We start from the raw sequence: 144,179 nt of genomic DNA, 5'->3' as shown, positions 1-144,179 counted from the left end.
CTACAAAAGTATTATTCATTCTAAATCATTGAGAAGAAACCTTAAGAGAATGACATCCTATTTCCCCTTAAGGGGGGTTGGATAGGTTTTTAGTTGCTTTCTTGGGCTATAGATGTTTATTTTCATAGGGAATTGGTGATAATTTACTATTGGTCTTATTCAGAGAGAAAACAAGGTTGGATTCTGGGATGTCTCTCTTTTCCTTTATCTTTCTTTCTTAGGTTTGGAGATAGAGGTTGAAAAGAAAGAAAGAGGAATATAGAAATATATAGAAATGATAGAACAAAAAGTAGATTAGTGAGTCTACTCCTCAACTTAAGGCCTTAATTGTTAGAAAGTCATTTTTAATTCATTGGTATAGAATTTTGTATATTGATTCAAATTAAGTTTAATTTTGATACATTTTTATAGAATTCAAATTTAATATTATTCTTCAAACACCTTGTGTATATTTCTACTCTAGTATGTAGTATTGTACTCATACAACTCAAGTAGAATACAAGGTTTATCTGCAATACTTTGAAAGTGCTATTACAGGCTGTTTAGGATAAGTAAGTTATACAAGTTAATTGTTAGTTGATCAAATCATGGTCATGTCAAGTACTAGTCTATTTCTATCACAGTAATGTACATCCTAGGAGTAACAGATAGATATGATTTTATAGATAGATAAGGTAAAATAAATAAGGTCTTCAAAAACCTCAGAGACCAACAGAACATAACATTTAAAGATGTTTTTACTATTTTAAAGATTCACTGACAATAATACAAATTTCCTGGCAACACCCAGCCTACCTCAAAGAAGATGATGAGCATCAAAGAACTTGCTTATGGAGATGGCTTTAAATGTGGCAAACCAGCCACTGGACAAACTGTCTTCATTTCAGCTACTGACAGAATTCTGCCTTAAAATGGATAAGGTGGATGCAGACAGAGTCAATTGCCAAACTCTGCCAAGACAGGGTAAGCAAGTCCTCAACAGTTCCTGCCTCACAAATGTGTCTGTCAGATATGCTGGGTCAGAAGGCTGAAGATAATGCTCCAATGTTATAGAGAGTTTTCAGGGCAGCAAACTGTCTCTGTCTTTTTTGTTGTTGTTGTTTGTTTGTTTGTTTGTTTGTTTTTTCACTTTGGAAGCTGCTAACTGGCATTTCCTGTTTATTCAAATCATTGATGAGGTTGAAGACTGGATATTTTAGTTTTACAATTAAGGTTAATTGTTTAGGGGTTAAGATGTTTTTAGGTCTAGATAGATGTTTTAAGTTGATAGAGGTGAGATATGATAGATGTGTTTTGCAGTCAGAATTCTAGACTCACCAAGATAGGAAAGATGTTTTCTTCAAGGTTGCCAAATACACTACGAATATGACACTGATATAATTCCTGATTTTTTGTGGTTCTTCTTGCTGTATGTATTTTTTAATATATGTGTAATAATATAATTGTATATATAAAAAATAAAAATTTTTTTAAAAGAATTAACATCCAGAAATGACTTTATAACTTAATTATAAAGTAAAGATGAATATAATTTTTTTAAAAAGAAAGAAAACTACAGGGAAACCACACATTTGTTCCCAACCTGCTCTCAATTCTCAGTCTCTCTCCCTGATAATCACAAAGGCATTTTAGGCTCATGAATTTTCCAGGCACTGTCAGAGGAAATGTCATTGCTTCCAAGAATCCAAGATGTGAGTCATGTTGCTTAAAGATGGGGGCATTACACGTAAAATGTTAGGCAAAGACAAGAATGAAAGCCATGCCTGTGTGTTTAATGTGTTTACTCTTTGTTTGGCTTTTTGAGGCAGAGTCCTGATATAAGTCCCAGGCTAGCCTTGCAGGCACTACGCGGCCCATGCTGATGTAGAACTAAATGCCCTGAGCTCAGTCTTTAGAGTGCTGAGATCACTGATATTTCCCATCCTGGCTGACTAAGGCCTGTTTCTATGTTGCATTATTCCTCCTGTGTTACCTTCTCACTCAATGCCAACAATGATGGCAGCACCATTACAGTACGGAAGAATGGCAGCGCACCATTGTCATAAGCAGCTAATTAAGAAGAGGAAAGGTCATAGGAGGATGACCCAAGTCCAGGACAGCCAAGGCTACACAGCGAAACCCTGTCTCAGAAAAAAAAAGGGGGGGGGAGCAGGTTGTGCCCTACCATTATATGAGATTTCAACATTTGATGGTCCTAAATAATACCACTGGACCTTCAAATGGGTGGGCTCCACATGTGCAGATTCAACCACCTGCAAACACAAAGTGTGCTTAGTTCCCCATTGCCAAGGCTCAGGGAACATTGCAGAAGAAACAATGTGTAAGAGCCATAGGATAGGGTGGGGTGTTTTCTTTAGGACATGGCATGCCTATTATAGTCAGGAACTCTTAGCAGCTGTGCTCACCTGCACATGGCTTACACAAGATCTAGGCAGCAAAAAATCCTCTCACAGATTGGGACAGGAAAGATGATCTCCAGACCACACTCCCCGCTGATGAGCTATTGGCAGTTGATAACTGCTCACGGAGGGAAAACCAATAGAAAAGACCCTTCTCCAGGTGTCTCTCTTTTTTATGTTAAGGGACATTTCATACACAGGAGAAATGGACTCTAGACAGGGAGAGGGACATAGAATGGAGTACATTATCAGAGGCAGCTGGCACCTCTGGAACCCAGAGGTCTGCTTAAGGGGGAAAATGGGATTTTTGTATAGATATATGTCCTGACTAGTTTTATGTTCACTTGACACAAGCTAGGTTTTGCTTTGATTTGCTTGTGACTGTACCCTGGTTCTTTACTCTTGAAATAAGAAAATATTTAACTTATTTTTTTATTTTATAACAGCCCACAGTTGAGAGACTGACTTTTAAAAGATAGGAAAGGTTATGGCTTATCAGCAATTTGCTTGTGTGTCAAGTTGACAATGTTTCAATTTTCCTGGCTAATTTTATATAATCTAGATGCAAGCTAGAGGCATCTGAAAGGAGGGAATCTCAACTGAGGAAAAATGCCTCCATATGTTCCATCTGTAGGGCATTTTCTTAATTACTGATTGATGTGAGAGGGCCTAGCACATGTGGGTGGTTGCCATCCTGAGCTGGTGGTCCTCTGGGTTCTATGGGAAAGCAGGCTGAGCAAGGCATGAGGAACAGGCCGGTAGGCAGCACTCCTCCATGGCATTTAGATCAGCTCCTGCCTCCGGGCTCTTGCCCTGTTTGAGCTCTTGTCCTGACTTTCTTCAATGATCCACAGTGATGGAAAAGTGTAAGCCAAGTAAACCCTTTACTCCACAACTTGCTTTGCTCTTGGTATTTCATCACAGCAATAGTAACCCAAACTAAGACAGTGTGTGATTGTGGAGTATGTGTGTTGGGGACGGGGTATTAGCATACATGTGTGTAGGTGTGCATAGACACGTGGAAGACAGAGGAAGACATCAGTTGTCCTATTCTATTATTCTCCATCTTATTCCTTTGATAGTGAGTCCCTCATTAGACTGCGGTCTAAGCTGGTTGCCCACATACACCAGCAATCCTCTTGTCTTTACTCTCAGCAGCACTGTGAAATGTGTGTGTGTGTGTGTGTGTGTGTGTGTGTGTGTGTGTGTGTGTGTGTCTATACCCAACTTTTTATGTGGGTAATGTGATCTGAACTCACTGAACCATCTCTCCAGTTCAAAATATATATATATATATATATATATATATGTTGTTGTTGTTGTTGCTGTTGTTGTTGTTGTTGCTATTGTTGTTGTTGTTCACATCTACTCCATCATTTTTGCACAAAGGCACATTCAGTCACAAACATATTTCCTTGGCCCTTCATGCACTTGAAGGATTACTTCCAGCACCTCTTCCCTCCCCAAGAATGCCAAAACTTGTGAACAATCAATCCCACTGATAACCAATTCACTAGAACTTCCTGGATCATAACACGTCTTTCAACCACATTCGGCAGAGCCGAAAGAGAGTGTGATCAATGGGTGTGAAGGTGGGTTCCATGAATCTCAGATCCGCCACTTGCTAGCTGTAGGCATCTCTCTGAGTTTCATTTCATTACCTGAAAATAAAAGTAATTAATAACTACCTAGGGATCCTGAGATTAAGAGTCCAAGGAAGGAATGATCATAGTTTGTAACAGTCTGACACTCAATTAAAGAGAAAGAAACCCCGCTGGATATATGTGCCATATTCTAGCAACCCCAAATTGCTACAGGGTTGACAGCTGTCACAGTCATAACACTTGGGATGAGTGGGAGACTTGGTGTCCCAGAAGAGTTAAGAAGTAGACATTGTTACAGTAGAATACACATCTACTTACCAGTCCAGCATCACAGTTACCACATGGTGTATATTAGCTTTATCATTTTTACAATCGTAATAGACAATGCTTGTTGATTGGATTACAGAGTCAATGCGTGATTCAATGGAGGAAAAGACATATAGGCATAGGGAGTCAATTTCTGTTTCATTAAGGTAATCAAAATAGAAGAAAAATATGCACAATAATCTTTTTTCATATGTCTATTCACCAGTTAATGAGCAACTTGACCTGTTTAAAAAAAATTATAGTACCACATCAAGGATCAGATGAAATTCTCAGAAAATCGTAGTGTGTTAAGGGTAGCCCAAGTGAGAGCCCTTGAGAGTTGGTGTGGGGGTATCACAGCTCACCCTTCCTGGCGAGGTGACTGTAGGCAACTTCCTTAATCTCACCAAGCGTTAATATCTATTTCTATAAAATGGGGCCATTGATGTATAATTTACAATTATATGAGGCCAACAAAGTTCCTGACCCAGTAAATATTTAGTTTTGGTCTATAACTGGTGGTACAAGCCTGTAATCTTGATACTTAGCTAAAGATGGGAAGGTAATGAGTTTAAGATCAGCTGAAGTGACCTAGAGAGATTCTATTCAAATAAAAGAAAAAGAAGAAGAAGGAGGAGGAGGAAGAGGAGAAGAAGAAAAGAAAGAAAGAAAGAAAGAAAGAAAGAAAGAAAAGAAAAGAAAAATGAAGAAACAAAACAAAAAACTATTTTTCCTCTAAGTCCTATAGCACACCAGGTTCATACCACCAATCACCAATAAGTAGCCTATTAAATTATTATGTAGACCAACAGTGTGTGCTCTACTAAGGACAAAGTAGTGTTATTACATAAGTAATTTGTATGCTATCCAGTTGTCTCATAATAGTCTCAACTGTCCTGAGATACAAGAACTTGTGAACAAGAAATACGCCTTCATCATCTTCCCACATACTTGTCCCTCAGGGTGTCTGATAGCATCAGTCACTTTCCAACGCTATTTGTAAAATCAGGCCCATTTCTCTTGAGGAGCTTGGACATTCTATGGAGCATCCACAAAATTAATCGTGATGTTTCCCATCACAAGTATTTCAACTTAGGAGTTCTAAGAGATCAGAAACTTAGGAACCATGATGTCATTTATTCATTCTTTTCATGTTTTCTTTTCCTATGTTGGACAGGACAGTGAGAAGAATGACTAGGTAATATTATAGATCGGCCATCTGCTACTGGAGGGACTGTGGACAGGCAATGTCATCTCCTCAAACTAGATTATGACTTTGATATTATCCACAGTTATTGAACTGGAACAAAGGGGATATACCTATTATTTCCATGGACAGATGTGATAGCTTTACTCAGCTTGCCAACCAATTTTAAGCATGGGTAGAGTTGTTGGTGACTATAGGATTTTGAAATGTTTCTTCCAAGTTGACTTATAAAACAAATGAATCTCTATTCTCTCTACCAGACTTCTGAAATCTCCTACTTCAGAGAGAGATTTCCCCCTCAGGTTGAAGTATTTCATGTCTGCTATCACTCAATGTCAACAACCAGAAGTTGTGCTTATGAGTTTAAAAAGGGAGACTGTTTCCTCAGAATAACAAACAAAAATCTTACCCTATTATCCAGAGTTCTCATTTCTATGTGTAGAATCAAAGACTTGAAAGCATGGTCTTAAATACTTGTACTCTAGTCTTTATATAAGCATTATTCATAAGAGCTAAAAGCTGGAAACAATCCAAATATCCATCAGTAGATGAATAGACAAGCATGGCATGATATGTCTATATGGGAGAATGCTATTCACCCATAAAAAGAATACAATTCTGATACATCCTGCAATCTCAGTGAACCTTGAAAATACTACTGTTTTGTGTGTCTGTTGAACGTCTATTCACCCGATATAGAGCTGAACGACAGGCCAAAGAAATTATTCCGCTTTAGCTTGGTGAGTCAACTGGGATTATGGAAAGACAACTGTGTCATGGGAAAGTTGTGATGATTTACCAAAGTTGTATCTATGGAGCTCTAAGCTGCAGGCAGCTCCACCAGAGATGCTCTGCCTCCCTGGCAATTGCTCACTGTTTATATGTTCACACTGCAAATAATCAGGTAGAGGGATAGGAAAGACTCCATCCTTCATCAACCAGTGAGATCAAGAGATGGAGCCCCCTGAACTCCAAGGCATGACTTCCAGGTGCTACAGGAGAATGGACCAGGAACAGTACAAGAGCAATTTTTTATACTTAAGAGTAGGAAGAAGAGAACACATGGTTCTGGCTTCTTGTTAATCACAGGAAATTCTTCTGCTCCAGACCACAAGAGAACCTTGGTTTCTTAATTCAAAATATCAAATGGCCCCAGTGGAGTCCTTAAAGACTAAAAGTCTTCAAATGGACTCTTACACTTCCCTGTGACACACCACAGGCCAGGCCTCCATCATGTGCACTGCTCTCTGCCTCTCTTTTTGCAGTGCTCAGTTGTTGATGCAGGGCTTCCTAAATGGTCAAAGTGAAAGTTTGTGGGTTTTGGTTACTCAGTCATGAATGCTATATCTTCTCACACACACACACACACACACACACAGAGAGAGAGAGAGAGAGAGAGAGAGAGAGAGAGACAGAGGCAGAGACAGAGACAGAGAGACACTGACAGACAGGCAGGCAGGTAGGCAAGCAGAGAGAGACAGAGAGGAGAGGAGAGGAGAGAGAGAGAGAGACAGAGACAGAGAGACAGAGACAGAGAGACAGAGAGAGAGAGACAGAGAGAGAGAACGGCATAGCTGTTGCACTCATGAACTCAGCACCTGTGGTTACCTTCACAAAATCTGCACAAGATGGAGCCTGGCAGTTGCTAGGTGCTGTGGAAAGGGTAGTCATTCTTCTGTGATGTAGCCAAAGGTACCCTGGCCATGATCTAGGAAATAACCCCACATGTATGTGCACACAGCACATCTAAATAAGCTTGGTGGGTTCTTAAAACAACAAATGATGGAAGTCGGCGGGGAGAAGAAATCCAGAGAGAAGAGCGAGGATGAGAGAAGAGAATGGGGAGGGAGGATGATAAGAGCTCTTTAAATACATTTTAAAGAAGTATAAAATAGCCAAACAATAAATAAAACAATAAAATGAGGAAATCAACACCAACATTGTATATAATACTGAGTACATTTCCTCAGCATCCTGAGTTTATAAGCCTCTCTCCTCCCTCCAGGAGGGAAGGTTCCTGCTGTACTACAAATGGACATGGAGTTTCTGTTCTGAATTCTGAAATCCTGAAAGCAGATACTGATAGTGGCTGCAAAGCATTGTAAGTATACCTAATGTCACTACACTGTACACTTTTTGAGAAGCTGAAATGGAATATTTCATATTATGTACATATGAAAGTAAGAAGTGGACATGAGGAATAATCATAGATTGACTAAGCCCCAAATTCTCTGCTACTGAATTATCTACTATGATGAAATTTTGGTTGACTGACCATACGATTGATTTTCAAATTCAAATAAGAATGGGGCTGAACTAGATTCACCCACCGACTTTACCTCGATGTTAGAAAGAGGAATAAGATGTGAAATCACGTGGCCAAGACAAAGTGATTCTCTGCCTCAGAAACCACAGCTGTGCAAGGGCTCTTCAATTTATTCATTTATTGACTGTGAAAAACACAGCTAAATGTTTGAGGTGTGACTTCTCATGCAGAAAGTTCAATTATATAGTGTGGAGCTGTTTTCCACTGGGGTTAGATGGGGTGGGAGTAGGGAACAGGTTTTGAACAGATTTTTACAAGTGTGCAGGACACAGAAGATTCCCCAGACTGAAGAGCTAACTGTGCCCCTGTGCTGCAGATCTGGGAGAGGAGGGGGCTGCAGAACCCTGCAGGACACTTGAGTAAGTAACCTGAAATCCAAGAATTCCATCTAATGGGAGAACTTGGAGTGTTGTTGCCTCACTAAGGCAAGGAGCCCTCTGTGGGGGAGACTTAATGCTGAATATTTCCTGAGCCCCATTTCAAAGCAGAAGTGTGTTTGAGCCATGATTTGGGCAATGTCACAATTTCGGTGCCAAATTTTTAAAAGGTAGTGTAGGAGGTAAAAATGGGCTACAGAAGGAAAGAGAAATAGATCTGAAGACATCTGCCTACTTATCAAACAAGTAAAGCCCACCCAAGGAGGAGCATTTCAACATCCCCAGTCCAGACACCAGATCAGAACCATCTGCCTCTTGCTGCATTCTGATCACCTCTGTAAGCTGTTTTCTTCCTGGCTCACTGTTAAAAGATGCAGCTCTGAGAAGAGGATTCATCTCCAAGAGTGATGCTAATTGGTCTCCTTAGAAAGCTAGAGGGATGCCTGAGTTGATGAATGGCCTAATCTGCAGAGCAGCCTCAGGACAGCCAGCAGCATCTGTAGTCCTTGCCTTTGCAACCTCAGCTGGGGACTAACTGCCCCTTACATGAGGCTACAGAAGCAGCCTGACTCCCCCTCACTTACACTGGCTGTTTTGTGACTTTTTCAGAATATGCACATTCTGCTGGCTGGCGTTGCTAGACTCTATTTGCTTTATCCACAGGGTCTCTGCTGTTGGTTTTGCAGACATATTTATAGAAGAGGGTTTTCTCACCCAACTGGCAAATTGCCATTTTCAGTGACAGTAGTAGCAGTGCTCTCTGTTGATTTGAAAGAGCCCCAGGGTAAGTAGAGGCAGGAGGGTCAGAAGTTTAAGGTCATCCCTGGCTTTATTTCAAGTTCAAGGCCAGTCCAAAGTACAAAAAGTTTACCTCAAAAGGAAAAAGTAAGAGACCCCAGCTTTCATCTGCCAAGCTCCTCATTTTTCCCACACTGTTCAGCCTTTACCAAGAACATGCTTGGAGGTAAAGACATGGGCTCTGTGAAGAGGATTCCTAAAAAAGGAGCCATGCCTACAAAGACTGATTAAACTTTCAATGGCCATGGTGACTTTGGAATGTTACACACCTGGGAGTCTAATTACAGTTTCTCTCAGCCCATCCTTAGCCCTGCTCACCTCTCTTACACCTAGCATCTGTATGAACAGATTTTATATACTTTTACTAACCTTAAAAATACCTTCTCACCTTCAAACACTTCTTAGATCCTCAGACCATATAAAAAGTTTTCTGAGATGGCAGCTGAAGCCATGGGTTTTGTTGTTAAACTTATCTTCAAACCCATCAGAGACCTGAGAAAGATAAACTAGGCAGGGAGCAAAATCCAAGAGGCCTATGTATTGATTAACATTACAGAGGCTTAACCATTATCTAGCTGGCCTTCCCAGTAGGCTCCTGTGGAACCAGTGGCTTCATTCTGGCCACTGATCTTAGGGCAGCATCTCAGCATTAGTCCTGGCCCAGCAAACCTGACATGTCTTTCTGCGGAAGAGGACTTTGGGAAGATGACCGGCCTTATTTTGTCTAGGCAAAATGGTGCAATCAACTCTCCAGATGTCCATAGTTTGGGAGGGGCTTTTGCAGAGGGCCAGTTGGGGCAGATTTGCCCAGTATCACAGTCCAGGTGGCGTCACCTCTGGTTGCATCCAAGTCTGCTTGGAGGCTTTGGGGTCACAGCTAGAAGCTGGGGGTCTCTGTAACATTAAGCGTTATTATTAAGCATTTAAATGTACTTATTCTATAGATTCTCTGACAGGTTTGAGGACCAATATCTATAAAGATACAGCTGATCTCAACAAATGGTGGCTCCAAGTGAGGAGGTTGTGGCACTCCTCAGGAATGCCAGGAATGTGGAGACTTTCCTTGGAAGGACAGAGTTGGAGACAGGAAGTAGAATTTGCCAGACCTTGTAGGGGTAGGAGTAGAGGTGAAAGCTAATTTTTTAAAAAACCTGGACAGATGAAGTTTGGAAAAAAATTTATGCAGACATCCAGCGGCAATCCTGTCTCTCAGCCTCTGCCAAATCTCAAGAATATGGAAGTGGGGTCCCAAATTCAATATCCTGTGATTGCTTTATTTGGTGAGGTAAATCCATGAACAAGAACAAGAAATTACCTCAGAATGAAGGCCTGGCTTTGTTCCTGAGGACTCATTCTCGCATGGCCATGTCTTCGCAGAGCCAAGTCCAGGGGAGTCTCAGACTCCCTAAAGAGTCACCTGGTGCCACTCACAGCAGCTGGAGCACAGGATAACTTACCGAGTGCAAGATGGCATCAGGCAGAGAGGGTCATGGAAGGGAAGCCATCCTCAGGTGAACCTGAGACTCCAGGCTGAGTACTCAACTTCCCCCAGTTTTAATAATTAAAAATAAGATGTCAGGCAACAGATATTAGATGGAGAAATTTATTAAATGAGCATGGGGAGAGAAGGAAATGGGGAGGGGCACCCCAGAAAGAAGCAGAGAGAAAGAGAGAAATGGGGAAGGGAGAGGTAAGCGAGAGAGCCATAAGAAGAATTTGGCCTGTTATAATCTTGGGCAGGGCCACGCCCCCATGGCAGGTAGGCAATGACATCACAGGTAGGCTGCCTGGAGCAGAATCCTAATATTCCTCCCTTTTTCTATAGTTAAGAAAATTAGAAAATTGGGTTGTTTTTTATATAAGAAAAGCTAAAGTAGATAAATCTATGAAAGGGGAGAGAGAGAGAGAGAGAGAGAGAGAGAGAGAGAGAGACAGAGAGAGAGAGAGAGAGAGAGAGAATATCAATACAATTAAAATGTCCCCAGGAGAAGGGGAAGGAAAAGCTCTGTCCTGAAAGTTCAGAGTAGAGGGCAGGGTATGGCAGCCATGTTCTGCAGCAGATAGGGACCGAGGAGTGCTGAGAGAACCTGGAGCTGTTTGTTCCGGGTCTGGAGCACACCATTTCAGCTTTTTACAAATGGGTAACAAACAGGTGGAGAGATCAGTCTTTGACTGCTTCCTGCTGACAGTAGGGTGGCAACATGGGGTTAAAAGGCTGGCCAGGTTCCAGAAGAACAGGCTGTTGCATTTGTTGTCCAGGGTCTGAGAACATCTGTGGCTAGCAGGGGCCATGCAAGTCCAGCTAGCACAATCTGTGAGGTTGGACTGGATCACCTGTGGGTAGCTGCTTTGGCAATGTCCTGAATGTAGGAAGTCTGGCAGGATACTGGAACATATATGTGGCCATATAAAGAGGGCTGGAAAGGTACCTAAAGCCTCCCATGATAGAAGTTGGCAATGTGACTATGTAGCCCTAGTTCGAGGTTAAAATAGACCTGTAGCATTACCCTGGGTTTGCTGCGGCTGCTGATCTAGGAGCCTTCTGTACTCTACCAGGCCAGCTTGAAGGCCGAAAAGTGTCTGCATCTCTTGTGCTGGCTGTACCACCAATGGCACAGAGGACACGCCTGCATGTGAGCATTGACATCGATAGGCCAATCTTTCAACAGGCAAGGCTGTGGGATAGGTGTCCCCTTCTGCCTATAGCAGCTGCGAGACCAGTGTCTCCTTTTGGGCTGCATCTGAAACAGGTCTCTGGAAGAGCTGGATGAGGTAGACCCCAGTGGGAGGGGGCATTGCAGACTTCTATTTTCTTCCCTCAGGCTGGTGGCTAAAGCCTGGAGCATAATTTTTGCTATAGCTGAACCTTTCAGGAAGGTTCCTCTCTGGTTTTAAACATTTTTAAACTACTTTTTACCAGCTCCTATATGGGGATTTAAAAATCTTCCTCAGCCTTTTAGTTAAGATGGCAGTAAGACCACAGTCTATCTTAAGAATATTTAGAAAGACAAATTTTGCTTATACTTTGAAGTTATGTAGAGTACAGTCCATAAAAGAGCAGAACAGTTTCTTGTATGATTAATAACATATTTAGAAAATAAGGCTAAATATATTTATAAGGCAGTGATTTAAGTTTTAACATTTTAAACAAATGAATGTTAATACAGCAGAACATTATAGACTAATTTAAAAAACTGTATCAAATCCATTAGCTAGGAAGCCTGTAGTTGAATCTAGGGTAGCTGGTGACAGGAGGAACAACACTTATTTATTTGTCTAGGATACTAAATTTATGTTTACTAAAAACATAAATTAGAAATAAAAAAACATTTTGCATCAGGGTAAAAACGTAATCTTGAAAATGTGAAAGTCAAAATTAGGTAACCATTGTAAAACCTAGAAGCTGTATTTGGAGTTTAGTGAGGATTTGAACAAAGATGGCAGTTAGTCATGTGGTTGGCCTTAACAAAGATGCTGCAGAGGGCCAAAGCTCCGCTGCTTCTGTCCAAAACTAACATGGCTACTACCACCTGTTGTGAGCAACCAGTGGCGGGCAGATTTGAAAGTGCTATCAGGCTGACATGCTGTCTAGCTGCTGTAGGGGCCAGCTCAGCAGCATGGCTGGTACAGCCGACTGCAGCGACCAGGTTGCACAGTGTTTTAGTAGGTGGAAAAGCACTGAGGCAGCGGGGAGTTGCAGGGTTCTCTGCAGACCCCAACCCGGCTCCATTCCATCCGAATGTTGCCAGGTCGCCAGGAGTGATCCAAACCCCAGGGCACAAGCCAAAAATCCCCAGGGCCCGAGGCTGGGATTCCTGAGCGTGGGAGCTGCAGGGTTGTAGTACGGTCAGTGCTGCAGCCTCAGTGGCTGAAACAATCACCTACGTGCAACCTGGCAGAGCTTGGCCAGCCCAAAGTTGCCCACCCACCTCAGCACAGGAGGGACAGACCAAGAGGCTGGAGCAACTCCAGAGTCTGGCCCAAGGCAGAGGGAACCAGAATTGGTCACACTCTGCAGTGGGCGCTTGCTTACCAACAATAAGTGGTCTGTCGGGAACAATGCCAATTTAATGCCGGGCATTGGGACTGCAGCCAGGTTACTCCAAATCTGAGCCAGCAGCAGCAACAAAACCAAGGAGAGCTGTGGGTGTGCTGCAAACATTGCCATGGACGGTGGGGGATGCCCAGCCACACTGGAGAATGAATCACCTGCAGGACGCACCCATGGCTGGGCACCCAAAGAGAGCAGAGCAGAAGAAATCTACCTCAGCTTAGAATCGCCGTCCGAAGGCAGGGCAGTGATGGCTTCAGATGGCAATGAGTGGAGACTTAAGAGTAAAGTTTGGAACAGAAGGAAATTGTTGCAGGAAGTGAGATAGACTGAGTTCGGTAGAAAGGATCGCAGACTTAGACAATTCTGGAAGGGCATTTCTTGTACAGGCTACCAATTTTAATAATTAAAAGTAAGATGCCAGGCAACAGATAGAGAAGGTTATTTAAACAAGCATGGGGAAAGAAGAAAAGGGGGAAGAGCACCCCAGAAAGAGATAGAGAGACAGAGAGAGAGAGAAAGAGGAGGAGGGAAAGGTAAGAGAGAGAGCCACAAGGAGGGTTTGGTCTTTTGTAATCTTAGGTAGGGCCATGCCCAGTGGAAGGTAGGCAATGACATCACTGGTTGGCAGACTGAAGCAGAATCCTAACACCCAGGTTTAAAGATGATCGAATCAGAGCCAGTAGACAAGGATGAAGTATAAGGAGTGGCCCACAAGCCCGGCCTGCCAGTCTGAATGGAGCTCAACTGACTGATTAAGCAAACAGAATGAGCTAATTGGCAACAAAGCTATAATATATAAATGTAGGTTTATTGGAAGCAGCCCGGGAGGGGGAAGGGAAAGGAGAGCATGCGGGGGTGGGGGGTGGGGGATGGAGGGGGTGGGGGAAGGGGGGAGGGGATAGGGAGGTAGGGAAGAAGAAAGGATAGAGAGGTGGGGGGGAAAGGGAGCCCTGAACCAAAATGTCTGATTTCTATAGAGAATCTCTGGAGAGGGGAAGCCCCGCTCCCAGGTAGAGGGCAGGCCATGCCAGCCAAAGCCTGCAGCAGGACGTAACATAAGGAACAAAACTGAACTCACCACCAATGGAAAGTCTAAGAACGCGCTATCAGACAATCGCTGAGGTCTATAGTTAAGATCCCCCTTGCCCTGCTGTACCTTCCACTTAATGCTTCTACCAACGTAATCTTTTGTGTTTGTATGTAGAGCAGACTGACTTGAAACTCAGAGATCTGCCTGCTTCTGTCTCCCCAGTACTGGTTTTAAAGGCAAGTGCTACTATGCAAAGCTTAACTACTGTGTTTTTATATGTCTTTATTCATACACAACTCTCTTTTTCCTGTTACTATAAAAAATTTCATGAAACTGCCTCTTTGTTAGAACATTGTATTTAGGGAGACATAAATCGAGGTTCCCAGGCTACAGCCACTCAAATTAGACTCCAGAATAAATCATGTCTTTTATTCCTTTGAAGTAAGAGCTGTTTCTTTCCATGTCAATAGGTAGTGGTTCAAATTCCTATTCTGTCTTCTGCTACCGACCCTGGTCAAGTCCCTAACTGAACTGTGAATCCACATGGCTTTGCTCTAACATCATGTTCACTTATTTTACAGAAAGGTTAGGAATAATAAAATGATGTAAGTGAAAATGACACAATTAGCTAGACCCAGTATTCAGGAGTCAGTCTCTTCACAGTCAAAGCCTGGAGGTCTTATCACCTAGGCTGTTCATTGTTTTTGTTTTTAATTCTTTAAATACCTTAAACATAACAGTGTGTGTGTGTGTGTGTGTGTGTGTGCCCATGTGCATATATATATACAAATAACAGCACAGTGGCACATGAATCAGTTTAAGAATCAGCAGATCATCTTGAGCCTCCAGATAAGGATTATTTTAATTTGGGGTTTTGTGTCTATTATTTTAATTTTTTGCACTGTTTGTATGTCTAAAAAGAGCATCTAAATTAGCAAGTTAAAGTCTTATATAAGACTAGTCATGAATACAAACATGCAATCCCAATACTTGGGAAGACCAAGACTTGGAGGTCAATGTGGGAGTACATAGCAAGAACTTGTATCAGGGTAACTATGTGGGGTATTCCTCTGAAAGTTCCTTTTCCAGTAAGTTCTAGGAGTCATCTGTACTTCTAGGTGTAACTGTAACTAAATGCCCATGTCTTCAAGTTATGTTCCTTCCCCTTGAATTTATCAGAACCTCCAAAAATAGTGCCAGCAACTAGAAAGAGAGCCATAAAGGAACCCATAAATAATAGTTCACATTCAAAATGCAAGGTCATGCAAGTTATTTCACATCTTCATCAATACATCTTACTTAAGAAATCTTATTTTGCCAGGTATAGCAGCACATGCCTTTAGTCCCAACACTCTGGAGGCAGAGGCGAATGGATCTCTGTGATTCCAAGGCCAGCCTAGCAAACATGGCAAGTTCCAGGATGACCAGGACGACCTAGTGAGACCCTGTGTCAAAAGCAAACCAAACAAAAGGAAGGAAGGAAAGAAGGAAGGAAGGAAGGAGGGAGGAAGGGAGGGAGGGAAAAAGAGAGAGGGGAGAAAAAGAGAAAGAGCAATCTTTTATTTTATAGCAAACAAAGTCATAAAAAATATTTTCCTGGGCTAGGAATGTAGCTCAGTGGCAGCATACTGGGCTAACACATGCCTGGCCCTAAGTCCAGTTTCTAGAACTATTAAAATAAAAAAGAAATCATTTCCCAGCCTTGAAATATAAAAGGTTTACAGTACTGTTTTCATAGGTACCTGAATCTCCAGGAGTAAACTGTTCAGTGTGAGGCAGGAGCTCGGTGTCACTTCTTTTTCAATTGTTTTGTAGTCGGTCCCTTTACCTGCTCACGGGCGATGCCTACAGTTTCACTGTGCAGCTGAGTCTGCTCTTGGCACTTGATGCAGTTCCAGTGTGCGACATCCAGAACACTCCAGCCTCTGGTTAGTACAGATTTTGAAGTCAACCGATCAAATTCAAGAAAATCGGTCCCAAATGTGGAATTGTATCATTTATAGCTAAATTAGTGAAAACTGACTTCTCTGATAAATTGTCTTTTTTCCTATCCAATAATTGATGTGTCAATTATATTCTATAGATATATAATATAGTAATTTACTATCATTTTATCATCAAAGACCTAGTATTTGTTTATTTTTATTTTTTTTAACTTTAACTCTTTATCTTGATTCTTTGTGAGTTTTACATCATCTATCCCAGTCCTGCGCATCGCCCTGTACCATCATATATGCCCTTTACCCTTGCAAATGGCTTCCCTGCCTCAAAATAAAAAGCACACAGGTCTCTGTCTGTCTTCTTCCTCCTGTGATGGCTCACTTTGCCATCTTCCACTCTCATGACTTCAAGGCCAGCTCTACCACACTCATGCTCTCAGGCAGGTTCACACTCATCCCCACCCCACCCCCAAGGTCAGCTCCACTGTGCTGCCTGGGAGAGGTGCAGGGCCCTCTCTCCTTAGCACTGCTGGAGGTAAGAGGTGGAGCCAGCTCTCCTGAGTTCTGCACAGCCAGGGGCTGCTTCAATGAGGGACTTTCCCATGTTCTCTAGTGAAAGTATGAGGCATGAACATTGACACTAACCCCTGCCACTGTGTAGCCACAAACCCAGACATGGCCCTCAATGGCATCTTTGGCTGGGATTTCACCATGGCGCCAGATGGTAGGGCTGGCCACTCACAGCAGGATACACCTTCTCTACCTCCGAGGCTCTAGTTCCATCTATCTTCAGAATGCTCAAGCTGTTCCTCTTTTCTTTCTCTGCCACCTGTCCATGACACAGTTGTTCATTGGGGTGGCTCCCACTGTAGGCTAGCCACATGGCTGGAGGGCCCCTGGATAACATCCTCCATCCATGCTGCATGGTATGGTGGCAAATGTCTACTGCCCACCATTCGGAGGACAGGTCTGTGGATGACATGGTAGTCTGCAGGTTTCTGCCTTCTTCCTCCCTCGCTGTGCTGCCTGGATTGGAATTGATTTGATTTTTATATGTCTGAGGCATAAAACAGCTTTGGCCATCAAGCCAGGATGAGCAAAGGACTACCATCTGCTCTTCCCCTGACTGATGCGAGGACACCACCACCACCACCAAGGTGTCTCTTTGCCCATTACTAGGCCGTGATTTACTAGCATTTTAATAAACATGTTTCCAAAAAAGGTTTAATAATTTTAACCATAAAAACTTGTCCTGCTCCTATGAGATTTTGAACCAGTATATTTTGTATACATAATGCACACACACTATACTTTCTAAGAGTTTATGACTATTGTATAAAATTAGATTAAATTTTATGTACAGAACAATACTTCCAGTCTTTGATTCAGTATTTAATTTATTATAGGCTTGTTTGTAGTTTTCCATGTAAAGATTCAAATTACATATTTACAAAATTGTATTTTTTTTTTTTTTTTTTTGTAGCTTGACTATGAAATCTTCCCCAAGCAGTCACAGGTTAATGACTTGACTGACAGGTAATGGAACTTTTGAAGACTTATTACATCATGTGAGCTTGACTCTCACTGATGCATTAATCCATTAATGGAGTCATAATTTCACAGTATTTCAGGAATTTTAAAGTCAATGAACTATTAATCTAGCAGGAAACGTTGTATATTTTTGCCATCCTGGGGATGGAACATAGGGCCTGACATATGCTACTCAAGTACTCTCACTGTCTTATATCCTCGGTTTGGGCAGAATAAATTTCAAGGCAGCTCAGTATTTGGAATGTGGCATGGTTATCACTAGATACAGTTAGGTGGGTCTATAGTAAAAACTTCAAGCCAAAAGAAGAGCATAGATTTGTAAACCGTGGTTTGGCCAGAATGGGAGTGTGTTGACAGTTACAAAGAAAAGGGGTGTGATTGTTTAGAAGGCTAGTGTCCTCTTAGGAAGAAGCACACAGACAATAGAGATGGTGCCTTTGGAGAGGCTTGGGGGAAGTGATTGCATCATGGGGGTTCTAACTTCCTCATTAACCCCATTGATGGGACCATAATTTAATGATGTTATTAAAAAGCAAGGCACAGATGGAGAAGGTGTACCATTAAGGGTATGGCTTTGAGGAACATTTATTGTCTCCAACCTTCTCTCTGACACCTGACTACTGAGAAGAAAGCCACCCTAATCCATTGTGTGCTCCACCCATCACCACCATGGTATTCTACCATGTCAAAACCCTGCTGGCCATGAACTGAAGTCTGAAACTGTAAGCTAAATTAAATCATTACTGCTTTTACCTGCTTCCCTTATGAACTTGTCACAGCTATGCAAAGGATCAATAACACTCGTCTATTTTTGAAATCCCACTGGTGGCTTCCATCACTGTCTTTATTCTCACCCTTGAAGGAATCCACTCTGCCCTCATTATTCATGGATTCCATATTTGCAAATTTACTTACTTGTCATATATTATTTGGAACCCCCAAGTCAATATTCCCAGGGTCATGTGTGAACATGAGGAGGTACAGAGTAGGAGAAAAACGAGGCTAAGCTCACACACAGCAGAGGGCTGAGAAGGTGACCTCTACCTTGCATCAGATGGCACATTGTAAACAAGCATCCCTTCCAAGGTTCATTCAGCTCCACATTCCCCACATTTTGTGTTTTGGATTCGTGATTCACTGATTAAGATGGTTTCATGCATAACACTAAAGTGCTATCTTAGTGCAAGAAGAAGTCCAAAGGGCTCCTTAGCATACGAGGCTGTGATGCGCATTGGGAGAAATAATACATGAGTTGTGGATGCTCTTCAGGTTTGCAGTAGAGCTGTATTCCCTTTAACAAGTTTTCCAGTATAGGAGGCTATGATTCTCCTTTTATTCTGTTCATATATGTGTATCATGCATATGCAATATCCCTTCTGGACAGTGCACCAATGGCTTTCAGCCGTCCTGCTGCCGCCCGCCTGTCCCACAGGAGTTCAGCTCAATCACTCCTTCCCAGTCCCGTGCACTGTGTTTTCTACCTTACTCTTCTAAGCTCAAATCGCATGCCTTTACTCTTGGCTTCTACTTTCTTTGGACTTATTCTGCCAATCTTTTTCTGATTCTTAGACTAGACAACCTTAGACTGACACTGTTAATGTCCTTTTTCCCATATAGGGATATAAAAGCTAAAAGGTTCCCTTTAAGTCGTATAGTAACTAACCACAGGAAACTAAGACACCATCTTATTTTTTGCTGTTTTGACCACTTTTTCTAAAACTGTCTCATATTTATTATTTTCTTGTCTTCTTTTTGGCACAGTGAGTTTGTGTGTGTGTGTGTGTGTGTGTGTGTCTGTCTGTCTGTCTGTCTGTCTGTCTGTGTCTGTCTCTCTGTCTGTCTCTCTGTCTGTGTCTGTGTGTCTATGTGTGCATGTTCATGTGTGTATGCACATGTGTGGATACATGTGGAGACCAGAGGTCCACATATGCTGTCTGGCCAGCCCAGAAACCTTCCTGTCTCTGCCTCAATGGTACTCAGATAACAGCTGGCTTTTCAAGGGAGTGCTTGGGGGTCAGACTCAGTTCCTCACACTGGCTCAGCAAGCATTTTAGCAATTGAATCATCTCCTCAGAGCCAAGATTATGTTGTAATCATTTCATTTTTCTGTTTAGGAAGTTTTATACTGTATTTACATTCTTTGGATGGTTCTTTTAAAAAACATTACATTTACTCAGGGCCTAAGTCTTCGAGCTACTAATGAATAATTATGAGCATAATCATGTACCTATCAGCTCCTCCCTTAACTATATATCTTCACGGCAGAGCAACATGTTAGCTCTACACTAACCCCTAATTCAAACATGTGGCCGTTCACATATATAATGTTCTCAGATCTATCAAAATGTTAATCATTTTTTATTATTCCTGTACAATATCAAACCCTCCATATAAAAATATTTTTCTTCTGCCTTAGAATTTTGTCTTCTCTTCTTTTTTTTCTATTTGCAAGCTCAACGAAGTGTAATTTGAATATAATCAGTTGCACACACTTAAAGCTAACCATTCTTTGAACGTATAAGTATACTAAATCACCACAAGATACAGGACACTTTTTTCTTTATTATTATGTGTACATTGCTCTGCCCACATATACACCTGCACACCAGAAGAGGGCATCAGATCCCATTATAGTTGGTTTTGAGCCACTATGTGGTTGCTGAGAATTGAAATCAGAACCTCTGGAAGAAGTCAGTGCTCTTAACCTCTGAGCCATCTCTCCAGCCCCAATACAGGACATTTTTAACCTACAAAATCTTCAATTTCCCCCCACCCCCAGCATTACCCAGCACTCACCAATCACCAATTAACTTATTACAACTGTAAATCAGCTTCCTTTCCATAGAATCTTTTATAAGTACTATAATTTTGTATTTCTTTCTTTCATTGTAATTATTTTAAGCTTTACTTGTGTTGTTGTGTCCATCAACAATTCTTCATATTTATTGCTGAATGACATCATATTGTGTAAATATGGCATGGCTTGTTTATGTCTATTTCTTAATGGAAAATGGGTGGATCTAATGTTTTAACAATAACAAATATAATAATATCTTTCTTATTAAGTCTTCCTGTAAATCACACACACACATACACACACACACACACACACACACACACACACTCATTTCTTTTGCATACAAACACTGTAGTGGTGTTACATAGAATAAGTGTTTGTTTAACTATTTAAACCATCTAATTATATTTCAAGAGTTTTGCTCATAATTATATTCATATCAACAACTTCATTTGTCTTACAGTCTTGACAATACGATTATTTTAATTTTAAAACTGTTCCAATGGTTCTATTAGATGTGTGGAAATTATATTTGCAGTGACAGAGCTCAAATCCGAGAGGTAAGTAGTGTACAATTGTGATACAGCCCCAGGCTAAATTTTAGCATTTTGTTTTGTTTGTTTGTTCTTTTGTTTCGAGAAATAGGTAGGTAGATAGATTTCATATAAATATAACCCAGAGAGGAGAGAAAGAGAGAAGGAGGAGTAATGCATCCAATGCATTCAAAGTTTAGCTTTCATTTAAATTTTCCTGATAACCAACTTGCCTTACTCTAAAATGGTTTTTGACTGAACTTAAGGATGTGTTTCTAAAGAACAAAACACTACCAAATAATAAGGCATCACCCCTATAGCTAAGTCGTGAAAGAAGATGGCCTCCAACTTAGACTGCCTCTCTTAAAAGCAATCTACCACAGAAAATTCACAGCTTTTATTGTTTCAAATGCTTCCTTTGTCCCTCCCCATTCACTTCCTTTTAGATATCCAAATTTTATGTATTTTTGAGATGATAGCTTCATCTCTAAAGTTCTGATGAATTTAAATTTCTCATTCTATGCATGTTTTCTTCTCTTAAATGTTTGATAAACATACACGTTCTTCCATATTAGCTTTTGTGCCGTTCTATGCTCTGACATCCCTGTTGGGTTACTTTTGCCACACTCTGTCTCCTTGTTTGGTAATGTTTAGCTGTGGAGTTACCGTGCATAGAACTTTGACAAAGTTCTAAGGCCAGTGTTCAAGATCATTTGTTCCTCAGAAAACTAATTCTTTTGCAAGACACCTGGGGCACCAGTGGATCCTGGACTACCTGAAGCAACCCTTGCCTTGAGGTCTTAGGAATCACGAGGATTCTAAATTTTGGAAGCAAATTCCTAAGAAGTTGGGACTACATCCCTCTGAATTCTAAAGGAAGATTGGCTCTTCTCTCAGCTCACCTCCAAACTTCATGCTGTGCAGTCTTGTCACAGATCTTCTTCTTCTTCTTCTTCTTCTTCTTCTTCCTTCTTCTTCTTCTTCTTCTTCTTCTTCTTCTTCTTCTTCTTCTTCTTCTTTTTCTTCTTCTTCTTCTTCTTTTTCTTCTCTTCCTGGTATAGATTTATCCCCAATCCATTAGCACTGCACTGCCAGGACAAACCTGTTGAGTTTTTCAGTTTCCATATGACAACTCTAACTCACTGATGGTGAGTCCTGCGTTTGCTCAACTGTCCTTAGCTCCTCAAGTCTTGGATGCCACATTCCCTTTCACTGACCCAGAATAACGTTACTTAAGGTGTAAGGCTGAGTTAATGTTCCACTGTGTTTGATAAACTAAAGCTTGCATTTAGATTTTGATCTCAGTATTATTGCCTTCTCACTGTCTCACTAATGGAGTTGAAAAGAACTTGAAATTGCTTACAGTGGTAGAATGGAATTGACTCCAGTCTCTTTCCAGAAATGGAAAAATAATCTTCAATACTTGAAAGCTTCTAATGAGGTGTTAACTAATTTTAGAATGTTCAACCATAGGTCTAGTAAAAATAAACTAAAAGCTTTATTATTCTTCAGCGAACTATAGATGGATTGATGTAGGCATGTGCATGTGACTCTCTAGGGGAAAAGGAAGTTTGCTCATTTTCCTGCCTTCAGTAGGAAACAGATTAGAAAGATGTAAGTCTCATTACTCAATCTCATCCAACCTCATCTCCATGAAGAGAAATTATTCAAATATCTTTTAGTATCTCTAACATGAGTGGAATGATTATCCAGAAAAATATCCACCTAGGTTTCAATAGCTATAGAGAATTTCTCAAGAAACCTATGTATTCAATCAGACTTACAGAGTTTTCTACATTCTAGATTCAGTGGGGGCTGCGGTGGGAGGACATTTCATCCAGGACATAGGAAAGCTAGGATGCAAAGCCCTTAGCTGGGCTAGCACCAACATTTGTACATTGCCCCCATCACACTGGGAGGAATTCCAGTGTGCTGGAATCCCAGAGTCCTTCTACAGTGCCGGTCACTGGTAATACTATTTCTACCACTCAACCCTTGTTTTGTGAATTATCTCCATAATCTTGTAAAACCGACAGCCACAGGAGCTTTTCCCTGAGACTGATAAAACATAGCAACATATTGCTCATGTATGACTTAAAGTGAACCTGAACTTCTATTTTAGGTCACATCTTTGGATTGCTGCTCATAATTTATGCATGCTATTTGTGCACTTTATCACCCATTGGAAGTTTGTTATGTAACTACACAGTAGATTTATACTCAGCTTGTAGGCCTTTACTATTTTAATTAACTGAGGAGGTTAATAGTTTTGTATATTTGATTTTATAGCACTTATTTTACATATCCATTATTTATTAGATATTGCATTGGTATCAGAAACACAACCTCAATTATAGCACCACTCTCATAGGGAAAAATAGCTTGCTTTATGGCAAGCATAAATTGCCATAAACATTTTATGACAATATTTTTTGAAATGAATTATGATCTGCATATAACTTGTAATGCTAGATTCATGTATAACAGGATTGGAACCTGTGTCCTCTGGGTTATAGTTTGAGGAGCAGTGTCAACAAGAGTAAACTTTTGACAACTTTCTATACAAAAAGGAAAATTCAATTGTAACTTTGAAGCAGGAAAGGTATTGAAAACAAATAAGATTCTATATTACTAACTAAAAGGAATAGAATGTTCTCACCCACTAGCAAACAAGCTAGGCTTTGCTCCGTAGAAGACCACTTGTCTTCTAGGAAGTGCTGATAGTTTTAACCCCATTTCTTGAAGGGCCTGGGACATTTTCTTCCTTCTGCTGAGAAATGAAAACCATTCAAACAAGGTTTTCTCTTAAAGTCGAGCAGGTGCAGTATAGATTTAGGCTTCTGGAAAGCATAAAACAAGAGTGCTCTCATGGAAAGTACAAAATAGAAGAGTTGTCATTTGCTGAATTCAAGTATTGGCATGATGTTAAATGCCCAGAGAGACTTAAGGCAGACTTTATGCTCTTGTTACACCCACCATGGTGATATCTGTATTTAATTTTTTTTTTGAGAAACTGAGTCTAACTCCTCAGTAAAGGCTGGCCTGAAACTCAAAGTTCTGCTTTGACCTTAACCTTCTGAGTGCTGAGATTGTAGGCATGTAGCACCACACCCAGCTTTCTATCACTTTTAACATGACTAACTCACTGGACAGTCTTAGGGGCCCATTGTGGTAACCCAGATTGCCTTAGTCAGCAAGGAATTGTTTAGCATTCAGCTTCAGCCAGTGCTTATGGCCGAGCTATGTGCCACAAGAAATGGACTAGTTTCAAGGATCAACTTAATCTGGGAACTTAACAAAACTCACTCTGGTTTGCCTAATGCTCACTTCGTCAGATTATCTTGGCTCACTACATTTCTCAGACAAGTCTCAGATGATTTTCTAAATGAACCCCAGTTGATAACTTTTGTTCTGTTTTTAATACGGTGACCATGTCTGTGTATCTGACTCTTGGGAGCCCAAGCTGCTCAGTGAGAGAAGGATTTAAGAATGAGCTAATGATATGTGAGGGCTGCCTACAAGGATGGAGAGTGGGTAGCATGAATGCAACCACTGGGACTCGTAAGTGGAAGGAAACCCAGCCTGTAGCTCATGTCACCAATAAAACATTTGCCTGTGAGCTTAAAGGAGAGCCTGGAGTTCTCAGTTCACACCCTAGCTTTGCCACCAAATAACTACAGGATCTTATAGAAGATTCTTCACTGTTCTGAAGTGACAAAGACTTTTCACCCTCCAAATTTTGTCCATTGTATTAAACTAACCTAAAAAAAAAAAAAAAAAAAAAAAAAAAAAAAAAAAAAAAAACTCATGTCATCAATACTCATCATGTCCCTCAGGTGTCTAGGTATGACACAGAATAACAAGAAATTATCACAATATATACGAACCTGCCCTGAGGGTTTTACAATCTAACCTTCAGATCAAAAGTTTCATCATAAGAAAGAAGAGACTGGGGCTGGAGAGATAGCTCAGCAGTTAAGAGCACTGGACATTCTTCCACAGGACCCAGATTTGACTCCCAGCACCTACATGGCAGCTTACAACTGTCTGTAACTCCAGTCCCAGAGGATCTAATACCATCACATATACTCAGACAAGTACATGTAGGCAAAATAGCAACGCACATTAAAAAGCATCATTTTTAAAAAAGTTTTTTTAACAAAAGAAATGAGTAACTATCCTGTACCATTGTTGAGTGTATGAATGATCAGAGAGGAGAGCATAGTGTGATGTTGGGAGACAACGCCAATAACACTGAAAAAGAGAACTTAGATGGTACGTGGGTTGGGCCATTTAAGATAGTCAGGGTTTGCTAGGGGTGGGGCATGGCATGGCTATTCAAATGCCCAGAGTGGCAGGCATGGAGTCAGTAAAGCATAAATATGTTTTCTGAAGGGAACAGTAACTTACATGCATGAAAGAAAACTGGTGAGTCCTTGGGTGTTAGGCTGATCCAGGAGATGATAGTAAGCCAAATAATGAGGACACTGGAAAAGATCTTGAACAGTTATACTTGATGCAGATGAGAGGCCAATAGTGGAATTTAACATATTTTAACATAACATATGTATCCTTTGAGAATTTCATAGGTGTGTACAGTTATATTTTGCTTACATCTACCCTTCCAACTCCTCCCAGGATCCACTGTCACGTACCCTCCCAACTTCATGTCCTTTTTGTGTTTTTATGTACAACTGAGGGCTCTTAGTGTCACCCTTTCACACCTGGGACTAGGGCTATCCAATGGAGCCTGACAATTGTGCCAGCAGCTGACAACTGTCAATAGTTCCTCAGCTAAGGGTAGGGCCACATGAGCCTCTCCCATCCCTGCTAGAATGTAGATTACTTGGCTTTTGCACAGGTCTTACATAGGCAACCAGAGATACTGTGAATTATTAAAGTCAGTCTGGCATAAGCAGAAAATACTGTGTCTCATCATTCTTCCTTGACTTCTGACTCTTACAATCTTTTCAAACTCTTCTCGGAGCCTTGAAGGAAGGGAATGTGAAAGTGATGTCCCATTTATGGCTGGGCACAACTTAGTCTTTGCATTTTGACCAGTTAGGATTTCTGTATTAAGCACCACCCACTGCAAAAAGAAGCTTCTCTGATGAGGATGGATAGTGGCTCTAATCTATAGGTACAAAAGTAAATATTTAGAGGGTAGCTTGGTACTATGTCCAGTTAACAAAATATCAGTAGTAAGTTTTCTCCTGCAGCCTGTGAGTAGTGGAGATTCTTGAGATGTGACGGGGAGTGACATGAAAGGGGAACATGAGGACTGGAGAGTTGGCTCAGTGGTTAGGAGCACTTACTGCTCTTGTGGAGGACACGGGTTCAGTTCCAAGTGACCACATAGCAGATCACAATCATCTGTAACTCCAATTCCAGGGGCCTCTAACACCTTTTCTGACCACTACAGTTATCAGGCACACAAGTGGTGGGCATACATACAAGCAAGCAAAATACTTATATACATAAATAAATAAATATAAGAAAAAATTTTAAAGAAAAACAGAACAGTAGAAAGAAGGAGAGGAGAGGACAGGAAAGGCGAGAAAGCCTCTGTGAGTGCTACATGGCTAAGGAAGAGAAACCAAATGTGGCGCACGCTATCTTAAATCGCCTGCTGTGGGAATTTTTATGAAAATGAGAAGTAATGTGCCTTACTCCAAGGCTTTGGATCCACATTATACAAGCTTGTCTAGAACTTGAGTCATTTCTCTCTCTCTCTCTCTCTCTCTCTCTCTCTCTCTCTCTCTCTCTCCAGGACTTTACAACCTTCCTCTCCCTGTGATTTCCTCTATCTGCATATGGAAATGCTCAAGCCCAAGCCACCCTGTTCCAAACTCTTCCTATCCACCATCATTAGGATGCAAACTGCACAATCCTAGAATTCTTCTCCGCCATTTTGGGCTTTCAAACAATCTCCATGTCCTTGAGCTGAACATGCCCAGCAATTTGTCTGTCATATTTCTTGAATTAGGAACTTAAACTGAGCATGTTTCAGAGTGCTGCCCACCTGCAAAGTGCTTCCTTATATGAGTATGTTTAGGCTCCCTAAATAAAACACCTATGTTGCATTGGTTGGGCTTTTAGAGTCACTTCAGTGTTCCTCTTACCTGATTCAGTTAATAAACACTTCTCCCTTTTTTCATCTTCCAGTTGTGTTTATTGGCTTTGTAATTATAAAGAGGAGAACCCATTGTGTTCAATTATGCTTAACTTGATTCTTCTCCAGTCTACTAAACACACATTGCTCCTAAAAGTCATTGAAAGCCTTTGTTCCTTGTCTGGCTGCAGTCCTGATCCCCTCTTCCTTAAGTAGGTAATTGTTTATGTCCCCTGTCAGACCAATACCCTGTCTCCTCCTCCTTGTTGCCACTGTCTGTTCCTTGCTTGATGCTCTCAGTCTTCACCATGGGCTCCTCATCCTCTGTGCAAAAGTTCTGTCCCAGGTTTAAGTTTACTCTTGCTCTGTGCATTTTACTCTTTGATTTAAGTCAGCATCTACCAAAGAGATATCGTTCCAGAACAGAGGCATTGTGTGACAGGGCAGGACAGGGCAGGGATGCCTCCACCTTGTATTCCTACTGAGGCCATGTTAAGTTTAATGATCTCTTTGATGGTGAATCTCTTTCATTATCCATCTCTATTCTAGGGACCTGAAATCAAGACGCCCCTTAGCTTCTGTTAAATTGCTTGCTTGCATAAAACCTCCCACTGCAGCTGCCAAATGAAATACCAGAATGTTGGTTTTTTACTTTAAAAATATTTTACCCTAAACAACAGTTGGGTCCTGAATACTGGGGTATAGGTCCTAGCCACTGGAGCGAAGACTTTCCACTAGCTAAGCTGTGTCTAAATGGTCTTCTTTGGTAGACTCCCCAAAACAACTCACTTCCTGAACATCTCCATGCATATGACCATATTCACCTTAAATGGAACTTGCTCAAACTTTAATATATTTTGGCTTATCGCCACCAAATGTTCCAACTCCTCATCCAACCACCCAGTCATTTATTAAGATAGCCAAAACACCTATAAATGTCCATATCTGATAGCACACAGCATCTTTCACTTCTGTCTCTTGCCCTTGTCCACTTCCCATCAACTACAATCTTGTTCGTTGCACCTTTTCTTGTGCATTAGAATCCCAGGAGAGCCAGTGTCTCTAAAAAGAAACTTTATAATGCTTTCTTCCTCTGGGAGACAACTGATAAGCTCAGCAGCATGTGAAGAGGAAATGCTTAAGTGGTGGTATGGTTTATGTCCTGGGAAAAAGAGCTTTCACATTCAAATGGATTGGTATCCACTGGCAATAAAGAAATATTTGGGATGATGTAGAAACCCTGATATTAAATATTTTTCTTGGAAATCTGCTTTTGAAGCAATTGAATTGTACCTATTGCAAGCACACATTAATATGGTAAATATGATGCTACTTCCATAAATCTCAGGAGCAACATCTGCTGTTGGGTGATAAGGCCCACAGTTTTAAAGCCTCCAAGTTCTGCATCAAGGATACAGTCAGCTGGAGTTTGCCTGTGAGGTTGGTGTGGGAAAAGGGATGGTAAGGTGCCAGCTAGTGGCAGATACAAATGTTATGAGCCTTTTGATGATCAAACACTTGTCTCCAGAAGCTGTCAAGGGGGTTCTAGCATCCCATCCACCAGAGCCTTTTTCCGATCCTGTTTAGGATAAAGCTGTCACAGGGTTGCCTCTGCTATAACTGATAACTTCCCAGGGGTGTTATAGGTGTAAATACATTCCCCACACACAAAAATACCAATGTGATCAAGTCCTCACTTCTGTGTCATGTAAATATGACCTCAGAAAAAAGGTTTTTGCAGGTGTAGTCAAGTTGAGGTCACATAAGTGTAGAGGAGATCTGAATCCAATGATCATATCAGTGCAAAGCTGGGAGCCACAACACAGGGAGAAAAAAAAAGCCATTCAGAAAAGAAGATGGATGCAGGTATCTGATACATCTGACCACAAGCCAGGGAGCACCAATGTTTAGTAGAAGCTTCCAGAAACTTAGAGAGAAAGAAGCTCTTCTACAGGAACTCAAACAAAGCTTTGCTTTCAGACTTCTGACTTTCTAGAGCTAAGTATGTTTTTGTTGTTTTTAAGCCATTTTCTGTGTGCTTTCTTACAGAAACTCCCAGAAATGGAAACAATGGTTCATCCTTTGATAGGGCAGAAATGGTAGCTAAAAACAGACCTGTAAGAAGTCCTCAGAGACTGACAACATAACCAACTTTGTGCACCTCAGATACCATATAGGCCTGCTTCTCTGGACCTTCTGCCACCTTTCCTTGATTGTATGTTGGGCTCTGGGATGGCTTCTCTGCTGTAGCCTCACACCAAGGAGGTTTAACTGTGGTCATATTGCTACAGAGTGCTTGCCTGGACTGTCTTAAGCAGTGATCATCATGTGTGAAATAGAGATTCTTCAATAAGCAGTCACCTCCTTTGACTTATTTGTCACAGAAGCCCCATGTGACCAGTAGCATGACACACCCCATACAGGGGCATAAAGATGTCACAGACCAGAGAAGTCATCTTAGAACAGGGTCATCAGACCAAGGCTGCACAGTCAATCCCAACTGACTAATGTAGTATACAGTGGTTAATGTTGATTGCCAATTTAGCAAGATTTAGAATCATCTAGGAGACAAGGCCCTGTGAGAAAGTTTATAGATTAGGGTAACTAAGGACTGATGCCCAATTCTGACTGTGAGTGGTACCATCCCAAGGTCAGGTCCCAGGCTCAGTAAAAAGGAGAAAGGGGATTCAGCACCAGCACTTATCTCTTTCTTCTTCTCAACTACAGATGCTGGGTGACCATCTGCCTCACGTCCCTGGTGCCATGACTTCCCTGCCAGGATGGGATGAACTCTTAAACCGTGAGCCAAAATAAGCCCTGCCTTCAATGGCTTCTGTCTAGAATTCTGTCACAGCAACAGTAAAGTTACTAATGTCCTGTGATATTCTCTGGGGTAGCCATAGTTCATGGCTCAAAGAACCTAAGGGAACCCCCTAAGACAAAGCACCTATCTCCAAAGAATCCTTTGAGCCTCAGGATAAGATACATCCCCAGCCCCTCTGGAGACAAGGTCTAACATATCCTATACCTCTAAGTTGCTATGTAGCTAAAGATTGCCTTCAATTTCTCATCCTCTTGCCTATACCTCTCAAGCGCTGAGATTACAGATGTTTGCCACCACACTTGTTCCTGTGGTCCTGGGGATTAAACCCTCGGCTTTGTGCATACTGGACAAGCCCCTGAGCCCCAGTTCCATCCTCATGTCTCAATAGGGACACTGAATCTGGGGTTCCCCTCTTGCCCTGATGAGGACCAAATTGTGTATCTGGAACATTCCTTGCCACACTTTCTTTTGTCCAAAACAGCATTGCTCAATCTTTCCTTGGCCGCCCTCAGCCAAGTTCCTGAGACCTCAGCCACGGGAGAGCAATGCTATTGGTGTGGTAAAAGGCTATGGTTTATTCACCTGCCAGCTAGTATGTTATTATAAACTTTCCCAAGAGTACACAAGAGTTAATATTTACAAAGTGCTCCAAGAGACACTGATAAAAGATGCTAAAACAGCATTGATAGAGCACATTCTGCCGGCACCACATCTCACTCAGACTTGATGGATATGTGCCTCCCTTGCACAGTAGGTGGACTCTTGCTTCAGACGAATCGAGCTCATTAATTAGGCTCTTGCTGGCAGTTTATTGTGAAGGATGCTCCATTATCGCCGTAATTAGGACCCTGAGCCAAGACTTATACTACCTCACTGTAAACATGCAGGAGAAGGGGTTTGTCTCCCTAAAACCACTGTGCTCATAGATGCTAAATCCAAGTCCATTATCTTCCATAGACAGGCAGCCAAGTTGCTAATCAGATGAGGAGATCCATTGATTTCTACAGCACTCTTAGATAACTCCCATGGAAACACAACAGAGGAGAATGCACTGATTAATATGCTTCCTATTTCCAGACATTAGTGCCCTCCACATGCACAATACCTCTGTGTAGCTACTATCGCTAGTAGATTCCCCCTCAAAACAAAAACAAACAAAAACCAAAGTCAAGCTTTTTTACTTATTAGCCTGCAGTACCTTCAGAGCAATTCTCAAATCAAATGAAAGGAACATCAATAAACTCCAAATTCTAATGCCCAGGCCCAGCATCAGAAACTCCCATTTATTTAGTTTGAGGTGCGCTCCAGACATCATCAGTCTCTGTGTCTCTCCCTGTCTCTCTGTGCCTCTCCTCTCTCTGTCTCCTCACAGTTTCTTTTCTAGTCTTCCTTTTATTGCAACAGTAGACAGCAGTTTTCTTTATAGAAAATTAAGCAGAACACCACACCTTGTTACCCACACCAAAACACTACACAGAAGCTTTTCTACAGATACCCTAAGGGATATAATGTGCAGGCAGCCCTGAGAACTCAGTTTTAATGCAACTGTTTGAAAACTCCCATACAGTTGGAATCCAATAGCCGTTTGTAGGAATACTTTCTGATTAAGCCACAGCTCAACATTTACATGTTCCCCAATATCTTTTCTTAGTATAGCAGGCCACGTGAGCACACAATTGGCATTTAGTCCCTGGCAGCTGTCTGTGCTCACCATGGCCATGGAGAACTGTACCTTTGGACTGCATAATGAAGGGTCTTATCAGTTATTACAGGTCTTGGCGGGCTCGCTTCCTCATCAGATTAGAGGGAATATAAATAGAGATAATGTGTGCAGTGTCCATCTAGAGCTCTCTTGGAACAGTTGGTGATTTTCCGGAACTTAAGAAAAATTACCATATTACTTCTAAAAGGAAAGCTATTCGAATATTTTCTAGCATTAGTAATCAGGCAGGAAGGATAATTAAGTAAGAAGGAGGGCAAAAATCCATTTGACAGAGGACAAAAAAACTGAAAATACATTTTTCATACCTTAAAAGGGGCTATAATTTAATGGAATCTTTACGGCATCTAATCATCCACTTATTCACTGAGCAAATATATTAAGCACCAAATGTGTACATTCTAGGTGCCGGAAACCAGGAAAAGCACGAGAGTTGTGGGGAGTGAACGCTCTGACAGCACAGTCGGATAGAGAGCCTTTCATTTCTTTTTTTTTTTAATTTTTTATTATTAATTTATTCTTGTTACATCTCAATGGTTATCCCATGCCTGGTGTCCTCCCATTCTTCTCTCCCTCCCCTTTTCCCCTTATTCCCCTCCACTATGACTGTTCCTGAGGGGGATTATCTCCCCCTGTATATGCTTATAGGGTATCAAGTCTCTTCTCAGTCCCTGCTGTCCTTCCTCTGAGTGCCACCAGGTCTCCCCCTCCAGGGGACATGGTCAAATGTAAGGCACCAGAGTATGTGAGAAAGTCATATCCCACTCTCCACTCAAGTGTGGAGACTGTTCTGACCATTGGCTAGATCTGGGTAGGGGTTTAAAGTTTACCACCTGTATTGTCCTTGGCTGGTGCCTTAGTTTGAGCAGGACCCCTGGGCCCAAATCTGCCTATCATAATGTTCTACTTGTAGGTTTCTAGGACCCTCTGGATCCTTCTACTTTGCCATTCTCCCATGCTTCTCTCATCTAGAGTCCCAATAGGATGTCCTCCCCTCTGTCCCAGTTTCCTGGTAAGTGAAGGCTTTGGTGGGACATGCCCCTTGGGCTAATACGCAGATATAAGTGAGTATATACCATTTAAGTCTTTCTGCTTCTGGGTTAACTCACTCATTATGATCATTTCTAGCTCAATCCATTTATCCACAAATTTCGGGAATTCCTTGTTTTTAATAGCTGAGTAGTATTCCATAGTGTATATATACCACAGTTTCTTTATCCATTCTTCCACTGAGGGACACTTAGGCTGTTTCCATGTTCTGGCTATTATGAATAAGGCTGCTATGAACATGGTTGAGCAAATGTTCTTGTTGTGTGCTGGAGCATCTTCTGGGTATATTCCAAGGAGTGGGATAGCTGGGTCTTGAGGAAGCCCTATTCCCATTTTTCTGAGATAGCACCAGATAGATTTCCAAAGTGGCTGTACTAGTTTGCATTTCCACCAGCAATGAAGGAGTGTTCCTCTCTCCCCACATCCTCGCCAGCATGTGGTGTCACTTGAATTTTTGATCTTAGCCATTCTGATGCATGTAAGATGGAATCTCAGAGTTGTTTTGATTTACATTTCCCTGATGACTAAGGAGGTTGAGCATTTCTTTAAGTGTTTCTCAGCCATTTGATACTCCTCTGTTGAGAATTCTCTGTTTAATTCCAAGCCCCATTTCTCAATTGGGTTATTCGGTTTGGTGGTTTTTAATTTCTTCAGTTCTTTATATATTTTGGATATTAGACCTTTGTCAGATGTAGGGTTGGTGAAGATCTTTTCCCAGTCTATAGGCTGTCACTTTGTTCTCTTGACAGTGTCTCCTGCCTTACAGAAGCTTCTCAGCCTCATGAGGTCCCATTTATTAATTGTTGACATTAGGGCCTGGGCTGTTGGTGTTCTGTTCAGGAAGTTGTCTCCTGTGCCAATATGTTCCAGGCTCTTCCCCACTTTTTCTTCTAAGTGACTTAGTGTCTCTGGTTTTATGTTGAGGCCTTTAATCCACTTGGATTTGAGTTTTGTGCAAGGTGACAAATATGGGTCCAGTTGCATTTTTTTAGACACAGACCTCCAGTTAGACCACCACCATTGGTTGAAGATGCTATCCTTTTTCCATTGAATGGATTTGGCTTCTTTGTCGTAAATCAAGTGACCATATGTATGTGGATTCATCTCTGGGTTTTTGATTCGATTCCACTGATCAACCAGCCTGTTGCTGTGCCAGTACCAAGCTGTTTTAATTACTATTGCTTTATAGTACAGTTTGAGATCAGGTATGGAGGATCCTCCGGAGCACCTTTTATTGTACAAGATTGTTTTAGCTACTCTGGGTTTTTTGTTTTTCCATATGAAGTTCAGAATTGAACTTTCAATGTCTTTAAAAAATTGTGTAGGTATTTTGATAGGGATTGCATTGAATCTGTAAATTGGTTTTGGTAGGATGTCCATTTTTACTATGTTAATTCTCTCGATCAATGAGCAAGGAAGATCATTCCATCTTCTCAGGTCATCTTCAATCTCTTTCTTCAGAGTTTTGAAATTTTTTTCAAACAAGTCCTTCACTTGCTTAGTTAGAGTGACTCCTAGATATTTTATATTGCTTGTGGCTAATGTGAAGGGTGTGGTTTTCCTAATTTCTTCCTCTGCAAGCTTGTCATTTGTGTATAGGAAGGCTACAGACTTTTTTGAGTTAATTTTGTATCCAGCTAATTTGCTGAAGGTGTTTATCAGCTGTAGGAGTTCTCTGGTGGAATTTTGAGGGTCACTTATGTACACTATCATATCATCTGCAAACAGGGATATTTTGACTTCCTCCTTTCCCATTTGGATACCCTTGATCTCCTTTTGTTGTCTTATTGCTCTGGCTGGAACTTCGAGTACTATATTGAAAAGATATGGAGAGAGTGGGCAGCCTTGCCTTGTTCCCGATTTTAGAGGAATTTCCTTAAGTATCTCACCACTTACTTTGATTTTGGCTATTGGCTTGCTGTATATAGCCTTTATTATGTTGAGGAAAGTGCCTTGTATCCCCGATCTCTCTAAAACTTTAAACACAAATGGGTGTTGGATTTTATCAAATGCTTTCTCTGCGTCCAAAGAGATGATCATGTGGGTTTATATTTTCAGTTTGTTTATATGGTGGATTACATTGATGGATTTCCATATATTAAACCATCCCTGCATGCCTGGAATGAAGCCTACTTGGTCATGATGAATGATATCTTTGATGTGTTCTTGTATTCGTTTTGCAAATATTTTATTTAGTATTTTTGCATCTATGTTCATAAGAGAAATTGGTCTGAAATTCTCTTTCTTTGTTGAGTCTTTGTGAGGTTTAGGTATCAATGTGACTATGGCCTCATAGAATGAATTTGGTAATATTCCATCCATTTCTTCTTTTGGAGTAGCTTGAATAGTATCACTATTAGCTCACCCTTGAAGGTCTGGTAGAATTCTGCACTGAAACCATCTGGCCCTGGGCTTTTTTTTTGGTTGGGAGACTATCAATGATTGCTTCTATTTCTGTAGGGGAAATGGGACTATTTAGCTTGTTTATCTGTTCTTTACTCAACTTTGGCAAATGAAATTGCTCAAGAAAATCATCCATTTCCCTTAGATTTTCAAATTTTGTGGCATATATGCCTTCAAAGTAGGATCTTACGATTCTTTTATTTCTTCAGTGTCTGTTGTTATGTCTCCCTTTTCATTTCTGATTTTGTTGATTTCAATACTGTCTCTCTGCCTTTTAGTTAGTTTGGCTAATGGTCTGTCTATCTTGTTGATTTTCTCAAAGAACCAGCTCTTGGTTTTGTTGATTCTTTGAACTGTTTTCTTAGTTTCTAATTTGTTAATTTCACCCCTGAGTTTGATTAGAGAGCCTTTCATTTCTTATCACTGCTTAAGAACAGGTCACTGTTTTTGGAAATGGGAAATATTATAAGATCAAAATAGTATGTTATTAAGGGCCCTCATCATACAATTACTAGGCTGAAAAGTAGAAAACCTGAGGAGTTGGAGTCAAAATAGGAAGACCGGGTGAGAGTTTGGTGGTTAAGAGTGCTTGCTGTTCTTGCAGAGGAGTTAGCTTCAGTTTCCAGAACCCATATGTAAGCTCACAACACTCTGCAACTCTAGTTCCAAGGGGCCTGATAACTTCTTCTGGATTTTATGGGTACCAGGTACAACATGGTGTCCAGACACACATGTAGGCAAAACATTTACACACATGAAATAAAAACAAATACATCTTTTTAAAATTAAAAATAAATCCAAAAATTACTATGATACTTGGTATAATTAATTGTTGGTTAATTAAATGTTGATCAATTAATTGTGGAACTTTGACTTTAGGAAATTTTTTATACTGGTGAGCTACAAGAGGTAAAATCATTCATCAGATAAGTCCTGAAAATGAAATGGAATTGCTTTCATAAGGTTACAAGATTACAGGTGTTTTGAGTCTATTTAAGTTGAAAGACAACCTGATTATTTTAAAAACTTGTTAGGCAAATATGGGATCTTTAGTGGAGGGCACGGATGCCACCAGTTAGCATCTACTTAAAGCCCCCCTTAAACTCAATAGCTTAAAACAGTCGCCGTTCAGGTTACGTTACATCACAATCTTTCCATCTGTGGAAATTTCCTTCAGGGAGAGTTTAAACAATCCCTGATAAATGGCTTCCTTCCCAAAATTAATCTGGCACACTAACGGGCCAATGACTTCCACTGAGATGGACCCTGTCTGAGCTGGCTGGGTGGCCTACCATGTTTCAAAGGCTAACCTGAGTTATAGTTTGGGTTCTAGGAAGTAAAAAGACACCCGCGTCCCAATGTCAGCTGTTTTCCATGTCTGAGATTCAGTAGCATTTGCTATCGTCCCACTTCCCACTCTCAATTTGCTGTAGTACTGGGGATTGCACCTGGGGACTCATGCCCGTGAGGCGATCACTCTACCACCAAGGAATAGCCCAAGCCTGCTGCCTCATTGATAAGCAGTTCTCAAGGCTGATCAAAGTCAGTGTTGAAGGGAGCTGCAGAGGGCCAGAGAGAAGAATTGTTTTGGCTTCCTGCGCAAACAATCTACCCCAGGACCTCTTGCTAGGGCACAGAGCAGGGAATTTGGGGTTAGTCTTAAACCTATGTTTGTTTTCAAAAGAAAAGGGAATTTAGAGAGTGCCCTGATCCTTCAAAGCTGAACAATTGCTTTGGAGACCCATCTCCTAGCAACAGGAAGATAATACCTTCTCCCCTCCAACAGGTAAAGCTCTCTCTGGCTTGTCTAATTGAAATTTCAGGCATCCAGCATCCTTCTGGGGGAAAAAAAAAAAAAAAAAAAACACGTCACTTTAAAGGGATCAAACCATACAAGCCAAACAAAGTCAGATTTGAATGGGCTGCTTTTCAAATGGTACACTAATGAGATTTTCATTGGAGGGAGAGATTCGGAGGCTTTCAGCTCATAATTTAAAGAGCTCTGGTCCATTGCCGGTCACAGGAGCTCACGAAGAGCCTGCAGTAAAACTTCCATTTGACTCCTGTCAGCATTACAGATGAACATTAAAGCACAAACAGGGTGGAAATTGTAAGAAGATAAAGAATTGTCTACAGTTTCACCAGAGTAGCTCATGTTTTATTCTACCTTCCCGCTTTCTGGATCCTCCTCACCCTGTCTTTCACGCACGCTGTCCATTCTGTTCTGCAAATGTCCCCTCATTAATGTCTTTTCGGCTTACTGACTCTGCCCTTTCCAGGTCTCCTAATTGTTCTTTATAAGCAGACTGTGCCTACCCAGGCTGCCCTTCACATGGCCCTCAATTTCCTTGTGGGAAGACAGGGTGTTGCTCTGTTTTGGTCAGAAACAGCATTTAACAATTTGTGGACAAATGGACTGAACTAGAAATGATCATAATGAGTGAGTTCACCCAGAAGCAAAAAGAGTCAAATGATATATACTCACTTATATCTGGACACTAGCTCAAGGGGCATGTCCCATGAAAGTCTTCACTTAGCAGGAAAATGGGACCGAGGGGAGGACATCCTATTGGGACTTTAGGTGGGAGAAGCATGGGAAAATTGGGAAATAGAAGGATCCAGAGGGCCCTAGAAACCTACAAGAAGAACATTATGATAGGCGGATCTGGGCCCAGGGGTCCTGCTCAAACTATGGCACCAGCCAAGGACAATACGTGCAGTAAACTTCTAACTCCTACCCAGATCTAGCCAATGGACAGGATGTTCTCCACAGTTGAGTGGAGAGTGGGGACTGACTTTCATACGAACTCTGGTGCCCCATATTTGACCATGTCCCCTGGATGGGGAGGCCTGGTGGCACTCAGAGGAAGGATAGCAGGCTTTCAAGAAGAGACTTGATACCCTATGAGCATATACAGGGGGAGGAGGTCCCCCTCAGGAACAGTCATAGGGGAGGGGAGTAAGGGAAAAATGGGAGGAAGGGAGGAATGGTAGGATACAAGGGATGGGGTAACAATTGAGATGTAATATGAATAAATTAATGAAATATTTTAAAAAAAAAAACCAACTTTCAAACACCTCTATCTGCTGAGACCTTCTTGGGATCTGACCGAAGTTATTTGGGCTTTGTTTCTTTAAAAGTTTATTCTCATCTTTTCTACCCACCAATTCTAGCCTCACCAAATACGCACTAAACTTGACTGATTTTTTAGAAGCTTTCCAAATGCCTCATCTTGAACAGCATCAATATTTAAGTGAAGCTCAAATGTTATATCCTCCAATAAGACTTGCTTTGTTTCTTTTCTTGGATAAGTCAGACTAGATATCTGAGATGTTTCTGTCGTGATATAATAAATACAAGTGATAAGTAAATAATACAAATAAATGTAGAAATGTTAGCAGGGCACAGCTTGGAGTCAGAGAACTGGAGTTGAGACCCAGGCCAGCAGCTTCCCAGCTGTGTTACCTAGAACAAGTCACCAACCCTTTCTGAGTCAAAGCTATTTTCACTCAGGAAAAATAAGATGCCCTTTGATTTGTGGAAGTTAATGCACGGTATCTTATAAACCTGTTACATAGTTAACCGTTGGAATTAACTTACTTTTTAAAAATCATATTTAACTTACATTCATTTGGGGTATTTCTAAACACCTTTTCTCTGTCATGAAATCGGTTAGAGAACCCAACCTCTATCACTCCCCACAGCCCACCTTCCAACCATTCATATGCAAAAGCACTTAACATTTTAAAAATTTTATTTATTCTTATCCTGAGTGTATGCATATGCATGTTTTGCCTGCATGTATCTACATGAACCATGTGTGTGTACATGTGTGTGGTGTGTGTGTGTGTGTGTGTGTGTGTGTGTGTGTGTGTGTGTGTGTGTGTGTGTTGCTGGCAGAGTCAGAAAAGGACACTGGATCCTTTGGAACCTGAGTTACAGACAGCTATGAGCTGCTATGGGGTACTAGGAACCAAACCCCAAACCAGGGTTTTCTGGGAAAACAGCCAATGCTCTTAACCATTGGGCAATCCCTCAGCTTTTCAAAAACACTTTGCATGAAAAACAAAAACAAAAACAGGCTCCTACTAGAAACCAAACTCCTCTTAGCTTTTCCTGAGCAATCTGTCTAAAATGGTCCCCTAAGTCTCTTTCCCAGGCCTTGTTTCCTATGATAATTAATTCTAATCTGTAATGGCAATACATGCATGCTGCTTTGTGTTATGCTTAATAATTTATCTTCTTCCACTAAAACACACACTCAAGGAAACAGAAATTCTTCTATACATGTCCATTATTGCTGGTGTCCAGTACTCAGCTCAGTGCTTTATTCATAAATGGATAATGGGCAATTACTGCATTGATGGATAAATGGATGGATGGATGGATGGATGGATGGATGGATAGAAGATGGACAAATCCATGAGTAGATTGATGGAAACATCTCTTCCCACCCACCCACCTTGAATTATACCTCTATTTTAGTTCATTTAGGCTACTTTAATAAAATAACAAAGACTAGGTGATTTATAAACAATAAAAAATTTATCCTCCCACTTTTCCAAAGTGAGTCAGGAGCTCCCCAAGGAGACCATCAAGGCCAGTGGATCTGGACCCAGGGGGCATGCTCAAACTGATAGACCAGCTAAAGACAATGCATGCAGAGAACCTATATCCCCCCCCCCCCCCCCCGCCGAACCATCAGATGTAGCGAATGGACTGCTCATTCTCCATGTGGGGGGCAGGAGGTAGAGCTGGAACTGCCTCTAAGATGAACTCTGGTGCCCACTGTTTGATTACTGCCCCTGGGCAGGGAAGCCTTTCCTGCCCACAGAGGAAGGAGATGCAGGCTGTCCTGATGAGTCTTGATAGGCTGTGGTCAGATGGTGGGGGAGGAGCTCCACTCCACCCCCTTCAGAGGTCTAGGGGAGGGGAATAAGGCTGAAGAGGGAGGGAGGTTGGGTACAGGAGATACGAGTGAGTGAGGGGGTAACAATCAGGATGTAACATGGATAAATGATAATAAATAAATCTAAAAAAAATTTATGTGTCAAGGCTTTGAAACTGGCAGGTCTAAGATGAAGGCACAGACATGGGTGTCTGGTGAAGGCTCAGTCTTTGCTTTCAGAACACCTTATTGTTGCAACCTCACATGGCAGAAGGCCAAAGAGTCCAAGGGACTAATGCTCTATACCACTTGCTTTATAATGGCATTAATCTCTCCTACTAATGTCTAAAACGTTCTACATTTGAGTACTATCACACTGGCAGTTAAGTTCCAACACAGGAATTTGGAGAATCCTTCAGCCCATTGTAATCACTAGAGAAAGTGACATTGTTGACTCCTCAAAGCCAAGTTTACAGAGGACAATGAAACACTAGTAAGCAGTGCTGTGTAAATACTGATTGAAGAAACTGAGAATGTGATCAGATGTCCAGTAGCTGTGTCTGCTGCTTAACCAAATTTCTTTCTGCTTTTCTTTTCCTTCCTTCCTTCCTTTCTTCCTTCTTTCCTTCCTTCCTTTCTTTTGTTGTTTGTTTATTTTGTTTTGCCAGCCTTGCTTTCATAGCACATGAGTGGGTAACAGCACTGAGCTTCCTTGCAGTTAGCCTGGGTCATGAGGCAAAACATGTCCCTTCCTGATCAGACCTATCAATGGTCTGACTGAGCAACAGCTTGCCCTGACCTGTCAACTAAGTGCTTCTGTGCGGCTGACTGAGATCATGGGACACTTCACAGAGACTAGTTGACTAAGACCCAGTCACCTAGACTTGCAAACAGCTTTTGAAGAGTGAGAAATAAGCATAGTGCCCAGCCATGAGATTTAGTGCGGGGTTGTACTACAATACAGCCTAGTTATCCTGAGTAGCACAAACTGCACTTTGGTGGATATTATGAAAAGCAGAAGGAAGATAGGGGAAGTTTGACAGTTCTAAGCAAATCTTATCAATGCAGAACAGCCTGGTTACCTGAAATGACAAGTCAGTCATTGTGAGTACTCATTAGTTTATTTGCAGCAATCATCACATGACCTCTGGTCTTCATTGACTTCTTTCACTGTGAGGGACTATGCCATCCTTTACTGAAATTGACACGCTGTGCTACTCCTGTGTGGTACCATGTTTACAAAACCTGTGCAAGTGATTCCAAATCCTGATTCCAATCCATGTGTGTTCCGGTAAACACAGCACAGAGATTGACCTTCTCAGAGAATATTGTGGTTTTTGTTTGATTTTATGGTTTTTTTCTATAAGGTTTTATGAGTATTAGTATCATTATTGTTGTTGTTGATGTTTGTTTTTGATTCAAGTCCTGATGATTTATTTGTTACTCTTTTTTTTTTGTCTATTTTTTTATTAATTTATTCTTGTTACATCTCAATGTTTATCCCATCCCTTGTATCCTCCCATTCCTCCCCCCCCCCCATTTTCCCATTATTCCCCTCCCCTATGACTGTTCCTGAGGGGGATTACCTCCCTCTATATATTCTCATAGGATATCAAGTCTCTTCTTGGCTACCAGCTGTTCTTCCTCTGAGTGCCACCAGGTCTCCCCCTCCAGGGGACTCTTAAGGACTTAGTTTTGACTAGACTCAGCAGGAAAAAAAAATGTCTTTGTTCCCTTAGGGGCAGTGTCAGGGATCAAGCCAGCCCAGAAGCCATGGCTGTCTCTCGGAAGCAAAGGAGTAAGTTTCCACAAGTCCACCACACTGTGCTCTCTAAACAGAAGATAAGCTATGGCCTCACCAATTGGGAGGCTCATTTCTTGGCTTCATTAACACGATGTTTCAGCCATCTGAAGCCAGGAGTTATCTTTGTTCATAAAGTCCTTTCCAAGTTTATTATTGACACAAATACACCCCCTGCTTGCTGTAAAGACACCACATGTTTTAAGGAGCAATCTATGCATATAAGGTTCTTATACACTATTTGGGGGCATAAAACAGACCTACTTAGTAGCTAGGGTGGAAATAAAGAGAACACAAAAAAGTCATTCATTTTTTGCTTCAGAAATATCTGGAATTTTGTATCCTACCTATGTTATTTTCTAAAACCTGATGTGGAATAAGGACCAACAATAGTATAGACACAATAAATATAGGAAATGAACAGCTGCCAAGGGAAAGAGGAACTCTAGAGAAAGTTACCTTGAGGAGGTCGCAGAGACAGATGTTAAGGACTGGAGATGTAGCTCACTTGTTCAAGTGTTTGCTTAGCACAGATCACAATGGAGGCAGGCTCAGAACCACATAAAGTGAGCAGAGTGCCATGTGCTCAGAAGCCCAGCACTTGCGAGACAGAGGAAGAAGATACAAGAGTTCAGTGCCATCACTGGCTACTGAGGTCGGGGTGGATGAAAGGAAAGGAAAAGTAAGACTTACATCTAACCTAGGGAATCCAAATATCCCCAGGAACTGGAGAAAACCACTGAGTGTGACTAAATATTGGACAACTTCCTTGTCAACTTTGACCACAAACAAAGTAACTTGAGGAGAAAAAGGGTTATCTTGGCTTTCACTTTCAGGTAACAGTCCTCACTGAGAAGACCAAGGGCAAGAACTCCAGGTAAGAACTGAAGCAGGTAACCCTGCTTACTAACTGGATAGTTTCCCACAGTTGACAAAGCTTGCTTTCTTATACCATTCAGGACCACATGCCCAGAGATGGCACTGCCCTGAACTGGTTTGGATCCTTCAACACCACTGATTAATTGAGAAAACGCCCTACAAACGTTCCTCATTTGAGACTCTTTCTTTCTATGTTTAAAAACACTAACCAGCACAATTGACCTTTCCACAACCTGTGTCTCCCCAGGATTCTATGTTAATAACACAATACAAAACATACTATAAATTTAAAAGTCTCACAATCTTTACATTTTCAATCACTTAAATATTCACAGTCTCTTTAAAATACTCAATATCTCTTTAAAAGTCAAAGTCCTTCAACTGTGGGCTCCTGTAAAGCAAAATGTAAATTAAATGTTTTCCTACTCTAAGAGGGAAGAACCAGGGCACAGGTACAGTTAAAAAAAAAAAAAAAAAAAACAATATGCAGCAATGTAAATTATATCCTGTAGCTCAATGTCCAGCACTGAGGACACACATACAATCTTCTGAGCTCCAAAGGGCTTCAGCAACCTCACTCTCGGTCTTCCATATGTAACATATACAGCGTGTCCTGTAGGCTCAACTCAGCTCCACTCTGCAGTGGCCTCTGCCCTTGTTAGTAATCCCATGGCCCTGGCATCTCCAAAATGCTGGAATCTCATCTTCACTAATGACCTATCTCAGCCTTTCTTCAGAGGGACTCCAATTCTGCCACATTGTGCTAAGTCAATTCCTCTCTCGGGGACCTCTTCACGCCCGCAACACCAATACCACGTGGGAGACTCTTACACATTGCCAAGCATGACTGCCAGCTTTATTTGTAGCCTTAGCTCCTGCTTGGATCATAGCTTCTGTGTACTGACCCTAATGGGAAAATTTAGCAAGTTATTAGCTCAATGATGCTGGTCTCTTATTAGTTAGAGCTGATTTTCCAGATCCAGCTGGAGCCAACAATTTGATCCAGCTCCAATTGTTCTTATGACAGGAAACACTTCATATTTTTTTTTAAATTGCAAGATATCACATGAACAGCCTTGATCAAACCTTTGCTCTGAAACTTCACAAACCAGGCCTCCATCACCCACACTTCTTTCTCCACATTCCTATCTTCCAAGTTTCTATAAGGGCTCCTTATGTGCAGAATATTCCAGAGCCTCCTCTAGCCCACAGCTCTAAAATCTTTCCACAGTTCTCTCCCAAAGCCAAAGGAGAAGGCTCATCATATTCCTGGTACTAATTCTGTCTTCATCCACTTTTCTGTTACTGTGGTGAAACATCAAGCAAAACCAACTTGGAAAAGAAAGTGTTTGCGGAGCTTACAGGTTATCATCCGTCACTAGGCAGGAAGTCAAATCAGGAACTGAAGTGAAGACCATGGAAGAGTGCTGCTTACTGGCTTGCTCAGCCTGCTTTCTATTAGCACCCAGGACTCACTTGCTCAGGAACAGCATGGCCCACAGTGTGATAATGATCCTTCCACATCAATCATTAATCAAGAAAATGCTTCCACAGGCTTACCCACAGGCCCATCTGATGGAGGCAGTGCCTCAAGTGAGGTTCCCTCTAACAAGGTGACTCTTGTGTGTGTGACAAACTAATTCACATACTCTATTAGTTGCGCAAGACTGGCAGTGAAGTGGTAGTCTAGGCTATCTGTGGCAAAGCAGTGAGGGACCTGTGTCACAGTTACACTGATTTTCTGAGTTAGTTGTGTTTTAAGCTGGAAATATGGATATTCATGTGAAACAACCAGTTTTCTATATTGGCCAGTTAGAGAGACAACTGAAGGTCAAGTGATGGTAGAAGCTGGCTGAGTTGAACAATTTCTGCAGCTATGACCCAGAGCTTTAAAACAGTCAGCCTGGTCAAATGTGAGGCACCAGAGTATGTGAGAAAGTCGTATCACACTCTCCACTCAACTGTGGAGAATATTCTGACCATTGGCTAGATCTGGGAAGGGGTTTAAAGTTTACCTCCTGTATTGTCCTTGGCTGGTGCCTTAGTTTGAGCGGGACCCCTGGGCCCAAATCTGCCTATCATATTGTTCTACTTGTAGATTTCTAGGACCCTCTGGATCCTTTTATTTTGCTGTTCTCCCATGCGTCTCTCATTTAGAGTCCCAATAGGATGCCTTCCCCTCTGTCCCAGTTTCCTGGTAAGTGAAGGCTTTCGTGGGACATGCCCCTTGGGCTAGTATGCAGATATAAGTGAGTATATACCATTTGATTCTTTCTGCTTCTGGGTTAACTCACTCATTATGATCATTTCTAGCTCAATCCATTTATCCACAAATTTCGGGAATTCCTTGTTTTTAATAGCTGATACGACTTTCTCACATACTCTGGTGCCTCACATTTGACCATGTCCCCTGGAGGGGGAGACCTGGTGGCACTCAGAGGAAGGACAGCAAGTAGCCAAGAAGAGACTTGATACCCTATGAGAATATATAGGGGGACGTAATCCCCCTCAGGAACAGTCATAGGGGAGGGGAATAATGGGAAAATGGGGGGGGGGAGGAATGGGAGGATACAAGGGATGGGATAAACATTGAGATGTAACAAGAATAAATTAATAAAAAAAAATAATAAAATAAAATAAAATAAAATAAAATAAAATAAAGAGTATTTATCCAAATAAGACAACTGCAGAAACATGTGTGATGGTTCAGCAGTATGACTCTGACATATTCATTAATGATAATTTAATAATTCTTCTATAAATACAGAGGCACATCTGTTTTCTGACTTTTATTCATGTATCTGATGGTGTGAGCACTGACAATAAAAACTAAGAGGAAATGTAAAAAAAAAAAAAAAAAAAAAAAAAAACAGTCAGCCTGAACAAAATTCCTTCTTTTCTCCTCTCACCCAACCCTTTGCCTTTCAAATGACTCTGTTTTTCTGCATGCAGAATATCTTTACCCCTGCTAAAATTCACATTAGATACAATGCATTTACTTTGCATAATTCCTTAACTTTGAAGAGGAAGGTTGAGATATTTGTTTCCCTCCCCCACCCGGTTTGATTTTTGCTCTTTCAACAGTAATTGGCCCCAGCCTCTGGCGGGCTGAAGAACTGCTTGGAGAAGGCTGGCCTTGATTAATTAAACTGTTTGCTGAGAGCAAATGGCAGAGTCCTCAATCATAATCCATGCCTTTTCAGCCATCTCCAGGGGGATCTCTGCTCTGAGTTTGCAAAACTGTCACTCTGGAAAACCCTTCCTCCCTGGGAACATTGTACTTCATCCCATCGTTTATTGTAGAAACACGTCCATATTTTCCATTCAAACTGCTCCCAGTCTACAATTCCCTGGCATTAAATGCAATCACTGTATTGTGCAACCACCACTGTTATCTATTTCCAGAACTTTTCATCATTCCAGACAGAAACCGTTGCACAATAACACCCGTTTCCTTCCTCCCTGGCTCCTGGAATCTGTATTTCACTTTCCTAACCTTGTTTGTTTGTTTGTTTGTAGACAGGACTCACTAGGTGGCTAAAGCTAAGGCTAAGGCTAAGGTGACAACTGTTCTGCCTCAGCCTCCCCAGCTCTGGGATTTCAGGCACGTGTCACTACTCCAGCCTTGTAAATTGAATAGGAGCTTTCCCAGGGAAACCATTTCATATCATTACTGACATCAGAGAATAGATCAAAATCTTTCTGACATAACAAGAGTTTCTAAATTGAAGGACTAGAGATATAGGTCAGTTAGTAGAGCACTTGCCTAACACATCCAAAGGCCTGGTTTTGAGTCCCAGTACTTTTTCATCTTCATGAATTTGCTATGTACAAATATCTCCTATAAAGGAAATTACAGTAGTATTTGCCATTTCCTGTCTAGCCTCTTCCACTCTGCCTGATGTCTCTCAGGTCATCCGTATGATGATGTAATCTTATCATCTTATTATTGTTGCTCCCTTACCCCTATGCTCCGCTCACCCTTTCTCTATTGTGACTGAAAATACATAGAAAGGCAGTAATATTTTTAGCACAAAACTGCCTAATTATACATCATTCAAAGCTTCAATTCTCTTAAAAGGGCCTTGATTTATCCAAACCTATGATTTTCAGACTGCACTCAAAACTAGCATCACATGAACAACCTGCTTGGTCCTAAGAAAGTGATGTCTCCTTTCTATGCTGAGAGAATGGTAATTTTTTGGAGTCTTAATATTCAGTATTTTATAAGGCATGCATAGACATCACAGTCATATCCATTTATTCAGAGAGGTTGAAGCCATTTTATTTCACTTCAGGGAGCATTTATGTGATGAAAGACTGTCCAGTTAAATATAAGTACATTTAAATGGTCTGAATCATTTAAGTCCTTGTTGTGAAATATGTTCTATTTACTCACAAGAAGCTGACAGGTGAAAAAAGGTGAGATATGAGCTGCCATACCCCAGGGACATTTATCTGTAAGGTATGCAGCTATGTCACCCTCCAGTTGAAGATGGAAAGCCAACACCTGCTACACAACAGAATCACAGTCACAATCCTCAGTGGGGAAACTCACAGAGATACCTGGGAAGAAAAGATAAAGATGGAAGGAAAGGGGAACAAAGGAAACCTCCAGAGAGGACACTCGGGAGTCCTCAAATGCAGGCACAGATGTCCTGACTCACTTCCCAGAGCAGATACTTTTGCTGTAGCTGAGTATTGTACCATGAGGTCAAAGTGAAAGAAAGCCATGTAAGTAAAATCCTCCCCTTTCTTCAGGTAAGTCAGAGTCTAGTGGGAGTCAGAGACAGGATAGGTTATAAATAGGGGGAAAGAAGTCCTTAAAATACCAAGGCACCACAGAGGGGAGACTGTGAACATTCTCTTAGGGACAGGGAAGCCTGGTGGGTGTGTTAGCTGCACTGGACATTGAAAATTAGGTAGAAACTTAGCAGTCAGACTAGACAAAACAAAAAAGAAAAAAAGTCAGTGAGGAGCATCTCTGGGATAGGAAAGCCTCCCAGGAGTCTGTGGGGCTGATCCTAGCTAAGACTCTTAAGAGCAGGAGATTAGGAGCCCCCCTATAGCCAGTGGGACTCCCAGTGGAGGGAGGGGGACACCTACTCACCCATAAAACCTTCAACCCAATTTGTCCTACCTACAAGAAGTGCAGGGAATAAGATGGCTGTGGCATCTCTAATCTCTAGGGGTATCCAAGGCAATCCAGGCTGCACCTTCACAGCTTCACACAGTGGGCTCTCTGGACCGACAGGCAGGGATACCCCTGCCACATACCTTGCCTTAACATCTTTCCTTAATCATGGAGGGAGATTCCATAACCCCTTTTACACAATGGCTTCTCTGGGCATCCATGCAGGGATACCCCTGTCACACATCTGGCCTCAGCAGCTTTCTTTAGTCATGGAGGGACATTCCATAACCCCTTTCTTTTAGCCTTGACTCTAAAGCCAGAACCACGTGGCCAAGGCTGCAAAGTTCTTCAGATTTCTTGGCCTAGAACATGGACCCCTTGTTCAATTACATCTTTACCAGCTTTGTGCTTTCAGTGATTTCCTTCACTGTCTAAGCTTGGCTTTTCTGGAACTTACTCTGTAGGCTAGGTGACCTTGAACTCAGAGATTTACATGCCTCTCTCTCCTGAGAGCTGGGATTAAAGGCCTGGACCTAAGATTTTCCTTTTTTCAGTGTGGAAATGTTGCTGGGTAGAATCTTGCCCTGAGGTCACCACTCCCTTTAATCTATTTACTATCTTTAATTTGGTTATCTCCTTGGATACTTGATTTAGCTCCATTCCACTTTCTGGTGTTCCTTTTCTCTTTTAACCATGCATTTTGTATTTTTCCTTGCTCAGCTTGCTCTTTCTCACCAAAATGCTCTTCATAAGAGAGAACACTAGTAACCACAGGACAGAGTTTATTGTAGGCTATTTTTCGATTTCCTTTGTCAATGCAATTAATCTAAAACTCTTCATATTAGCCTCAGGCAACCCTTTTGGACTAGGGTGAAAAGCAGCCACATTTGTTGTAGAATTATCAATGCTTAATATTTGTTCATATAATTATTAAAGCAGAAGTTATCCCTTAACTTGGTAAAAGACTTAGATACCTGTTAGATTTTTAATATGCTTTAAACACTGGGGCTGGGCAAATCTTATCCCTCTAAGCTGTCTTGTCTACTTCCCATCCAAGAACCCCATAAAATACTTGCACATGTTCTACTTGGGCTGCTTCTGCTCCATCCCACCAGTCCTCAGAGTAAGCTGCTTTGGGCCTTGTGCTCCTGGTTCATGCTAAGCCATGGTGATGTGCTCCTTCTTTTTCCTTCCTCCTCCCACTCATGGCCCTTCTGTGACCCCTCTAAAGCCCAAGAACCTGGGCTCTGCCTACCTCTCTCCTGCCCAGCCCAGGTGCAGGCACGTTATGTGCCAATCAGGGACAATTTGGGAGGCAAGGTTTATACCATGTCATTTTGGATATGTGAGGATTTGCTTGTAAGAAACTTGGGGGCATTTGAGTACATAGTAGCTCAGACCAACCTCAACACAGTCTTAGTCAAAATAGTATAGGAACAGTCTCTATACCATATACTAAAATTCTCCTCTGAAATCTCTTGAGCCAGAGCCCCAGAGTTCGAATTGCCCTCAGCACCACGGTCTTCCATGTTCCTACTAGTGTGACCCATTAAGATCCAATTAAAACATTCCACTGCTTTTCTAACACAAGGTCCCCAAATCTACATTCCTCCAAACAAAAGCATGGTCAAGTCTATCATAGAAATACCCCAGTCCTGGTACCAACTTCTGTTTTAGTTAGGGTTTTATTGGTATGAAGAGACACCATGACCACAGCAACTCTTATAGAGAAACATTTAATTGGGGATGGCTCACCATTTCAGAGGTTTAGTCTACTATCATTATAGTGGGAAACATGGTAGAGTGTAGGCAGAAATTATGCTGGAGATGGAGCTAAGAACTCCACATCATGATCCAAAGGCAGCAAAAGAGAGTGTGTGCTACACTAGTTGTAGTCTGAGCATATATGAGACCTCAAAGCCTACCTTCACAGTAACACTCTTTTTTTAATATTTTATTAATTTATTCATATTACATCTCAATTGTTATCCCATCCCTTGTATCCTCCCATTCCTCCCTCCCTCCCACTTTCCCTCTACTCCCCTGCCCTGTGTCTGTGACTGAGGGGGTCCTCCTCCCCCTGTATATGCTCATAGGGTATCAAGTCTCTTCTTGGTAGCCTGCTATCCTTCCTCTGAGTGCCAGGCCTCCCCATCCAGGGGACATGATCAAATATGGGGCACCAGAGTTCATGTGAAAGTCAGTCCTCACTCTCCACTCAACTGTGGAGAATGTCCTGTCCATTGGCTAGATCTGAGTAGGGGTCCAAAGTTTATTACACATATTGTCCTTGACTGGAGTAACACACTGTTTCCATCAAGGACGCATCTCCTAATAGTGCCACTTGCTATGGACAAAAACTCAAACACATGAGTCTATGGGGGCCATACCTATTCAAACCACCACAATAAGTAGCTAGACAGACTCCAGTCTTCTTACTCAGTCCAGGTATCCCTCCTACCTTCAGGCCACAGCGTCAGCAACTCAAAATAGTCTCTCTATTCCTACACCCCCACTGAATGCAATCTGGCTTCACAGTGGTCCACTAGTGCTAAGATCAAAAAAATTTAGAGAGGACTGTTGCTGTGGCTTAGTTGGCAGACTGCTCTTCCAGCATGCATGAGGTTCAATACACAGTACAACATGATCCTAGCAGTCAGGAGGTGGAGGTAGAAAGGTGAAATGCCTATAAGGCTAGCCTGGGCTACATGAGAAGCTGCACTGAAAACAACAGATTTTTTTTCCAAGAAGGCCAACACCCAGCCGACTTCAGAAATTTTCAAGTTATTGATCTGGATATACTGGTTTGGCTACCGGAAGAAATGTGACTGTGTCCAATTCATTGTGACATTCAGTGTACCCACTTGTGCATACACACAACATGGCACACAGGGTGAACAGAATTATGCGATGCCTGACAGAATGTTTTTACTTTCTCTCTGCTGCCTGAGTAAAATTTCTGCATCAGATGAATAGTCATACACATCACAAAAAAAAAAAAAAAAAAAAAGGAAAAAAAATTAAAAAAACATTTGATGACCTAGTTAGGCCTAAATTGCTTTAGGGCTTCTCTGCTGGCAATGGGATCCAAAGGCCAAACTGCCCTTCTGCCCAGTGATGTACACTGACATTGTTTGCTACCTTGGTTCTCTTGCGTGCTGCACATGAAGACCTTCTGAGCAGCCAAGGTCACTCTCCCTCATCATGCCAAAACATCATTTGTTTGTTGCCCTCAGAACTACTTGTTCCCAAACCCATTTTCCACTTAGAGTTCAAGCCAGCTGATGCTACCAACGCACACACACGATGGGCTGTGTCTTACCTAGGTAAAGAGATTAGTCTTGCTTTAACAATACCTTCCATTTGCAGAGTACTTAGGGGATATGAAGCTACATTATTTTGATACTAGCTCTTTGGCAGCTTTATCTCATTGAACTCTATAAGGACAAAGCCCATCTCTGGTTCAGCGTGGCAGACAGAATCACCTCAGAGAAGGTTGGCTGGCAATCACTACTAAGAGAGACAGACTTATTAAAAGACCCATCCAGTTCACGTGTAGCCATCCTGCCAGGAGTAAGGATGATCTTAAAAAAAAAAAAAAAAGACACTGTGTCCCTCCCTTTGGCTATCAGACAATCAAAGCAATGGTCCTCAAGGAACTGTAATTTCCCCAGGAGTCTCAAGGCAGGAAAAGAACAAGGCTGAAGCCTGGAGCATCCAGAGGAGGAACTTGTTCCCAGGAAGAGATTCCATATAATGCCGACAACTTGTCAGACCACATTGCAGGAAAGGCCAGAACGGAGACAGTGATGGGTCAGTGATAGGCAAAACCACACATTGCCCAGGCTGCTTAGCTATGCACACCTCTCACCCTCTGTTTAAACCTAAGCCTCATGTCAGGACTCCAAAGATGGACGTGGGGGATCATTGAATTGATTTGTCCCCTTTCCTACCATCAATTATCTTCTTTCTCTAATGTTTCCTAATATTTATCTCTTTACTAATTGGCCTGCTGAGGATTGATGGATGAACCTAGCTTGTTAGGACTATAAGGGTTCAGACTCTGACCCTGACAATTCCATCAACAGAGGGACTTAAAATTAGAAACCTCAGATTCATTATTTCTCTTAGTATCTGTGCTTTTATTCTGCATGGGAGTCCTTGAAAGACCCTGAGATCTAACTCCTATGCTTAACTCCTGAAGCTCCCCCATACTAGGGAGTCAGCAGTTCTCATTTCCCCTAGCAAGTATAGATAGAGAGGCCTTTCAGGGAGACCCCATCACCAGCTCAGAGGTGTTCCAGCGCTGCCTTTGACCACACTCACACATATGAAACCCCCTCCCAGGGGTGGCATCCTCCATGGTAGGCTGGGCTCTCTCACATCACTCAATAATGAAGAAAATGCCTCTCAGACATCCCCACAGACTAGTCTGATGGGGACAATTCTTCAGCTGAGGTTTCCCTCCTCTCAGACAACCCCAGTTTGAGTCAAGTCTTACAAGTGAGTGAGTCTCCTGTAGCTCAGGCTTGCCTAGGACTCACTACATAGTCTGGGATTCCCTTGAACTTTGACTCTTCCTACCACTACCTCCCCACGCACTTGCTGAGATTACAAGGGTGTGCCACCATAACCATCCAATGCAGAGGGACAGGGGAAAGGCATTTGCCGAGTCCTGAGCCAGCTGCCCCTGAGCTCCCTTCTCTCTGCCCTTCAGGGTTCCCTGAAGTATTGCTCCATCCAACTTCAATAAGAAGATGAGCAAAGTGAACCGAAAATGCACAAAACTGCAATAGCAACCTGCTTAGCCAGGCTTTTGGCTGATGTCAGGCCTCTCCTACTCCCCATCTATATAACTACTTCCTTTTTGCCAATCCCAAGCACAACATCATTTATATATGCCCAGAATCCCTGCTGTAATAGGTATGCTGTAAAAATAAATGGAATAAATAAATTGGTTTCTGAGCATCACAAATAAATCCAGTGGAAATGGACATTTCTAAAGTCACTTGCTCCTAAAGAGTGGAGAGGAGAGGAGAGGAGAGGAGAGGAGAGGAGAGGAGATGGCAATGAAATGAGAAGTCGGCTTTTCACCTGTGGAAGAGCAAGAGGAGGAGAAATGCTTGCTCAAAAGACAAGAAAAAATCAAGCAAGAGAGCCCTGTCTGCATGGAGAATGGGCTTTATTCTTTCCGAGGCTCTGTCTCCTTACTGCCTTTTTCCAGAGCTTCCATTCAGCCCAAGTCTCTGGAGCCTCTGTTGAGGTGTGAGTGCGGGTCTTTTCAACTGGATCCAGCAAAAAGTATTGCTTTATAAATAGTATAGGTACCCAAAGAGAGTGGTGGGGTTGTTTCCCTTAAAATATTATTATTTTTGCATCTGCATCACAAAGATGTACCCTATCCCCACCCCCCAGGAAAAGAAGAAATGGCCTTAATTTATAGCAGTGCTATTTTTCCTGCCATCAAATTCATATGCTTTTTATTTTTATGTTTTTGGTGGAGACAGGGTCTTGTCTGTGTCATCCTGGCTTTGAACTATCTGTGTACTTGATAGTTCTATACTGACCTGGGATTACAGGTCTGTGATGGCACACCAGGTTTATGCAGTGCTGGGGGTCAAACTCAGTGCTGCCAACCACTCTACCAACTGAGCTCCATTTCCAGCCCAAGATTTATACACTATAAACCAAGTTCTACTTGAGTTACAGGCACTCATATAGGATTTAATTACAGGCCAGGTACATGTAGAAATCCATTCTTGAATCTCAATACATTTCAGGCATTGCCTAAGTCCATCTATTTATTTATCTGCTCATTCATTTATTCATTTTTGCCCTTTTGGATCAAACCCAGGTCTTCATGCATGCTAAGCAAGCACGTTACCAAGCAAGTCACCTTCTCAGTACTGTCCTAAGTCCTTATGCATTTATTTTGGTGCTAGAGGTTGAACTAGGTCTAAACTCCTAATCTCCATCAAGCCTTACCTACTTTATTTCCATTAACGTTACATCCAGTAGGCCTCTGGTGCCATTATAAGGAAATTGTAAAGCCTATAGAGGTCACTTGTGCTGATTATTTTTTTGTCACCTTAACACAAAATGTGGACATCTGGACATTGGACGCTCAACCCCGGGGGTACAGCCTCTGTTAGCCTGGTCTGTAGACACTTTTGTGTGGTAGTTGTTTTCTTGATCGATGATTGATGCGGAGGCCAAGTGTACTATGGGTGGTGCCAGACCTGGGCAGGTGGTCCTGAGCTGTATAGAAAAGGAGGCTGAGCAAGGCTGGGAAACAGGCCTGTAAGTAGCATGGCTCTGTGGTTCCTGACGTGACTTCCGTAACGATGGCCAATGATGGGAACTTGTAAACCAAACCCTTTCTTTACGCAAGTCGGGTTTGGTCAGTGTTGTATCACAGCAACAGACAGACACGAGGACATCATCTGACAGAAGTGTGTCTTTTAAAAAAATAAATATGGAAAAATAGCCCAAACTTCAAAATATGCTACACAATCACTGTAAGCTATACTTAGAATACCTATGTGAAGGGACTCCGGCATGGCTCTGGCAGGCCTTGCCCTTCTCTTCATGCCCTCTGCCTTGTTAAAAATCATTAGATTACATTCCTGAAGCAGCCACCACTGAGGCCTCTTCCCTTGTTTGGCCATTTCCTCCTCCTGAGGCTGACCACCAAGGTCCAGCTATCAAAGTATTGAAGTCCAACAATCAAAAGCCTCCTTCGGTTCACCTAATGAACATGCCCAATCAAAATTAAATACCTCATCCTCCCCCTTTGCCTGTGTAAACCTCCATTTGTCTATGGCCTATAGCTGTCTCCTTTCTATGCAGAGGCAGTCCTGCATCCCTCAGGGGATAAAGTTCCTTTTCTCCATCTCGCTTGTTCCCATCCCCTTCCCCTTGCCCTCTATCTCCTGTCTGTCTCTTATTACCTGATCTCTGTCCCTCTGAGGCAACTAAATCTCCTTTGGCTGAGAACTCGGTCTTGGGACTCCTTGGTCCTTACTTTTCCTTTCACTGTGTACCTATAAACGTTTACATACTAAAGTTCACCTAAATCATGTTTTTCCACATTGTAATTTGGCTTGTTGTATATTTTGGCGTAAGAGGCATTTACTGAGCATTGACTGTGTGTGGAAGACTGCTGGCATTTCATGTGACCTTTGATGAAGTGAGCCTCACTCATCTCCTCCTAGGCACCTTGCAGAACTAGGACCAGCATGGAGAAAGATGGGTGCTCAGGGAGTGAGTACCCCTGTAGTGTCCATCCCAGGTACCTGATCACTCTAGTGTAGAGACTTCTCTCATCCTTCAAAGCCCATCCAGAAACGGAGTATAATAGAACCGAGTGACAATGTATTCAAATTAGTGGACTATGGGGAAATATTTAACATCTGTAGGTGGTCAAAGTCAGGCGGCCCAGGAGGGCTGTGCATGCTGGTATTCATTACTTCTTTCTAACAAGTAGAGTTGCCCAGCCAGTCAGCCTTGAACATGAATATTTTGAGCAAGAGGATATGACTTTATTGCAGGAAGACAGCTGTATGGGAATAGCTCATTAAAATGAGTTTGATGGGCAGGAAGGAGAAAGTGAGCTATTCCCCACAGCAAAGCAAGACTCTTAAGTGCAGAAAATGATGAGATCTGCAAAGCTTAGTATCCCAACCACCCATGTATTCCAGAACTGTCAGCTTATTCAGAGCTCAAGGTGCCTGAATGATCTCAGTGACAAGACAACTCAGATCATTCTTTCAGAAGGTGTTTACAGATGTGGGTGCTGGGGGCTCAGTGCAAGCACACAGTGAGAAAAATGTATTGGAAACAGAGCCCAGGCAGAAACAATACCACCTCCACCTATGCCCTGGAACTGGCCCACTCAGTCTCCTATGGAAAAGTTTCCCCATATGACCAGTGTTCATTGGCTCTACTGATCATCAGAATTTATAGATCCAGTTTGTGCTTTTATTTTAAGAAATACATCATTCATTTATTTAATTAAAATATTTATTGCAATGACTTATTCATTTCATATGTGTGCCAGGGTGCACATGTGAAGAACAGAGGAGAACTGTGGGGTCAGTTCTGTCTTTCTACCATGTGGGCTCCAGGTCTCAAACTTTGGTCATCAGTCTTGGCAGCAAATGCCTGAGTCATTTCACCAGCCTACCACCTTCCATTGCATTTAATTATAAATAGTTCTTAAATTAGTAACTGCTGTCATTTGATTATGAAATGTTCCCCATAGGCTCATGTGTTGAAAGCTTTGTCCCCAGGGGTGGCACTGTTTTTAAAGGTGACTTTTAGAGGTGGGGGCTGAAGTGCATGAAGGAGGTCACTGAGGTTCTACCTTTGAAGGTCCTACCAGATCCTCAGCCTCCTCCTCACTTCCTGTCTACCACAAAATGAGAAGTCTTCTCCACACACCAATATTGCCATTCTGTCCTGAAAGGCTTTTTACCAGTACCAGGCCATCTTAGCAAGCAGGAGCCAAGGAGTGCCACAAAGTCACACCATCTAACAAACCTCGCACAAGAGATTTACTGGGGAGAAATACAGAATGGTGGCTGCCTCTGACTGGGAACAGAGGCAGCAGAGGGTTGGGCAGAAGGGAGGGATTTTATAGGGTTTTTGGAACACATGCAGTGAGTCAATGGAAAAGCACAGTGCTGTTGGAAGTATTGTTTAGCTGTTAACACTGAGTCATGAGCAGGCATTTCCAAGTATCAGGAGCTCCTGCTCAATCCAGGACAGGGTGCCTTTCCCTTGGTTTGGGGTTGGAGGGCAGGTCAGGAATATAGTGCTGTTTTCTTGGCCTCTCTCCCCCACATTCCTTAGGGCCTCAGAACTTAGTTCAGCTTTCACATGTTCCATCAAACCATTTACCAGAGGAGTAGTTATTCCTGAGAGCAGCCATTACAAAGCAAGTTCCTTTAAATCTTTCCACTCTGTTTTGCACTCCCTTCCCTGTCACAGTCAGGTGGCCTGACTTGGGATGGAGAGCTTGGAGGAAACTTTTAAACAAACATACTTGGGTCTATAGGAGCCACAGCCATAACCAAACTCCATTGCCAGTTTTCCAATAAAGGAGATCAGTATAAAACCACTTTAATATTATCCATACTCAAAGGACATTTGAATCCCTGATAAACAGAATCCAGTGATCAGAAAGTTCAGAGATAAGTTCTGAGCCCTGGCCATAAAAGCAGCATAGAAAGGAAAACCAAAACCAATAAACACAGAACACAGAAAGCTCACATGCTCAAAGGACACCACTCAGAAACAAAAGGAGATAGCCACAGTCATCCATACATTCAACTGAGCCTGACCCATTTGTGCCTCAACTCCTGGGTTTGCCACTAGATTTATAGATACACCAGAAAACACAGACCCATCGACACATACAAAATAGACAGACAAAACTTTCCAAACAACCAGAACCAGGCAGGTAGGTGGCATCTTATCTAATTGGATGAAGGAGGTCACTGGGGTTGTTTGCCATGAATCCATGAATCTAAGAGGGAGTTGTGAATAGTTCTAAATGTCATGTGGCATATATAAGAAGATGTTTAATCAGAGGTGAGGGGAAACATGTATTAAAGTATGTAAAAATCAATAGAAATTTATAGAAGCACAAATATCCCTTATGTGGCATATATACTGAGCATATTGGTGCTAGATTACAGATATGACCATGATGCTTACCTTCCAGAGTGTATTTGAAGTAAATATTATAAGTATCGATTTCATTCCATGACATTTACATTTCTGTTAAAGTGATGTTCTGTTTCTATTAAAAAGAAAATTTGAAAATTGCTTGGGCATTTTGTCCATGTTCATATGTTTCTTTATTCCTTGCCTGACCCTCTGAGCAGTGGTTCTCCGGGGATGTGCTGAAAGTTTTCCTAATGGTTTCCTACCAAACCCAAAACTTCTTCAATGCCTGGAAGAGATGAACTTATAACTAATTGCCTTTGTGCTATCCTGCGCTGGGTATTTTGAAATGGAAACCACTGGGCTTTATAGTTTATAGAAATGAGAGATTGTTGCAATTCAGGATTTTACTAACTTGCTATCTTTTTAACACCAAAATGTCTCTAAAGCACAAACCCAGATGCTAGTAGTTGAAATTTCTATAATTTAAAGCAAAGATACTCATTATCAGTACTGCTGGAGCTGATCCTGTTACTTAATTGCCACTTTTCTTGCTTCTTAGGAGTAGATTATTGTTGGTTTTGCTCGTCATTAACAACTTAGTTTGTTACTTTTTTTTTTTATCCTACAATATGTAGTAATGACTATTTATGACTTTTTTTTAGGCTATAAATTTTCAAAATGAGACTCTGATATGTATGCAGTGCTTTCAAGTCCGAGTCATCACACCCCTATTGCTGAAGCAGATGTGTATATATTTCTTCCCATAATTTTCTCATGGGAGAGCATTCCATTGGTGATGTGTGCAGTACGTGGTTTTAATGGGTAAATTGCTTAAATATCATCAAAGCAAATCTAGTGCAATTATTGGATTATCTCATGTCTTCATGATATCCTCTTAAATTTTTAAAAAGAGGGCTGGAGAAATGGCTCAGTGGTTATGAGCAACGGCTGCTCCACCAGAGGACCCAGATTTGCTTTACAACAACCATGTACTGTCTCACAGCCATCTTCTTCTCCAGTTACAGAAGATTTAACGTCATCTTCTGACCCCCAAAGGCACCAGTCAGGTATGTGGTACACATGCGTTCAGACAAAACACTCACATAAATCAACATGAGACTCAGAAGACATCAATCAGATTAGATGTTTGTTTCTCAAGTGTGAGGTTCTGCATTTGGACTCCCCAGAACCCACTTTAAAATCTTGGCATGGTGGCACAAGCCTGTAATCAGAGATGGAGGATTCCCAGGGGGTGGCAGCCCAAGATGTCTAGCCTACACGGCAAATGCCAGATAAATGATGTAAAATAGAAGACACTTAAGGACATGTACCAGCGGTTGTCCTGTGACTCCCCACACACATGCCATGCACATGTGCTCCTGGACCCAACTATTCATCTACCTCATATGCAAACATATGTTCACATACATAAAAATACATGTTTCATATCCTTCTGGCTAAAGCCCTCCAGCCATTAACATGTCCACTGCAATGACAGATTTCCTAATGTCAGTAACTGGGGGGAGGAGGTGAAACACTGCATCTTCCTTTGAGAGATTCTCCAAGTGCTTTGGCACACTATGGTGGTTGTCATAATAGATATCATCATTAATAACCAATTTATGATCCTGAAGATCAAACCCAGGCTTAGTGTTCTACCACTGAGCTGTATCCCCAGCATCTTAGGATGATGAGTCCTTTCTTATGTCAACTCTCTAGGACATGATAGGCAAATGCTTGGTCCAATGTTGGTGTGGACCATTACACTGGAGGTTATGTGTTGTGATTTACATTTTTACTAGGTGACTGAGTGAAGGAGATACTCATTGTATTATGGACGGGGCCTCATCTAATTCACTTTAAACAAACAAACAAGAGAGCTGACCTTCCTACAGGAAAGGCCACTCTGCCAGCAGACTACCTTTCACTTCAGCGGCAACACCATGCCTTTCTTTGGGCTGTTGCCTGCTGACCTCCCTGGAGACTTTGAACTTGCCATCCTCCACTTTTCATGATGCAAATCCTTAAAAGCTCTTCCTAGCTCTATCATTTTCCCTTTCTCTCTGTCTCTCACTGTCTCTGTCTGTCTCTTTTTCTCCACACACATATACCCTGTTGTTCCTTGAGGACACTGTGACTAATACACAAACCAAAGGCTCATAATTACAAATTTAAAAAACAGAAAACCTGTTTAACTCAGTGTTTCCCCAGTTTTCTCAACTACAAACCTTTCTTCCATAATGCGTATCACCCTGAAACAGCTGGGGAGGTGCATGCCAGCTGGTTGGCCCGTCAGTGGTTCTCTGTAGTTTGTATGAGCAGCATTGAACTCTGCTTTATTTCAGAAAGAATTGCACACATGTTGGAACAAAACATTGCACATATTATTTTCTTCTGCACAAGGCATACAAGGAAATAACCTCTTGCCTGAGCACAGTGAGGTAAAATGTCCACTGTGAGCCCTTTGCACACATGATTACCACTTAGGAAAAAGAAGCAACCACCTGTGAAATAGAGCCATGACTGTGCTTTTGTACAATGTTCTTTCTGGATGGCTTAGTCTGTTTGGGTTCCTATAATAAACTACCATACACTTGGTGGATTATAAACAAAATTTATTTCTCTCAGTTCTGGAAGCTCAGAAGTTGAAGATCAAGGTACCAGTGGTGTCTGTCTGTAAAGAAGCATTTCTGGGATCGTTGACGGTGCCTTCTAGCTTCTTTGACATAGGAGAATAATGCAAAACAATGTTCTCCCTCCCTCCTTTCCCTCACTCCTCCTTTCTCTTTTGCTCTATCCTGTGGCTCTTGGTTTCAAAGGTCCTGTCCCTTGTGTCAGGAAGGTGTAGTTGGGCAGAAAAGCACCTATCAAGGCAAGAGAAAGCAAAAAAATCGAATAATGCCCGATCTTTTGGCTTTCTCCTCCCTCCACGTTTATCCCGTCTGGGTTCACACTGCAGTCTGGTGCTGCTCTTACTTAGGGCATGGCTTCCCCTTTGGATAATCCTCTGTGGAAAATGAAGTGAGTCTCGTTGATAAGGGATTTCATCCCACATACTATGGCTCTCCTCCTATGAACTAATCAACTGCCCAAAGGATTTGAACAAATGATTTCAGGGTCACCATGATGTTGGACCATGGTCATAGATATCAAGGGACAGCGGCTGTATGGAATGTCACCACTATAGACTAAAGACCTTCACAAGTGGCAGGAGCCTATCAGGGGGCACCATGTCTCCTTCTCTCTCTCTCTCTCTCTCTCTCTCTCTCTCTCTCTCTCTCTCTCTCTCTCTCCTCTCTCGCCCTCTCTGCCTCCTCTCTCTCTCTCCGCTCCTCTCTCTCTCTCTCTCTCTCTCTCTCTCTTCTCCTCTCTCTCTACGCTCTCTCTCTCTCTTTTAGTATTTTCCCTATTCCAGAAACTATGGCTCCAGAAATTCATTTGTGACCATAGCTCCTACCAAAGCAGGTAAGCCTACTGTCATTCTTGAAAAAAAAATGCAGCCGGATTCCCTGGGGTGTGGAATCATTTATTGGAATCAATGCTTGTATTTCCTTCAGTGCTGTGGCTTCTTTGTGCACACCCAGGCTTAAGATTCCATGAATCAAGATATTGCCCTGGCCTCCTGCTGGCTCCAAGGTAAAGGAAGTCAAGTCAAGAAAATGGAGGGAGAAAGTCTCTCTGATGTTTCCCATCCAACACAGAGCAGGACCCCAACCCTTCTACACTTGAAGTAGGCAAGAAACCTGAGAAGGTAAGTTTGACCTCTCTCCATTCTACCATGCAGACTGTCTTGTGACAGGTGTCCTTCCTGTCCCTGATGAAAAAAAATGTCCATGTACAGGGACTCAAAGACAAATCTGGACAAAGAGGAATTCCAGATTCCCTGCAGTTTACTAACCCAGCTCCTCATATTCATTTGTTCTCAGTCACTCTTCCACAGGATTTTTAGTACAACAGTTTCCCCTGTATGTGTTCAAGGTTTTGTGTGTGTGTGTGTATGTGTGTGTGTATGTGTGTGTGTGTGTGTGTGTGTGTGTGTGTGCAGTGTGGTGTGTGTTCGTGCAAATGTGTATGTGAATGTGTGTGTCTGGTTTGTGTGCTAATGTGTGTGGGTTCTGGGGCACGAATCCAGAGACGTGAACATGGTGGCTGCACACTCTACCACTGAGCCACATGCCCAGTCTCCAGTGTCAGGGAAAAGCAGTGTTAAATGCATCTGTTACATTCTCCTCATCAGTTTCTCCCTTGTTATAGAGCCTCAGCCTTGACTTGTACTGCATGAAGGTCATGAACACTTTCTCTGTGTGTGTGTGTGTGTAAAGGGATCATTTCCATCCTGAGTAAACCAGATCCAGGAACCCCTGGACCCTGGTGGTCAGTGGGAAAAGAAAGAAGAAGATTGCCCTACCTGTGCCCATGATCTGTATAATAATCTTCATACACAAATAAAATTGTTTTCCTCTACTATGAGATCTTTAAAGAGTTTTACCCTATTAGCCTTTAAAAATTAGTGCTAAGAGCCTATGAAATGCTCATGAGTGTATATATACCTGTATATGCACAATACACACATGACACATGACATAAATGTGCACCACATGCACATATGCACAAACATGCACAACCATAAACATATAAACATCACAAAGGTATAAATGTGTATCACATACACACATCATTGCATACATGCCACAAACATGCATACACACACACACACACACACACACACACACACACACAACCAAACCAACATGGCACATATAACACAAACATGCACACAAATGCACAGGTCACACGTTAAGATAGTCACTCTTTCAACTAAAAATGACAGAAACAAATAATCACATACAATAGTGTGAAGACAGAGGTGAGGGGAATCAGCCAGTTGGAGGCGAGAAGCTGATTCCAATTATAGCTGTACTGTTTTCTGGATCAAGTAGAATTGCACAAAAGTTTTCAGACCTATAAAAAGAAAAGCAGAGGCTCAGCCTTAATCCTAGAGGCCCTGGCTTCGCTCACCTGGCCATGCACGCTTAGCACTGCTCTGTGGGCACCAAAGGGGACTTCCCCTCAGCTGACCTTATGCAGCCTAGCACTGCACTACGTTACTGCACATGGGTCTCCCCTCACCTAACTGTGCACAGCCCCGAACTGTCCTATGTGCATCAAAGAGGGGCTGCTCCTCCAGACACCAGCAGCAAACACAAAGAAGAGCCACGCCTGCACTTTTGGAAAATCTTCCCTAAGATTGTGTGTGAGAGTGTGTGTGTGTGTGTGTGTGTGTGTGTGACTGAGGATGAAGGTGGCATGAGTGAATGTGGACCTCATAATATTCACTCCTCCAGACCTTGAGTACTCAAACTTCTTCCTTTGCAGAGACAGAATAGAGTGATAAGGACCCTGTCACTGACAGCCATCTCCTCCTTCTTCCAGCCCTATGTCCTTTGCACTTTCAAAGTGAGAGCAGCTGTGGTTACTGGCAGAAGACTCTCACAATGTTGTGCATGCTAACGTGATGGGGATGGCTTGGGGACTTCTCCCCTTCCCAAGGATAAAATGTTAAAGGGGGTCTCTGCTTCTGTGATGGAGCCTCCAATGCACCTACGAGTAATCCCAATCAATGCACAAGCTCACCACGCCACACTTGTGTGGAATTCTTCCATTGGTCTGCTGTTGTCCTCTCTGTACGAAACTAATAGAAACAGACTCCCCGCCACACTCAGAGGCAGTCTAAAGCAGCCAGCTGTGTCACCCAACGTGATGGTGTATGGCGATATTGCCATGAAAGAGGCACCTAGAGGGCTTTGGATGAGCACCCCTGCTCCACCGTACTTCCATCACTCTACAAACAAAGGCATCATCGTTTCCCAGCACAGGCAAGGGGAGCCAAGCCCAGACAGAGTCAAGGAATTTGCTGAGCTCTCTAGCTGATGGCAAAGTTCAAGTCTGAACAGGTGATACTAGCAAAGGGGGTGGCTGCCCCAAACTTCCACGCTGACAAGGGAAGGTCACACCAGGAGTTTGTAAAAGAAGCAAAATAAATTCCATGCCTTCAAAACCTACACTTCCTAATGTAGAGCTTAATGTTGGGAACAAAACACAGCACTGAGTCATCGGCACATCTTCTCAAACTATGAGGATGAATCTAAAAGCTGCCAGACATGAAGCATGCTCTTACTGGCATCCATGCAGATCAGATCACTGATAACACCCTAATTAGGGTGAGACTGTCTGCTAAAAAGAGTTGCATTTCCTGAATGTGACCAGAGATGGGAGGACAAGACACTTTGCACCGGGAAGTGCTCTGCAAGCAGCACTGACATCACCAAAAGCATTCCTCTGAGCCTTCTTTCCAAGCCAGAGTCAAGAGGGGCCTCAGGAAGGTACTCCATATACAGCCCAATGTCAGTCCTCCCAGAGCCTCAGCTGTTGTGTCGTTTCTAAGCAGTAAGGACCGAAGGCACCACAAGCCATGAGAACTTAAGCTACAGAACTCAAGATTTGAGCTTCACCTTTTTTTAAAAAATTAAATTTGCTAGATTTGGGTAGGACAGGACATTCTCCACAGTTGAGTGGAGAGTGGGGTCTGACTTTCACACATACTCTGGTGCCTCATATTTGACCATGTCCCCTGAATGGGGAGACCTGGTGGCACTCAGAGGAAGGATAGCAGGCTACCAAGAAGAGACTTGGCACCCTATGAGCATATACAGGGGGAGGAAGCTCCCCTCAGTCACAGTCATAGGGGAGGGGAGTAAGGGGAAAATGGGAGGGTGGGAGGAATAAGAGGATACAAGAGAGGGGATAACCATTGAGATGTAATATGAATAAATTAATAAAATACAATTTAAAAAAAATTAAATTTGTTTCTTTTTAGTTTATTCACTTTCCATGCCAATTGCAGCTCCTTCCCCCAGATCCTCCCAGTCCCACCCCCTTTTCTCTTCCCCCCTTTTCTCCTTTCCCTAGTCCTCAGAGAGGGGAGACCCTCCTCCCCTACCATCTGACCCCAGCCTATCAAGTCTCATCAGGAGTACCTGCATCCTGTGACCTGGCAAGGCTGCTCCACCAGGGAGAATTAATCAATGAGTGAGGACCAGAGGCAGCCCCTATGCCCCATACTATGAGATTCACAAGGAGACTGTGCTGCTTATCTACTACATCTGACCAAAGGGTCTAAGTCCTCACCATGGTCCTTGGCTGGTGCATCAGAATCTGCAGGTCTCCGTGGGCCCAGGTTTGTTGACTGTGTTCTGGTGGTGGAGCTCCTACTATGCCCAAAGCTGATGCTGAGACTCTCAGCCAAACTTTGGGATCGAGTTTCCTCTTTGCAAACCCATTCCTGGGCTTTTCAAGTCACTTGAAAGTCACCTCTACTTAAAACCTTTGACTTAGGACTCTATTGCTTTAAGACCTATATACTAAACATTTCCAAAATGATAAAAAGTCCCAGTCACACTTTTCTTTTGTGGGATAGGGAGAAAAAAAAAGCCACAATGCATGAGTCTACTTGAAATCATTTTAAATTTTAATCATAGCAAATGTGTTTTAACAGTAGTCGTAAAATGAACATTACCACATATACAAAGGACAAGACAACAGTTTGGCATACAAAAATACCATGTATTAAAATTGGGTTCATTGGAAAAACTCGAGACTGGCTAAGACACCATCTATTACAGAGAGAGCAAGCAGGAATGCTTTTTAATACATTCAGATTAATAAACAGCAGCTTGATATCCCCTATGAAGTCAGTATTTGGCAACATTTGGACCTAAATTACTACCCCGCAGCTCATTCATCTGTAGGGCAATTTGGCCCCTTCAAAGAAAAACTCCCCAAATAAAAATAGTCTCCATGATTATAAATGAAACTTGTCAGGAATGGGATTAACTGACCCAGGACAGCACTACTCTCACCATTTGACTGCAGTTTGTTATCCACGTGAAGCTTTACGAATGGAAGGGAGCACGACGGTGGTAGATCCGTGTCATGCTTGGAGTTTGTGGCCAAGTTCCCCAATCTGACAGCAACTTCCACACCCATCATCATCAAGTGAGGGCACACAAACAAGTGCAGGAAAACATATATATAATAAATGGCAGCAGCCAGAACATAACCATAAGATCCTTCAACTTATTTTTTAATAGTAGAACTCAAGTCAAACATATTAATTAAATTAGAAATTTCCACAGCAAAGAGAGTACCAGGGTTCACTTGGACTCACTCCATGGCCAATTCCATAGCAGGCTCTGGAATTTTCTATAGCCCTGATAATCCAAGAGCATCAGAGGGTGACAGGAAAGAGAAGAACCCTTGGGTACCTCCTCATCAGCCAAGCACTTTCCCTTTTATCTTCAAGTTAAGCATCCTGAACTGAATTTGGTGGTCCTTGATAGAATGGTTGGACTTGGTGGTCATCACAGGTCACATGTCACTATCTTCAACTGGCTTCTACTATGGCTGGCATATAATGCCAAGTTTTCTTTTGAAATCATGGTTCCATTACAAAATTTCCTCTCTTTTAAAAATTGTTTTTCCTTTTTTGGGCATATCTATGTAATTGTCCAGAGCCCATTCCCTCAGGTGGAGCTCCTCAGCACTGGGTTATGTGAACCCACCTAGCCAGACAGCTGCTGCTGCCCTCTCTTACTATTCAGAGATAATATAGGTATCAATTTGTCCCCCGAAGTGTATATTTGTCACATCTGTTTCTTTTTCTTTCTACTCCACATTTCCTTGCCACCAATACACCCAACCACTTACTATTAGATTCTCAAGTAGCAAATGTTGAATTAAGGACTGAAAGCTCATGTTAGAATAACACAGTAACTCATTGGTCAGGGAGATTATAGGAGACTGTCCTGGAGGCTGTGGCCCTTCATCTAGAGATGCATTCAGAACAGTGATGGGAAAACAGGAACAATACAGGACAAACTCTGTAAAGAACAAAGGAGAAGCCCTCTGTTGGAGCTCTTAGGAAGCCCCTCAGTACTCCGCTCTAATAACTGATTGTCCCGAACAACGTAATATGAATAGCATAAAAAACCATCCTTAGATTAAACTCCAGAGAATGAGATAAGCATTTTCAAGCACCACAACAGTGTGAGATCCACACATGGGGATACCCCAGGCAGTGAATAGGGAAAACTCAAAGACCATGAGCCAGAGCAAGCAAGACAAGGGAAGTGTGCAGAGAAACTGATTCCACTGGGGGAGTTCAGGGATAGCGCTTTACAATCTTGACACATAACAGGAACCTAAAGAAAAGAAGGGGAAAAGCTACTTACTAGTCAGAAATCGAATGCCCCATCTGCTCGGTGCCTCAGTGATCAATGGCTTTCCAATGATGTTATATGGATTATCCACCTCTCACATGGCGAAGTCCTAAGAGTTTAAGACACTCCCCAAGGTAGTTGGTTTGACATGGGACATGGAGCTCATAGCAGCTGCTTAAAAATTAAGATGTAAATTCCGTACTTTGTGATCCATGAATGAAAAATTAGTGTTGATAATCCTTTATCCTTTAACTCCAATTACAGGTAAAATGTATGTATGCATGTACATGCGTGTGTGTGTGTGTGTGTGTGTGTGTGTGTGTGTGTGTGATGGTAAGTCAATTGTGTCAGAAAAAAAAATGGCTTGAATTTCCACTTATTTTTCAAGAGTTTCAGGTTTTAAAAGATCCAGCAACTATCTCCCTCAAATAGACACCATGAGTAAATTCTCTTGAGTGTTTCATTGTTGCCTAGCGTCCTGTCTGGGTGAAGATCACTTGTAGGTGTTGCTTTATTGATTATGGTGGAAATGTCAAGCAGCAACTTCTCTGCTTACATCCGGGGTGTGATTTGGACATCTGCTGTGGGTACAGAATGTTCTCTGGTCCATAGCATCATTCTTAAGGAAAGAGGAGCTGCAATCGTTTGGGTATCACCCATAAGGTATAAGTGACCTTGGGCCTCCTAACTTCCAAAAGCCTTAAGAAAACACCATTTGGACAACAGGCAGGTGCACATTAAAGACAGGCCGCAAAGAGCTGTTCCCTGCTGAATGGGTGCAGCACTGAAAACTCAGCCCAAGTCTGCAAACACTCTTGATTTCCATTATAATGGGGGAGCTATGAAGTGACAGGATAAGCAATTTTGACACCACACAAATTTTCAAATAAAGGAACGAGATCACTTTAAATCAAAATCTAAGCCGGAATGAATGCCAGACTATCAGATACAATTTGAGTTTTATATGAAAACATATCTCAAGCTGAATTCTCTGCTTCCGTTTACTCACCTAAAAGTAAGTTGTAATAACCTTTCAGTTCCTAAATTCCATTGGGTCATTTGTTTGTTTATTTTAAACTATAAAAAAAATGTAAAAAGTGCCTTTGTGCAAAGTTTCAAACCTTTTAACGATAACTAAATTTAAGAAGAGAGACACTAAAACAATGTCACATCTCACTCTAAAAATAGGGCCTCCACTTTAGCTTGGCATCCAAAAAAATTGCACCCACATATGCCCACACCAAATACAATGACAAGCTAGCCAACTTCAAGGGCAAACAGCAACACCCTGAACACCACAAAGCATGCTTGCTCGTGGATTTCCCACCTCACAGATGCAGTGATAAAGTCGGGGAAAGAGAGCAAAAGTGAATGAGAGTTTCACCAGACTGTTATTTATTTGATTTTCTGTAACACTGACTCTTTTTTGGCCACAAGACCCTAAACACAGTTTCACAGCACAGGTCATGCATAGCTTGCAAGTCAAAAATTTTACAGCTACTGTCTAGCTATGAGCTTTAGACAATAGATTCACATGCAGCTAATGGTCCCAGAAAATGGGCTTATAAAGCTGTCTTTAAGCCCCACTGCTCATTCCTTAGTCCAAAGTATCTAAGAAATAACCCCAAAGGACAGCGGATGAGATTTTGTTAACACCTCTTCCCCCGAAGCTCAGAAGCTTCTTTAAGCCTAGAAAGGAATTTCTTTTGGCAAATTGTTACTCATCTACAAACTCTCTCTTGACCTTGCTGTTACACTGTGAGCTTCTTGATGTCATTAGGGCCAGTGTGGTCACAAGTCATATAGGAATATTTAACTTAAAATTAAATAATACTTAAAAGCCACTTCAGTCATCCCACTTACTTGGCTAACGGCCATGTGGCCAGTAGACACAGATTACAGAGAACAGATTACACAGCAATTTCCATCAGTCACAAAAGTTCTACCAAGCAGCACTGACCTAGAAAATCCCAAGAGCTGAACTAACACACAGTTGACACGCCAATGGACCCACTCTGTGAGTCATGCAGAGGGTGAAATTTAATTATATTTCTAAAAAAATGTACCTTAAATCTTCCTGATAATAAGATGTAAGTGAACCTCAGAACCAGTTTGCCTTTGTCATTACGACTCATGTCCCAAGTCATTATACAAAATTTTCTAAAGACGACATACGAAGTGGCATACTTCGCTCTACTTAACACAGTAAGCATTCTCTTGCACATGTCAAGATCATTAATAAAGAGGAAATTCATGCTTCTTATAGGTTACTATTTACACCACACTCATCATCCTTGATGTATGGGGAGCAGGGACCAGGCCAATGTTTTACACTTCTAAATATTCAGATCATATGGTTTGAAAGTTTTCTTTCAATATCTATATCATCCCTAAGTCAACCCTCCTTTGCTTCCCGGAAAGGAAACCACTTAAGAAGAAATTCATCTCTAAAGCAACCCTTAAAGCAATAGCTGACATAGAAAAGGATATTAAAGGATCATAGCCCGACAAGGAAGGATAACAACACAGCAGTACACAGAATTGTCCTCTATCTACAGAATTACAGCTTGCACACCCTTCTCCACCAAAAGCTCACCTACAAATGAAGCCATTAGAGGCTCCTTTACGTTGTAACTTCTGCGCCTACCACTAGCATGTGACTCTATGCCCTGGCTGTTTGTGTCACATGGGGTAGATAGGATTTTAGTGTTGTGGGTAAATTCCAGGAGAAGCTGAAACAACGAGTATACAGAAATCAGCAGGCCTCCCTTCCCCCTCTCTAACACACACACACACACACACACACACACACACACACACACACACACACACACACACACCATAGGGAGAATCCATCTCAACAGCTTTAAGTAAGGTTTCTTAGATCAAGCACACATACAAAGACTGACTTCAGCTGTCACTGTCAGGCTGTAAGGTCAAGGGTCTATCAGGAAGCAAATCAGTTTTGCTTAATTGCAGCCCTAGCATGGACAGTTTTTAAGCAAAAGTTCTGTGGACATTTTTACTATACAGCTTGGAAATAAAAAACACAGGACACCATATCAACACATACATTAGTGTCTATAAATAGCTTCCTAAAGACCTAGAACTCTATCACACACTACACTATAGGATCAGTCATTTTCTACTATATAGAAAGGTATGCAGATATCTCTCACAAATTAATTTAAATATGGCCTGGCTTAAAATTGCAAGAGTAATGTCCATTGGAAACATAGCATCCTTAATGCAACATTTCTGTCTATGTGTGTTTGCCCCTCTAAGAGAAATAGAAATTAGGTCAGGCATGCATTCTAGCAGCCTGGGAGTTTGAGAAATTGATGCTAACCCAACAGTATATTATCTTACATAATAGAGGACATTTTTCAGCTAATATGATACCTACATTGTTAATGCCAAATAAATCCTAGATTATTTGTTGTATAATGCCCAATAGCTTACACGATAAAATGGTATTTTAACCTAATTTCTAGTTTGAGCCCTCAAATACATTTTTTTTTCTAAAGGTCTTACAAATTTGAAAGAGTTTAAAAACCAGAGCTCATAATTTGATGTTGGATTTTCATGCCAATTGTTAGCTTTGTATTCTAGCTATTACTCTTTTGTTCTGTTTCACAGCGATGCCATCACTTTAGTACACATCTGTTTTGCTTCTGAAGATGAAGGTTTCCATGCAAAAACACTGCCTCCACCTTATATGGCTGTTTCTGACCTTGCTTTTTAGAGCCGCCCACCCGCCTACCAGTGCTTGCCCTCCACTGCCTTTCCCACCCTCCCCAGCTCTGAAGGGATTCAACAGAACAGCAAGGAATGATACATTGGAGTCCATGACAAACATCACTAGCCTCCTAGTTCTGCAAAGAGGACTACAGAGCTCACAGCTGTTTCTGAATGCACACACAGCCAGGGACAGGGACTGATCCTTTCAGCCTAGCAGATTTTTCTTTATAAATTCACTTTTGAAAATAGTTGACCAGTCCACTTACATAGAGAACATGCGATTTTGTTTGCCATGCCATTTTTGTCAGTGAAACATTTTGAAATACAAAATATTTTCTTGTGTGTCCAACAAGATGAAATCAAAATTCTAAACAAGTTAAGTCTTACAGGAGTATATCTCAAAAAAAGTCCTCAAGGATGGTCTATTAAATGCCCATCTAGGTGTGCCAGTAATTAGCAACCCTTGTGACTTTCACAGAGAACCCTCCAAGCTGAGGGAAAAAGAACAAGTTCTTCTGACATTCTCTATCCATGTCTTACTGGCATGGGATCTCTACACACAGCAGAGCAGCGGGTGGGTGTTAGAGGTGATGCGTGGCGGCGGATTCTTGAAGGGAAAGATCCAGAAACTGACCAAAGGGCTGGTGTTTCAGACTCCTGGCGTACGCATGTCCACAAAGTCTTACTCTCAGGATTCTTCAGGAAAATTTCAAAAACCTGAGGTAAATCAAGTCACACACATAGCTAGATTCATGATATTTACATTTTAAATTCTTATTTTTTGTGAGATGGCTTGAGAAAAATTGGCATGTAGGCTTCCTGGGAATTAGGCATTTCCCAATATTTCCTGGTCCATCACTCTCCTAGTAGGCTCTCAGCTTCACAAGCACAGAGTAAGCTCTAGTCACAAAGGAAGAGAAATGAAGGAACATGACAAATGCAATACACCGGAGACACATGGTCAAATATTTTCTTCAACAGCCAAAGGTCTGTTTGGATTATTTTGATTTGGTTGCCATTCAAAATGTATAAAAAGTTCATGAAGACCAGGGTTCAGTAACACACACACACACACACACACACACACACACACACACACACACACACACACACACCATTCTGTCTTCACTGTTTTTTTGATTTTTTTAAAACATGGATTTGAGGTTTAATTCTACTTGCATACACAGCATCTGTTTTAACCTACCATCTACTGTATCTAGAGAGCTCATTGCACCCACATGTACAGTTTCATGTCTAAGTAGAAAAGTCTAACTTGGGAACATGATTTTGGAAAATCATAAATTACAGCCCATTGAGTACACAATTATGAGGAAGCATGCAAACATCTTCACAGCCTTCATCATCTCCAAACAGTTCTCCTGGAATCTTGCTGAGACCTCACCCTCTGTCCTTGTCTTCAGGTGAATCAAGTGGCCAATCGCAGGCCAGCGCTGGCACCCAATGGTCAGTGTCACCCCCATCTCATCACAGGGATCCCATCACCAACACCTGCTTACCCCCTAAGTTGGCACCCACAAGAGGCATCCCTGTGACAGGCTTCAGCCGCAGGATATCACAGTGAAGCGCTTAGAGATGCAGGACATGTTGTGCAGCACGATACCGAGGAGGAAGACCAAAACGCAGGCTACCAGGATGACAGTGCACACACCAGACCACGTGGAACTCTTCACCACACCTCGCCTGTCAGGCTCTTCCTCCACAGCCTCCTGAGGAGCTCCACCCTGCAGAGGCTGCTGCTCTGCAGGGATGGTCACCACGGTGAGAGACTTCTGCTGGCTCCCTGGTAGCAGGCGGCAGCCCATGTCTCCTGGCAAGAGTGTGCGCTCCTTAGAGATGGGCAATGGCAGCATGTAGCACCCATTGCTTGGAAGTTTGATGAAGACTGGGGTGTGCTCAGAAGTGTGTGGTATGGCGATGACTGCCAGGACCTCAGGGTCATCGGGTAGCTGTGATACAGAGAAGCCTGGGGGCAACTTGGTGATGCCACGGCACCAGGGGCACCTTACGTCCTTCTGGCTGGTCCTCATCTGCTGAAGGCACACCGAGCAGCAGGTGTGCTTGCAATCCAGCAACTTGGGCCTTCGTCTGGGGCTGTAATAATTAAAACAGATCTGACATTCCAGCAGGGAATCCTGGGAGAGTGTCTCCATCGTGGACCAAGATGCAAAGGGCTGGGCCAACAACAAGGTGAAAGAGCTGATTCTCAAAGGTCACCCCTCTGGGTCGGTCTTCTCCAGGTCACCAGGGGATCAGTAAGCTCACAGGGCATCTAGCATTCACATATGTGTTAATTTCTGAGGGAGAAAAAATGCAAATGAATTAATTAATCCATTAATTAAATAATTAAGGCATTGCAATGTGGATTAGTTAAAGCATAACATAGCTCAAAAGTCTTGTTCCTGAGTCAAATTTTAAACCCCCCTACTGGTGAGACTGCAGGTTTCCTGTAATGCTAAGTGGGAAATCAAATACAATTTCTTGCCTTTATTTGCCTCCTTGTGAGACTTCACAACCACATACAGGAAAATGTATGAGCAAGTGCTTTGTGTAAGCATCGCTTACTTGTTTTATGACCAGTCCCTTCTTTGATTATGTCTTTAATTTGTTATTTTTACATCATCGAATTTGTGGGGCACAACGTGATCTTTCAATACCTATTCATACCACCTATGATCAAATCAGGTTAAATAACATATTCCATCATCTCAAACATTTACTGTTTCCTTTTCTTTTTTGCCATAATCTGTGTATATATACGTGCACATGTAGGCCCCAGGCTAACATCAAGAGTATTGCTCAGTTTCTCTCCAAATATTCATTGAGGCAGCCACTCTTAATTAAACAACAGCTTGCTCACCAGCCAGCCTAGCTAGCTTACTTCTCCAGGGGACCCAAGCCTCTGCCTTCTAAGTGGTAGGTTTAAAGGAAGTCACCACACCTACCAACCATTTACCTGGGTGCTAGGGATCCAATCTCTGGAACCCGTGTTTGCATGGCAAATAGTTTCTCTGCCAGCATTACATCTTTTTTTTACTAGCTTATGTGGATTCCACAAAGGGGAAGATTTCATTGTGGCATTTCCAGGCAGGCAGACAGTACACTCCTTTCTTAGAGGTGATTGAAATAACCCCACAGGCAGAAGCTCACAAAGCTCATCTTTTTATCTCTTCCTCCAAACACCTTTAGTGAGATAACTCTTTATCGATACATTTTAAAAGAGACCAAAAGCACAAAAAGAAAATCCCACAGCAAAAGAAGGCCCGCGATGGACCTGGAAGCACTGTAGGCGAGAGGCCAAGCGCACAGGAGAATCACAAGTCAGTCCTTTCAATGCCATGGTGATTTAGGCTGGCCTGACTAAACACTTAAACTTTTTGGGCAGTGGTGGAGAATGAACCCAGGCCTCACATATATGCTCTACCACAGAGTCATACCCCAGCTCTTAAAGCAAATGCTCTTAACTCGGTGTACTCACAGTTATCAGTAAAGAACTAACAGAAGGAAATATATGAGAAGTAGACACAGAACTGCCCCAAAGCATGAGGCCAGCTAATGTGGAGTACACAACACAGCAGCAGACACAAGAGAGACCTTGCCTCAAACAAGGTAGGAGAAGACTTGGGGAAGATGCGCACCACAGACATACAATACAAAAAATAATTACTGAAAAAAATAAATTATTAAAAGAGAAAGACACCTAAGTGTGTTAAGAGTACCTGTTTTAATATTTTTATTAAAACTAAAATTACTCATACAGCATTCAGAAAGTCCATATCAGAATCAACCATATCTCTAACCACTGGTCTGAGTGATCTGTCATGTACAAGGTAGAGATGTGTCTAGCACTGTGGCAAATATGCATATATGTGTGAGCACACATGTTCATGTGTGTTTACATGCATGTGGAAGTCACAGGAAACCTCCAGTGTCATTATTAGTCACCAACCACGTTTTGTTTTGAGACGCCATCTCTTATTGGCCTGGAATTTCATCACCAGTCTACACATGGCTGGCTAGTGTTCCCTCCTGCCAGCGATCTCTGCTGCTGCCAGTGAGCTGACAGGGGCAGCTTCACCCACCATGCGCCATCACTGGCATACGAGAAGATGCCACTGTGCCCAGCTTTTTATATCTGTCTTTGTGTCAAAGACATAGTGTCTGCCTACAGATAGTCCCAAATTAGCTGGGAGCTCTAGTCACGTAAGCTTTGTTACACCACGTCAGAAAAGCTGGAGGAGTCAAAGCTATCTAGTGAAAAATATGAGCAAGAGAGAAGGCTGTGGCATGCAGAGCAAGAGGCCAGGCAGGCTGTTCTCAGGATAAGAAAACAGTGCAACAGCAGCCATTGTCTGCTTATCCTTCCATCTCCCACATTAGTTAGAAAGTTTTATCTAGTCCTAGAGTGACGGACAGTTGTCTTCTCAAAGAATTTTACAGCTTTAGCTCTTTATCCCAATTATAAGCGAAGATAAAGAAGTTGTTTCTCAAAAAGCTTTGCTTTGAGAACCCTTCTACAGACCGGGACAGCAGATCCCATGGGAATGAAGGCAGCACAGGCTGTCGACTAAAGACTGTGGCCAACCAGCATCTGGTGCCAGGCATGGGGCTTTATAACAAGAAATGGAAAAAACCAAAAAGCTTAAGAGTAAGATGAATCCATCTCATCTGGGTTGAGTTGGGAAGAGCCGTGAGCAGACCATCAGGTATGACAGAGAGGATCCATGGCTTGGGTAAACAATACAATGAGCTGGGCGTGGTGGCTCACACCTTTAATCCCAGCACTCAGGAGGCAGAGGCAGGCAGATCGCTGTGAGTTCAAGGCCAGCCTGGTCTACAAAGTGAGTCCAGGATGGACAAGGTTACACAGAGAAACCCTGTCTCGAAAAACCAAAAACAAAAACAAAAACAATACAATGAGATAGAGAGTGCTAAGAGATTTTATGGACATTCACACACACACACACACACACACACACACACACACACACACACACACAAAACACATCTCACATCTTAAAGAAAATGTGAGTTTATTCTGGAGCCATTTTAAGTGACTATGTCCTGGGAACACAGATTTAGGTTACCCTAAATTCCATACTTCAATATGAAAACAGTTTCACAGTTTTATAGAACAAAGAAAGTCCTAAAAGGAGGCAAGTTTAAAATACATTGGTGGATACATCAGAGAGGCAGGTAGACCAAACTACTAGTTTGCTCCAACCCAAAGCTAAGAATGTCATCCAATAGCATCTCAGGCCTATGGAAAAACTTCCCCCATTTTCTGTAACTGCCTCTCTTTCATTAGATAGTCACAGGATTAGTTCTGACGCAGAGGTTGAAAAGGACTGGCTGTTCCATGGCAGAAGCTACCCTAAGGTAAAGTTATTAGCCTCTGCATGACCTGCAACATTTCTGCCTCTCCATGGCACTATAGTTCTAACCACTTCACCAGAATTTGCAGACACAGCTTCTATTTTTCTCCCCAACATAATGTTTTTATTAAATATTTTGGAATTTTACACAGTGCACCCTGATCACACTGTTTCCCACTCCTCGCAGGTCTACCCTGCTACCTTTGTGCCTCCCCCACAAAATAAAACCCAGACAAGTTCAATTTGTGTTGCTCAAATACTCACTGGAGCCTGGCCAAAGTCCCAGTGTCCAGCCCCCTAAAGAGAACTGAGTACTCACTCACATAGAGTAAGGTCAGGCAATGCACTGTGGTCACGAGCATGAAGAAGTCAAACCAAAGCCTTGAAAGAATATCGTGTCATGGAGAGAGACAGAGATGACATGCAAAGAGTTTGTTTAGGATAATTCCACTGCAAGATCCAGGAAGGTATTTAAACCATAAGGGAAACTCAATATTGGACATAAAAGACTGAATCATAGTCACAGGAATGTGAGCCACAGGCTTAAGATAGTTTTTTTTTTTTTTATATAAAAAGATTTGTTTATTTATTAGTATGTATACAGTGCTCTTTCTGCATGTACACCTGCATGCCAGAAGAGGACATCAGATCACATTATAGATGGTGTGAGCCACCATGTGGTTGCTGGGAGTTGAACTCATGACTTCTGGAAGAGCAACCAGTGCTCTTAACCGCTGAGCCATCTTTCCAGCCCCCTCAAGATAGTTCTTATGCAGAAATTAGAAATAGGAAAGTAGGTGCATTGCTCCTGTGGAAAATCCAGAATGGGGGTATGAAGCCCTGGAAAGATGGCCATTCCCTTGTGGGCAGACTTCCCTCTGCCAATGCAAGGTTGCTTGCCCTCCCTGTGTTTCACCTTCTAAAGAGAAGCCACACCTAAGTTATTATGGAGCTAACTGCTGAAGAATCTTTCTGTAAATTTGTAAACCCCATAACATGGTGAGCTTCAGAATTACATCAGCTCAGGACACTGTCCTTATTCTTTAAGCCACCCATCAGCTGATACAAAGCCTGTCGATTGCTGTGAGGTTGACTTTGCAGAAAGGTGATGTTTGCTTAGGGAATTACAGGGACAAGCTCCAGGAGGTTGAGTTGACGGAAGCACAAACAAAAGGGACACATACAGTCTTAACAAGGAAGACTTTAGGGTCTTCTTGCCTTCTTGCTCGTCTCCTTCTTTTTTCCTTCTCTGGAACAAACAAACACTCTTTGGGCACCCGAGTTCCCCATGATGAAGTTTGAAGACAGCAGCCTTTCCATCTTCCCAGAATGCCTGCCCCTGAATAAAACTCACTACCTCCCCCAAATTTTTGTCTGCTGAACACTGGTTTTCATTGGTGAACAGCTAGATGTAGAGCTAGCGACACTTCTTGTCACTTTGTACCCAGGATAGTTTATTTTTCTTAAGGAAAGCAAAACAAAAACTCCCCAAGGTGTGTTGGTGAATCACACCCTTAGGTACTCTTCATGTCAAACTCACTGACACAGATCAAGCCACAGTGTGACCCATATATGGTAAATGTCAAGCTGTAGTGTGGCCCATGGATGTCAATGTGCACACAGAGGAGAGGCTACTTTGAGCTATGGTAGCAGGAGAAAAAAAAACACACAAGAAACTATTAAGACGACAAATTCCTGAAACTTTATGAGAGATAATTCCTTATACCCAAGAAAATGTCCTCACTGTAAATAGAATTGAAGACAAATGTTTCCTGGTACAAATCAAAGATGTCAATCTACAAATTATTCTTCCTGCCATATTATTTACCTCAGCTGCTAAGTAATGGCATGGAGAACAGTTTAATGAGGGCAAAGCAAGGTGGAACTGGTATCTCTCTTTTCCTTTTAAATAAACTCCTATCTCTGTCTTTTATCACCTCTGACTGTGGCATGAGGGCAAGTCACTTAACTCCTCTGAACTTATATGACCTCATCAGCCACACAGAGATGGTCCTGGCTGAAGGTCAAGTGAGTTCACCCCCGACTCAGAGCACTGCAGTATGTGATGTGCCCAGAGGCACTTCCTGGTACAGAGAGCTGCCATTTTGAACAGCATGCTGGAGCAAGTACAAACATTCTTCCTGGCTCTGCTCCACAAGCCTGCAGCACCACCATTCTTCAATAAAGCCAACATGCAAGCCGACTCGTGAATTTATACTCAGGGAAATGTTCCCTTAATTTTAATATTAAGTTCCCTTAAAAGTAGATTATGCTACTCATCTTCCAACTCCATCCAACTAAGTTCTTCAGAGGTAAAGTGGAGACACAGTTCTTATTTTTGATGCTTCACTTTTTAATGCCTTTTTGTCGGTGGCATCTCTAATGCATACCCTGCTTTGTTATACATACAGCCAGCCTGTGTGGCATTACAGTTTGTTTTCTGGAGCATAATTGGTATTGATGGTGATTAGTTAGGGAGACAGAAGAAAATGTATGAGGCTGCGGCCTGAAGTTAATAATGAATCACTCTTTCTTTTCATCATGAAGTCAAGAGAAGCAATTCGCCAATCCACGAGAAGGAACAAGAGCTCTTGTCCGCTGAGGCCGGAGGAGACGTTCAAAGTTCTTGTCAACTATGGTATACAAACATACACACCGGCAATTGCCTTGGGAGTCTGTGCTTGGTGTTGCCTTTTTTGAGAGCAAGATGGTAAACTCAAATAAAATACTCATTAAATTTTAAAAGGAGCGAGTACTTTAGTAGAATGCACAAGAACAAGTATAGGCTGAAATATATTGGACCAATTTGTTAAATGTCACTGCAATTTATTTTTTTCAAAGAACCTAAAGTAAAGATCAAAGAGAAAAACAGACCACACAATAAGGAACAGAGGCCAAGGAAAGCCATCGCCAAAAAATTATAGCTTACAAGACAAAACTTATTTTCAAACATGCCTTCATAAAACACGGCTATATGTATGAAATCTTTTGCACACTGTGTCACTTAGTTAAGGTCTGTTTGGGGTATTCCTGTAGCTTTAGGGAGCTTTGGTGTCAAGGCTCTGGAACTATTCTATATTATTAACACTTTTATAAAGCAAGATTTCTTTTTGGAACTATGTGATTGGTACATCTTATAAAATATATTTGCATAAATTTAGTGGGAAGTGAAATAGCAAAGGTCTGGGACACTGAATCTGCACAGTCCAGGTGGCTTTGTACAAGGTCAGGCACATGAACCTGTGCATAGAGATGGAGGTGAGCTAAACAGTCCTGGTTGACTTTCTCCATTGGCAGCTAGGCATACTTATGACGCTCATTGCCCTCACTTAGGCACCCCCATGCAACCCCCAGTTTCAGGGCCAATCATAAAGCCTCTGTAGAACCATAGAATGATACTGGTTACACCCACCTGACCTGTACTTGCCACATCTGATGTTTACACAAAAACCTAAATTTAAGGGTTGCGTTAAAAGAAATCTCAAAGAGCCCACTTCACACTACATTGCTTTTCTTTTTTCTACTGAAACAGCTTATTTCTCTGAGGTAAGCCAGCTACCTAATGCTTGGGGGAGATATTTGAAATGAGATTGGACAAAATAATTATCATTCTATTGTATCTGCTACTTCAGATAGATGGACTACTTCCTTGTTGTAATATGCTATAGCAAATGTCCCAATTAGTGGCCACAAAGGAAATGGCCTAGTAACAGGCAAGTCCTTGACTTCTAGTTTTCTTGCAATAGGAAGCAATCCTCTGGGGACAGGGGGCCCTTGATATGTAAACAGTCTACTTGGTGCAAAAACAGCCAGTGCTTTAATGGAGTGAGGCAGAGGATACTGGATATTGACATAGTTCAATTGAGGATTCCACTGGCTTAAGTTCCAATCTTTGTATAATATCATCCTTGGAGCATCCTGAGTTTTTGTACTTGATGAATCCAAGAGTCTAGAGAGCAAAACTATCCTTTAAAAGTCTTACAGGATGGAGGGAAATGGAAAGGAGTCACTGATAGTGCTGGTGATTAACAAAGAAAGTAGGGAACAAGAAGAAAAATAATGACCAGCTATGATGCTCACTGCCCTCAGTGACCTTCTGCCAGGGGAGCCCCACCTCCTGAAGCTTACTCACCTCACAGTCACTGTCCTGGCCACGACCTACTTGCCCAACATGCTTGTAAAGATGCCATGGGGCCAAGGGTGTGCTATGCCCAGGAGCCCTGGCATAGTACATGACAGTGATCTCACTGAGAAACCTAACCTACCAAGCAGCCATGGCTACCAGAGATGGTGTTGATTTGACCTGAGAAGCATCTGTATAAGTCAAGTTAACAACAGAAAAATGCACCCGACCAAGGTACAGCTTCTTATTGCATAGTAACAAAGTATACTATAAGCAAGACACTTAACCACTAAAGGTGCATTTAATATCACACAAATCATGATGATCACTGGCTTTGTTTGAATATCCAACCAACAATCAATACCTTGTGAAAAAGGAGATAAGGATTTTATACATAATTCTACTCTTAAACAGACAACTTCCCTTGGGCAAATCACATCTGGACTAGATGGCGTTCTAAAGGACCCTTTAATAAAAAGCACCATATGGCATGCTGGGTCTCCAATAGTGTGGCAGCCCACCAGAGTGCTTTGTTCAGTTGATATCTTTTATACCCAACAATAATTGAGGAGGATTATGCTGGTGACTTTGAAAAGTGCATAATTATGTGAGAAGAGGAGGAGTAACATCTCCGCCTACACTAGAAGCTGTTATGCTTTCAATGTGGGATGTTCCAGGAGCTTGCGTTTACAGTGGTGTTTTCCAGTTGGCCAGTGGCGCCTTTAGGAGGTGGGGCTTGGCTTTTAGATGGTCACTGTGGCAGGCTTCTGCCTGCTATGAGAAACCTATGCAGGATGTACACCGCTATGAACTCCACCATGCCTTCCCTGGAGGCAAAACACAGGTTTCCTTCCTTAAGTCTCTTCTGTCAGGTACTGTGGTCACAGCGATGGGAGAGCCACTACTGCAGACATTACTCTTTTGTGCCCATTCAAAGGATGTATCCAGCTAGGGTTAATGTTCTTGCAGAAATATTACTACTGTTACCAGAAGCAATGATAACCTTGTAATATTTGATCAATGTCTTTCCTGGACCAAGTAAGGCATCCCTGGCATCCCAACTGGGGACCCAGCCAAGATCACATGTGCCATTCACCTATCACCATGCTGTCTTTATTCACCCATCACTCCCCATGGCCTTTATTTGCTGTATATGCCAGTAACGGCCAAGAAAAAGTTGCTGGTGGTAATAAAGCAGAGAACAGCTATAAAAGACTATCAGGGGAGCCCAGGCACCCCAGAGGGAAGGAATGATAAAAGATGCCAGAGTCAGAATAAGGGAAAAACAATCAACTCCATCAACTTGCCTGGCTGCCAGGATGTGAACAAAATCAGAGTAAGTGATGACTCTAGCAAATTGGCAAAGTCGATGAGATGGAAACCAAAGAAGCTAAACCTTACCAAGAGTTTGCAGGTCCATTAGGCAGGAAGGTTCACACAGATGTTCACTGAAAACCACATGCCAAGTATCTTCCAGGGCACTGGGGACACAGGGCGAACAAGCGCCCCTGCCATTTTGGAGCCTGCATGTGCGTTCTGAAGGGAAGAGCCATGCTAAGAGAAGCACAGGACAGAGGAGGAGCAGGCAGAGACCTAAAGGAGAATTTCCCCACTGCCATGTCCATGTAACAGAGCAGACAGGGGCCAGCCAGGACCACTGATGAACGCTCGCTGCCTGTCAGAGACAGAAAGAAGAGTGGCCTTAAGCATCTACTTCGAAGAGTAAGTTGGAGGGTAGGACCCTGAGGTCTTCTGTATTTGGTTAAGCATTATCCCGGGGAGCAATGCAGGCCCTGAGCCCACAGACCATCCAGATCTTGGACTATAAGACAGTATCAAGGCAGATACTGAAGATACCCCAAGGCCAAGTTTGAGTCATTGCTGGAGACTAAGAGTGTTATAATCGGACAAGACAGGAACCTCCAAGGGTTGGTAGGGCTCAGCTCCAAAGACAAGCTCAAGCGCCCTGAAACCAAAGGGCTCTCAAGTTAGGGACCTTGATAGTCTCCACTTTTCATGTGGAGGTCACCAAGATCTTTTGAAGACCCTCAAATTCCTATGCAAATATATGCGTTTTGTGTTGCTGGGATACACATCCATGGTCTTTTGAATGCTAGGCTACCATTGTGTATCTTCTCCCATACCCCAGCACTGCTGGTTTTTGCTGTGCTGACACTGAGGTGGGTCCCGCTCTGTAGTCCAGGATAGCCTTAAGCTCTCCAGTGTCCTACTTTTGTTTCCTGAGTTTGGGGATTACAGAAAGTGCACCACGAGGCCCTGGCACTCCTAAGTGGTTTTGCTCAACCTCAAATCCACCCCCCAAAAAAAGAAAAAAAGGAAGAAAAGAAAATATTTGAAAGCATAACTAAGGTTTTTAGTGCTGTTTCATTACATCAGGGGAATAACGGCTTTGTGGTGGCCTCCTAGTTAGTAAGTTCTGATTCTCAGTAGGTTCTGGGTATCTGGGATGTATTGTCAGTTTACCAGTGTATATCCAATAACCCTAAAATGTAAAGGTAGTCATGGACATGAGTAGAGCACTGTGCCCTGCAATGACAAGCATAGAATCTCAAGTTCAGTACAAAGATCCTTACCCCTGAGTGTGTCAGGGGGTGGGGTGGTGGGAGTGGTGGTCAGCAAATCAAAATGAAGTCTTCTTAAAACATCCCTCATCTGACTAAAAGTAAAAACCTTGGAGAAATCCTGACCGCATTCCTGCTTCAGGGAAGGTCCACTGCCAGGATAGAGAAGAGGAGGAAACCATTAAAAATCCCTTCTGTTGAGCCCCAAGACCCAGACCGCCACATCAGGCTCCCATCCCCCATTCATTCTTCTAGAACTCATTTGTCTTTCCTAATTAACATTCCTCAATTGTCCTTCCAGATGCACCTGGTTGGTTGCCCTTTCCCCTACTAAACCAGGAATCTAATCCCTCAGCCTGGCCAACCCTTCCAGTTATTCATTGATCACTTAGCATGAGTCGCATGTCTAAACAAATATTTTTCTTGTGTAATCTGCTTTCTGCTAGTTTAAATTACAGGGCCCAGACACTGTTCCTAAGAGAGGATATGAAAAGGTTTCCCCTCATCAACAATCAAATAAAACTGCACTTGCAGAAATAGGCACAGAAGTACTGAGCACTGAGTGTCAGTGCTCCCTAGTGGTCTAGGCCTCCTGGTCTTCACATTCAGCCTGTAACTCTGGAGACACATATCCCCAACCAGCTTAACAGGCGACCTCTCTGGCAAGTTACAGGATTCAAAGTGTTTTCATAGTAGTTTTACGTACCATTTTGGAAATCAGAAGGCTCAAGGATACAGCAACACTGCTTTACAGATGCAAAATTTCAAGTGAATCAACAGAGCAGGAGATCCAGAGTATCTCAAAGACCATTCATAATGGCTGCCACTGGCCCTGCCTACTGGATGGTCAGTAGGTAGCCAAGAGGAAGATGAGGAGGGAACTGGCTCACATGACTGTCACCACTGAGGAGGCTGATGACAGGCCTCCTGCAGGCTGAGGATCCTGGGATGCCTGACTGGCACTCAGTCCAGTTCCTAAGGTCAGAAGGTGAGGAAGCTCACAGTGAAATTCTTGGTCCTAGTCAGAAGGCGGAGAAATGAGGGCTGCTGGCGTGAGCCCCAGGGCCTCAAGGCTAAAGACCGTGCACAGCCTTTCCATGTCCAGGACAGTGGACGAGGGTGCTTTAGTTCTAAGGAGGTGGGGAAGGGAACAGAGCCGACTCACCTTCCACATCTGTTCTCTCTGGCCTATCGGCTGGCTGCGTGCTTTCTGACCATGCTGGGGTAGAGTCTTCACCTATAATTCATCCCATGGTTCTCCACCCTCTGACACCCAACATTCTACTTTTGGAGTTGGTGCTAAAGAGACAGGGTCTTACTATGCAGCCTAAGCTGGACTTGAACTCACAATCATCAGCCTGCCTCAGTCTCCTAAAGGCTGCTACATCTGGTGTAAGCTATGAGATACCACACATGATTACCCAGCACTCTGCTTTACCAAATGTCTAGGTGTCTCTTGACCTAGGCAAGTTGACACCTATAGTTACCCAACATACCCAATAGCCCAATACTAAGAAATGCCTTACTAAAATCAGGTTCAGACTACTAAACAATGTGGGCAGGAATATGGAACTCATGATAACTGTGTATGAAAGGAAGTTCTTCATTTGGTGGAACTTCACAAAGACATAATGATAAATTGCTCTTGATACGGACACAAATCCTGTATTCATTTGCACAGTGGTAGCAGTTCTAGGTAGCTGAACGGGTACAGATGCAGCCTCCTGAGTCTCAGCTCTACAGGCAGTGTACCATGAGAGAGTACCACACCATCTCAGCTTCCGTCATCCTGTTTGCTCTCACCTTTCTGTATCCATCTCCTATCGGTCTTGTCTTTCTTGAAAACCCTCATTAATGCAGGAGGATGATGTGCAAATGGTCAAACATATCAAATGCTCCTGGATGGAAGATTCATGACAAAAAAGGCTCACTGGAGTCAGGTGTCCTAAGGCTAGAAGAAGAAGCAAGGAGGGGAAGCTCTCAGTTACACACAACCAAGCACCACTTGCTTGAAGACACCTTTATTTGCATACATTTACATACACACACACATACACTTATAAACTCCTTTAAACTAACTCGAGGAACATTCAACGCTAAAGCTGAAAAGCATGGGAAGTTATGAACATGGTGCTGCTCAGCCACTTCCTTAAATAAGCTAATTTGAAAGCCATTCAGAACGCTCCTTCCTTGAGCAGAGAGCTGCAGCCGCCCAACCTGCCCTCACCACTCATGATTCATAGCTCGAGTTAAGACTCAAACTGGAGTTGCAAAGAGTCCCTAAAGGCATTCCCACTAAAATTAAGCACCTCAAGGAGGCAGCTGTCGGTTTGCTCGTTACTTCGGCTTTCTCTTACTCCCAGCTGCAGTAACTCAATGAGGGTTGATTTTCCATTTAGGTAAAATAAGAAAGAAAGAAAGAAAGAAAGAAAGAAAGAAAGAAAGAAAGAAAGAAAGAAAGAAAGAAAGAAAGAAAGGCCAACCTCCAACCCAGAAGGTAGATATTGAACAGTGGTGCAGAGCAATGCTAGCCATCATTCATTTGTCTTTCTTACCCTAACAATAAATTCAAAAGACTTCTTTTATTTTCTTAAAGGTATTTTAAAATCCAAGCTGGAAGCAAAGTTAATTAACAATAAGACACACATATCTAAAGTGTGGCTGATGGTTCTGACAAATGCACCCCTGTAACTCTGTGCCCCCTGAGATATCTCCACTACTCTACAAGTTTCCCTGTGCCTCATTATTCAAGTGCCTTTACATACTTGGGGCATGATTATGGTTCCTTATATACTTGTAGATGGCCTGGCACCATAGTTTTCGATATAAAGTCTTTGTTTGACTTCATATTCATATTTCATATGAAAAATCATAGAGTAGCATTCATTCAAACATTCTTAAATATAAGATACTCTTCTAAATGTTGGGGATCTAAAGAGAAAAAGATACGGGTCTTCCTTGCCCAGACAGTGGGGGAATGTGGGCAGTGATGCCAGGTGGGAGATGCTGCAATACAGAGTGACCTGGCTTCATGGGGGAGTAGTCTGTGGAAAAGGAAGAAGGGTGATTTGGGTCTATCTGGGGAAACAAAGATTCTCAAAAAAAGGAACCATTTCATGTCAAGGATGAGGAGTCAGTGTGCACACAATGCCCACAGTGAGGCAGTTATCGAGAGATTTGCAAGGAAGGGTGAGAGATCTGCAGGTGCAAAGACAGGCGTCACACCCTGGGTCTTCCAGCTGTCTACCAGCAGGTCTTAACGTCTTTGTGATAATTAGGTAACTAATGGGAAACGACGTCTATAGCACTGCTCTCCTTATGTGGAATTAAGAGTTCATCAAGGGGATTATTAGACAGTCAAGAAACAGGTACTTTCATAGTAAGCCTTTTTAGGAAACAAACAGTGATAAAGGAAGAGACTGAGTCATGCATATTTTAAGTCTGTAGAGATGAAGCCTCAAGCATGCTGCTTCCGCCCATCTGTCAGAGGCTGAAGGGAGAACCTGCAAGGCTCTCCTGGCCATCACCCTCAGATTTCCAAAGACAACTGGTCCAGTCAGAGCCAGCTGTGGTCTGAACGCTGGCTTGTTTCGGTGCATGGGGCTGTGGCTGCCACGGGAAGGAGGAGAGGCACGGAATCCATTACCTTCCCCCTTCACTGTGTTTTAGTTTGAGCACTTTAAACAGACTCATTGTTACACATGAATGGAGAGTTCCCACCTGGGAGATGACGAGGAGTCTGCATTTGCTTGTCAAATTACAGCGGCTTGAACATGCGTGCCTGACATTCGCTCATTCTCAGATCTTAGCAGGACCAATACTCAACGTTCTGAGAGGCAAAAGGTTATATGTGTATGTGTATTTGTGAGTTTGTATGTACATCTGTGTGTATATATGTATGTGTATTTGTGAATGGTGTATGTGTTGGCATGTATATATGAATGTATGTATGTGTAGTGTGTATTTGTATGTATATATGTATGTATATTTCTGTGTGTGCATATTGCATATTTGTGTATGTGATATGTGTATTTGTGTGTGTGTCTGTGTGTTTATATATATGCATATAGTATGTGTATTGGTGTGTATATATGCATGTATGTATAGTGTGTGTGTGCATGTGCGTGCGTGTGTGTGTGTGTTCTCCCTTTTAGCATGTTGGATCCAGGCTTGGCCACCAGCACTTTTGCTCACTGAGTCATCTCACTTACTGCCTCAATATTCTAAATTGCATCTAAATTGGGTATAGACATGTCTCCTGAACTACAGCTGCCTTTACTTGTACATTAAGGCCATGTAATATCCAGTTCATTTTCTTGGAATTAAGACTCAATTCTAAGCCTTGAACTGGTTTTGTTACAGATGCGCTGTGGGTCAAGCACTGGAATCACTGACAACCAAAGCTTAATTGTTTTGACCACCGGAAGGGTACGTTTTGGTCAGGCCCGCCCTCATTGATGAACATTTCGCATTTGAACAAACAGGAAGTTTGAGTTATGATTCGTAGTGTGTAGACATTTCTATTTTGGTTTTAAGAATCCTGTACACACCCACAACTAATCTCAAAGCATTTAAACAACAAAATGTATTTTGAAAAACTTTGCCATAGAGCTGCATATCCATTTGAGGTGAATTAGCAGGCTCATTGTGACTGACAGACCTTATTTGGTGAAAACTGGCATCCCAGTTCAGCCAGGCAAAACCATTTCCTGAATCGTATATATATTCTAGTTAGCTAATCCTATATGTTCCACCAATAATGTATAGTGGGCTTTGTTTCAGATTTCATTTCCCTTGCCAAAAAAAATATGCAGTAACTTTCTTTTCTCAAAGTTCAATGTTTCAAAAATTAGTACATTTATCTTTTTTTTAATTAGTCAAATCCTATTTAGGATTGTATGAAAGAGCCTCACTTAGCAAGTATGTGTTTTATAAATGAAAAATAATTAAAAAGGATTAGGGCTGGCTGACTGGGTAACATGCTTGCTGGCAAGCACGAGGCCCTGAGTTCAAAACCCCAGGGCCCCTACACAACCCAGGTGCAGGGGCTCACACCTGGAACCCTCAGCCCTGGGAGGCAGATAGATAAAAGAGGATCCTGGGGACTCATTGGGCAGCCAGTCTGGGAATGGTGAGCTCTTGATTCAGTTGAGAGTTTGTCCCCAAACATTGAAATAAGGCTGCAAAGACTTGAAGACTTCTTGTTTCTGTGCACTGCCACTCCCACTCCATCCCTGCCTGCACCATCCGCACATGAATACACCACACCACATATACATAGAAAGGAGGGTTAGGCAGACAGGGAGGGGCCCTTTTATGTTAGCTCATAGCATCAATGGGATTTTAGGAGCCCTTCTACTTGTTTAGAGCTTCTTTTATGCCTAGCCAGATACAAACAATGTGTTTTCAGTCACCAAATAGCAATTTGGTAGCAGTACATCTGGTTTTTCAGTATGCCACAATGTGACCTTCCTACCCATAGAGATCCCAAGGTAGCTGTGCCAGTCAGCTGTCATGTGGGCACCTAGAGTGCCGTGACACATCTCTATGCACCATTCAAGGCACTTTGTCTATAGCAGAAACGGGAGAGGGTATTCTGCTAAGCTGGACCTATGGCATCACTCTCTGCTTCCTGCGTTGGGACCCAATGTGAACAGCTGCTGCTACAGTGGACCATAAAAGTGCACGTGAGCCAAGACTCAGTACCTCTCCTTACACTGGTTTTGTTGGACATTTGTCACGACAGTGAGAAAAGTAAGACAAAGGCAATGAGAGCATGCTTCACTTTGCTTTTGATTCAAAGGCTTCTCCTAAAACTCACCAACTATTGCCAACACAATACAGAGATGCATAGTCTGACCACCTTCTCAGGGATGTAGCCATCATAGGAGTTAAACAACAAATGCAGATTTAAATGAAAATGGATTTCTCATAAACCATTAGCTGATGTAGGTCACAAGAATCAGATTAAATTGCTTTATTGAAACAGCTAGTGTATTTCAGAAAATAATTCCGTAATGCTCTCAAGTTTACTGAGTAACTTAAAATCAAACAAGGTCAAATTTAACCTACAGGGGAAGGAGAGAGGAGAGAAAAAAAGCCTGAAAGAAATGTGTAATATGATGTGGTGCCCACAGCCTCAGTGCCAGGGTTCCAAAGGCAAGTTCCACTTCCTCCAGGAACTCCCGCCCTTCAAATGACCATCTGAGTCATTGGTGCCTCTGCCTCTGCAGCCCGCAGAATATCAATGAGAGCACAGGACCTGGCTTCCACGGAGACAGTTTCCTCGGAAGCAGACTGCACAGCTCACACAGCCCAGCCTGAGGCCGATGACTGTGAGCCTGGCCCTCTTCAGCTGATAGGGAAACAGGGTCAACAAGGCCACGCATCTTGACAATGATACCTAGACCTGTACCTACAGCGTAACCAGCATGCAAAGAGGCAGAAACAACTATAGGCAAGGGTTTTTGTCCATAAATCTGTGATGAATCCAGGTAACCTCTCTTAATTATGGCTGCCCTCTAAAGTCTAGCGGCCACCTGTACGGGAGCAATCACAGAATGCAATATCAAACACACTGGGAATGTCAACTCCCTAATTTCTGAGTGTGGTTGGCAGACTCTACTATTCCACAGATCAGCAAACTGTCCCTCACGTCCAAATTAACTACTTTCTGTGTTGCTGCTTTTGTCGCGGCAAAAGGAAGGGTGGGTTTGTTTTGGCTCATGTACTGTTACAGTGGTGAAGACATGGCGGCGGCGGCACCCGAGGCCATGGGATACACTGTGTGCAATCAGGAATCAGAGAGCGATGAATGTTTGTACCAAGTTAGCCTTTTCCTTTTCATTCAGCCAGGACCTCAGCCCACGGACTGTTACCACGCACTTCACACCTCAGTCAGTTCAATCTAGACAGTCTGTCACAGACAGTCACCTTGGATGGGTGTGGATTCTGTCCTGGGGGACACTTGTGTCCTGGAGTATGTGGAGGCCAGCTGCAAACCTGCCCACGCTGGGTTTTTTTTTTTTTTCCATTTCACAGGTGCAGGGTGGCATACACGTGTATGGGTGCATGTACAGGTGGGTATGTACACATGTATGTACACATGCCTGAAACTAAGAATCATTCTTGACTGTCCTTCTAACCTTTTCGAGGAGGCAGGGTTTTGCAATCAAACCCAGAGCTCCCCATTTTGGTGAGTCTGGCCAGCCAGCTTGCTTGGGGATCCTGTGTCTTTATCTCCCAAGGCTGGAATTAAAGGTGGGTCCTCATATCCGTCAGCAACTGGATGGTTTCTGGCAATCCAAACCCTAGTCCTCATAGCCATGCTACAAGTGCTTGAACCAATAAGCAATCTCCACAGCCTCCATCTATGTTGTCTTTCACTAGTCTCTATGGCTCTCTAACTAAGTGAAGCTAGCTGGCCAGTAAACTACATGAATCCACCACTCTCTCTGCCTCTCTGGGATGTGCCTGGGGTTACAAGCACACACCATCATCACACCTGGCTTCTTTATGCGGGTTCCAGGATCTAAGTCCGGTCCTCACGCTTTTATGGAGAGCTTGTATGCTAAGATCTCTCAGCCCAGTCAGACTGGGCTGAATAACAACTGTGGGTTGCAGGCTCTCACTGAGTTAGTGGTGACTTCTCTGGATGGGACAGCAGGAGAATTTCCTCACTCTCGGTTTGGGTTTGCCGGCTGGAAGCACACTGATGTGGGAGCATGCTGACAGTGGCAGAAATTAGGACTGGTGATTCTGTGCCAAGCTTGCTAATTTTCCTCGGATTTGAATTTTTTTTTTTTTCAAAATAAAAAGTTAATTTTACTATGCACTTGCCCACATTCTTACATTCCAAAATTCTTCATAGATATCTTTGTACTACCCGGGAAGCTATTCCCTACTTCTAAGAACCTAGGAGGCAGGAAGTCTTGGTGTGGAGTTAGCAAGCCTCCCTACTTCTATTAAAAGCCCAGTGGCTCTTTCCATGGGTGTGTGAAAACCACCCATAAAAAGGTCCCTGACTCACTTTGCATTCTTCAGAGTCTAGCAGAACTCTTGGCTCCTGAGGCCACTGTGCTGTGTGCAGCAGGTTTGGCAGGGAGGCACGCAAGTCCCCGAGGATCCATATCCCACTGCTTTGTCTGCCTGAGGCCCCCGTACCTCCGCAAACCCTATTTACCTCTGTGCCGTTATTGGAAGAATCACATGGTTTTTGACTGAAGGCTGCCTCCCACTTCACACATCCAGAGACTCCTTTCCTCTTCCTCAGCCCTTCCTCAGCCCTCCCCATTAAAATGATCCCATGCCTCCTTGAGACTTATTCATTCACATCCCTCCATGCCCGCAGATTCCTGTAGATCAGGAAATACATTGTCTCCATGTTTGTAACCTATAGCGTCTAATCGTACACCAGCCATTCATATCTCAGGTGAACCAAATTCATAGGAGGAACATGTAATTCAACCTCAGGCTCATCTCCTGGCTTTTCATTTGTTTTTCCATGCCCAAAGGACCACAGCAGCAGCCACACATGGTCATCTGTAAAACCACAGATGGAGCAGAATCTACCTTCACATGTTAGACTTTGAACCAGGCCGACTCTTAGGAGCACTTCCAAACTAACAAAGCTTAAAATCCAAGCAGACCACAGTGTGGTTTAAACCACACTTCCACAACATACTTCAAGTTCCCTCCAATGGCCCTGATACCCCCTTCCATCAACCCCAGAGCATCCTAGACAGTCCAGACTATACCCAGAGAACGCTTACACTTGTGGGTAGGGCCAGACAGGAGTTCTACTTACAAAGATGGCAAAGAAAGCCTCATGTGGGTCAAGACGTCTGCTGTGTTGGCCACTCAGGTCCAGCACCCATGTCTACATCAGACCTACCAAGGCCTTTCCCAGACTCTTCTCAGACCTCAATTCTCTGACTCCTTTTGCTCCCTTTTTCTGCAAATTGACACTTCTTCATCCAAAGCTGCCTCCCATCTGTTCTCCCATTCTCGTCTCTGCTGGAATCTACCTATTAGCTGAAGACATTAGAAGGAGCCAACTCGCTCTCATCTTCCTCCCATTTCTCCAATCCCAGCTGATCCCTGACATCTTCTCCCACTTCCATAAGCATAGCAGTTCCTCACTGGACCCCACTTTGTTGAAAAAAATAAATTCCCTCTTCCTCTTTTCTGGAACCATCAGTGATAAGCTAAAAATTGAGCTATAAACAATGCATCATACATATTCTAAGTAAGCCTACATAACAACAGTGCAACCATTAGAATCAGAAAATTGACCTTAGTAAATTACCAGTCTGCATTCTGATTTACCAAATGACCTTATGAGACAGAGTATAGGAAGTCTAAGGTCACCTATAGTATTTCTTTGTTCTTCAAAGTGGAGCAGTCCTTTGGTCTTTCTTTGTCTTTTACACCCTTGGCAGTTTGAAATTTTGGCATTCGTTATTTCACAAAATATTGCTTAATTTGATGATGCTCAGGAGAAGACTCTGATTATGCTGTTGTATTGTGTATGTTACAGGAATGTCTCCACGTCCCCATCCCACCCTAGTGGGTAACTGTGTTATAGGAACTCTGCTCACCTGTGTCTCTCTGATCTCATCACTTTGTATTGTATCAAGTTTATTTTTTGTTTTCTGGTGTGTTTGTTTGTTTGTTTGTTTGTTTTGGAGTAATGCCCTGGGCTATGTAAATATCTTCACATGCATCAAATTTTTGGTCACTAGTTTTAACAGGCTTTATAACTTCTTGAATAAAGTAATGATGACAACGGTGGTTAACAGATGATTTTTTTTCTTAATCCCACCATCTGTTTTACATTGACCACTGGCATTTTCACACAGGTAGAACATGCTCCCTTCCTCCTTCTTCCTAGTCATAGATTAAAGGTTTCACATTACTCAGTGAGTTCTAATCTTTGCCTTTGGATGCTTTGATTCTGCAGCAGTGCCAGGACTGGCTGGTACAAGCATCTCACCGCTGGCTCCTGCGCCCTTTGACACATCCTGGCCTCCCCGGGAGCATTCCTGACTTGGTGACACCAGAAGATATTTCAGGCTTATTTTGTTCTTCCTCTGTCCCTGGCCCAGATCCAACCATTTTTTCAAGATGACAAATGTCATTTGGAAACCAAGACTTGAATAATAGGTCCCTGTGGTTGAGAGTACTCTTCCCAGACTTTTAGGGACACAGCCAGAAAATACATGGAACCCATGAGACCTAAAAAGATTAGGCTGGTACTCAGTTCTGGATGCTTGTAGTCCTCCCAAATGCATCAGCTGAAGCCTCATATCAGAGAATGATGACCTTAGAAGATGGGACGTCGGGCCAATCTCTCATGAATGGGAAATTAGGGAGGCAGCTCAGTTGATGAGCATGAGAACACGAAGACCCAAATTCAGTCTATAGCACCCCAGAAAAAGCGGGTGAACCTCACACCCAGAAGTGGTAGCACAAATTGAAGTTGTTGTTGTTGTTGTTGTTGTTGTTGTGTTTTGATAGAGGACATGAATTTGGGGGATGGGTAGAAAGAAAGAGGGATCTGAGAGGAGTTAAGAGGAAGAACAAAGGAGGTGAATATGATCAAAATACATTGTATGAACATGTCAAATAATTAATAAAAATATTTTAGAGCAGGGTATGGCCACGTACATTCCTAATACTAGTTAGCAGAGGTAGGTGAGGCTTGCCAGCCAATAGAAGACCCTGTCTCCAAATGCAAGGGGGATAGCTCCCGAGGAACAACACCTGAGCTTAACTGCCCTCCCCCACATGCACAATATTTATGCATCCGCTTGGACAAACACACATACATTTTTGTTTGCAAATCTCCCGGTGTATGATATTTTGTTATAACAACCCAATACACCATCTGTAAAGTGATTACATAAAAATAAAGAAAAAACACTTTTATGACTCCTATAAACAGAAAACAAACCATAGTTTTATTCATGATAAATAAAATCTGATTTTTATTTTAAAAACATTTTTTAAAGACCTCCTCTCCTGAAGTAGGTGAGCCTCTGCACCAGAAAAGCCTGCAATCGTGAGGCCTTTTCTTCACAATCCAAAGTAGCTGTAGCTACAAAGCAGGGGTGTCATCAGAGAGCTTTACCTTCTTGCATGTGTTCATGCCCTGGTCTGCTGGTTCCCGGCTCCACCTGATTGTGCTGTCTTGTCCACAGCCACACTATGCTGAACATGCCTGATTTCATCCAACTGTGCCATTTTTTTTATTGCTGTGTGTTTCATTCTTATTTGTGGATTCATAGGGAGCCTTCAGGAATGTCTGGATTCCCATGGGCAGATCCTATGCCTCAAAGAGTTCTAACTGAGTCCCCAGAACCCAGAACCCAGCAAAAGCCAACTTGCTCCACAGGAGAATCCTCCCATTGAATAGCAACACCCAAAAGAGTTTCCACCGATAGTAATGACAATCCTGTCTGACTGTTGGTAGCCATACATACAACGTATCTGTAGGCCTGCCCTCCTGCATTAGTCCTGTGTTTCTCTCCTTATCTCTACACCCAAACTACCCTTTGATGACAGCACATTAGGCATCCTGCCTTTATGGTGCTGACCAGCTTCCATCTCCTAAAACGTCTGTTGCCCTGGTAACACAGGAGCACATGTCTGCTGCACAAGATGGTGTGGGGAGAGAAAGGCCTCACTGCGTAAGTAAACCAATGCATGGGAAGGGCAGTCAGGAGTCAGATTCGACCCACTCAGATCGTCTGCCTTTTAGAGATGCCGGTGGGATTCCTGATGTGATGGATGTTTAATAATACCATCAATGCTTTCTATTGCAGATGCATAAAAAGTTCCCAAAAGGCCTAACAATTAGGACATTACAGCTTTCATTTCTCAAAGAAGGGAAAGGCATGTAATAAAGATCCCTTGCTTGCTACATGATAGGACATGTAGCCAGGCCCGAAGAGCTAGCATCCATGAAGCAGTCTCTTGCCCATTAATAACAGCTGCAAAATGACACAGTCCACAAATCAATGCTGCATTTAAACATAATAGGTAAACACCCACTCTGAGTCTGACTGTCTCTGATGAATAGTGATGTCCTTTTAGGTGAATCAGGGTCCTCTAACCCTGTGATTCTCAAGTTTGGGGGATGTAAGCATGATGAGAAAGTGACGAGGGTGACAGACCCCTCTTCCTCCAAGCACACTGACTTGAAAACAGAGCATACGTCTGTGCACACACCTCCTGGAGGCTGCTCCCAGAGCCTCTGAGGCCATGGGTGAGGAATCCTCCCTGACAGTGCCCCTTGTGCTTTGAGGGGCCGATAGCTTCCCTGTGCTAGGCTTTGAACAGCAACATCAGGAACACAGGCCCACTAATTTTTCACACAAAGACATATCATAATGGTTTAGGCTTTGTGGGTCTGTCTCTGTAACAATTACCTAACTCTGCCATTGTAGCAGAAAGCAGCCATGGGCAGTATTTAGGCAAATAGACATGACTCTGTTCCAGTAAAACTTTATTTACAAAAAACAGAATCAGAGGCCAAAGAGATGATTCAGTGAGCAAAGTGCCTGCTACACAAGCATTGAGACCCAAATTCTATTCTGACACACGTGAAAGAGAACCTGCCATGTATTTGTGAATCCATCCCTGGAAAAGCAGAGGTGTGGATTACTGGGACTGTCTGGCCTGCTGGCTAAACTCAATCTAAGAGCCCTAAGTAAGAGATCTCATCTCCATCTCCAAAACAGGGCAGATGGGACCTAGAATACAACAGCTGAGGTCCCCTGGCCTACACACACACACACACGCACACACACACACACACACACACGCACACAAACACACATACACAAACACAAAAACACACACACACAAACACACATACACAAACACAAAAACACACACGCACACACACACACATACACAAACACACACACACAAACACACACACACACACACACACACACACACACACACACACACACGGGGAGGGTGAGGAGAGAGAGAGGAGTGGGGAAAGGGAGAGAGAGGAGAGAGAGCCCTCCCAAGACAGCACGGGGGATAGAAGTAAAGCATATGTGCATACGTGGTGCTTTAGTTTAATTCCCAACACTGGCAATTAAAAGAAACCTAGTACAAAGAACACAATAGAAAATTCCAAAACTAAAGCAAGGTCTGTGGTTTTTTTTTTTCTGCCAGAAGTTTATCATATTCACTTATTTTCTTAACCAGCAATACCATTTATGACACTTTTTCCTCCTAAACAATTTGCCGTGAACAACCCACTGTTCCCCTTTGGAGCCAACACAATGAGGGCAGAATAATTCCACGGCATCAACATTTCCTGAAAGATGCTTTGTGGCCTTGTTTTCTAACTCACGGTGCTGTTCTATTAATTGACAACTGACCACAAACCAGATGACAAAGTGGAACACATTCGTTTATGTTCCCAAGGGCTCTTTTCTCTGCCAGAGGCTGCTGTCATTGTTTGAAAAAACCTGGCAGAGTCACAGGAGTCCATAGCCACAACGGCTTTGTCTCCCTGGAGTCTAGAAACCCATAGGAGGTGCTATCTGTCCTCTCCCTTCTTTCTGGCAGAAGGTCAGATGTTCAACCTTTAAGTGCCCCTCACCCGTCCTCCTCTTCCTACCTACACCACAGCCTAGACTCTGCAGAATAAGAGAGGGCTGAACAGTTTCCTGCCAGAGTCTCACATCTGGAGCACAGGCCTGGTCAAGCACTAGCCAATCTGCTCTGAAAACATTGCAGAAGGCAGGGCTGCTGAGCTATCCAGAAAAAAAAATGTTTTCAATTCACATGTACCCTGTATAAAAGCCAGCTTTTACTAGAAGTAACTTAGGCTTATGGTAAGCTAAAGTACAGGCTGATTTGGAAAATCATGCCACAGTTTATAAAAAAATGTAATATAGATTTACCATATCATTTAGTAATTCCACTCTAGGCACATACTCAGTCAAACCAAAAACAAGACTTGGAAGACATAAACCCATATCATGGCATATTATTTCTAATAGATAAAGTAAGAAAAATCCAAGCATCACAAACAGATGGATAGATTGGCAAAAATATGGTGTGTCTATATAGTGGAGTACTACTCAGCCTAAAAAAGGGAGAAAACTCTGAACACTTGCTACAATATAGATGTATCTTGAAGAAACTACGCCGAGACCTGAAGGAAGGTAATTCATATAGTCAAAGGAACATGGCACAATGCCCTCCTGCTATATTGTCAGGAACTCAGAAATAGTTTAAAGGGGGAGAGGGGAGTAGGATTTAAGATGTACAGCATTTAAATTCTACCAATGGAAAATCGAATGTTCTGGAACATCAGTGAACCATACATTTAAAATTGTTAAAACTGGGACTGGAGAGGTGGCGCAGTTGGTGTATTCGTTGCATAAACATGAGAACCTGAGTCCAGAACCTACATAGAAATCTAAGCAGCGCAATGCGGGTGTGATCTTACCATTGGCAGGCAGACCCCTACAGCTCTCTCAAGTTAGTTTTCCCAGTTGGTCAGCTTCAGGCTCACTGATAGAACATCTCAAAATGTTAGGTGAGAAGTGATAGAAAGACATAGTCAATGTTGACTTCTGGCTTCTGTACACACAGACACAAATAAATGCTGACATACATGCATGTATGTCATGCAAGCAAGCACGCACACATAACACATACATACACATAGGCTTATGCCACGCATGCACAAATACATGAATATAAAATAAAATAAAAGATTTGTATATGTATTTCATGGCAAGAAAAAGAAAATACATTTAGGGCACAACGCTTAAGACACTGCAAGGCATGAGGACACCCTGCAGCCACTCTCAGCCACAACAAAAGGAAGTCCTTCCTTACTACAGGCTGAAGCAGGAATCCATACTGCCCTGTTGCTAATTACTCTCAGTGTTGTCCTGGAGTTGTAGGATGCCCACAGGAGTATTTTTCATCTAAGGGGTAAGATTCCAGAGAGGTCTGGAAATCTCTTACCTCATGTCTACCGAGGAAATAACTTATCAGCATGGATGCCTATGCCATGTTGTTTAAAGCCTTTGTCTCTGTGAGGGCAATGAAACTTGATTTCTCAAGGGAGTTTGTGAGTGCATTTAACCTAGTTTTGAAATGCTCTGATGACCTTTAGATATTCACATAGCCTTGCAAAAAAAAAAAAAAAAAAAAAAAAAAACCCGATGCTTATTTACCTACTCATCCAAGTGATTAACAATTTACATAGAGCAAGTGACAAAGCCTGCTCCCTTCATTTTTTCCCCTTTGTTCTTCCTTAGAGCCATACAGCCATCCAGGCACACAGTGAGGTTTTTATACCAGGAGAGAGAGGGCTACAGTGACTTTCATGCTGACAGTTTGGATGGTGTCGTATGAAGGGGAAAACACTAACAATCCCAGAGAACAACCTCACTTGAAGTCATCTGCAAACAGGATCCCTCTCACCGAGTCAGCACTCACAGTTGCCTATGTGCCTCTCAGAAGCATGTAGACTACTAACAAAACAAGCAATAAAAAAAAAAAAAAGCCACAATCCGTCTTCCAATAAGATGTTGAGGTTTTTGGCTTATATTCAGAAAGATTGTTTCCTCCGTGCCAGGCCCTGAAAGTTCCTCTATCTCTTCAGTTTAAGTGCCTTAAGACACACTTGGGTTTAGGCAAAATCAATGTGCCTGTCATAATCAAACTGCAGGCTTCTGTGCTCTGCCATGCCAGCACATCCTCTCCTCCAGAGACTCCCAGAACGGCCCACACCACTGTCCCGTGAAGAGTCTGACCAGGAGCCCATATAGAACTTTAGTCAATGTACATTGCTGCACTCTCAATGTGCATCCCAAAATGCACCTCTAATATAAAAGAAGAGATAAGGTTAAGAGGGTGGTTATGATCCCCCAAGGGAGCCTGTTCATCCCCACCCACTATATGAGGACACATCTAGAAGGCATCATCTGTGACGTAGACAGTGGGCTCTTAGCAGACACCAAATTTCCCTGGATCATGGGCTTTTACATTCCAGAATCATGTTGTTTCTAAGCCAATCTGTGATATTCAGTTACAGTAGCCTAATGAGAGGAAGGGGTTCTCTCTTGTCCTTGTCTCAATTGCCCCTCTCACACAGAATAAGAGACTGTGATGGTGTCATGTAATGAAAGGCAAAGGCATAAAAGTCATTTATCATCAAATAGTGGGCACTTCCCCAAAGCCACTCAATCTCCCTCTAATTCAGTCTCCTTGCCACCATGGACCTTCCTCCCCCTCCTCTTTGGCAGAGGAAGGGAGCCCACCCCCACCCCCCGATCTCCAGAGGCAGCCCCACGACATCAGAGTGCCTCAGTCCCTTCTCCCAGGTAATTCTTTCTGCACGGTTGGCCCCATTGGTGCTGCAGTCACCGACCTCAATACTGCACGTGAACACTCACTACACTCTATGAAAGCAGAACCAGGCACAGGGATGCTGATGGGGGCTCATCTCCTTCTGGTAAGGAGTGAGAACACAATGCATTCTTCTAGAGACTCTGAGAAAACCACAATCAAGCCCATGGAGATTCACGGATTTGGGCCCGAACCTCCTACACAGCTACAGAGGATGTTCTGAAGAAGACCTACCAAACCAGAGGCCTGGGGTTCGGTTCACCAGCACCACCTAAGCTGGGATGGTAAAGGCACATGGGCCTACAGTGTAACCTGTAGCCTCTCCAGTGGTGGCAGCCTCAAGTCTGTTCTCCTCAACCAGCTTAGGCTCCATTAGACCCTGTCTCAGAACAACACTAGGGAATTTAAGTCTCCCACCTACTCTCAAATAGTGTTCTAAGGATAGGGTTAGGGGCCTCAGCATACATGGGCGCCCTCACATATCTACTTGTACAATTTCTCTGCTGAAGACAACTGTGGTAAGAGCAGAAGGAAAGATGCGGTGGGAGTATAGGCCACATGGCACAGTGCTTACCCAGCATTGCCGAGGCCCTACGTGTAGTCACCACATAAGCTAGGGTGTGTGCGACCCATGCCTACCAATTTAAGAGGTAAAGACGGGGATTAGAAGTCCAAGATCATCCTCAACTGCATACCTTTGGGAGCAAGCCTGGGCTACATAAGACACTATTTTTTACAAGAGGGAAAAGAAAAAAAAAAAAAAAAAAACAGGTAACTAACCCAACTAAGGAAAGAAGGGCCATCTAGAGTGAATTGGGTAAACACACTGGCTGAATCATGATGGAAGATGAGAATAGACACTCCAAGTTGTCCTTTGACCTATACACAAGTTCTCCCCTACCCCCTTTCTCTCTCTCTCCCTGCCTCTCTCTCTCTCTCTGTCTCTCTCTGTCTCTCTCTCTCTGTCTCTCTCTCTCTGTCTCTCTCTCTGTGTCTCTCTCTCTGTCTCTCTCTCTGTCTCTCTCTGTCTCTCTCTCTCTCTCTCTCTCTCACACACACACACACACACACACACACACACACACACACACACACACACAATATACTTTAAAAATCATTGAAAAAATCTGAATAACATTAAAACAAAAAAAAATTAGGACAAAGCCCAGTGGTCTAGCACTTACCCCCCCCCAAAGCTGTGGTGTGAGACTCTAGCATCACACACACACACACACACACAAACCATACACATGCATGCAAGCATTCATAAGAGTAATGGTTGACTTTCAAAAGGGCAGTAAAGACTCAACATATAGACAGACATAAAAAAAATGGCTAAATAAGCCTTTTCCACTGGCGTGATGTGTGTGTTGTGTGCGTGATGTGTGATGTGTGTGTGATGTGTGGTATGTGTGTGTATGTGTGGTGTGTGTGTGTGTGTGTGTGTGTGTGTGTGTGTGTGTGTGTGTGTGTGTGTGTGTTACACCCAGAACTGGTAAACATGGTAGAAGTCTCTATTGGCCCAGCACTGATGCTGTAATCTATTAATTCTACAGATGTGGCTTTGAATTAATGAGAAATACAAATGCATATTTAGCCCTGAGGTAAATTTTCAAAATCATCACCATAACCGTGGCATAAGCATTTATCTTTCTTAAAGCATGTTTCAGAGAGAGCATGCTGCCAAGGGTAACAATTTTTGCCTTGAAATTGCTGCTCAAACAGTAGGGATGGTCACACATTTCGGATTGCCACCAGGGTCTTTCAAGGCTGTCTCAAAGCTAACATATCCACAGCAGAATTCCTGGTTCTCTGTGTGCATGTCGGTGTCAGGTTTGGGGAGCCGAAACCTGCTCCTCCCATCGACTCCCTTTTCAGCTCCTGGCAGCCCTATTCTTCTAGAGGCTCTGGCTCACACCATCACTTTTATTTCTTTTTTTTTTTTTAGTATTCAATTTTTTAAAAAAAAATTTGTGGTACTGAGAATTAAATCTAGGACTTCCTACATGCTAAGAAAGTATTCTCCACCTGAGACCCAACCACCTTCATTCTTATCAAAGCTGTTTCTCTCTCTCTCATCTCATCGTCTGCTCACCCAGAGGTTTGACCTTACATACATCTACAATCCTTCTTCTCTCTAGTCTGCTGACTCGGGCTCTCTTGTGAGCTACGACCCTCTAGCTGGGAATTTCGACATTCGTTCAGCACAGACCTCTGTTCACCTTCATGTGTTAGTCACTGCAGTTCTAGTGTCATGACCCATGCCAGAGCTCATGGCCTTCTCCCAACCCTGCAGTACCCAGTCCTTTCATAAGAAATACACACCACAGCTCCTGTGACACACATTCACCTCCCTGTCCACCTCCCATGGCTCCCCTCACTCCATCCTTGCGAGCTGGCCTGCCAGAGCCAGTCCAGCCTCCACTGCCTCTCACTCTCCCAGACATCTGGCCCACACTACCATGTGCTCCCCTTCACTTCCTTCAGTTCTATGTTCCAAAGCCATGGACTTACTAGATTTCCATGAGTCCTGTAGTGGTTTTAATGATGATGGTCCCCACAGGCTCATGTTTGCATGTTTGGTCTCCAGTTAGTGGAACTGTTTGGGAAGGATAAGGAGGTGTGGCTTTGCTGGAGGAGGCGTGTCACTAGGGATGAGATTTTCATTTTCAAATGTCCATGGCAGACCCAGCTATCTCTGCCTAGAGCTTGTGAATCAGATGTGAACTCTTGGCTCTATCTCTAGCACCATGCCTGGTTCTCCATGATGGTGAACTAAGCCCCTGAAAGTGCACACAAGACCCCAATTAAATGCTTCCTTTCTACATATTACCTTGGACATGGTTTTTTCTCACAGCAGTCGAACAGTAACTAAGACAAGGCCTTTTTATAAATGGCAACATTGCCTAGCATCCCTTGTCCATTTTCTTTGTTTGCCATTAAAAAAATCAGACACACATCTGCTAAAACCTGTGCCTCTTCCCTGTCCCAGGCTGTGTGGTATCATCCCATTTCCATGATCTATACCACATGTGCTTTGCTGTGACCCCAGCATCTGGAGCTGTATTCTGCACTCAGCACACACTCAGATTTAAAGCTGCCTCTGGACTCCTCTCCTATCAACCAACTATTAGTAAGTTCTGTGAGGGGGCAGGAAGAGATGGTGCTCACCAACTCTGTTCTGTCTATGTTTCACACTATATAAGCTTTTCTAGCTTGTTCAATGTTTTTGCAAGAGGCACTGATACATCTACAATTTTTCTAATCATTAATAATTTTACCATGTGTCTGAATGACTCTATACCCTAAGAGAAAAGGTCTCGGCTTATATGTCAAACACACTGAAAAAGAAGAAACTGAGAGTCGCCTGTAGCTCGGTGTCAAACTGTGTGCTTAATATGTGTAAAGCCTTTGGTTCAATCTCTTACAACTCCAGGGAAAGTAAGTCAGCATTCCCTGACTATCAACCATCCTCATCAACATCCACAGAAGTCCATTGATTATGTGCACAGACTTTGGCTGCAAAGGACCTGAACCAGATGCAGTTAATCCACATCCAGATTAGTGACAATGGAATCTGCTTCCACCACCAGTGATGAGAGGACAAGACAGGTACTGCCGGCAGATCCATGGAAGGGAGTAAGTGTGGGAGACATACTAATGACTAGATAGGGGCGGGGCTGTGACAGAGAAAGCATAAGAGCAGAGCAGGCAGGTCTCCTCTGACTTCTCAGTTCTCATCCTTCACCCTCCCACAAGAGACCAAGACCAACCTGAACTCACAACCTTTCTCCCACGTCACTTCATAAGGTAGAGACAGGCAGAGCACTGGAGGAACAGCACTAAGTACAGGCTGAGAGGCTGGTGTCAGCTTCTAGAATGTACACGAGGGAGAGAAGAGATGGGCAGTACACGGGGCAGCAGCACTCAATGCAAAGATGCTCAGTTTTCTCATGTGATATCACAGTGCCTGCATCCATATTTGATCTGAGGCAGGCAGAAGGCATCTATGCTTCCACGGGCTCTCTAACCATTAATAATTGTGCTACATATTTAGTATTCCTGCTATTTCAAATGATTTCTAGATCACTCACCAAACCTAATACCATGCAAATGCTGAGTAACTAGTGAGGAACTCATTTTTTTTCATCCAATGGGAAGATGGCTGGACATGTGGATGAGGAGCCTGGCTATACTGAAACTCTTGTAAAAGGTGAAGTTTTCTGGTTCCTACTCTATTAACATCAAAGCTGAGTACTATACTACATGACCTGTTTCCTTTAGAGGCATCTTCATTTTCGTTTCCTTTAGGATCCTCAAGGCCCATTAGTATCCTTTTCAAGAAGTAAATTTTAGGAGCCAGTGTGGCCACTTCTCTGCTGCAGACACGTAATGGAGATCTGAGTCACTGAGTTGAAGCAGCCCAAACAGACTACCAGAAGGACACCAAAGCCTGTGCATGTTTTTAAACTGTGTAGAAAGAGCTTTCAGAAGTCCAGCTGGACACTGCTCTGCCTGCAGCATCCCACTCCCATCCCTCTGGCAGATGGATCTCCATCATCAGCTGAGTCTAGGGGCACTTTGCTTCTTGATGAAGCCCTGGCAGGTTCTAGGGGATGAAGGACCATCCCCAACAACATTTCTCAGAGCTCAGCTTCTTTACTGCTAAGATACTAAATGTGTCTCCATGGAGACATAGAGGAACATCAGCTATTATGCTCCCTGTCTCAGAAGAGGCCATTCCCTCTCTAGTGCCCAACTGGATTTTACCTGAGTCAGCAATGCCGTAGTAGTGATGAAAGCCTAAGTCAGAGCCACTGGGAGTCAAATGACAAGCCTTGCTTTGGCAAGACGTTTGACTTGGCCAAGTGTCTGCCTCCCTGTGCCTTCATGCCTCCTTCCTGAGAACCAAGAAAGCACCACCTTACACAGTTCTGGGTGACCAGGTGACAGAGCCCAGGAAGAACCCACTCACCACATCGTGCATACAGTAGGCCGCATAGGAGGGTGATGTCCGTATTCTAATCCCCATTGTTTTTCTTTCAGTGGTTTTAAGTGAGACTGGGGAAGGAACAAAAGTTCTCTGAGTACTTTCAATGATTACTCCACCTCCCTGAAATAAGTCCCCTGTAGATCTTAAGTCAGAAATAACCCAAAGGGCTCCTATAATTTCACCAAATTGGCAGCCAGCTCTAATAACCAATAAAACCCAAGCTACTGAAAGGCAGAACCAATCTGCAAATAGTTGATTGGATAATAAGGAACTGTACTGAGGAAACTGTGGGAAAAGAGGACTTCAATCCGTACCATTTTCTATGAAAAGACACTAGGACTGGTAAGTAGTACCTAGAAACAGGGAAGCTGAAAACACGGCATGGAACTTTATAGCTCGCCCAAGGTGCTCACGCTGAAGAACTTTCACCCAGATGTGCCCCAGGTCCATATCCAAGTGTCCCAGCCAAGCTCCTGAGCTGCCCAGTCCAAATGGGGAGGGACAGAGGGGCAGAGCCGGCACACCGTGTCTTGCCAAATCCTCATAACAGCTGTGGGAGGGGCATCTTATCTGCCTATTTTACAGATAAATAAACCATCAGAGTCCCTCAGACAATGAGGTTCACAGTCAAGCTTTAAACTGAGAGAATATAAACCAGACAGTCTGAACACTCAGGCCCACTTAGTATGACCTTTATAGAATCAAGCCTGGATGTTTTCAATGAAACCCAAATAGTTAAGTGGCCAATATGAAGTCACATGACACCAGAGTAGGTGTCCCAATTTGTTCCCTAGTCAAGATCTTACACAACCAGAGTCGCCATGTGTTCTTGTGCACAAAGGTAACAAGTTTTTTCGATAGGCCGCCGTCTTTCCAGCCATGACCCAGAAACCCCACTGAAAATTTCACAGCAGCAGCTGCCAGACATCTTATGATTTATTTAAAAAAAAAACTTTTATCTACAACGTCTTCCCTGTGACATGTGAAAAGCAGATAATGTCACCTATTGTCAAAAGCCAGGGTGCATGCACTAGGTGATGGGCAGCCCAGAGTTGGCCCCAAAAGCTTAGCACATCATGGCTCAAAACACCCAGGGAAGTGAGAGGCAGTGAGGACAGCTGTTGGGAAACAGGTTTCAAAGGAGGAAATTCCAAAATCATGTTTCTCCTTCAAACAGGGCGTATGAGGATATACATAAATATTCACCAATCCTTTTTTGTTTGGTTTGGTTTGGTTTGGTTTGGTTTTTTGAGACAAGGTTTCTCTGTGTAGCCTTGGCTGTCCTAGACTCACTTTGTAGACCAGGCTGGCCTCGAACTCACAGTGATCCGCCTGCCTCTGCCTCCCGAGTGCTGGGATTAAAAGCATGCGCCACCACGCCCGGCCACCAATCCTTAAGACGTGCCCATCTGAGAAGAAAAATTCCTCTGTCCCCCTATTCTCTAATACGTCAGATCAAGGGAAGTGTCTGCAGACACTGACGATGTCACTGCTCCCACAGTCAAGGGCGCTGGGTGAGCAGTGCTCTGTACTCCTGGCTGGAACTCAATGTGGCTCCTAAACTGATCACTAGGAGATGAGTCAGTGTCCTCCATGGGACTTCCCCCTAAACTCAGAAGACCATCCCGACATTCAGCCTCCCAGACAACTGCTCTCAGAGAGCTGCTCTAACCTCCTGCAGCAGTTCCTTTGCAGTGAGCCAGTCTAATTAGAGCCACCAGAATCCTCTGGTGCTTTCTTGCTTCCACCTCTGTCTCTCTCTGTCTCTTTGTCTCTCTCCCTCCTGCCTCCCCCTCCCCCTCCCCACTCTCTGTCTTACTCCCTCCCACCTTCCCTCCCACCACCACATATATGTACAGGCCAGAAGACAGCCTGGGCTGTCTTTCCTGAGGTGTCATCTACCTTGTTTTCTGAAAGAGTCTTTTGTTGGCCTGGGACTTGCAAATCAGACTAGGCTGGCTGCCCAGTGAGCCCCAGGGATCTGCCTGTCTCCACCCAGAACAGGGACTTCAAGTATGTACAACCAAGATAACCAAGGGGTTTTGTTTTTTGTTTTTTGGGTCTTGGGGGGGGCGTGTTTTGTTCTGTTTTTGTTTTTAACTTAAGTGCAAGGGTGGAACTCAAGCTCTTATCCTTGCAAAAGAGATACTTTATAATCGCCCAGACTTGACATCAGGACTTCAACAGCTTTCCAGGTGACTCTCCTAGGCAGCCAAAATTGAGACCCACAGCTACAGAAGGTAAGGTGCACACCTGCCGCTCCCTTCACAGGCACTAAGCACCATGAAGCACTTAACTAAAAAATACTAAATAGCCTGAGTGTCAAATTCACAGACACAATCTGTTCACTGCGTAATTGAAAAGCTCTCAACTCTGGTCCCCTGATTCTTCTTACCTCACCACCCAACCTGCAGCTTCAGGTAAATACGAAGTACTTCTTGAATGTAGTCTTATTTACACAGCATTTGGTAGTCTATATACTTAGAAGATACATTGTCCCATTTAGCCACAATAAGAACTGTAGAATGCATCTATCTCTGCAGTTTCTGTGACAAATTTCAACATAGTTCGAAGCCTAAAACATTGCTAATGTACTACGTCACGGGCTCAAGGCCAGGTATCTGCAATTTGCCCCAACAGCCAAACTCAATGGCAGAGGTGGCTCCTTCAAGGCTCAGGAAGATTTGTCCCTTTTTCCTTTTATAGCCTCTAACAGCTTCTGCGTGCTAGGCTCAAAGGCCCTTCCTAAGTGTTCTCACCTCTTGACTCTGTCATCTCCTCTCCTACTGTGAGCTCTGACTGTCCCTCTTAGGAAGACTCTCCTGACTGCATTGGGTCCACTCTGATACCCTGAACCATGTAACCGCTTTTGTGAGGTCTATTCGCATGTAAGTTTTTGGATGAAGGGAAGAGCATCTTTGGGGCTGCTGTGCATTGTGCATCGCCACTACTTACACTGTGCCCTCCTCCCTTGCTCAAGGGTCCTGTGCAGGGTGCCTTGCCAAATATAGACTCCCCTGGTAAGAGAGTCTCAGTGAGGAGTTTCCTAGGTGAGGCCAGCCTGCGGGCACGCCTGGGAGGGACACTTCTTAATTGTGTTCATTGTGGCAGGAAATGCCACCCTGAACCGAGTAACATCACTCAATTTTAGTGCTGAAATGTGTAAGAGTGGAGAAAGTGAGCCAGCCGAGCAGGAGGCATGCATGCATTCTCTCTGCTCTTCACAGTGGGTGCTGCTAGCTGCTTCAAGCTGCTGCCTTTTCCCAAACTGAAAGACTGAAACAGAGAACAACTGCAAGCCAATTACGCAATTCTTCCCTGGAAGGTGTTTTTGTCCAGGTATTATGTCCCCAGAACAGAAAAGGAGTTTTTCAATTATGCAGTGAACAGATTGTGTCTGTGAATTTGACACCCATGCTATTTATTTTTTGCAATTTTTATTATATTTTTATGCATACATTTATATTATTACAATAAGTAAAATAAACTACCTACAGAAAGAAGGACTATGAAACAACCAGGAATTATATAAATGTTTTGGCTTTTTGTATTTGACAACCTTGAAGAAAACATCTTTCCTGTCTTGGTGAGTCTAAAATTCTGAATGTAAATCACTATCATATCTCAACTCTACCAACTTAAAACATCTATCTAGACCTAAAAACATCTTATCCCTAAATAACTAAGCTTAATTGTAAGACTAAATTATATAGTCTTCAACCCCATCAGAGACTTGAGAAGGAATAAAAGTTAATTACTTGAGTATACAGGTATTAAATGACAGAGACAGTTTGGTGCCTGAAAAGTCACCCAAAACTCTCTATAATGGTGGAGCATCATCTTCAGCGTTCTGGCTCAATATATCTGACAGATATATTTGTGAGGCAGGAACTATTGAGGACTTGCTTATCTTGTCTTGGCAGAATTTGGCAATTGACTCTGCCTGCATGCAAGCTTGCCCATTTACTTCCAATACCTTGAAAGTGCTATTGCAGGCTGCTTAAGATAATTAAGTAATACAAGCTAATTGTTAGTTGATCAAATCATGGTCATGTCAATTATTAGTCTATTTTTATCTTAGGTTTAACAGATAGATATGATTCTATAGATAGATAAGGTAAAATAGTTAGATAAAATCTTCCTTCAAAAGCCTCAGAGACCTACAGAATATGGAATTTAAAGGTGTTTTATTATTTTAAGGATTCTTTGACAACAAGACAGGATAACTTCTAGCAACACCCAGCCTACGTCAAAGAAGATGATGAGCATCAAAGAACCTCCTTATGGAGATGGCTTCACATGTGGCAAACAAGCCACTGGGCAAAATGTCCATTTCTGCTATAAACAGAATTCTATTTAGTATTTTTTTAGTTAAGTGCTTCATGGTGCTTAGTGCCTGTGAAGGGAGCAGCAGGTGTGCACCTTACCTTCTGTAGCTATGGGACTCAATTTTGGCTGCCTAGGAAAGTCACCTGGTAAGCTGTTGAGAAAGACGTACACACTCCCAGCAAAAGTCTCAAGGAAAAGATTCTGACGGGTCACATCCACTTCCTCTATGATGAACACAATCACTTTAGAATCATTGGGAACCATACTGTTAGTGACTTCCCATCGCTTGTTTTTCTCTTCCTTACAACTAAGAGAATTAAAGAGGGATGAGGTAACATCTGATAGTGCCAGCAAGCCATTTTCTGGAATTGAGGGTTATTTCAGCCAGCGCCATCAGAAGGCAATATGGGTTTCTGCGTAGGAATAGATGTCTATCACTAACTTGTGATTTCTCTACCTTCCCCCATCACTCCCCACTTCCATAGTGCATTGGAATCCAGTGCTGATTCACAGATACTTTAACAATGGAAGAAAGTAAGCAAAGCCAAGCAAATGGCAGTGCCAAGCCTTTGTCTGTGTCCAGCCTGGTGTGAAAATAGTCGGGGATCAATGCTGCACTGGAGTGCAACTCGCATCAGAGCAGCAGGCTAATGACCTCCCCAGACTGCAGAGAACTCATTGGCTCTGTCTGGAAAACTGGAAAACAGCATCAAAAAGGGCTTGGGAAGGTCAGTGGAAGAAATTGAGTGAGCAGATAAGTTAAAGGAGCTAATGGTGGTGGGGCACTGCTAGAAAGAACTGCATAGCTTGTGGACCTGGAATATGCAAGCTCCACCCTCTAAGATTATAGACTGAAGGCAGAACAACTCCTAAAGCCCAGCCCAAAGGGATGTGAGAGAGGCAGCTGAGCTGGGGGCCACAGCTCAGAAAAGCAAGCTACTGTGTTTTGTAAGGTTTTTCTGTAAGAGGGGTACATTTGCTTCTGTTGCTGTGATAAAATACTGACTCAAGGTAACCTAGAGAGAAAGGGTTCCATTTCTGCTTACACTTCCGAATCATAGTCCATCATTGAAGAATTAAGGGATGAGGAACAAGAACTGAGACAAAACCAAGGAGAAACACTATTTATTGGCTGGCATTCTATGTCTTGTTCAGCCTGCTTTCTTATACCACCTAGAACCACAAGACCAGGCATGGCACTGCCCACAGTGGGCTGGGACCTCCCATGTCAATAGTCAATTAAGAAAATGCTCCATAGACATAGCCACAGGCCAGTCTGAGAGAGGCAGTTCCTCGGTGTGTTAAGTTGGCAAAATCCAGCACAGGATATAGCTCAGAGAATTCTGACTTATAAAGACTTACTTATTAAAATGTAACAATATAATTAGTTTGTCAACATCTCAGCCTCAAAACTAAAGTGCTGGGGGCAGGATGGCAAAACACACTTGCAATCCCAGCACTGGGGAGGCAGATCGGGAGTATCTCTCTGAGTTTCGGGCCAACCTCTTTTATATAATGTGTTCCCAACCAGCCAGGACTACATAGCAAGACTTTATCGAGAGAGAGAGAGAGAGAGAGAGAGAGAGAGAGAGAGAGAGAGAGAGAGAGAGAGAGAGAGGCAGGTAGGCAGACAGACAGAGACAGAGATGGGGGCAAAACAACTACATGACTAAACTAGAAGTAAAACACTTGTTAAGTGTTCCCTTCCCCTCACACTTTAATAACACCGATGGATATTTCCCTATATTCTAGTACAGAAAGATTCCTCGGTTCTAATCACAGCTCTGTCACCAACCTCACTTCAGACGAGTCACTCAACCTCACTGGGCATCCACAAAGTGAGACGCTGGTTCTAAAAGCTTCCAAAAGATTCATTAACAAAATTCACTGGCTGACTTCTTAAATTTGACTCTGAGTTGGTGAGCAGAAATGATGGGAGAAAAGCCAGTGAGCAAGACACTTAAAAACTAGATGCTAAAGAAAACACCCAAACTGGAAAACCATGCTTCCCCAAACACCAAGGACCTGGGTCTGGGAAAGCAGCAAACACTGGGGACCCAAGATTTCATTCCCAAGACACCTTGGACTTGTCTGCAGGAGACGCTCAAATGCAAGTCACCCCCAACACCCAGAGCCAAGGATAAGCCAAGAAGGACTGCATGCAGTGGGGCCACAGTCTTAGGATGTGAATCCCAGACAGAATCAAGGCTGAAACCCTTCAGTCCAAGGAAGTTGTCAGCAGAGCCTGCTAGGTCACTGATCTGCCCTGGTTTGAATGTGAACTCCCTTTTTTCAGCTTCATTTCCAGCTAGTATGCTGTTCTGAGAAGTAGTGGAAGCTGTAGGAGGTGGGCAAAGCCAGCGGGACCAAGCCCGTTAATGAGTGCTACATCTTACCCCTATACTCTCTCTTCACTGTTCTCCATGAGGCAAAATTGTTCTTCACTGCAGGTTCCCACCACTGTGAGATTCTGCCCAACCACACAGGACACACAGCCTTGGGCTGATCTCCCTGAAACCACGAGCTGAGCTCTTTCCCCCCTTTAAGCTGTTTCCATCAGGTATTTGGTTATAGGGACAAGAAGGCTAACACCAGTGGCTGCCTATTGCAGTTGGAGCGGGGGTGGGGGGGGGGGGTTGGGTTAGCCTTACTGCATGTTCCGTCCTTTGTCCTGGTTTCCTGTCCTTACACACAGCACGAGGTTCCCTTGAGGACCTGGAGAGTTCGCCACAGAACACACAAAGTAAATTCAGAGAGCTGCCAAATCCTCCAGGGATTTGGACCCCCGACTGGCTAGCTCCTGTGACAAATGTGCCTGTAAGTGGAAGGACCCAGGGGAAGTGACAGGAAGATTGAAGACTTGCCATAAAAAGCTATCTTCAAATAGCCATAATTATCACAATAGCATCACCTAAGCATTATTTACCAACACCCTCATGCACAGTCGGTCTTTCCTCTCCTAATCGTCCTCCTCTAGAAGCACAGCGCTGCTCAGGACAATTAATTAAGTAGTAAAACAGGGGGGAACAGGCATTCTTCAGAGCCCTGGTCTAACGCAAACAGGTACAAGCAGCAAAGAGAGGGAACCTGCTCCCCCACCACACACACATTCCCTGTGTGTGGACAACTTCTACAGTGGTTATAGCATGTCACAGCTTTCAACCCCTGTCATGATTACCCACAACATTATAAAAAGAACAAAGCATAGAAAGATTTTATTTTTCAGCTATTAGAACTAAGACCTCAAGCCAGGCATGGCGGCATTTATGCTTAATACCAGCATTGGTTGGTGGTCATCCTTGGCTACAGAGTAAGTTCAAAGCCAGCCGGAGGCAAACTTTGTCTCAAAAGTAAGACAAAACAGAGATTATAATGGTGTATAGCTTTCACTGCTGACTTGACACAAATGAGAATCACCCGGGAAGAGTCTCAGCAACATGTCTATATTGGATTGGCACATAGACTTGACTGTGGTGAACTGTCCAAGGTTAAGTGTTGTAGGAAGACCCAGCCCACTGCGGGCTGTACTATTACATAGGCTGGGGAGCTCAAGCTGAGCACAAGCAAGTAAGTGAGCCTATGTCTCTGTGCTCTGCCCTGGCCGTGGGTGGGATCTGAGCAGCTGTTCTAAGTTCCTGCCACTGTGACTGTCTTGTCACGATGGATCATAATCTGGAATTCTGAACTGAAATAAATTCTTTATACCCTAAGTGTTTTTTTGTTCAGGGTGTTTTATCACAGTTACGGAAATGAAACTAGAACAAATATTTGTGGGTGTGAAATGACATAGCCAACCAAGGTCACCTCATCTAACTGGAGTTTTCAATGCTTCCTCCACAAGAACTTGACCCACTGGCTCCACATGGCTTCAAAATCATGGTGAAACTAAAACAACTTTTATATTAAAAGCTGTCAGTTTTTTTCTAATCCCTTAGGGCTCTGAACACTCTGGCTTGAATCCTGAAAAAAAAAAAAGGGAATTTTCAATTGCCATACATTAAAAAAAAAAAAGGCACTTTAGCTATAAGCAGTAACAGTAACAGGATAGAAAGCATCTTCCCAGCCCAGGGTTGCTGCAGTGCTTCCTCTGAACTTCTTGTACTAGTTTGAAACTGCCAACCCTCCTGCTTCATGGCCTCGTTAGGGTCATTACAGGCATAAAAGTAACAGAGAATCTCATACTGCAGTTCCATGCCATCCATGGTTTGGCCAGCCATTGAAAGTAGAAGTTTGGCCTCTGTTTACCCTGGTTTTAGGTGACAACCTGTTGTAGACTCTTCTTGATCAGGAGTTATTTAGAGTGATTGCCATGGAAGTGTTTAAACATTAACCTAAAATGTGTTTCCCAAGACAGGCATTTATCCTGCGATGGTACCTCAGCAGACATAGAAACAGCAGCAGCGGAGAGCGCAAGGCCCATGTTGAGGGAGTGGGTCAAGTCCAGCTTGATTTGGGGTCTGTGTTGTTGGTAAGTCTATTGAAATGTGCAAAGCCAGTTAACCCTCCCAAGGAGTTAGAAACGCCTGAACTGGTCTAACCTGAAACATCATCACAATCCCATGTTCAGGCCTCACTCACCACTTCCAAAAGCCCGCCTTCCCCAGCAGAGGTGTCTATGAAGTTCTGGGACACTCTGAGATTACAAGTAAGGCCCACCCACGTACAGAGCAGCTGTGACCTCCTGCCCAGGTCTCCTAGGCACAGGAGGTCTTTGTTGGCACCATAGCTCTCTATATCTGAAGGTGACTAGAGTTTCATCAGCCCCTCTGCCCACAAGCCACCTAGAGCTGTGTCTCTTGTATTCATGAACACTAAGATGTAGATTCTGTCCTGAGATCTAGCCAGCTTTAGAAATATTCTCCCATGTCATCTCCCTAGACTTCTCATAGCAGCTCATGACTTGTTTGCATCCTCCATCTTTTGCAGGCTAACTTGTAGTTGGACAAGCCTTCAGAACTCCTTCCTAGGCCTGGCTGGCCCCTATGTAAAGACCTCAATGGGCCCTCTGCACTGGAAGCTTGTTCTTAATTAGTCTCTCAGTCCCAGCTTAGAGCTGTCAATTCCTTAGAGATGGAGTTACAGTGGCTGCCCTCATGATCACCTCTGCTGTTTCCATGAGCTCTGCCAGAGGCTTGCAGTCGGCACCCTATTAATTGCCTTGCAGACATCATGACTCAGCCAAATTCCCCTACTTTCACATACATGAGAGAACTGGGACCCATATTAATAAGAAATATGTGTTAAGTTTATTTGGCAAAGGCAGGATGAGTCCTGGGGTCTCCTGGCTTGTCCCTGCTGTATGGTTCACACCTGGGGAAACTCTTAGGTTTCTTATGCGCTGCTAACTACAGGAGCACAGAAGAGGCATTTTCTAACCCACACGGTCCCTTCTGAAGAGTCTCACAGCACAATCCCATATTAAAGACAAGTGTGAGGAGCTCCCTCAGGTGCCTGCCAGTCACAGCACCGTTCAGCAGCAGACATGTACTCGCTCTACCTTGCAGAATGGGACAGAGGAGACATCTGCTCTTATTCCCACCTCAGTGCTTCTGATAAAGCCAATTGTTTCAAATAAAACAGGAAGAGCTTTGGTACTCCCCCACTGGTCCCATCTGAGCTCCTTGGCTGCAAGCTCAGCTGGCTTCAGTGAAATCAGCAACGGAGCATGATAGGAGAGTTGAACAAATGCAAACTCCAAGTTGCTTCAAAGTGCTTCAGGACTGTCACACAACACATTCCCTGGGCGCCATGACACCGTCATTGAAAACAACCAACAGCCCAGCTCAGAGTTGTAGGGAGAGCTGAGGCTGCACACCATCCATGCTGCCACGTGCTGTCTTGAGATGAGCTAAGCTGTGAATGGCTCTCAAACCATGGGAGGAAGTTGTGTCCCTCACAAGATGTACTGAGACCCTAAGTTCCTAGTAATGTGGGACTTCAGCTACAAAGCCAAGGAGGGACTCCTCTCTGTGAGCTTGGGAGGCGCATGGCCTTGGACTTCCAGATTCTAGTACGGAAGAGCCCGAGTTTTCACTCATTCATGGTGTGAGATTCCTAGATGCCTAGGACATTAGTGTCACCAAATAATCACACAAGCATCCCAATGTAGAAACAGCACCAGATGGAAAAGAAGTAAATCAACAGTATGTCCAGGAACATCTTCCCAGCAGCTCCACAGGCTTAGAGAAAAGTCAAGGCTCCCTCCCGAAACCTCAGTCAGGCTGGAGGCAGGGACAGGCAGCCTGGCAGCAGTAGGCGCTGAGGAGCGTTTCTCCCTCCTATACACATAGCATCCTTCCTCCTGGCCTTCTTGTTTCCCCTGTGCCTTCTGTGCTCATGGGAAGCTGCAAACCTGGGCTCTAGAGCCACTACCCTGCTTAATCTTCAGAACCACATGGCAGCAAGGAGGCAAAAACTAGAAGCTCCATTTTGCCTACCTGCCTGCTCACCGCCTGCTTCTTGCTTGTTTGTTTTCATGCTTGGGACTTTTTGAGGCAGAGTCTTAGCATAGCCTTGGCTAGATGAGAACTCACTATGTAAACCAAGCTGGCCTCAAACTCGGAGCACTTCTCTTGCCTCACAAGCCCTAGGAATACAGGTGTGGGCCACCACTTATGGCCTCATTCCTAATGTATGCATCTATCAGGCCTCTCAGGTGTGGGAGTTCAAGGTCAGCCTGGGCTACATAGAGACCCTAGGAACGAAAGAAGAGAGTGAGAGGAAAGGGGCATGGGGAAAAGATGGGAGGGGAGGGGAAGGGAGGGGAGGGGAGGGGAGGGGAGCGGAGTGGAGGGGAGGGGAGGTTAGTGGCCTTTTCCAGTTGCCCAGGTACCCTTGCTGTAGATTCCGTGTATGGATGCGCCTACAAACTTTTTATGTGTAGTATTTGGGAGGGCTGAGAATGGACCTTTGGTGACACCCAAGGCCATCTGGGGGATGAAATGACTCCTTCCCCAAGTAATGTTTCTAAACATTTTGAGGGGGGATCACAGCCAGGGGCCAGGGCCAGACTGTAAGGGTTAAGTGAAGAGGCTGGAAATAATAACTACTACTCAGAGAAGCTTCTCTTTAAGATGGATGGTGAGGGCTGCTTGAGTGCTAAGAATAAGAGAGGGTTGGTTGTTCAATCCTGGTCAGGACATTTATACCACCCCTCCAAGGCTCAGGAATCATGACAGGAGAGGACTTAGAAACGATGTAAGTGGCAGAAGACAAAGAGAAAGGCAGTGAAATACTGTTATGACCTCCCACAGCTGTGGCTGCCTGCAATAGGCCTACAACAAATTGGACCTATCAACAGTCAGCCATGGATCAAGGAGGAGGCTGTGGGGCCTCAGCGCTCTGTTGAACTGCTGGATACTGGTGGATTCTGAGAGAGGGGCAGTCATTGCCCCCTTGTGTACCCACTGCAGAACCCATGTCACACCATGATCATTCCAGTTCTTCAGCTTCTTGGACATTGATACCGTATCTGATGGTTCAAGTCAACTGTGATGCTCACCAACTGAAGTTACTATACCCCACATAGATTAAGAGCAGCCAGACTCACAAGGCTATCCCAGCTGTAGATTCTATTTAAAGGCCCCAGGCCTCTCCTACATCTGATCGGATGTTCCTACAGCTCTATTCACAATTTCAGTAATTTTCTAGAGAGCCTTGCCTTTTCTCTAAGCCTGTGGAGCTTCTGGGAAGATGCTCCCAGACATTCTATCAATTTACTTCTTTGCCATTTGGTGCTGTTTCCAAATTGGGATGCTGTGTGAGTCTTTGGTTACTTTAATGTCTTAGGCATCTATGACATAGCATAAATGAGTGAAAAGACAGACTCCCACTTACTAGAATCTGGAAGTCCTAGGCTATGTGCCTCCCAAACCCACAGATCTCAAGAACGTCTGTTACTACTGCGTTCTTATAAAGGATCAATGCAGAGGAGTCAAATGGAGGAGATACACAGGGACAGGCAAGGCGTGCAGGTGAGGGTCACACAGCACCTGAACCTCTGTAGGCCAGCTGAGACTCATTGGGTCTCAGGCCAGTAAGAAACACTATCTCAAAAAACAAGGTTGGTGGCACATGACAAATGACCCCTGAGGTTGGCCCATGGGCTCGCCATACGATCACACGAATGGGCACCCACATACACATATACATATTCTCTTACTCTCTCCCTCCCCCCCTCCATAAATTGTTCAGAAAATCACAAAGATTTAGAAATTCTTTGACAGGAACTGGGGCACTAAGACCAGATGTCCGTGTCTTGCCACAACATTCCCTCAGTCCTCCAACTAGGTTTCCAGTACACATTCCCCACGGTGACCCTTTGCCATATGGGAAACTGCGGCCAGTTTCTACCCTATGTCAGCCTGAAAATATGAAAAGCCCCTGGACGAAAAGGAAGGTTTAGTTTTCAGATTTAAATGTCTACTTATTTCAAAATGAATTAGTTGTGCTCTGGGTTTTGTGATGTTTAATTCATTAATGATAACTCCAGCTCGAGAATTGAAAAGGAAATGACTTCTAGGATAAAATTAAATATGAAATGCTAAGCAGTGATTCATGGCTGTTCTATCTAAATTACTAATCCATGTGACAAAGCTGGTTGGAAAAAAAGAAAAAAAGATTCCCCCTTACACACACCACCACTGCTTCTGGATATTTGGTTGAATTGCTTTGCAAACAGCCTAAGTTCCCCATAACACCCCCAGCAGCTCCCTTTCCCCTGTGGACAGTCATGTGGGCTAACTCATTATTCCTTCAAAACAAGGTTTTTCTAAATGCTAGAGTTTAAACTACAGCCTAATGGAGTTTTAAGACCAAGACAAAATTACCAAGTTATCTATCCCAATTTCCAAAGAAACCTACATAAAGCCTTCTTAAAACTTGGCAATTTCCTCTTAATTGGCAGGGAAGGCTGGCCAACTGTGGTTCAATTACATATCCCTCCATTTGATCAACAGGCAGAACTATAATCATGTTTGCAAAACTTGTATGATACTTCCAAAACGTCACCAAGCCTCCTAACACTTGCCAGTTCTGTTCTTATTCCATTGTGGGGGCTCACAGCCTAGGCAAGAGTAGACAGACAGCAGGACAGTGACCCACAACCCGGGAAACTCTGCCCAGATCTCCACAAAAGCCATGCTTACCAGGTTCCTGACTGCAAGCTCTTCCCTACTCCAGCCATCCTGTCTACTGCTCAAGGCAGAGCCAGACAGCCCTCAGGGAGTGTTACTTCATTCCCAGTGCTTTACATACCAGACTCCTTTCAAAGACAAAATACTTGCCTGTTGCATTGAGCAAGCAACGGCAAGGCCAGGATTCACGCCCACACTTGTGCCCACTTCCCTGTGCTCTAAGCCCTCTAATGATGACACACCATGGTGTTTAACTGGCTCCTACCACGTACCTAACCCCATTCCAGCTTTCTCAGCACGCTTGTCCGTGCTGTCCCTTGAGCCCCATTTAGAGATCCTTAAGAACTCCTCAGATACCCTCTTCTACTGTGCTCGTACCGTGGCCCATCCATCTCCTTATTCACTATTCACTACTTCCAGCTGACCTTCCCCAAGGCAGTAGTTCTGATTTTTCTACCATCTGTCCTCATCACACCCACAGCTTTGCAATGCCATCTCTCAGCACTAAGGATGCACTATGACTTATCAGAGACACCTGAAGCAGGAGCAACCCCACAATGCATACTTACCAGCTACTATGAGTAGCTGTGGGAGAAGGAAAGGCACTTGCAAAGACTTCCAAAGGGCTCTAGCAAAGCATCAAATACCACAGCCATGTCTAGACCTCACGGCATGCTGGCTTGGGCAAGCAAGCCTGTCCAGGGCTATTTATTTATTTAGTACATTAATCGTGGCCATTGTCATCTAAGTGTGTCATGGCAGATGTGTGGAGGCCAGAGGACAGCTTTGTGGAATCAGTTCTTTGCACGAACTTTACACGAACCCCCACGACTGAGCCCAGGCTTCTTTACCGCAAGCATTTAGCTCTAGGCCATCTCACCCTGTTTGGTATTTTTAAATGGGCATTTTTCAGTGTGGAAATATGGAGTCCCAATGCTTGACAAAGCAAACAGATGACAAATGCATCTGCAGCTAGGGTTATTGATGCTCCCTAGAATGAGAAGGGAAGAGGAAGCAAAGAGACCATTCAAAGGAATTCAGGAAGCTGGAGAGATGGCTTAGCAGTTAGCAGTAGAGCGCCCAGGCTCAGCCGACAACACCCACATCACACAGCCTGCAGGGGATGAAATTCTGATGCCCTTCTGGCCTTCATGGGTACCAACACATATGCTCACACACACATACCCACATACATATACATACACTCAAATGTAAATATATATGTGTGTGTGTGTATACACACACACACACACATATGAACTATATGTAAAGTAGACTAGATTCTATGGTGTTCATATTGCCAATTGGAGACACAATCCTAACTTGAACTTGGTATAGCCTCCACAACTCAGTGGGAGAGGCAGGGATGACAATGAAGTTCAGAGTCACCATTTAAAATGCAAAATGTTGCTGCTAGATTCCCTAAAACTGACCACATAAATCCTGTGCATACTAATTCTGAAAGACCAATCACGTACATTTAAATTAAATTATAACTCAACTCCGCTCTGATATAAATTTAAACACCGCCCGCCCCCACCCTTTTGGAGACAGGATCTCTCACTGAACCTGGACCTCATCAATTGCTTAAACTGACCAGAAAGTCCCTGAGCTCCTCCTGTTTCTGCTCCCCAGGCACTGGAACAACATGGGAATGCCACTACAACCAGGTTTCTAAGTGGGTCCTGGGGATCCCCACCCAGATCCTCATGCTTGCACGGCCACCATCCCATCTCAGTGTCTACAACATCCTAACTCGAGGCCACTGACTACACACATAGCAGCAAGGTAGAGCCCAAAGGTGAAGGTGTCAGGAGCCACCTTCTAGGGAGCCTATCCACTTTGGGTGGCCTAAAAAGTGACTCCAACTCTGAACAAACATAACCCAGAGACATCATCTCCTCATCTGACCAGACTCTGTCACTGGGAGCAACTAAATGTGCAGTTATGTCGCTGCTATCCCTAGGACACAAGAGACCCACATTACAGTAACATATAAACTAATCTGTATTATTGTACTTTATGCTCACAGCTTCAGTGGGAGATATGGAAGCTCTCAGGTGCACACCCTCGCTCGTTCACACTCACCCATAGGTGCACACATTCCCCTGCACATCAGAAAGCATCATCTTCAAGAGCCCAGACAAGCCACTAAGCCGCAAATATCTCCGCTTGTGTGCATCCATTAGCTTTGTACAACCACATGAAAACAAAGCGAGAGTTCACAGGTCAGTGAGCTTTGGACAGAATACCACGAGAGACTACGACAATTAGAATTGACTGAAAGTGCTCGTATTTTTCTTTTTTATTTTATTTACATTCATATGGGTAATTTGTGTGTGTGTGTGTGTGTGTGTGTGTGTGTGTGTGTGTGTGTGTGTGCCTGCTTGTCCGCATGTTTAGCACATGGTCACAGTATCTGCAGAGACCAGAAGAGGGTACTGGATCTCCTCATTACTGGCAGTTGCCATGTTGCCATGCAAGAGCTGGGAGCTCCAGTCGTCTGTGAGGGCAGCCAGTGCTCTGATACTAAGTAATCTCTCAAGTCCTTCCACTGTTTTTCTGACTAAGGCTAGGTCCATTCAATGAACTCAAACCATGGAGGAAAAGTTGAGCAAGTCCACCAACTTACCACCATGGATGTTATGACGCCTACGAAGGTATCCATGTCTTCCGAACACCACTCTATCTTGGAAAGAAATCACTTGAAAGTATAGAAGTGTTATTTTGCTGCATCCACATTTGTCACCAATATTCTGCTCTTAGGGTGACAAAGGTCCTGCCATGGGTGTGTGGCATGGAAGTTTTGGTGGCCAGATTCTGCTGTGACTGTGATGTGTCCCTCACTTGAAAGGGAAGCAGGTTTACTGCCCATGGCATCCCAAGATAGAGTTTTACCATCGTCACTATAAACAGGCACAGCAAGAGACATTCATGTCTTATCTCCCTCGTTTCTTTATTTATTTCCTTATTTGTTCATTTATTCACTCAATTCTAAGCTCAGGCTTGCTCTAGCTTTCTTCCTACCCAGAAAAAAAACTATGGAATGGGAAACCAAACTTGTCCCTTCCCCACCCAAATGTTTCTACCTTGAAAACAAACTTCAAATCCCTTTAATTCAGTGAAACCCATTGCAGTCCAAATGCTGCCCTCTTTAGATTTTTTGCTTCAAGCCACTTTTTCCTCTCTGGGTGTAAGATATAAGGAAGGGGCCCTCTTTTAAAGTTAACCAAGAAAGAAATGGAGTCCAAGGCCCATTTTTCTACCACACGTTACAGACCTCACTTCAAGCTCAACAAAAAGAATCTATCTATAGCCCCAGCAAAACTGCCAAGGGGGACAGGGCAGGGACACCCAGTGGCTTGGCTCTGGCCTTCTTTTGGTGTTCCTGTTTCCTTCTGAGACTCCTCTGGCTTCTCATGCCACACCTGCCATCTTTACCGATGTCACAGTATACCAAACCCACCCAGAGAGCTGTAACAACGTCACAGAAGGGAGGGTCACCCTTCACATGGGGGATCATTATTTCAGCACAGGGACCATGGGCAGAAAATTGAAAAGAAGCTGTGATGGGAACAGGTGCTTGCCATTTGTTACATTTCTCCGGACATGTCCCCACCTCATTCCTTGGACTATCGCTCTGAGAACTAAATCATAGAGCCCAGACACCTTGAAAATACTCCACACCGGTGTTATCAGTGCTAGCCTCCCCTCGAGCTCCCAGATGGGTCCTGCCAGCCTCATCAAGGCTGAGTAGCTTGTCAGGACCACAGGGTTGATGAGAAGCAGAGAAGGCACCCAACCTATCAAGACCAAAGTCCATGTTATGTTTTCTATAACACAATGAATGTGAATTGTGTACATGTGTGCACTAAAGTATGCATGTATGTGGAGGTCAGAGGTCAGCCTCAGGTGCTACGTATGTAGTGCTTTGAGAAAGCGTCTCTCAGTGGGATTTGGAGCTTGAAGTTTTGGTCAGGCTCGGGGGGGGGGGGGCTAATGAGGCCCGCTTGTCCCCCTGCCTCCGCCCTCCACCTCCACCCCATCCCCCACCTCCCTGCAGTGTTTACATTACAATGGCATGTCCCCATGCCCAGATCTTTTACCTGGGTTCTAGGGATCAAACCAAAGTCCTTTTTCTTGTTCACTAAACACTTTACCAATTGAGCCATCTACCCAGGCCAAAGACTGAGGCTATAATGACAAAATCCACAGTGTTCCCCAGCAGCCTGCAAGGCAGAGCTTTAGTCGATGGCATATGACCTGGAGCCATCAAATGGCCAGGTTGTATTCCTGAATCACAAACAGAATGTCTCGTTCCCTGAAAAACAATTCAAAGTTCACCTTGGGGCTGCAGAGTACTCTATCTACCAAGCTAGTCCTTCCTGTCTCAGGCTTTCTCAACGATTGTAAATGGCAACAGTGTGCTTAGGAGGTATAGATAACCTGACTTCTTAACCTGTTCACAGCGAGAGTTAGTCTTTTTGTGAAGAAGATCACAGAATGAGTTCTGAGTCTAGAAAAGCAGCAGAGCTGATGGCTAAAGGCACATTGGGGCCAACGAAGACTCTGGAGACCAACAGTATTTGAACAAAACTCAGTATCAGAGCTAAGGACCTCAGTAATGTCTAATAAAAGATTTTTTTAAAAAAGAACTCTGAATTAAGCCTGCCCAATCTAATTTTTTTCTCTGAAACACTCATAAAACACACGCATCTTCATATCCCACAAATCTGTAATTGAGCCTCTTTCCTTTCTGGCTTGCCCTGCATTCAGAAGGTATTCGCTAGTCTACTGAAGCAGACTTCCTTCTAAATAACCTCATCATTTGCTACTTTCACAATTATGTCATTGATGTAATTACTGCCATCATGACTCTAGCAGCTATTTGTTGCACTATAATTTCCAGATGAATTTCTGGTGTAGAAACAAAATAGCCACAGTAAGATAATTAATTACAAGGCTATTATTACTAGATCAAAGGGTGGCTGGAACAAGGTCAGCATAGATATCTTCCTCTGGATTCTACCTCTTTTTTTTTGAGATGGAGTTTATCACTGAACCATGGATGTCACTAACTGACTAGATGTGTTGCCTGCCCAACAGGCCCCCAGGCCCCACTTGTCTCTTTCTTCCTGGTTCTGAAATTACAACTGCATGCCACCACATCCAATATTTTAGGTGGTGCTAGATTACACACTCAAATTCTCATGTTTGCATAGCAACTAGCCTAACCCCACTTCTGTGAAGACCATGGTGTCATAAGAAGCAATAACCTATTGGCGCTATTCCTGATATGGTCCAGGCCTTCCATCCTTGTAACTTTTTTCTCATTTTCTAGAACAATTGGAGCAATTGCTGTGCTTTCTACTTGTTCCTCTCAGAAGACAGTAGTTAACAAACAGACCTTTGACTGGTCAGAGTTCATGGAATAAGTGACTATGGAGTGCTCAGCCCTAAGTGGAATGAATGTGCTCCACCTCACAAGGCTCAAGGATCTTCACAGAGGAGGGGAGGAAAGATTGTAAGAGCCAGAGGTGGTCAATAACACCAAGGATAAGCACACAACAGGGAAGTTTGTTGCACAAGATCTGTGCAAGTTCAAGCTAGAAAGAATCCCAGAATGGGAGTGCACAGATAGGGAGGTGGCCATGAAATCCCTCCACTAGCTGAGGAGCCATCAGCATTTGATAGCTTCCGGGCAGGGAAAGTCAGCTTGCTTGCTTCATTTCTTTTCCTTGTTTTGTTTTGTGTTTCACATTTTTTCTTTCTTATTTATTCTCTCATGTATTATATCCCAACTGAAGTTTCCACTTCCTCTTATCTTCCCAGTCCCTCTCTCCAACCTCCCCTCACCCGCAGACCCTCTCCTCCTCTCTTTCCCTTGAGAAAGGAGCAGGCCTTCCAAGGATGTCAACCAAACATGACATATCAAGATACAGGAAGACTAGGTACACACTCTCCATACTGAAAGTCAGTATTCTTTAGTTGCCTGGTAGCTCGACCATGTTCCAGGGCAAGGCCCACTCCCAAGAGCTGGAAAACAAAAACTAGACTTGACAGAGAAAAAATAAAGAAGAAAATTTAAAGTTGAGTGGACCTAGAAGGGAAGACGGGGAGGAGTTGGGGTAGGGGCTGAACTTTGATCAAAAGGCATTGTATGAAATTCTCAAAGAACTCATGAAAATATTTAAAAATATATAACTTATTTATACACTACTATGACAATTCAAGTGGAAAATACTTAGAGGACTTCATAAAATGCTTGGGATTTAGTACCTGTTAGTTAATTTTTAACTTCTAAAAGTAGAAATACCAAAGTCACTTGCTGTTTAAATTTTTGTTCAAAGCTTACAGTCTCCTCATTTAAAACCTGGTTTGGACTACCACTGCCATTCGCACTGTGTTTGTGTGTGTGTGCGTGTGTGTGTGTATGTGTGTGTGTGTGTGTGTGTGTGTGTGTGTGTGTGTGTGTGCGCGCGCGCGCAGGTACACATGCATGGACACGTTTGGGAAGGTTAGAGATCAACCTCAGGTGTCAGTTCTCAGAACTCCATCCACCTTGGTTTTGAGACAGGGTTTGTCTTGGTTGGGAATGCACAGATTCAGCTAGGCTGGCAAGCTCATGAGCCCTAGGGATCTACTAATCTCTACCTTCCCATGCTGTGACTATGAATGTATGCCGCTTCACCTATCTTTTTGCATGGATGTTGGGGATGAGATTTCAGTCTTTATGCTCACATAGCAAGCACTTTACTGACTGACCTGTCTCCTCAGACCATCATTTGCTCCTTTTACATTCTACACAGTAAGGTTTGATTATACAAAGGTTAGTTTTAATGGAGCAATTCACTGACAGAGGACCAACTTAGCATACTTAAAGCCTTGTGTTTAATTTTTTATAGTAGACACACACACACACACACACACACACACACATACACACACATACTGGAGAGGGGGTCTACACATCAATGTATCCTAAGTAGTAAACACATTTAACTAAGCCAGTAGTAATAACCAACACATTACACTTCTGACCACATATCAGCTAACATGCTGTAAAAGATAAAAGATTTTCTTGGTGATACAGCCATCAACTAGCACCATGGCACATATCATATCCAAAGCAGTGTGGAGGACCATGACAAACAAACAAACAAAACCATGGGATTACTACAGTCCTTGAGGAGATTTGAAACTAGGTAGAAATTCAGTATTCCATGCTTTTAATAGTAAAGGAGTGTGGAGATGTATCAGCCAGGCACAGCATTCAAAGAACCTACATCTGTCACTGCTGTCAGCAGCTGGGTATGCACAGGGCAACACTAAAGCCTGCTGGATGGTGGAGCCAGCTGAACCTCAACAGGAATTTAGAGGTAGCCTCTGAAGGGATAACTGAAAGAAGAGTTAGGATTTGCATAGGGCAGAGGAGTAAAGGGCAAAGGGCTACTTAGGAGCCAACAGCTTGGGCATTGTCCAGGGACTAGAAAGTTCATCAGTTTGTGTGGTGAGGGGACCTTCCACTAGATTCCCTAGGCGCCAGGCAGGCTTCTACAGGATCTACTTTTATGCACAATCCAGAAAATATTTTAAGTATTTTAAATCCGGGAGAAATCATAATCAACTTGGTAGCAATAAATATAAACTAAGCTGTCCTAGAATATCAACATAACACCATTCACTTCCGTGCCTGCAAATAGTCTCTTCTTGAAAAAAAAACAAAAAACAAAAAAACAAAGAAAAACAAACACATTGCTTCCTTTGTTCCTGTCAGCTTGTGACCTGTGTCCTTCTAAGGACAACGTCCCAGGGAGTCCTCACTTTGGCAATGTGGTCCAGCCATAGTCATGTGGCCATTCGGAGATGGGCTCCCCCAGGTCCAGCTGACCTCTTTATTCAATGCTGTTTCCAAGGTCAACACTGATTCCTCTAAATCTGGTCCTTAACTGAAATTTGTCACCATCAACCATTCAGTAACTCTGACCAAAAAAAAAAAAAAAAAAAAAAAAAAAAATCCTTTCACCTGCTTTGTCCCATTGGACCATGCTCTAAAAGTCTATGAATTTCACCTCTGAGGACCCAGGGCGTGCATTCATCCTTCCCACTCTTACCGGCCTCCCTTGAGCTCAGGCCTTCACTATACTTCTGTGGGCCTCAAGGCTCCTCTCATCTTTGTCCTTCCATTTGGAATGCACACTTCTTCCTCCTGATGCAAAACATGTCTTCTTGCCAAATAACTATTGAGGCTGTGTTCTCACTGTCTTCCTCCTTTTTTATGTGTCTCTACTGCACCCTCCATGTTCCACCCATGCAGCCCATTTGCTGTCCAGAGGATAAGAAGCGACCTCTCCTACCTCCCTACTGCTGCTGAATTTGCTACTGCCCCAGAAATGCCTTCCCCACCCACCCATACATCATCAGAATTACGACCTACTCTCCAAAGGACATCAGATCTTTTTTTTCACAAAGCCTCCCCAAATCCTCTGGCAATAAGTCATCCCCCCATCTCACCCCAAACTCTGTCATCACTTCATCCACCACCACATGACATTTGCGTCCTGTGTGCTCACATTCTTATTCCTGCAAGATAACTGCCTGCAATAAAAACAGTCAAATCACCTTGCTAACTTAGGACCTTCTGACATGAAATGTTATGGAATATGTGACCCAAAAAATATCAGCCAAGTTGGGAAACTATCTGAGCTCACACACAAAGGAAGCAGCAACACCAAGACTATCTCAATCTCCACACTCAGGTATTAGTTAAAGAGACGGAGTTACAGATCCCTGGACAGAGAAGGCTGAGGCAGCATTCTGCAACAGGACCATGTAGCTACAACTCTAAAGCCATTGCCTTTGAGTTTGAATACCAGCTTTGTGACCATAGAGAGACATTTAACCTCTATGCCTGACTTTCTTCATCAGAGGTCCTAACACAACTTCCTAGGACTCTCATGAGGTTTAAATGCATACAAAATACAGACTATCACATGTAACTGGTACCATCAAGGTTAGCTATTTTTACTTTACTGATGTGGAAATGTTTTTAATGGATAAATATAGGCATTTGGGAGGCCGGATGTCTAACAACACTGTTACTAGAAAGAGACTCCACTGTTTTGTTATCAAGCCTGATTGTGCTCTGTAGCCTGCCAAAGATTGTGACAGACAGGGGAGGTGACACTCACTGTAGTGGTTCTCTGTAGAATGGACTGGATCCCGATCCAATCTACAGAGCAGTCACATGAGGCTCCAAGTCACAAACAGTTCAGCAACCGAAAGTCTAGTACACAAATATCCATTGTCTCCTACAAACCGTTCCATTGTTTTCATCCAGATGGGAGCCCAAGGAAACCATTTGACTTACATATTTTGGACAACAATTCTACAAAAACACAAGCACAGATAATTGTTCCAAAAGAAATCCAGCACTGAGTTTACGCTGGTAAGCAGACTCTGAGCCCGGATTTTTAATCCGCATTGTTTAGCTGGACTGAGCATAGAAGAGTCTGCTTCAAAGATGCTCATATTACACAGTGATCCATTTATTAATGGTGTGGTTACAGCTGTAACTGCAGCTGTCAACATCTGTCACTCCCCTCCCCCCAGAATGTTAAGATACACTAAACACACACTGCCACAAGTGTCTCAACTTGGCCTCAAACTACAGACTCATATACCCAGGGCAAGAGCAAAACAGCTAGTAAATTTGATGTTTTCTTTCTTTTTACATGAAACCCATACAGCTCAGTACTTGATATTCTCAAATGATTACATTGATAGGAATAATAAACTCATTTTATCATCTTAATTTTAGAAAGAATACAGAAATTATAAGAATTATAGTAAGAAGTCCAATAGTACATAAAATAAACACACAAAAACTCTGACCTTTCTCCCGTGATGGCTGAAGGCCATCCCTCATGCCTGAAATGTTGGCCCAGATGCATCAGGGAGGTCCCTCATCTGAAGGTTCAGGGAAGGTGCATCAGGGTGTCTGAAGGCAAGTACCCCAATCTTAGTGACCTCATGCAAGGATGATTTATCTCTTTTCTGTGTTGCATTCTAAGCAGCTGAATATTAGGGGTTCTTTTCCACACAGACACCTGGGCACCTAAGCTTCTTCTATCTCTCATCCATCATATATTAGGGACTCAGAAATCTCCCTTGACCCCCAACAACTGACCAATGGGTCAGAAGAAAGATGGTTGTAAAAAAAAAAAAAAGGTGTTCCCCCCTCTAAGCTTTGTCTCATAGCTATATTAATCTCATAATGACAAGCAATGCTTGTCATAGATGCAAAAGGGGGTCTGATATGGAGCTTCTCAACTGGGGATAATTTTATCTGCTAATGTCTAGAGATTTCTCTGATTGTCTCACAATGGCACCTAGTAAGTAGAATCCATGGACATTACTAAACATCCCACAGCACAGGTGGGTGTTTCCACCATTGAAATGCTGAGCTCACAACGGCATCCCCACAGTGTCTCCTGCATCACACAAGTGTCCACGCCCAGGTCCATCATCACTTCCCACCAGTCAATCCCAGCAAATCCACATCAGCAGTGCTCCTTCATCTTCTTGGTCCTCCACCTGAACTCCCTCCAAAGCCAAGGCCCTAACAGTCTCAGAATGCATAGTGGAGCAGGTCTGACAACCTGATGCAGAGCTCCAAATGGAAGGAAGCTGATTCTGCCTGTGCGAGTTGGGAGGAGGCCTACAGATGGGTGAGATGGGGCTGACACTTCCAGGAGGCACATCCTACAGCTCTCCTCAGCTTCCAAGGGAACTGCACGAATCAGGGAACACAGATGTCGAAGGACAAGACATTCTGATTCTAGGTATGAGGGGCAACAGCAGGAAAAGAGTTGCAAAATGCTTTTCTGCTCACATGTGGGGTTTGGTTACTGCGTTCAAGAAAGGTGCAGGCTCCGGCACCTGAATGACTCTTACACAATGACAAGCACTGACTTTCAGAAAGTGGCCCTTCTAGAAACAGGTCACATCACTAGACTTCACAGGAACATCCCCGCACAGTCAATGCTCAAGTAATAGTGGAGCTCACTGCCAATCTCCTGAAAGAAATTAACACCAATTTTCCACAGATGGCTTTCTTGCCAACAGCAGAGTAATTCAGGCAAATAGAAAATCCAAACCATACACAATTATCCCCCAGAAACTCACGTGGACCTCTGATTCTTTTACTAAACTGGGTGGTATCTTTTTCCGAATTTCCCTTTCCAATCCCTGGTCTCAGTTTTGAGCAATGGCTCCCATTGGTGTGGCTAAGGAGATAGGTGAGAGCTGTGCAGAGAGCTCAGGAAAGAAAGTGTTTTCCTCGAGAGCAACGAGAGTCAGAAAGGAATCTCAGAATGGGCCTTGAGAATCCAGGGACAGTGATGTACACTTGAAAGCACAGTGCTGGGGACTAGAGATAGGAGAGTCCCTGGGGGCTTGCTAACCAGCCACCTAGTCTACTTGGTGACTTTCAGTGTCTCAAAACAAAACAAAACTCACAACAACCAAAAAACAAAGATAGATGGCATCTGAAGAGCAACACCTGAGATTGCCCTCTGGTGCCCACACACATGCTCACATACGCATACATGTACATGCTGCACACACAAAACAGGACACATATAACAACACCACCCAGGATCACAGGGTACTTGCACATGAGCCTGCCATGTATCCTGGGCCAAGGCATTTGCCTTCTCCGAATTCAAGCCTCGCAGACAAACAGAGCTTCGAGCACTGTAAACTCAAGTTGGAGAGCGGAACACACACCAGCTATCACATTTACACTGCAGCTGCCGCCCCTGTCATCTATCAGATCTTATGAAATGAGTTTTATTACTCCACATGTGTGGAAAGAAAAATATCTGATTGCCTACCACATCATTTGGTGGACACTATTAGTGAGCAACCTTACTGTGCTTTGAGCAAGATACTTGTAATATGAAGCCAAAATCGCCACATAAACAGCAGGTGTTTCCGACTTTGCAAGTAAAACTAAACTTTAAAAAAAAAATACTATATTTCTATGAATATCTTTACCCCCATCTTGGCTTCTCTCAATTTTCCTCCCTCTAATCATTACCTTTCTACCTTTCTCTGATGAACTTCGAAAGGCAAAGTCTATTTGACTATTAAGACCTACAGGTTATATCGAACACCGCCCGTTACCTAATATGAAAAGCCTCATCAAGGGAAGAAATTTGTTTCTTTACAAATCAGAATCTCAAGAGGAAAATAAATGAGGCAAGAGGCCTGGATAGGTCACAGGACAACCACTTCCCAGGATGGCAAGCAGGCAACCCCTTTGCAAGATTGGGGTCTAGATCAAACCACACTGACCTTCAAGTAAGAGAACTTCGTGGTGTCACTCCATATGGAAAGCAAAGAAAAGGCGAGGCAAGCAGCCCTGGCTAACTCAAGCTTATACCTTGAAACTGATCAGTGCCGCCCTCCTAATTTTCAAGGGATTCTATCTACATTGGCTAGACGGCATCTCCTTTTCAATTCCCATTGCTCACTAGATATGGCCATGAAAGAATATTGCATTCTATGAGACACAATAGAGAGAGAAGTTTGGAACCCTTATAGGGCAGGCTCCACACTGGGTGAAATAGGATCTGCAACCCAACATGGGTGGTTTTTTTTCCCTTCTTAGTGAAGACATTTTCAATGCCAAATTAACAAACACCCTGTAAGGCAATGTGACTGCTTTAAGATGTAATTCTCAAATATCTTGGTTATTATTTTGTTAGAAAACCTAAGGGCGGATGAGCAGTTAATTTTAATAGACCTGGCTTTACCGTTGAAAGAAAAGGAAACTACCAACTAAACTAGCATTGACAATTTTGCACTTAGAAAGACTATTCAGTAAATGCATTGTGTTCACCCAAGATTCCCCTTGCATGGGCAAGCTATTTTGCCTTTTACTTTGGTGAGGTAAAAGTGAACAAAGAAACCAAGCTTTCTAATACACAGTGAACCTGGTGTCTTGGTGGTTCCATAGGAAAAAAAATGACCTCCATACCTAATATCTACCTCCCATGCAGCATGCATGAGGCCTAAAAAAGAGAACCAACACACTAATTACAGTGGCTGGCAATCTGATGCAGACTCTGCTTGCAATGACATAGTAGCCTTGGATGAACAACTATTCTTCCCAGGGTAACAGGATAACACAGAGGTTATCATCTGAGGCATCAGATAAATACTAGGAGAAACTGTGGGACTAAACGTCTTAGCAGTTTCCTCCCAAGAAATACTAGAGCATGGAGGCAGTTCTGCTCATCTCCCTACCCCCAGGTGCTACAGAAGATGTGTCACAATGTCCCTCTGGAATCCTTGGGAAGGAAGCACAAGGTCTTGTGCACATAACATCTCCAGAGCAGCCTACATTTCTGTCATGTTTATAACATTGGGCGAGTTCCAGAAAAATCCGAGCTTCAAACAAAAGACAAGGCAATTCAATTGTCTTTCGGGATTGTGTGATTTCCTAAGAAGAAAAAGCAAAGAACACAGACTCCTACCTAAATATACTCCAGATGTCATTGCACCAAGACAGCAGAGTACATGTAGATACAAACCCTTCAAATTACCAGGGACCCAGTGAGGACTGGCTCAACACTGACAGTGTGATTAGCAAAGGCATCCTGACCAGGACCTCAGGTTTAAGAGGCTCTGTACCTTCTTTCTATAGAGTGTTTTTAAAAGACCTGACTGATTCCAACAAGTCTTCACTAAGTGCCTACTGTGGACCTAGCCTTGGACAACAGCCTGGTCTAGCTCAGCACCAGCCACTGTTGAGGGCTCTTTCTGAAACAACTCATTAGCTTTACATTTCTAGTGTATATTTGTGTACTTATTAATGGCCTACTTGCATTATCTTCATTAAAGAGTCTTTTCTTTAAAACAAAACAAAACAGTAACAGCAAGAATAAAGAACATTCCAAAATGTAGATTCCTAAGCAAAGGAGCTAACAAAATCAGCCCTGCCTTCCCGGCCTATGTTGTCAAAGACTCACCAACAATTAGGTATTTACTGATCACACCCTGTGCGTAAACACAGTGGCTAAAACCAAGTGGAGTCAGGCTCCTGCAGTCCACGTGTTGAAGGAGCTTTTGAAGGAAGAGATGCTGTAGATATCAGTGGCCCTCAGAGGGAAGTGTACTTCAGCTACCCTCTCTCACTGTTGGGTAGGACCCAGGAGGGAAATGGCTTTAGGAACTCATGCACTAGGTCTCTGGGGAGATGGGGCTTAACAGAAAAGGCTGTCCTGGGACATCTTTTTAAAGCACCTCCCTTTATACTAATTAGTTTGGATACAGTTTTAGGATATAGTAATTAAATAGAAAGATACTTTCATCTTAAGTGCTCTTTGTAAAATAAATGAATGGATCAATACGTGAACAAATGAATCTGAATGAACGAAGAGATTGAATGAACTGAGAGAGCAGATGCTATTTTTCCAGAGAACTTTGGGGATAATGAAGGATCACTATGGGATAAAGTGACCCAGTTAAATGTTGAGTAGACATCTGAGGTGAGACTTTAGCAATAGGATGGAAAGAGGGAAAAGGAAGAATGTTGAGGCCACACAATGCACAAGAACTAAGAAAAAGACAACCAAAAGCCTTTGGGGAAACTACAGACTAGCCACCCCAGATAATGTAGAGTTTTAAAGTCAAGATTAGATGGTTGGGAGATAGCACAATTGGTAAAATATTTGCCACTTAAGTATGAGAACCTGAGCTTGATTCCCAGAACTGATGCAGGAAGGCCAGGCATCTGGCATGGTGGCACACACGTATAATCCCAAGGTCAGGAAGGCAGAGACCTGGAACTTGCTGGACACCCTTCACAGCCAGCCTACTTGGAGAACCCTAGGCCAGTGAGAGACCCCATCTGAAAAAAAAATGATATGGGTTGTGCCTGAAATAGAATAACATAAGCTGTCCTCTGGCTTCCAATACAAGTGCACATGCAAAAATGTGCGCATGTACACACACGTAAGCAAAAATGAAGACTGGAAAGGAATTTGGGGGTCAAGCCAAAGGAAACGAAAGGAGAAAAGAGGAATATAAGCTCCTTCCTACAAGGAAAATGGAACCACCCCAAAAGTATCAAGGGAGTAAGTGGCCATTAAAATGTCCTCTTGTTCTACATGACAGTAGGGGTAGCAAAGTCATGAGGCTGAGGCCAAGGCCAAGGCATAAGTGTTCCCTGTTGGGAGATATGGGGATTGCTACCAAGAAGAGACAGTTACCATGTCAGGCCGCAGGACGGAATGCTACTCGTGAAGTTCTCCCTGTGACCAGGCCTAGCAAAGCTGTTACCCAGATCTCATCAGCAGACCCGCAGTAAGGAGTCAGTCAATGTGATTACCCACACTCAGGAATGGGCCTGGGGCCTTTAGACTGAGTTTCAGCTGCTTCCCCACCAAGGCCTGCTGGGTCCTACCCTCTCTCTGCATGTGGTCTGGAAGGCTGGGTGAGGTCAGTACGGGTTTCATCATGCCAGCTAACTGCACTGAGTTTTATTTATGCACAAACCAGGAATCCAAGCAGTCTGGAAGGTGTCTTCAGATTCAGCCCCTCCACTGTCAGCTGCTCACAAGCAGCCCTCTGTAACTGCAGAAAGAGCCACTGTGGATGCCTCAGTAGCTAGAAGTATCTAGCAGGACATCATGGGTGTCCAAAGCCATGAAGTGCTCATCATATGAATATGGTTTTCTTTAAATCTGGTGATAACACCTATAATCAGAGACAGAAAATCCTGAAGTGTATGTAAGGCATGGCAGCTGACGGCTGGGTCCCACAGCACAACAAAAGAGCCACCAGAGGGGGCAGAACACCAATACCTTCTTCTCCCTCCTTCGTGACTTTGTGACAGGAAGTACAAGGAAGCATTCATTTCTGCCACAAGTGTCCTTCACCTGAACAACTGACTTCATAAAGGCATCACAACGGTCACATAGAATACAGAAACATATTTGAAAGCTCCCCAAATGTCCTTCAAGTTGGGTTGCATAGGGCTTGCTCACCAAGACTGTGTTTGCCCTTGGCCTAGCCCTGGAGCTGCCTCCTCAACAATTCACTCTCCATCTTCTCCTAGGCTCACACCTCCCAGCTTTGCACTCAAGTGAAGCAGGGCTGAACAGGTGGCCTCCACATCATTAGCCCAAGCTACTGAGACTTCAGAAGCTAAGTCGGTTTACTGTGTTGCTTCTGTGCACAAGAGCTGTCTTTGAAAATGACTTCATGGTGACAAAAGCAATTCTATTCCGTTAAATTGTATGCAAGTAAATATCAAATCTTAAGAACTCTAATCTGTGTGCATCGTTATCTCGAAGTGGGCCATGATGTTTAAGTGCCCAAAGCAATTTCTCTTTGGCAGCAGCCAAGGTTGCCCACTCCCTTGGTAAGATCTGGTCCACAGCACCCAGCTTTTCTGTATGGAAAGCATGGCAGGGAAGGATTAAAAACTTACCACCCTCATAGGCAACGTGGCAGTTAATAGAAACATGGGTGTTCTAGAACACTCTGGGTGTCCTGTAAATCCATTGACTTGAAAAAGCCTCTTGGTCAAACTGCTTTTTCTAAATATCAAAACAACAGAAGTTATGCTAAGCCCACCCCTGCCTGTTCTCATCTGCTCTGTTTTCCTGAGCACTTTGCTATAGCAGGTCACCTTCTGGGTGACTCCAGGCCCACCTGCCACTCCTCTTCTATCCTGGGCTGTTCTGAACAAAACCAGGAAGTCTAAGATAAGAAGCAGATGGTAAGGGAGAAAAAGTCTGCAAAGGACACTTATGTGTTACATAATGTTGAGCATGTGACTTGCCAGTATCTGCCTTGGAGATTCCTACAGGCCTATCACTGCCGAGTAAACTAGCAAGTAGTCATAAAGAAAATTTGCTCAATATTTCTTTGATAATTAGCATGTAATCATATGAGTAAATATACTAGCTCTTTAGTAAATAACAATTTGGAGAAGAACAATATTTTTAATGTGTGTGTTCATGATGCACATGATATAAATTCACCTTCCTGTGTGTGCATATGTGCAAATATATATGCACCATATTGCACACGTGGCACCAGAGGAGCTGGGTGTTAGGCATCGCCTTCTACCTTGCTTGACAGAACATTTCTTTGTCGTTCTTCGATGCATACAGCAGGCTACCTGGCACATAAACCCCCAGAGCTCTTCCTGTCTCCTTTTCATTTGTTCTTAGAACACTGGGATTACAGATGTGTGCTCCCACACTCAGCTTTACCTGGGTCCTGGGAATGCAAAGGCAGGCCCTCAGGCTTGCACAGAGCACACTTTACCCACTGAACCATCTCTCCAGTCCGCAGACCAGAGTCTTTAAGATATTTATCAATAATTTATTCAATAACTGCTCATGGCGGCCAGCAAATGCCTTCTCTGCCTTGAGCCAGGCCCCCTGGCACAACAAACCTTTGTCACCAGTAGAGCTCAGCTTTTCCAGTTCTTTCCACTTGTATGCACTACTGACTTGTGGCCTAAAAGGTCCTAGAGCGGGTCTGGGAGGATATAACAAGCTTCTGGGCAGGGTTATGGGCTTGATTCAGTGATAGGAGAGTCATTTCCTTTCCCAAGTGCAGGGATCCTATAGGACCAAGCTGGATCAAGCCTCTATCATTTCCGGGCTGAGCAACGGCAAGCTACTCCCCAAACCCAGGAAAGAAAACTCTTGGGCATAGATATGTGTGGAGTGTTCCATGCTGCAGCAAAATCTGCAACATACTTAAAAATGATTGAAAAGAACCCTACAAAGGTCTGCCTGTCCCCATTTGCTTTCTAAAGCAGGAGATATAGAAACAAAGACCTGGTTTCAAGCTTGATGCACAGCAGAACGCTGACCATCTCCTTCAAAGACGGTACAGGTAGGATAATCAAGAAGAAGTGAAAACAGAATAGCCTCCGTACACTGGGGTAGCCTCAGCAGTCAAGGAGAAACCAAGAGAGGAGTCCAAAGTCAGAAAAGAAAAAGACAATCAGGCAGAGGCTGCAGGAGCTTCCTCAGAGGTCCAGGCCTGCTCCCTCTCCCCTTATCTCTGTCACTTCCAATTAGGCCTGCTTTTTTCTGTCTCCCTATAAACGCTCTGGGGTGATTCATGGCTGTGTGTCTACCTATCACTCACCCTTCGGCTCCTCTCACAGAGCCCATATCTATTAAGTGCCCAAGAATGTCTGCTGAGTGGGCAAGTGAGGTCTGAGAAAAGCATGGGACCCAGAGGCCAGCTATGCCAACCTAGAGCTAAACGCACTTCTGCATACCCCCAGGAAAAAGAGGCTTCTCATGAGTTATCACAGCACACGGTTAAAAATCACAATAAAACCTCACACTACACTGTGGCTATCTTTGTTCTTGGACATGCAATTACATGTGCAGGCAGTTGTTTTCCTATGTGGAAAATTGTTTGTGAGGGCTTTTTTTTCCTATTAAAAAAGCCACACCCTTGATTCTATTGCATTATTATATTCTCTGTTATTCCATCATGTGGTTTTTCTTCTTGCTGTAACCCAGGACACACCCTGAATTACTGCTGACAGAAAATCACCTGTCAAAATACCTTCATCCTACCACCACTTTAATAATCTTGTCTCACCAAAGCAGTGGCCTTTGCTCTAGCTAGAACAAAATGACTGCCTCACTTCTAATGATTTCCCAAGCTTTCAGTAGAAGGATTAACACTGGTGTCACTCCTAGTTTTAAAGTCACCTTTCAAAGCAAAACCAGGATGACAAATATCTCAAGTTTTTTTAAACTTTCTTTTGAAAGGGATTTGGGTTTAAAAAAAAAAAAAAAAACTGTAAAGAGCATCCACTATGGTATTTGATGCTATTATAGTGCAAAGAAAGTCCCAAGACCATTATAATAAATATAAATAAACAAATAAACAAACAAATAGAACTCCCAGGACCTAGTGCCCTCAGCAACCTGACTTCCTATAAGGAAAAGCTGGATCTAACCCTGTGTGGGATACCCAGGACTCTGGCTTCTAAGAGAGCATGCCAATGTTGAGTTGTGTGTCCTGGTACATTTGAAGGTGAGGCTTCCATGCACTCTGTCAAGTTAATCTCCAATCTGGTTAGGCTGATCCCAACAGAATTATCCTTGGAAAGAAATGAACAGGCCAGAGTTTTTGGAAAGGAACCAAAACCTAAAGGTAAAATGCAGAAGGAGAGTCTAATAGTTCGTGTCTATATGAATGGAAACTTAACTAAAGCTCTATCTTTTCTCTGTTCTTTCTGTTCCTTCCCAACAAACCTCTTGCTACCTCCCAGCAATTTAGCACCAGCCCGCCCTGTTGGTGATATGACAGGTACTATTACAATGAAAGGATGGGAGAGAAACAATTCTACCTTCTTAAGACGGCCTCTGTGCTCACCCAATGCCCTAACTGAGCACTGGTCAATTTCCTCATCAGCTTTACAATCAACAGCCTTCCCACACATAATTTCATTAAATGTCATCCCTACTGTAGACAAAAGACCGTCTTATATCCCAGCCCACATTCTAGTACAATTGCCTGTGTATAGCATCAAAATTCACACCACCCAGTGGAACAAATACATCTCCAATATAAGCTGCTCCCAGCGACCTCTCCAAAGGAAAGAATGAAGTCATTTGCGATGTTGGTGGAACAAGACATTCAAATGAAGTCCCTAAGGTAGGACAGATTGTGTTTGTTTGCTTCGGCAGCCCCCACTCCCTCACAAATGGAAATGCTGTGGAAGCAGAAACACCCAGGCAACCCTGTGTCAGCACTGTGGGCCCAAATGACCCAGAGACACCCAGGCAATTACCCAGATCATTGTGGTTACCTGAATCTGTCACGTGTCCCTTTCACCCCCTTCTGCGTGATGACATCAAGTGGAACCAATATGCATTTGGGAGGCAAGAGGCTGACAAGCAGGAAGCGCGATTGAGACCCAGCTTTGTTCAGCCTGCAGTGAAATACATGCAGTAAGGGTTAGATACGGGTGGCACAGACAGAAATCCAAGCACCCTCCAGGGCCACTGGGACAGGAGTGGGTGTCCTGGGAGGGTAAGAATGTGGGGTGGATGGCTGGAAAGGCAAGGAGTGGTCCTTAAGGCTCTCCCAGATAAATAACCACCTCCTGGCTCCTCTGCAGACTCCTCCACCCCCAAGTTCTCCCGCGGTAAAGCAGCCACTAGCAACAGTAATCCCTCAGAAAGACAAGAGTCAGGATAGAAAATAGCATCATTTTAGGGCAAAGACACGCTAGCAAAATATACTAGTTAAACCCACACAGCTGCCAATGTGGGGCGTGTAGTCACCCACCCAGACACACACACCAGAGCCACATCTGAGAGCATCCTTTCCTTGCTCCAGCCACCACCTCATGAAGTCACTGTCACTGTTTTGTCAATTACCCTACTGTTTCCAAATCTGTGCAGAGCTCCCCACCACCACACCCCTATGGTAGGCGGGATCCCGGACCAACGCTATCCGAGTAGCGCCCCACAAGTCTAGCTAGCATTGTCCTGCCGCTGTCCTTCCAGGATCAAGCGCCCCAGGCCCGTGGGTCCTCACAAAAGACCCCCGGAATCTGGCCCTCCACTCGGTCCCCTTTTTCCAAGAATGGCTTGGGGGCAACTTCTAGCAAGGAATCGAGAAGTAGGAAGGCAAGACAGGACTGGAGAGGACGACCCAGGGCTTGAAAATGCTGAGGGGCATAGCAGGGACATGCGCGTGCCTCAAGGGCGCGTGCAGCGCGTGCATGAGGCGAGCTCCCCGGACCAGAGCTCCAGGGGGCATCCCAGGAGTCAGCGGACCCAGAGGCAGCTGCCATGGCCCCATCGCGCTCTCAACTCAAGCAATGCCCAAGAGAAACCGAACTCCAGGGACCACCTCCTTGGGGACGCCACTCGAGCTCCACACTCCTTTACCCAAATAGGCCACCCCGATCATACTCTAAGAGGTAACCCCCAAATGTATCCCAGGCTACCGTTGCCCTTTTTGCTTTCTCCTAGGCATAGGCATCCCCGCGCGCCTCCTCTGCACCCGGGACCAGGGAGGGGACAGAGGAGGAAAACAAACCGAAACTCACTGACCTCTCTTGGCAGCTGGCTCAGCTTTGCTACGCCGCCGGCGGCTGCAGCAGCATCGGCAGCATCCCGGGGGTCCGCGTGCTGCCCACCGCGCTCTGCCGGACGCTCTCTGACTGCGGGATGCCGCCCGCTCCTCCCGCCCTAGGTTGCGGGGCAGCTTGAGCAGAGTGTCGGCAGCGCCTCCCGCAGCCCAGCTCCCAGCTTGTTCCTTCTTTTGCTTGGGGCGGCGCCCTCCACCTGCCCCACCGCCCTCCGTGTCTGGGACCCGACACTACCTGGCGCTGGACACAGAGCCGGAGCTTTTTGTGTCACCCCCAGAGACCCAAGCACTGAAAGGGGCGGGAGGCTGAGCTCCCCTCCGCGGACCGCCCCTCCCCGGCGGCTCCACCCCCTCCTGTACCCCACCCGGCAGCTTGGCCGGCACGTCCGTCTGTCTGTCTATCAGTCCCCAGTCGCCAACCTCCTGGTGTGTAGGAGAGGAAGCAAGGACGCGCCCTCAACCCACTGTAGAGCAGCGACCACTTGGACGTCTTGCTTTCTGCGTGCGGAAACGACCTGAGCGGGATCAGGTGTGACCTAGTGGCTGAGCACCACTGGCTAGAGCGGCTAGCCAAGGTGGTGACCCAGCTGTGGCTCAGGATTCAGAACCAAGGAAAAGGGGGGAGGAGTCTAGACTGTTGCCTTTCCCCACGGGTTCTTCTTCGCTTCCCCTGAAAGTTCATTAGCCCAACCAGGGCAGGAACCTGTCTACGGGCAATGGGATATGCACCCAAAGAGGCCCACTGGGACAAGGAAGCACACAGAACGGGGCGGGGGAGGGGGGCGGGAGCAGGAAGGAGCAGGTGCAAGGGCTATAAAGAAGCCTAGAGAGACTACCGGGTTCCCCTATTACACAGCTTAACACCCGATTTCGGGCTCAGTGGTAAGGTACTTGCTTGTCTAAAGTGCATGAGGGCAAGGGCTTATCCCCAGCACCCCCAAACAAAACTAAAGCTTTTAATGTCATGTAACCCCAGGGAAATCTAAAGATAAGGTCTCCTGCTTTTTAGCTTAATATATTCTAGGGAGATGGGGGAGGAAGGTATCCCTGCCAGTCTAGAAAACCATGTCTGACATCTGGCGCTTTTTGAGATCCACTCCACGAAGAAACAAAACAAAACAAACAAAAAAACCTGAGCAGAGTAGTGTGTCTCCATCTCCACCATCCAGCTGAAAGATCCCTCTGTGATGCACAGAGCAGATGACCCCTCCTAGGCTGCGGGTACTTGCTACATTGGTGGATCCCCTGCTCCTTCCTGGACAGCAGTGGGTCTCAGCCTTCCTAATACCGCGAAACATTAATACAACTCCTCGTGTTATGGTGAACCCAACCATAAAATTATTTTTGATGTTACTTCATAGTTGTAATTTTGCTAGTATTAAGAATCAGAATTTCAGGGACTGGAGAAGTGGCTCAGTGGTTGAGAGCACTGGCTGCTCTTCCAAAGGACCTGGGTTCAATCCCCAGCACCCACATGGCTGGTCATAACTGTCTGTAACACCAGTTCCAATGGATCTGACACCTACATACCAATGCACATGAAATAAAACTAAATAAAAATATTTTTTAAAAGAATCATTATATAAGTTGGGTGTGGTAGCGCACACCTTTAATGTCAGCACTCGGGGAGGATCATGTGAGTTCAAGGTCAGCCCAGTCTAGAAAACAAGTCTACTGCAGCCAAGGCTACACAGAGAAACCCTATCTCAAAAATAAATAAATAAATATTTTTAAAAATCAGAACATAAATATCTGTATTTTCTGATGTCTTAGGTGAGCCTTTTCGACCCACAGGTTGAGAACTGTTCTTGTACAGGAAGCCCAAAGAACCACGATGGTTCTATTGGTTTGACCTAATGAATCAGGGCTGATGGTCTTGCTTTGCCCCACATGTACAACTTGTGAATGGTGCTCCAAGCAGGCTCTTAAGCACATTGGGAAAATTCTGCACCCAGGAGACTGATAAAGCTTGTGAGGTTCCTGCAGTCTCTGGGATCCCAGTAAGAGAGCATGGCTGCCTCCCGTCACCAGGTTGAGTGTTGCCCCATTGTTCCTGCTGTAACTTCTACAGTACCCCACAGAGGCGCTGCATCCATGTCTTAGATGTCACTTTACAGAAACATCTTCAACTTCAACTTTGTAGTTGTAATTGTAGAAAAAGAAAAAAACAATCTAGCCTGGTGGTGGTGGTGGTGGTGGTGGCAGTGGCACAGGCTTTTAATCCCAGCCTACAGAGGCAGGTAGATCTCTATGAGCTAAAGGCCAGCCTTGTCTACAGAGCTAGTTCTAGGATAGCCAGGAATACACAGAGAAACTCTGCCTTGAAAAAAACAAACAAATAAGAAAGGAAGGAAGGGAAAGGAGAGGAAGAAAAGAAAAAAAAAAGGTGTTTGGAGACAGGGTCTTCTACATGAAGCCTAGGCTGAACTGGAATTTACCATGCAGCACAGACAACCCTTTCCTGACACTCCTCCTGCCTTACTTTCCCACGTGCTGGAATTACAGATATGAGACACTATAACCGACTTGGAAAACAACTTTTAGTTATATTTTATTTGGGGGGGGGGGAACACACACCTGTTACAACACAGGTATAGAGGACAATTTGCATTTTCAAGAGTCAGTTGTCTTTGTTCCCAGAAGACTGAACTCAGGTCATCAATCTAGGACCAGGCATCTTAATTCACTGAGCCACGTTGTGCGCTGTGGGGGAAAAAATAATGAGAAGCATAGCAAGGTAATAACAACTGAGATGTTGGTCAGGGCCTTGGAATAAAAAGGTGATTCATAACACCCCAACATTTTACCAGAAGAGCTCAGCCCGAAATATTATTATGCATGAGTGCCTCTCAAGATTGCTTTTAAGAAAGTAATTTCAGGATTCAGTAATTATTCTAAAATGTTTCGACCTCCCCCCGAGTTGCTTTCTATCCAACTCTTTGGAGTGGGAAATGCAAGGATTCGGCAGGTGGAAGGGAAGCACCTCTGTCGTTCTTCATTTCTGCTTCACAGAGCATCATGGGTATTCTGCCTTCTGTCCAGTCTTGTAAAGCTGTCACACAGAGAAGGTTAATTAACTGAGGCGGGCTGCAATGGGACAGTTCCTAAGGCACACTGGAGGCCAGAATCTGGACAGGTAGCTATGGTCTAAGTCAGGGGGAGAACAGGCAGAACACGTAAGGAATTCATCTGTGAGACGGCCAGGAGCAAGGCAGCTAGGACCAATCTGAGTTTAGAAACACAAGCTCATATCCTGCCAGAGAAGCCACTGCGCATGTGTGTGTGAGAGAGAAGCAGGTGAGCACGAGGTCTGGAGAGCCAGGGTTAAGAGACAGGTGTACAGATCTGGAGACAAGATAAAGATACAAATACTAGGTCTAGGGAGATACTTCCTTGGTAAAGTGCTCACTGTGCTCATAGACATAAGGACCTGTGTTTCATGCCCCAAAACCCACATAGAAAGGCCAGTGCATTGCTGTGCACTTCTAAACTGTTGTAATCCTAGCACTAGGGAGGGGGAGATAAGCAGATCACTGGGGCTAGCTGGGTAGCCAGACTAGCTTCCATCAGCCAATAAAGAGGCACTGTTTTGTAAACCAGGGTGGATGGTACCTGAGGAATAACACTTGAGGTTAACCTCTGGCCTCTGTTCATACAGATGCACTTGCACACACAGGATCTAGATACTAACGAATTCAAATGGCATCCAATAGTCATTAAATTTGCACTATGTTCCAGGAGTGTTAGGATATGGGGTGGGGGACCACACATCTAAGTTCCTGTAGTCACAGAGCTCCCGTTCTAATCAAACAAATAGATATTCCACAACACAGTGAGACAACAAAAAGAGTAACAGGGAAAGGGGTTAATGAAATGTGTGTGTGTGTGTGTGTGTGTGTGTGTGTGTGTGTGTGTGTGTGTTGAAGGAAACCTTAGACCAGAGATGTCTCACTCACAAGGAGACTTCAGAACTGAGATCTGAAGGCCTTGGTAGAGCACACAACACCAAGAAAAGGAAGAAAAGCTGTTCCAAGTATCAGCAGTAGAGAGAAGGTCTGCACTTGGCCACCAGTCAAAAGGCCAGTCAACCTTATAACACTGATGGATGCTACGTAACCTAAGGCTGAAGCAAAGGACAGAGCTAAGTTCTTATCTATGAACCTGTAGTGTGGAGCAGATACTCCATAAACATTTATTGAGGAGAAGACTTGAGTGTCCTAGGACCTAGGGTGGAGCTAAGATCAATTGGATGCCCGGGTGAGCTTCTATCAGGATGACACTCGAATAAAAGAATGTGATGATTGTGTTGATAACATTTGTGATCCTCTTCCTGGTCTTTGAGGGCAAGGATCATCTTTCAACTTATACCATCAGCAAGTAATCCAACAAGAAGAGACAGGGCTAGGAGGAAGTCAAGAAAGAGGAAAAGAGGAGCTAGGATGAGGAAGCATGCCTGCCCTGCTCTGTGCTCTCCCTCTTGCAGACCCAAATGCAGCCCAACATGGAGGGTGAGCCTCTTGTTCAATGTGTAGCTGGCTGCTGCCTTTCAGGTTGTCCTTTGCAAAGTCAGGTCTTTCTTTCTCTCCCTTTGACTGGCATTCGTAACCCTAAAGAGAAGCCACATCTACATGACTAAGATGGCAACTACCAACTCATCTTCCTTCACACTTACAGAACCCAGAGCAACAGGTGACCTTTAGAACACATCAGAATGTGTAACGTCCCTCCTCATCCTTTAGTTGTGTGCTGTAGTTAACATGAGGAATGACCTTCCCGCTGATGCTCTGTTTCTGGTACTTTTCATCACCATCAGAGATTACATCCAGAGCTGCATCCGTGCCATGCAAACAGTCTATCAGTAAGCTACATCCCACTGCTCCACTCTTTAACTCAGAAAGAAGTAATATGGTTGTCACTAGCATGAGGAAGTCAAGGGCAATCTTGAGAGAAAGGGGGGGAAAAGGAAGCCACAGGTCCTGGATGACAGGACCTCACCCTGTATAATGAAACTGCCCAGCGTGGGGCCTCCCTGGTCTTGGCCCCATGCTCAGCCTTTCCGTCTATAAAAGTCCTCTGTACCACTGAGTGCCCGAGGGGAGATGCTGAGGTAACAGTCCCATCTGCTCAGATGTCAGCCCTTGAAAAACATTGATTTCCTTCCTGCCAACACTGTCTCCATTCAGGTGGCAAGCACCTGGGTATGGGAACACTATCAGATGTGTTTGAATTTATTTGTCAAAAGATGGATCTTGATACTGGACCAGCTGAATCACAATAACTGTACAGCCCCATAATTTTTAAAGTCATAGTTATTATTGTGGGGTGTGTGGAGGTCAGAGGACAACTTGCAGAAGTCAGTTTTCTTCTTCCACCACATGGGCCCTGAGGTCAAACTCTGGCTCTCAGTCTTGGTGACAAGCACTTTTATCCACTGAGCCATCTCACCAGCCAGCCCAATTGATTTAATAAACAGGAAGGCATTCTACGTTTTAAACAAGTGTGTTTTAAAACCTGTCAGTTAAATTACAGCCAAGCTGTTTATAATCGTCAAAGTGGACAGCTACATTTGGACAGCTTTTACAGGCTGTCAGTGCAAAGACACAGAGGCATCCTCACAAACACGTTAGCCTCCTTCCT

At 43.5% G+C, this 144,179-nt stretch overlaps 1 protein-coding gene across 2 annotated transcripts; it reads right to left on the bottom strand.

Annotated features, from left to right (window-relative positions):
* Window positions 1-71,535: 71,535 nt before the first annotated feature.
* Window positions 71,536-138,880, bottom strand: Rnf152 (ring finger protein 152). 2 transcript variants are annotated; one of them, XM_051147227.1, is made up of 3 exons: window positions 138,506-138,880; window positions 137,251-137,373; window positions 71,536-72,740 (listed from the first exon to the last, which is right to left on the bottom strand). In XM_051147227.1, exon 3 carries the CDS (start codon window positions 72,594-72,596, stop codon window positions 71,985-71,987), a length of 612 nt encoding a protein of 203 aa, XP_051003184.1. In that variant the 5' UTR covers window positions 72,597-72,740; window positions 137,251-137,373; window positions 138,506-138,880; the 3' UTR covers window positions 71,536-71,984. The 2 variants fall into 2 exon arrangements, with proteins under 2 accessions (XP_051003184.1, XP_051003185.1); XM_051147228.1 differs by lacking the exons at window positions 137,251-137,373; window positions 138,506-138,880 and adding an exon at window positions 84,327-84,475.
* Window positions 138,881-144,179: the final 5,299 nt, after the last annotated feature.

Source organism: Acomys russatus, chromosome 6 (assembly GCF_903995435.1).
Source record: "Acomys russatus chromosome 6, mAcoRus1.1, whole genome shotgun sequence".
Classification (NCBI taxonomy): domain Eukaryota; kingdom Metazoa; phylum Chordata; class Mammalia; order Rodentia; family Muridae; genus Acomys; species Acomys russatus.
This window is presented reverse-complemented; position numbering and strand designations above follow the sequence as displayed.

Excerpts from the sequence above, each read along its gene's own strand:
- Rnf152 (XM_051147227.1), bottom strand. The coding sequence starts at position 72,596 with ATGGAGACACTCTCCCAGGATTCCCTGCTGGAATGTCAGATCTGTTTT.